Source organism: Daphnia pulicaria, chromosome 7 (assembly GCF_021234035.1).
Source record: "Daphnia pulicaria isolate SC F1-1A chromosome 7, SC_F0-13Bv2, whole genome shotgun sequence".
NCBI lineage: Eukaryota > Metazoa > Arthropoda > Branchiopoda > Diplostraca > Daphniidae > Daphnia > Daphnia pulicaria.
In genome coordinates, this window is record NC_060919.1 from 1,636,854 (window position 1) to 1,771,680 (window position 134,827).

Sequence of the window (134,827 nt, forward strand, 5' to 3'; positions counted from 1 at the left end):
TCCCACACAATGGGAGAAAAGACGAAGAAAACGGAATAATAAATAATAACATCCTGCGGGAACGATTTCCGCAGCACGTTCACTGCGCTGCATATACTTGCGCTGCTGCTGTGGTGGTGGTTGACTTATGGGCAAATATACTACGTACATAGAAAACCAGCGGGCCAAAAATGTGAATCTGTGTACAATCCATCAGATTGGACGGACAGATGAAAGTTTGCTTTCATTCTCGCTGTTATTCTTTTCCATTTTGGTTATTTTTTCAGAATGGCAATACGTTTATACACAACAACCAATTTTACATACAAGACGGAGCTCATCTCACAATCACTCAATAATGCATTCACACACCAAAACAAATGACGAATGAGGAAAAAGAGGGAGGGGAAGGTTGCTTATTTTTTTTTCTTCTTCAAATGGAATCCAAAATCTTCGACATTCATTTGATCAATTTCTTTAAAATATTATTGGAATATCCTCTTTCTATACCCACTCATAATTAATTTTCTTATGAAAAACTCTTTTCGTCTTTTGGTTAAATTTTTGTTTAAATCCCCGGGCCCCGCCACACTTTAGATTCGTTGATTTGAAAAATATCGACGATGAAAAATCGGGGGCAACATAGTGGAGACGGCAGCAGAATAAGTTAGCACTTTTTTTTAAAAGGTACAAAATTCGAAAACCAAAATTTAATAAAATGTCACAACAAAATTAAAATAGAGGAAAAAACAAAACCGAAACTGGGTTTGCAGCAAATGTAACAATGATTGAGAAATGAATTTTTTCTTTTTGATAACTAGCTACTAGTTATTTTTAAAATTTTCAATATATATATGTATATAATTATCATATATAAATCTCTTTTTTTCCCCATTATTTTAAATTTTAGCTAAAGATGAACTCGGAATTCTTTCGAACCTTTTTTATAATTTGACTTGGAAAAATGAACGCCAAGTCACGACCGGAGGGCAGGAAAAAAAAACCTACTGGATGATTTTACAAAGTCACTTCGAGTCGGTATCCGCGGCGTACGATGCGCACGTGACCCGGCTGGACTTCCGTGGGTCCCGTGCAATGAAAAGAGAACTCGACCGCTTGATGGCCGACGCTCACCTCGAAGCTAGACGGGAGGGCACACAAAAGAGAGAGAAAAAGATAATGGGCTTATTTAGAAAAATTATCCAATTAAAAAAAAAAAAGATGAATATTATTACTCTGTGTGAACGTTGACTTCGGGGGCTTTGCCGGCCGCGTTTTGCACGACCAGAAACATTTTGGTGACGAGCTCAATGACGTGGCAAGTCTGCAGAACCAGGTCGCCTTTCCACTTGCTGCCAAAGGAAGGCGAGAGGGTCGACGATTCGGCCGACTGTTGGAAATGCAAGCAGCCCGTCTGAAGATTGGGTACACTCGGCGAAGTGCAATCAAACTAATCATCGCATAAGGGGAAAAGCCAAAAGCCAAAGAGAAACAATTGGAATATTGGATTGCAAACGAGCCTACTGGTATGTGCAAATTCTTCCGCCGAATAATTTAAAATATTTGTTTTACTATACGCTGCGTGGCACATTGACGGGTAGACACAGAAAATCAAAGCTAAAAATAAAAATAATAAAATGTTGATTATATACCGATTTGACGTGGAAGACGGCTATGTCGTCGAGGAATGGACTGAGCGAGATGCGGACGATATCAGCCGCCGGAACGCGGTATTTGATGTTGAGAGTTCGCTGGTCTAGGATCATCATGGAAGTGGTCGATACGACAAACAAAACTGGAACCAGCTGAATGTATTCAAACAGAGAAATTAAAAATTGGATTGGAATTATTTTGAGCGGGAGATTTGAAAACGGACCCTGCCAGAAGATCGTGTGATTTTGCTGACGATATCGGCAAAGACGATGTATTGATCGGCCGTTTCGTTGACCAATTTGCGCCATTGGCTATTCTGGCGCAGGCGGACATAGTCGCCCTGGAACGGATGAGCCACACTGCGCGCGTACGACTCTTTACGGTTTCTGAACAGTAAACTAGCCGTCACCTTTTCCCGCATCCGATTGCGACCGATTTGATCGAAACCCATTCGATATCGATAACACTGTTCGTCGAATTAGTTTTAGTAATAAGGAAAGAAATTTAGTACATCACATTAAGTGGGGGGGGGGGGGGAACAAATTTAAAACAGGACGAGAAGATTCGGGTACTTACTCTCCAAATGTGATAAAGTTTCTTGAGAATCTGATTGGTGTCGCGGAGGAAAAACGTCACGGTGGGCCAATCCCGGCAAATGGGCGATGTCGAAGGCAGCCGGATGGCTAGCCGCTTCAAATACCTTTTCCTCTGCCCAATTGTAAATTCGTTATAACAAAAGTTTTAAAAAATCTACAAAAGTGATGGATCGGGTTGTATTATACCTTCCACTGAATGTAGGATCTTTCGATAATCTGCACAGCTTCAACCATACGCCGCCTTTGGCGAAGTTCCAAATATTCCCGCCGCGCCTAAAAGTGCAGATACATACGCCGACACACCGACGGAACCCACATAATGAAACGAGAGAAAGAAAAAGCGAAGGAATAATGAATCATCACCGTGATATAGCGTGTGTCGTATTCCTCATCAACCGGACAAGCGCAAAGATAGAAGCTCGTAATAATAAAAAGTTGAAAAAAGGAAAGAAAACACACAGAGAAGAGAAATAAGTTAAAAAAGGGCACCCGCTATGATAAATTAACGACGTCATAATCGTCTGCAGTTTATCAAAAAAGTGTAAAAGGATCTAAGGAGAGAGAAAAAACAAAAGAAAAGAGGAACCCACCACACTGGAGAGTCTCCACCTCATTCGCCGTAATGGAGCATTAGCCTGGGCGGAATCCAGACCCCAATCATCCAACAAGGAGGATGCAACCAACCAACCAAACAACGTGCAGGAGAGAGAGACAGAGACCGGACCCGAGACGCGAAAAAAAAGTAAAAATAAATCAAAAAATAAAAATAAAAACGTATAAGAAAAAACAAACAAATGAAAATCTCATATAAGAGATAAGAAATCAAAAAATGTTTCATGCACATTCAATATAGTAACTGGAGCGTTATTCCTAAATAAAAAACATGCATATTCTTTGTTTGTATCCCAGAGTTTTAAAAAATTGTTCAAGTCAATTCATTCAGCCACGATTCCGTTACGATTTACAAGTAAACATGGAAACAACAACGTCGTCGTCGTCGTGCATCAAACCAACCAAGACATTTCAATCCGGTCTCCATTCGACTTCCCCATTCGACATTTTATTTTATTTAAAAGAAAATACCTTGGTAAAAAAACAAACGGAACCTAGAGTAACACTTGTTTCCGCTATACTTCAAAATGGATATAATAATTTAAAATAAAAAAATAACCACTATATACTATATGAGACTTCCGGTCATGTAAATTCAAAACTGGTTATCTAGGCCACCACCCCCCACTCACCCTTCGTTCCGAAACAACAGACTAACATGTATACGATACCCCAAATTACATACTACGTTCCTCTGCGCTCAAATGAACACACAAACGAACGATATGAGAAATTGTAAATGAATTTAAACCTTGTAACGACGCCAAGCAGTGGCGATTTTAATTTGCGCTTGTCGCCGTTTGAGGAAAAGCCAACGAGTCGCCCAGGCACGGAATGTCTTCTGAATAAGGGTGGCCAGGTCATCCAACCGGATCCTCCGAAAGTCTTCCAATTGCATCAGCTGTGTGTGTGTGAGAGAGAGGCGGACGCAACCCGTTTTTTTTTTTTAATATTATTATTTTTTGTTGGTTGTTGAAAAAAGATAAAAAGATAAAAAGGAAATGTAATAATGAAGGAAAACCTCAAGAAGAAAATTGACAATTTTTTCGTTTGTTTTGACGATAGCAATTTTTGTTGTTTTTTATGTTACCGTGGAATCGTTTTTGATAAACAACATTCGCCGTCCGAACGCGTATTCGGTGGCCGAAATGGGTAGATCGCGGAGAAGTCGAGCGACGCCCTCGATGGCGACGCCACCCCAATGTGGCCAGGTGACGGTTGACAACATCTTGTAGCGCTGGAGGAACCAGGCGTACGGCTGACGGAAGGCGTAGCCGTTCCTCTTCACTTGCGCCGATTCCAGCAAACTATCAAAAGGAAACAACCGCAGTCAATATGGGCGGCGGCAGGAGGGATCGATGGAACAATATAACCAAAAAGTGCAGCCCCATTGTCCATTTCATTTCTCTGTTTTATTTTTTTACTCTTTACCCGAGATAGCGAAGTTGGTTCTGGATCGTTTGCACGTCGAAATGATGAGGCTGTTTGAAGGCGTTCGGCTTGATACAACGGACAAAATGCGGGTTCTTGGACCGGAGGCTTCTCATCAGGGCTATTATGGCGACTTTAAACTGAGTGCCCGAGGTGGCCGGACGCCGTAGCGTCGTTCGGCGCGGGTTGCCCTCGGGGAACAGCTCCTTGACGATCGGGTGTGAGCACTGGTACATGGATTGAGAAAGGCCGCGAACGAGCAAATCGCTGTTCTTCTCCAGGAAGCCGTTGACGCTATACGTCACCCATCCAGCGTAGTGTTTCAATCTTCAACCACCCACCAAGAAGAAAAGAGAAAATTAATTTAATAATAATAAATGGCTTGTGATAACATCAATTGAGTTACAAACTCACCTAAAGGCATTCACGGTCGTCGAATCGCTGCTCTTGGACGGCAGTCCCCAAGCTACTTCGACTTGGATATTGTCCTGGAATACCTGGCCGACTTTGTTCAGGAAAGTCTCTTCCGAACCGTTACACGGCCGCTGACACTCCTCATCCATTATGACCAGCAAACCCAGGTTATGCTGAAAAATAATGAGCCAATCAAACGATTTGAATAAATCCGGTTTCATATTATTAGATTTAGGGTTAGTAAAACCTTTTCTATCAAATCGCAGACCGCCAAATTGTCTGGAAATAAAATGGGACTCCATTCCAGGCCTTCCTGCATGTAAACTTCTTGTTCTTCTTTGACGATGATTTCCGTCACGAAGTGCTGCAACTTTTCGTTGCAATAATTGATGATGAGCTGCTCGAACCCGTTGGTGGGCAGATTTTCAAAGCCGTAAATGTCCAATATGCTCAGGATCCTCCGTTTGCCGTGCTGCTTGACCTGCATAGATTAATTGACGGTAATTTTATATCTAATTATTAAATCACGATTCAATTTTTACGAACCTTGATTCTCTCGTTAATGCTGTTAATGATCCAAGTGAAAAGGCGATAATAAAGGGCTTTGCACAGCGCATCGCGTCCAGTCGTGGCCTCGGCCGCGCTCAAGTCAGTCATGACAAAGTCGTCCTTGGCGTCCTGGTAAACTCTGGAACCCAAAGTTACTTGCATTCCGACTTCTGATCCGTGACAGCCATCCATCATTTGGTACATATCTACGAAATTTTTAAAAAAATGTTTTGATCGATGGATTGATTGAATAAAACATTTGATTGCACTCGAACCTCTGCCGACCATGGAAGCCCCGACCATGGATGCCGAAGTGGATAGAAGGCTGGTGCGCTGTTGCTGTAGGAGCATTTGCTGGTGTTGCTGGTGACTGTTTCCGATAAATGTGCGCGAATTGGTCGATGGCAGAGTGGAGTCTCTCGAGAAGCAATTGGCGCCGCCACTGCTGTGAGGATCCATTCCCGAACAACCGACCGAATAAGTCCGATAGAGCAAGGCACTTCGGAGCTCTTCCACCGAAATCATCAGCAGCGTCGCAACCTCTTCCAGTTCTACAGGCGTCAAATGATTTTTATAGAACTTAAGTTTCTAAATATATTTCTGTCAATAATCTAGCTGACCGTATTCGTTGTTGATACTGCATCCTTCAGTTCCGTCAATGTTGCTAACCGGAGTGAAAATCAAGTTTCCTAGTTTTAGAACGGCAGCCACTATCCGGAATATGTTGACAATATCATCGGCCGAAAATCCCACCGTTTCCAAGGCTTTCTGTTAAAACAAATGGCCATTTTTTTGTTTAAATTCGAATCTCTGTCGATTTGATACGAAATGACAGGCCCATTGAATATTGATGGAATTACCTTGGTGTTTAAGAATTCGTCCTTGTCACTTTGATGCCAAACGGATGGATTTGAATGATTGTTCCGCAAGTAGAGATAATTTTCCGTGTTTCTTTGTAGTTTCAGGGATTCTGTTTAGATTGTTAAAGAAATAAAATAATGGTCAATAGAAATATAAAAACAAAATAGTTGAACTTTTATATACTTAGAAGTTGAACATCGGCACCGGCTAGCAACTGGAAAAAGATGTGAAAATTCCTTTCACCGGGGTGCTGAGATGTTACACGGGACTAATACGAAAATGAATGGATTGAGTAATGCTGATACTATTAATTTAATATCTCGGAATTTTACCTTTTCTAATAAATCTGTTAAAAAAGAAGAGAAATTTTCCCATTAAAAAAGAATGTCCACACTAATGGTCTTAAGTGAAACTTACAATGAGTGATGAGTCCTCCAACCGGTTCTCCTCGGTAATCAAACTCCAGTTCAATGTATTTCCCCTAGAAAAAGAGAATTAATGGGATGTTTTTTTAACAATAATTGATAACGCGATAAAAGAAAATTAGAGGGGAAAGAAAAAAAGAGTTACAAAACGGGACGAGTTGTCATTGTGAATGGATTTCGCGTTGCCGAACGCTTCTAGAACGGGATTGCAGAGTAAAAGTTGCTGGCGGACGGTTTCCAGTTCTTTCGACTTTCCGGTGGCGAATCCTAAATACTGTAAGATGAGCTTGGACGCTTCTGTCTTGCCCGATCCACTCTCGCCAGTAATGACGATGACTTGGTCGCTGTAGAAATCTCGTAACGACCTCCAAGCGTGATCAGCAAGGGCATACCTGTGATATTCCAAAAGTTGTTTTTCTTAATTTGATTTACTTTGATTTTTTCAAACTAGGCCTCCAAAATAGTGAAAATCAAAAGGTTTTATTCACGACCACTAGGTGGCAGAAGAGATTAGAAGTGTCCATTCTAATCTTATTTATAAAGGGGGGAAAAAAGGAATACGTAATGAAATAAAACAAATGTCTTTTCCTTAGATTCACTTTTTTAACAATCTATCGAACTAGGAATTTGCATAATTATGCAGTACTTACACATGTGGTGGTAATTGAGAAATGGCGACAGTGCGTAATTTGTAGTCGGCGATCGCCTGTTCCGTGTACTGTGCCAGGGGTTTGTAAGGGTTTATGGATAGCAAAATATTGCCGATGTAGGTCTTCCGATCGATAAGTTCACCAATACCGGAGACAAGAGAAAAGCCCCCCAAAAATGTTGAAACAGAGAAAAAACGAAAGAAGGAACAGCCAAAAGGAAAAACAGGGAAAATATAAGAGATTAGTTCATTAGTCGACTGCTGCTGGATTCCTCCTAATCGACCAGCTATTTCTATTACTCGATCCCAACAACAACTTACATAGATGTGATCCCGTTTGAATCTGGAGAGCAAATTGGCCAATAGTGAGTCTTCATTCAGCGGGTCCAATGAGATACAATCCGGTAAGTCCGCCTGTAAAACGAATCATTTGAGAACGTTTGAATCACAGACACAAATATGCCGGCGAGAGCGCTGATGTGCATACCGCAGGATCGACGAACGGAGCGTGTGAAGCATCAGCGGTTCTCGTTCTACTGCCACTGCGTGAAACTTTGTTTCTCGCAAACATCGTTTGAATGGTCGGCAATAAAGCGGCGATCTGCTGCTGAGACTCGGGAGTCGTTGGCTGCTTGACGGAAGAGTTGGCCGCCGCAGCGTTAGCCGCCACAACTTCGACAATTTCCGGCAAACTGACGAGGACGTTGGACGATGGGAATCCTGATGCTGGGTTTTGGTGCCGATTCCCAGGACTTAGGAGTGGTCGGTGGCCGCTTCGAGCAGCAGCGGGAGCGGGAGCAGAAGCGGTAGCTCCCCCGGCTCGACCGACGTTTCGGCATTCAGAATCCGCGCAGCTGCTGCTGACATCCGAAGAGGAGGTGGAATCCACTTTTGAAGCGTTCAGAGCTATAGCCGCTGGCTGCCACGGGAAGGTGTCACCGCCGTCCGATGGTACCCCTTCCAGTCAGATTTGTTCGCCTTCCCCCCGTCCGTCCCGTCCGTCCGCTGTTGGACTCTACTCGGTCGGTGCTTTCACTCAACTGGCCGTTCCGGGACTTTCTTGGTACGTTTCACGTTGCAACTGGGCGCTGGCGCACACCAAAAATCCCCTCCTTTTCCGACAGTCCGGCACCTCCGTCACTACCTACGTCATCACGAGTAAAAAAAAAAAAAGGTATGTATACGCTAACAAATATATATCAAATAAGTCGGCTCAGGGATTAACTTTTCCCTGTCCAGGTAAAGTATATTACACGTAGACCCGTGCAGGACTCGTTGCCCGTTCTCTGGCGTCATCCAATAACCCTATAAGACGCCAGGTATTGATGTGTGTGTGTATGCACACAGTACACCCCGGCCAGGTACGACAGCAAAAGTCTACCGGCCTTTCTTTTTTTCCCACCGCCTTTTAGGAATTTGCGCCCAGTTATAGTTATCAAAAATTCCTGCACGATAGACCGGCGTCTACCTTTGAAACATTTTGGACAACAAAGCGCAGACGCAGCGCACTAAAACAAAACTTGAGCATAACGAATGATACTTCAACACGCACCACTCGAAATTCAACAAGGCACACATATCAGTCATTAATAAAAGTAGAAAGTGGATGGCAGAAAAACGAGGCTTTAAAAGATGGAGTGCCACTATAAACTACTACAGATGACTTGAAATGTCAAAGTTGCCTGGCTCATGTGCACACACCTTACGATGAGAGGGGGGGAAAAGGAATATAGGAGTACTACTAAGGAAATCGAGTCTTTTTAAAAGGATTCTCACTGCTCTGTCTGTGTGCTGTCGGGCTGGCTAGTCGTCGGACTAGCGTGTTCAGTGTGGGCCCGTTCAGGCGTCGGGAGAAGCAGCAAGAAAGTGGAGGAAAGAAGAAAATAAAGAGTCTAAAAGACTCATTTTCGGATCGATAAATTGCCCGAAAATTTCACGCTCGACGTGATCGCCAACCAAGGCCATCCGCATTGCAAGTCAACCGATGTTGATGTATTTATTTATTTTTTTTTTTTTGTGCAGGAAATCGTCAATGTGCTCTTTTTCTAAATCAAACAAGTCCATTGGCATATTTATAGAAACATAGTCTGGCTCAAAGTTTCCAAAGTATTAAAACCTACGGGCTTTTCTCTGTATTTCTCGATCGAGTAGCAAAATAATTCCGTCCACTGAGACTCCAAATACTTACTGGTTCTATACAGATGAAAATCTTTTATGGATTTTTTGGGAAAATTACATTCTTAGAAGGGGAGCGAGCTCAACCCAAAAAATATGGAAATAAATAAGATGGACCTTTCCCCATTTTGAAGGCGACACCCAATGTCTTGTGAAGCCTAAAATGAAATCAATCAATCGATTTTAAAACTTGAAGAATGTGAACACGTTTTTGCATCGGTACACACTTCAATTTGGTTTAGAAATAAGAAGACGAGGAGTGTAGCTCAAGTAAAAAAAAAAATAAAAATATCTAAAAAGAATGGAGAAAATCTGTCCTAATTGATTGATCCTCGAGGTGGATCGAGTGTACGTAGCGCGACGGGTGACAAACTAACAGAGTAGGAGCACACACAGCGGGAGGGCTGAAAAAGGAACGTCAACTCTAATCCAATTGTAATTGGTATTGATCCGTTCCATCTATTTTTGACCGTACGTAGATTAAGAGTAAAAAAAGGATAGCCCATCACTGAATACAACCCAAGAAAAAATCAAATAAATATATAACTGCGTTCACATCAAAAACCGTTCTTGATATGGAGCGATTATTGCTTTCTAGACTATATATATATATCGATCCAGGCCCGTCAAGTCATCTTGGGAGAATCTACTTACTACTGGTGGTGGTGGACTTTTTGGACGAACGAATAGTGCTTCAGCATCAGTAATACAGTTGAGGGCAAGCAGCAGCACCAGCAGCAGACGAGATGTTATTCCATGTATGCGAGAGAGCGCTTACCGACTGGGCTGGCTGGCGAGGTTTGGGTGTGTCGGGGAGATGTGTGTGAGCGCCCTGTTCGGCAGAAGGGTGTATGACTATCGATTTGTGAAGACCCAAGCGACTTTGCTTGCCATCAAGAGTTCCTCTAGCTGCTGCCCGACTATCTGACTGTGTACTGGTAGTAGTAGCTCCACCGCTTTTTCGACTCACTCGTCTGCTGGAGCGACCTTAAGTCTTCTTCAGTACCCTTTCAATGTTGCATTCCATTATCCAATATATGGGAATTGAGAAGACAGCACCACCACCACCACCCTCTCTTTCTCCACCTCACCACCTCTCAGTGAAATACCCCATGCACTCGTCTTATTTCCTTCCGCTCCCTCCAAAAGACAATTGAATTACACAATCAGAAATCCCGTACATGACTGGCAGCATAATTGTCGTCCCGCGTGAAACTTACCTGATTGACAAGATGCAGCAATCCATTCCAGTCGGAATCCCACCGCGATTACCACCAAGCCACAGTTGCTTCAATGTCCAGCAATCAAAGCCAATGCTGAGTGATGGATCGAGATTCCTACACACAGCATCTCGTGTTATATTACTTTGTGTTTTTCGTGTTGCAGATATCTGTGTGTGCACTATGTAAAACTGAGATTGGATCGCCAAAAAATGTGTCTCCTGCACGCAGCAGCAACACTTTCTTTTAACACACGTTTGCTTGGAATGTACTGCTATTGCTTCTGTTACTGTTGGATGGCTAAATAGCTACTGCTGCTCGAACTGATCGGCTTTCGGACCGATGATCTATGTACACACACACACTGAAACACTCGCACACACGCGACGAGAACCTGTGTTTCGTCTACGTCGAGATCACGCATTTTTTCCTTTAGAAGGAAAACCCAAAGTGAGCAGCCCAGGACGCATGCTCTTTTATCACGAACGACCCGGCGCAGGCGCTCACAAAAACTGAAATGCGCCTCATGGCATTAAGCACTTAATAACATGCGGAAAGGTGCATTCACAACTAGAAGGAACGCATCAAATCTTGGCAAAACCAACGCCACCGCTACTTGAGAAATTAGCATATTAGAGGGGGGAGGGGGGTTTGAAATTCACCCCACATGGTAAATCTATTCCCTAGCTGTGGGGGTGGGGTGAAGCTTCAACCCCCCTTAATTAAGGGGGGGTTGAAATTTAAACTTAAGTTTAAATAAATATTCCTCCCGTCAAGTCGCGTGGTGAAAGCACTTTAACGTGTTGCCATAACCCAATATGACTGATGCAGTACAAATAAACGAACTTCTCAATAATAAACTATCGAATGTATATGCTTAACTGCAAAGTAAAGTAAAAGGAATATCGATTACGCTGCAGCTATTTAAACAAATGTATTGACATTTCCTTATTAACTGAACAGTTCATTCAAATCAAACGGTGTCAGTTACTTTTGCATGAATCGTTGATTCAGTTATAAATCAATCAAAAGTAAGAGGTTATCTAAGGAGAATCAGACTGGATTTTCATCGGAGCTCGGTGTGAGGGGATATCTGACTTTACAATAGAGAACAGGATGAGAAGAGCCGATCAAAAGACAATCGTTGCCTAAAGATTATTCTTGAAAAGTTTACGGAGTTCTACTCATTTAAGTCAAGAAATTTTCCGGAGAAAATCAAACAGGTTAATTCAAGAATGATAGAAAAATGACAGAAAAAAAAACAAATAAAATATATGGCTCCTATTTATCAAAATAATAAATACATCAGTTAACTGAACATCATTTGAGACGGTTTCTTTTCACTGAAAAAGTTTCTAAGGATCACAACCTGGCCAATTCCTATAACAATTATGGCGATAGTTTCTCCCACTGCCCACAGGAAGACTCTTTCATTCAGATCCTCTGCCCTCTTCCGTCCCTGAGACTCCCTCAACCGATGATGTGTTTGGTAATCAACAACTTTGTTCAAGTTCTCATGGAGAGAATGAGATGAAGATTCCATCTAAACAAAACCCAAGTTAAAACAATTTTGATGCTGTAGTTATCACCTGAATGTATACCTGAGTCATGGCAGTCAAATGTTCACCAAGGCCTGGTAAAGGATCTTCTGTTCCAACTTGCCAGTCAACATAGACCAATTTGTGCGAAAATGTAGAAAACTCATTTGAGAAGCAAGCTGCATAGACACCTCTAACATCAGCTTTCTTTGAAAAGGAATCATACTGTTTCTTCACTTCTCTGTATAATACTTCTTTGTTGGGAGCGATCAGTTCGAAATCAATGTCATAATGACCACCAGTCACAACCTATACAGAAAATGGTATGTTACACGTAAATGCAATAACTTAATAAACAAATTACCTGAAACTCGACAGTAAAATCGGTACCTGATTCGATTTCTTCATAGAAACATTCTCGTGCATTATCAGGTAATTCAAAAGTTAGTTCTACGGTTAATGAGACAGATATACATAACAAGAAAAAGAAAAGTGATATCACACTTTGGTAACTATTCATTTTAAATTGCCGACAGTATTTTAGATTTGGCTTTTTGCAAATCAAAATTGTAGAAAAACACTTGGCGGCTTCTGATACACGTCAGCTTATTCGTGTTTGACAAGTAGAAAAATGCGTTTACACTGCCATCTAGTTAGCGGTATGGATAAGAAGAAAAACTTTGGATCCAGCGCGAACCAGCAAACCGAGGGGAAATTTGTGGCGATGTGGTAGATAAAAATAAATAAAAAGTTGATTTCTTTAGGCTATTCATAGAAGGAAAGTAATATCTCATGAATGTTTTCATCGGAAATTCTTTTATGGACCTTGCCTGCTTCCATGAATTATGCTGCTACGAAAAGGCCGTAAATTGCGCCAACTAATGAATGACACAAGAGTATACCTAAAATATTAAAATTATTTTAAGCAAACGTGACCTTAAAATCATTACGTAATGTGGCGAGGTAGCTCTACGTATGATAGGCTATAATGTCGTCATAATGTAATAAGAATATTCACAGGAGGACATGCATGAATAGTTTTCGATCCAAGGTCTTTTGCGCTAGATCCAACTTCTGTGGCATCGTAAAGATCCTCTCTATTCGTTACATGTATGTATATACACGCTAATTGCTTAATGTTCGATTGTTGTTGATTGGCTTGCGGAAGAAGACAACTCGGGATTTTGGTTTTAAATTTATTTTCAGTTTGTTTGGAGAGTTTGAGTCCCATGTAATCAGGTGTGGTACGCTATACCGTTAGTCTGTTATCGTATTTTTCTATAACCGGTTAGATTCGTAAAAGCTGATGGCAAAATCCAACGGAAGAAAATGTTATCCTATATTTTATAACATACAAATGGGCTAAATCAACGATGCGAATCACTCCAAGTTAATTCAGAAGACTTCCTATAATGATAGTTGTAAGCTCAGTTAGTAATAACAAATGGTACGATAACACAATATGTCGTCAATTGCACCTCCCACCCCACGCAGTGTGTGAATTTTGCGACCCCATTCCTTTTCGACCTCCATTCCGATTTGAATCGAAGAAGGTATTTTTTGGGAATGCGTGTCGTCGTCATATGGCTAGCCTGTTCATCAGACTCTATAGACAAACCATTATGGCATCTATTTACTATGCAATTGTGCATTTAAAGAATAATGTAAATTGTAGTACACAGATGTTCACTTATTATATTATGTTGTAGTGGACTAGTGGATAAAAATATGCGGAGCTACAGTACACCTTGCGCATTCATGCTAATAACAGAATGAAATACGGTATTGTACCTATTTATAATCCATTTAGCGATGTTTAAAAATTCTTTTTATTAGAAAGGGCAGTAGATAGACATCATTATACAAAGAAAAAATTTTAGGGAATCAGAAAACTATAACAAAGCATATTCAAAGTTTAAATTGTATAAAAGCATATACTATAGACTACATTAAACACATTTCCATTTCACAATAAACTTTACAAGCATTACAGTTGAGCACAAATACTGAGCTTTCTCGAATGTGAGACTTTCTTATCAGCTTGAGGGAATTGTAGTCAGTCTGTCATTTTCGACGCGATTTCTGAGCTGTGTATAATTTGATTTGCTTTTCGCCGGAATTTTTTAGAGAGGGTCTGGGAATTTCCACTACTAGCCTTGACTTCCTAAAATACAGTAAGATTGGAAGAATAAAAGAAAACGGCATTAAACTTTAAAAAAAGGAGATGGTCGGACAGAAAAAAGGTTGCACGGTATATCCTTTCAGGAATGGATGAAACGGGGACGTCAGCTGCTGCAATAGAAGGGCCTATAGCTACAAGGAAGAACAAAAATAATACAAACATTTTTTTTGCGCTTCATACAAGTCTTTTTGCAAGAAGTAGATCTGACCTACATATTCCAACTGTATTGCTCACTCATTTTTATTTGAAAAAATGTAATTTTACTTGCAATTCGTTCTGCAGCCTCGTAAACAACACAAATTGACCGATTGCTGTTCGTGACTGCACGCTTTCACCCGAAATCTTTTCTTTTCCTGAAATCGACTTTAGCGTTCACTCTTGCGTCACTCACTCAGCATTCGTGGCATATACCATCGCTACTATCTCAATTAAGTCTTCCAAAAGTAGAAGACGAATTTTGTGCTACCACAATCTGTTAAATGCGATGGTAATAAATCCATAAAGGATCTCATTGCTAAAGAAAAAGGAATAAAAATCTAAGTTGTCCACGTTCTCTTTGAATGCTTCTGGTGGGGATCACTGGATTGCTTCCGCCTGTCGCTGACCCTTTTCACTTCCGTGAAAGACAGGAACGTTTTGATCCTCAACGGCTAGACGTCGTGCTATAAACTTTTGGCTGGATGCTGGGTGTGGCTAGCTATAATGAAGTGCTGGAATGGTTTAGTTGGGTTTAGTCCACAAGGAATATTGACAAGTTTTTTTTTTGGGTAGACAACACGGGACGGCGCAGCGATAAAATGGATCTGACACTTCTGCAACTTTCTTGGATGTTGTTGAAGCTTGAAATATTTGGCGTTAAATCAAAAGTCGAATTCTGAAGGAAAAATATGTCAGTTGCTTCGTGGGATTTTCATCAAATCAAACTGTATGAAAAGGTAATAAAGAAAAAGTTTAGTTTCACTTTGCATTTTAAAAAAAATGGGCGACGCACAACAAATTTAAAAAAGAGTTAAAAATGTAATTATCCTTTCCTCTGGTATTCAAAACCGCTGTGCTGTTTGAAAAAGAACGATGACCGTTTGTCTAGACGGACTCTTACGTGGCTCATGATTTTCTTCCGGTTGATCTGTAAATGTGTCAAAAGTTGAATGAAACTCTCTTTTTTTCGAACAATGTGTAATCCGCAGTTTCAACCTTTGAAAACTGTTTTTGCAGGCACGAAACAGCAGTGCTAAAAATTCTCCGGGTAGATGTTGTCCAGTGCATTTTCTAAATTATTGATTTGGTGTAAAATCCTTGTGAAGAAATGCAAGAAAACCGGCCAGATGAATATAAAGGTGCACAGACAAAAGTAGCGAACGAAGTAGCGCTTTTGGCGGTAGCAGCAAGACAACTGTGGAGCACTGACCTAGTAAAATGTATTTATACCTTTTTCTCGAAAAAGGGAATTTGCCTCATTTCGTGCTGCCCCAGCACAGTTTTGGGAAAATTGTGCTAGGGGGGCTGTAAGAAATTCCCATGTACTCTGAACACGCATCTACCCAGCCAGAAGGCTATATACTAGAATCTAGCGGATCACTGGACATGCCAGCAACGTGTTCCGAGTGTAGTATAGACGCCATCCCCGCAACCACACCGAGAAACTCGCCATAAGAGAAATACAACATTAAATGACGAAAAACCTATCGCACGAAGTTGATCCCATTTCTTGACCGAATTTCTCGGACGCTGTTCGAGAATCTCTTTTGCGTTTGGAAAAACGTTCGGCTCCAGCAAACATTGAGCTGTCATCTGGCTCAATTGAGTTGATTGTTGTCTCTCTTGTAATAATAAATTAGGAACCGAAAAACCAGGGCCAGTCGCCGTTCGTTCCCAAATTTGAATTGGCATCCCGCCTAAGTAATTTTGAGGTTTTTAAAAATAATAAAAGTAGCTTAGTCGTCGTAAAGAAACCGAAAAATTATTTTCCCGCCTGACACCTCCAGACTATATACCGTGCGGCGCAAAGTCATATGCCGGCACTGCTGGAACGCCCCTGGCAGAAGGCTTCCGTTTTCGCAAAGTACGATCATTACTAAACAAGATCAGCGGATGAAGGAAGCGGAACGGTTGATGGTACTTTACCAGTCTCTGGGAAGTTGTGCTGCGTAATGCTACGCACTCGCTTTAATAAGTACTTGTGATATCTTTTTTTTTTGTTTCACTGAGTAGTCAATCGTGTTTGAAATAGAAAACTGAGAGAGCCGTCGCCTTTTTCCTGACCTGGAATTGCAGTCCATGTTCAATATGGTATTGCGACATAACTCAACCAGAAGCTCTTCCACTTGGAAATAAACGCGGTCAATTTTGTTCCGTTACTCCCACATAATCAACCGCAAACGCGAACGCAAATGGCTTTCAATCCATCAACCTACTTAAGGTCGGAACTGCTGGCATTTGATCAACTAACATATAACACGAGTGATTCAATCAATTTTGTCAAGTCATTGTTCATAAAACGTTGCATCACAGGCAGCAACAGTTACTTCAATAATTAAAAGGGATGTCGATAATACATAAATTAGCAAAAAATCTAAAAATAATTTAGATGAACTGATTTTACAGTTTAGTTCATGACGCCTTATCTTCTGTGCTTCTGTAAACCTTTTGGCTTCAATCTCTGATTAGGTTTCGTTCGGTAGGAGGAAATTTACACGATAAGGAAAAAAAATCTGTGTGGTTGACTGGTTGTTGTAAAGTTTGTTTGGGCACGTGCGCATTCGAGTGCATCCAGGCAACAATAAATCAGTCCGTAATTTCTGAGGTTTTATTTTGTTGTTTTTTTTTTTTTTTTAAATTTTATTATTTTTCGTTCTGTTTTTCTCTTATTCTTAATTCCAAGTGCACTTCATATAACCACGAAAACAAAAATACCGTAAGATACCAAATTATGGTGTGATCGATGGTCACAATAACTTGCTTAGAGACATTGCGCATATTGAAATGTTCCTTCATTAAAAAAAAAATAAACTCAGCATAACTCTTTCTTAATGCAATTACCGGTATCCCATTTGAGAAAGTCACTCTTGCCTATGCTTTTGTTTTCCATGTCATCAATTACTTCGTAATAGTTGAGATTTGTGGCTTTTTTTTCTATGGGCAAATATAATTCTTAACAAGAAATAACAAATTTAACGAATTTCTTTTGTATAGATAAGCAATTTCATACAACAGCTTCTATTTTCTTAATCGCCAAAATTATAATTTGTTAAAGACACTAAATATCAAACCTGAGGGTTTTTTAAAATCTCTCCTCCTGTTGTCTGTTTAAAAAAGTTACCAAAATGGGCAAACTTTTGCTACACTGAAGCATTTTCCGATTCCATTCAACATCTGGTAATAGGGAAGCGTCGAGGAATCGATACAAGAAACGTTTGAATAAAGTTCACATGACCTTCAAAGAAGTCCGTTGTTTCTAAGCGTTAGAACCTCCAGAAAAAAACTTTAAAATGATGGCAGCGAGGAAGCGGGCTAAGTTATATGTATCTGAAGATGTGTAGCCAGAGTAAAATATGTAGTGATTTGTGTCCTAGTCGACAGTTTGTCATGATTTTTTCGTGATCTAACATTTAATTTCTTGAGAAATATAGACGGCAAGAAGCTCTAAAGCTATAATGAAAAATTTATTGTGAAGGCCAGTGGTTGGTAGTAATTACAAAACAAGCGTTTATTAATTAAGTGAAGCAACCAATGGAGGATGAATCTAATACACGAGTTGCAAGCAAGACTTCTGAGAGAAAAGCCAATGAAAGGATTAGTAGCCGTCGTCCGGAGAACGCACATCATCAATCTTGAGGATCATCTTAACCACTTGTGTGGCGAGAAGAATCTGCTGTTTCTTGCTGTGAAGTGTTTCAATGACGTGTTGCTCTTTCATATCTGGAATAGTAACAAAAGAATTTTATGGTTACCAGTTCATTAATTCCATGAGAAATATCAACATACCAGCTGTGCCTTTGCAGAGACAGTCGATACCAAGAGCAGCGTTGTTCTCTGCAACTTGACGAGCTTTAATTTCCGTTAGAGTGTGAATAGGATTAAGACCAGAATTTTCAGCCAAAGCCAGTGGAATTGATTCTAGGGCATCCGCGAACGCTCGGAATGGATACTGCTCGAGAGTTTTGATCTGCACGGGGAAAAAGAGTATTATAAACTGTGGTCATATAAAATCAGAGTAAAAATAACTAACCGAATCGGCTTCCTTGGCTACTGCAATAGCGCAGGAGATTTCGGGAGCTCCTCCACCGTAAACAATGCGGTTATCACGAACCAAGTTGCGAATAACGCAGAGAGCATCATGAATACTGCGTTTGGCTTCATCAACAATCTAAAGATAAATAGTAATGTTAGCATTTCCACTATAAATTGACGTTGAACAACAATCTGTACAAATGTATCTAGTGCTAGTAATTTTGCATGGTGTCTGGCTAAGAATCTCAGGGATGGAGACTACTAGAATTTTTCCTTGCCCCTTACAAATATTGAATTTATTTACCATTCTGTTGCCACCACGGATGAAGATGGTAACCGCCTTTGAGTTGGTACATTCCTCAATCACCAACATGCGGTCCTTGGTGGTTCCAAAGCACAACTCCTTGACGACGCCAGCGTAACCGAGCTTATCCGGGGTGAGTTCTTCAAAACGTGGAACAATACGCCCTCCAGTGGCGATGGCAATCAACTCGATTTCGGGTCCTCCAACCCAACGAACGGCAGGGAGCTCGCGCTGAAGAAGCATATGGTTTGCTTCATCGTCGAAACCCCACTGACATATGGCCAGACCTGCACCCGAGTCTTTCACCTATGATGGGGACATGACATATTTACAAAAGTTCTTTTACTCTGTTTATACTAAAATATTACCTGCTGGACCATTTCTTCGAATTTCTCATGTTCATACTTTCGTAAATTCTTGTAATCCTCGACTGAAGTGACATCCAACTTATGCTTGGTCTTGGGTTTAGGAGGTTCAAACGGGCAAGTCAAGATGGCGATCTTCACATTTTTCAGCACCTATAAATAATCCAAAATGAATTAGATTGAATTTAACATAATTGTATCATCCGTATCAGTGTGAACCTAACGTATTTACAAGTTGGCCAATGGTTCGAGATGATTATTTTCTAGCACGTCTGTAATACTGACCAATGTCAACTACAACTTTGGCCAGTTTGTATGCGTGCAAACGCAATTACAACATCTGTGGACTCACCTTAGGCATTTGAGGATGAGAGAAGTCCTTGTCTACAATCACACCTTTGACCAACATGGTATCTTCAAGCTGCCCACCAACTTTAGTCTCGACTTTGATAAGTTCAAAGTTGACATCGCGAGTTTCCATGTCAGCCACGGCCAACACAGCATTCACAGCGATTTCAGCCATATGTCTATGGCACTTATTGACGATTTTTGAGCCAAGAGTGGTCATCGCAGTCTGGATGAGGGGTTCCAGATTGTTGACGTCCAATGGGAAAGTCTCGGCATTGCGCTCAAGACTTTGAATGGCGCACCGTGCAGCCATCTCAAATCCATCGGCAATACGGATGGGGTGAACTCCTTTGTCAAGCAAGTGTTCAGCCTTTTCCAAAAGAGCCCCAGCAAGAACTAAACAAAATAAGAAAAACTGTAAGTACTTCCACAACAACTTACTGCCAAGCAGAAAGATAGTTCAAGGTGTCTAGTGCTATTAATATTGCATGGTGTCTGGCTAAGAATCTCAGGGATGGAGACTCCTAGAATTTTTCCTTGCCCTAAAAATATTTAAATGAACATACCAACGACACCAGTGGTTCCATCACCAATTTCATCATCTTGAGACTGAGACAACTGAACTAGAAGTTTTGCAATCTGATGGTCAACATCCATCATCTTAAGGATAGTGGCTCCATCATTGGTAATGGTGATATCACCATCAGCGGAGACCATCAACTTGTCCAAACCCTTGGGTCCCAAAGATGTTCGGAGGGTGCTTGCAACAGTCCTTGCAGCTAAAATGTGAGACTAAAAACATAAAACAGTATTAAGTATAATCCAACATGGTTTTGAACAAAGAAGTATATCTACAATATTTCATAGCTGCAGCTAAGGGATATCTCTTAATGCTTTGTTTCAATGTTAAACAAGCGTTGGATCAATAACTTACCAAGGAATTTTTACAGGCTTAAAGTTAAATTCAAGTTACATTCTGGATACACATATAAATGGAACTCTTCATCTGACAGCTAACCAATGTCCAAAGTGGTTTTTTTTTAACAAAGAAAGAAATCACGTGAGTCACACAAAGAAAAGAGAAGCATACGAATAGGTGAACAGGGGCTTACTTTAATAGCTGCGTTACCGGTAAGTCTTTTCTGTCTGTCTTGATCTTTGATGATGATAAATGGTCTTCCAAACTCATCGAACGCTAAAGCTCCCATCGAGGCCATTTTAGGTCGAAAGTGGAAGTTTTTGCGACCAACGATGTCCAAGATACGAATAGATGAGAGCACACCCTTCGAAGTGCCGGCGATCGTATGACTCGACTAAATTAGACAGGCTGACAATGAAACGAACCAGCCTCGTGACAGTTGGGCGAGCAGCGGACGAAAATTCTCGTACGGCAATGCCAGACCTCGAATAAAAAAGCGCACACAAATAAGAAATAGGTTAAACTGTTTCGTCTGCTAGTGATGTCACGTCACAAACAAAACGACGTAATCAACATCTCTCTTTTTTCCCCTTCAAATAATCAAATAAAGTTTGTGAATTAATGATGGCTTCTTCTGACTGGATTGAAGTACAGAGACTAGCTGCTGAATTTCAGCGTACCCAACTTTCTAGCACTCTTCAGAAGTATAAATATTTATATTTAAATCTGTCTCAAGTCAACCCTACCAGATGGTCCCTTTCTATTTAGCTTTGTTGTGATATTGTCTACTGACATTGATTACTAACAACGTTTACATTTATAATATAACGAGATTGTACCTAACAAGTCATTTCCTTTAATATTACAGGCTTTCTGAAAAGAACTGCATTGAGATAGTTTCAAAACTTATTGAATTGAAGCTTATTGATGTGTTCTATACAAATGATGGAAAGGAGTACATTACTTTAGAACAACTATCCAAGGAAATTTGTGATGAACTCTATCTGCATGGAGGCAGAATTAGCTTGACTGAGCTTGTTCCCATCCTTAACATCAGTTATCATGCCATTGAATCAAGAGCACAAAATATCAGCCAAACTAAATCAGAAATTCATTTGGTCTCTGGGCAGTTGATTGATGATGACCATCTTGATCGTATTGCTGAAGAAATCAATGAAAATCTTCAGCAAAGTGGACAGATAACTGTGGTTGAGTTGTCAAAACAATATGAATTGCCAATGGAATTTGTTCTGCAGGTATCTAATGCATGTTCCAGCTCTAAAACTCCCTCATCTGATCTGTAAATATCTTTATTAAGCTTATTCGCAGCAGGTTGGGCACCGTTATCCAGGGACAGCAGGACAAACATGATCACCATGTCTTCTTTACTGAGGGATTTTTGGCTCGTAATCGGGCTCGCATCCGAGGAGCTTTGTCCGCCATCACTGTCCCAACTTCTGTTTCCACAATTATAGCTCAAAACAAGCTTCCAGAACGCCTTTTCTTTGGTAATCATCGACAGATAACAGATAATTGATTAGCCTTAATCACAATAATCTATAATTAATGAACTTGATTCTTTTGTTAGCTTTTGCGGATGAGCTTATCAATACTAAACGAATTCAAGCTTCGTTGAGTGGAGGCCGACAGATTAATGTAGCCACATTCATACCTGAAATTCATTCGCGATCTCAGAATGAATGGATCGACAATTTCCTGAAGCAGAATGGTTATCTAGGTATGGAAAAATGTACAATGTACAATGTTTCCTTTTCTTAGGAATAAGAATACATCATTATTTTTTTTTTCTATAGAATACGCAGCACTTACTCGACTGGGATTAGGAGATCCCAAAAGTTTTTGCCGCAAACGTTTCAAGGACACTTCACTTCTCTATCTGTCAAGTTGTTGCGTTGGTAGCAACATTTTGGGGCAAATAGAGGCTGCGATTGAAGAAGCTATTAGTTCCCAGTCTTGGGTGGAAGTTCTGGTGAGTACAAGATTAAGTACAAAAAAATATTACTTTTGGGTTGATTATTATTACTTTTTTTTTTATGCAGCCCTTACTACCCAGTGTATTTGACGATGAAGATGCTGAACAGATTATTCAGCACGTGTTAAAGACGAGCCAGAATATACCGGATAAAGATGCTCTTGTGATCGGACAATCAGCTGTCACAAGTAATTCCTTCGTTCAAAATCTGAAAATTATTTTTAAGCCAATGATCGAAGAAAAAGCTAGCGAGGTATTCTTACTCATTTTCCTAGTTTCTTAAGATTATTTTTTAATGAATTTTATTGTGGCAGGTTGTTGCTTCAGGAGACTATCTTCAGTCTCTGGCGGATCAACGAAACGCAAAGGGTAAATCATTTAAACCAGAGCAGGCTAATGAGAAAAAGGATCGAAAAGAAGAACGAAGAAAGAAGGCCAATGAAGGCAAACTTGGCGGAGGAACGCAGGTGATAAAATGTGAATCTTTTTCATAATTTGAAATTATTTCTTCATTGTCGTTCGTCTTTGTTTACAGGGAAGAGAAACTAAAACTAGGGCTACCAAGAAGAAGTACGGCAAAGGAAAGAACGATTCAGATGATGAGAACGAAGGAGATGTTGTTGGAACTAATTCCGCATCTTTAGAACTTGAATTCATGTCTATTGATGAAATTTCAAATGTTCTTAAAAAGCAAGAAAACGTTTCAGATGCTCCAGATGAATTCGTCGAGGATATTGCGACACGTCTTTATCCGTAAGTTGGATTGTTTTCTCTTTTTTTTTTTGCGTGCCTTCACACTATTTAAGTCGATTATTTTACTGTTGCACATCTAGGTCATTGCAAGCTTCATTCCAGGAAGCAGCCCGTCTGGCGTTTGAAGCATTGCTATCGTCGACATCAGGCCAGAGGCGTCAAACCCATAGTGAATTGCAAGATAGATTGCAGTTGTTATTGCAGAATATAAAACAGGTATTATTCATTAATAGTCTAGCTTTTTCAGTTGAAAACTCAATGGACACGCATAATTCCAGGGTGAAAAGGCGATTCAATTCTTTACTTCGCTGGATGTACAGCAACAACTATGCCGTCATCTTTTGAAAACATCTGGATCAGAACTAGTTAACGAATTGGTTTCTTACGTGTCTCAGGATACTAGCGTTGCCAGTGAATCCAAAGATCTATCCCCTGAAGTATGTTGATATAATAATTATTCATCCTTTTTGTGCTAGTGTATTTATTTATTTTTACAGGCCCGCCAAAAAATAATTAGTGGATTGCCGCAGAATGTGCGTGTACCACTTCAAGGTCTTCACAAAGCCACTCAGGGAGCAAATGTCGAGGAATTTATTTCAGAAACGGAAGTGGCCTTATCAGCTTGTGACGTCGTCCTACGTAAAGTGGACAAAAAGAAAGACAAGGCGATTCCCACTCAACATCGACATTTGCTTATCGAGCAGCTTAATGCTGCAAAAGATGCTGCTTTAGTCCTTCATGTAGCTGTTCTATTGCTATTCCATACTGTCACACAGACAGTTTTGAATGCTTCCGGGCGGTTTGTTCCTCAGATTATAACTTTTCTCCAGTCGCACCTATCACCGTCTACCGCGGAATTGCTGTCTACATTGCAAGGTAAGGTCATCTGAACGTTTAATCGTTTTGTATTCATAACGCGTAGGTTTGACATACTTTTTTCCTTGGAAGGCTTGGTCATTCAAGAATTAACAAGCAAGGGCGATGAAGAACTTCTTGAAACTATACGACAGAAAATGGAAGATCTTATTCCTCGGGTTCGCGAAACTGCTGTCACCTTTAAGAAATCCGCAACTCAAGATTAAGATGTGATCGTATGTTGAGTTATTTTTCTATTGATTAGATCGAATATGGACGGATCAGCTTGCGAACGTTCCAATTTATTGTTACGACGAATCAATTATTAATTTTTTTTATTTTTGGGTGTACATCAGGAATATTAATACAATTATTTCCCTCTTAGGTGGTAATACATCAAGGTAATTTTTGGTTTGCTGTAAGGATTTATGGTTGTATCTTTTGCGAAATGACATCTAAAGCGCTACTTTTAAGTGCCAAACCCCATGACGTCAATCTGAATTAAGGCCTATCAAGACATTTAATCGATAGGCTGTTAGCTGACTGCCAACTCTATGACCGTGGCCAACTTTTGAGTGCTGACCACCTTGAACTCTTTCTCCTTACGCAATAAATTCTTCCGAGAGTGGTGCTATAGGCCACTACAAATTAGTTAGCTGGTTTTTTTATTCCTAAAAACGTGCTGCAATCTCTAGCGCTAGATGGCCCTGCAGCCAACAGCTGACTTGGCTTGAGTTATCAAGTAGAGTGGAAGTAGAGCAAAAGAAAAATCCGTGTCTTAACTTTCTAATCGTGACGTCAATTTGAGTAATATGTGTTACTGGTACTTTCGCATAACCACAACTCCTGTAGCAGTCGAGTGCGTTTAGTCCTAGAATATTGAACTCCTGTTTTCTGCGAAGCTAGCATTTGTTAATTTGAGCGTACAAATCCAACTCATGTGGTTATTTTTCTTTGAGTTGTTGATTCTTTATAGTATCGCACTGATCTCTACTGATCGATTCCCTTCCGAAGTTGGATGTTTTCAACAAACTCGTTCAGCCCGCATTGCTGCATCATAGAGAACTCAGTTTTGAAGGTTGAGTAAGTTTGATCCAAGCCAGCAAAGAAAAGGGCGGAAGCTGTTTGAAAGTGAAGCCGACCGACTGCTTCCATAAAGGGGGGTAGGAGACTTTATAAGGGGGGTTCTTAATCAGGTCAACTCTCCTCAAGGTCGCTGTATACATTCCCAATTTTGAGCATTCTGCCTTTTTAAAATTTCCTTGCTGTCTTCTCTCCTTTGTGAACCAAGCATTGGCTATCCTTGCTTCTCCTGCTTGTTCCTGGTTATCACTCACTCCTAAACTTTTCACCCACACCTCAACAACAATGGGAATTCTCCTGGCCAAGCTGTGGAATCTTTTTGGAAATGAAGGTAACAATCTCTTAGTGAACTTGATGTTATTGTAGCACAGCTATTATTTTAACATTTTGAATGTATACAATGCTTCTGACATCAATTGTTTGCAACTTTCACTAAACTATTCAATTCTAAGATTAGGTCAATTTAATTGTTCATTGCTTGACAGCTTGGTAGTGGTGAATGCTCAATCTCTTCATTTCATTACTAAATTATTCTTACTACATTTCAGAACACAAGATCGTCCTGGTTGGATTGGACAATGCAGGAAAAACTACAATTCTTTACCAGTTCTTGATGAATGAAGTTGTTCACACATCTCCAACGATTGGGTCAAATGTGGAAGAAGTGGTGTGGAAGAACATTCACTTCATTATGTGGGACCTTGGTGGACAGGAATCTCTGAGAGCTGCATGGAATACTTATTATACCAATACAGAGGTACTTGTGATTTGTATTTTGGTTCTTTCCAAATGTTTACTGAAAAAAGTATTTGTAGTTTGTAATTTTAGTAGTAGATTCCACTGACAGAGAAAGGCTAAGCATTACCCGGCAAGAGTTACATAAAATTCTGGCGCATGAAGAGCTCCACCAATGTGCAGTTTTGGTTTTGGCCAACAAGCAAGACGTCAAAGGTTCCATGTCAGCTGCAGAAATATCTCGTCATTTGAACCTCACTTCCATAAAGAAACACAAGTGGCAAATCCAAGCATGTTGTGCCCTCACTGGTGAAGGGTATGTCTAGTGTTTTTCTTTTTACTTATTAATATCATTGTTGATTATTAATATTATTATGTTTTAAATTCAGACTGTACCAAGGACTCGAATGGATCGCCAGTCATATTCGCAAGAAGTAGAAATTCCACAAGAATATAGCGTTATTTAAGTCTTCAGGGCATGACGTTGTAAAAATCTACTAGTATATGCTCGTTGAACAGGGTCCATAATATCTTTATGTGGAATCCTCGTGGAATCGTCATCGTATTTTAGTTTGCAATTGAATGAGCTGTTCCTTCGTCTAGAACCGAAATATTGTTCGGAATTGTGTACAGTCATGGTGTGAAACTTTTTTTCCTATTGTGGGCTTTCCTTTCAACCATTTTCTATGTTTTTACGTACGTGTACAGTTTTTGCGCGCCGACCGACCGAATCACAGGCATCTACAATCATGAGAAGCTCACGATAGCTTGATTAACTTGTGAATGCCGCTCGTGTATCGAAAAAACTAGCCGTCATTTCAGTGGAATCAATGAATCATTTTATTTTTCGACAACATTTCGTGTTATTTATTTCACATCCTCGTAACGGTTGTAAGGATTCTTTTGTCATCACGTTTTTAACAAACACTACCGTGTCTGAACTCTTCCGTATCCACTTCCCTATCCTGGTAACACAAGCAAAGGAGATCAGGAGAATCCAAACAAGTGAGAATCGTGAATATTGGAATAAGTTGGTTTAAGCCGCGTGCGTGACCTGTCTGCACGAGGAGATGAAATCGTTCAAATGAACTCGCTAGATGGTACGGAAGACTGAAGACCTTCATTAATTTCAATCACGTGTAATAATCGTAACGCGCAGATGGCAGCTTTAACGACATCAGGTTTTGTTACCATGCAGTTTCAACTCACGACGTTTTAATATTCCTAAAACACGTTCACACCTACAAGCGACGCGTGCAATTTTTTAAGTCGTTTTATTGTTGACTTGACCATGAAGTAAAAATAACTAAAAATATTAATTTCGAACATTTGTCTGCGTACTGACGTGATCGTCATTTAGCGGTCATAAATATCAAATATTTATTAATAGAACCGTCTAACCGAATGCAAAACTTCAAATAGTTAAGAATGATGGTGAAAGTGTAAATTAAATTTTTTTAAATATTTTGGTAAATTTTTTCCGTCGGATTACGGAAATCTATTTTAAATTTTGGTGTATTGTAAATTAGTTGGACACCTGGGTTCCCAGCAACTCTTTAGACCTCGTTGGGGTAGAGCATTTTAACCATGTCGTTAAATAGTCAAGTATCCAGTTAAATAAACAAAGTTGATGGTGCCGTTTTTCTAGAATTTCCGACACCCCAACTTTTACAAAGTTGATACAACTTGAACTACTGGCTAGTGTAAATTGTTTGTTATGTTTTCTGGAAAACGGAGCTAATATTACGCCGTGACATTTGAGTATTGAATCGAAAAGCGTCATATATTTCAGTTTAAAAAACTTGGAAAATTGACTTCTCAACGCGGATATTTGACCTTGTCCATGACAGACTAATTTATTAGAATTGCGGAGACATCATACGTGTAATTAACGTCTACATTTGTCTTATGCATACGTCGATGGTGAGGCGGAAATGGATATCCAGAATTACTTTTCCACGTTTTTTTGCTCGCATTCTTTTAGAATATATCCAGGATAAAGGAAAAATGACTCATTTATCGCGAACAAAATATTTTGGTCAACACACGTGCGGCATTTGTACCCACACTCTAAATTTTCTTTATGCAAAGATCTTTGTTTTGTAGGGAGGGGAGAGAAAAAAGGGGGGATGGACGCGATGGGGAAATCTCAAGACATTTAAATGAGAGAACAGGTGTTTCGACCTTTTTCTTCCTCGTCGAACAGCTGAAAATTATCTAAATTTTTCTTTTTCTTTATGCTACCAATTGGCGTGCTTTGACATGTTTTGTTTTACGGAAGCAAACGTCAATTTCGTGAAAAATATTCAAATGAGCTAAATAAAAGTTTGGGAAGGGAAAGCAAAAGTCATTTGTTTTTCTCTCGGCAAACAAAAACGGCTTTATTTTCTTTCTAAAAGTAATTTCTCTTAGCTCAAGCATCTGTTGGTATAACAATAAAAGCTGGGCCACTACTGTTGGCCACAGGATCGAATTTCTGTGCTAGTTGAATAACTTGTGCGCTGACAGTTTTATTCCCTCACTAACGCGCCAGCCCCACTTGAAATAAGGGCAACACGCACAGCATTTTTCGTGGTTTTCTCACCAAGTTGTTACGACAGAAAATATTCTCAACATTTAATCGAAATACTTTTGATCATTATTAAAATTTCAATCTTCATCAAAGATGATTGAACATGTATTTTCACATGTAGATGAGACGCCATTTTTACCGCCAATTCCCCCCTGAGATGAGGTCGCAAAGACAGCCCCCCCTTTTGTTAGGCCTACGATCCCCATTGGTCGAGACGCTTGGCAGAATCGGATGGCCACGCCTACGTGTATAAATATTTTGGTGACCCTGTATGGCCCGTAAAAGATGCTGGAAAAGTCTCAGTATACAAGCTCCTGTTAGGTCGTCATCACCAAGTTAAAATTATTCCTCACAAATATATCTTTGTGTTCGAAGATGGTCTTCATCAACGAAATTGAACCCGGTAAGTTGAGCTCGTTGTTCTCAGTTTCGTAATTGTTATTAAATTTCCGTGTTTTGTTTTGTCGTAGAATTTTCATTAAAATTTTGGGAAGAAGCCATTGATAATGATAGCGGTTACTCTGATGGTTACTCTGATGTGAGTGGAGAGAGCTCACCATCGCCGCAATCACCTCGTTCTCCTCCATTGTCTCCCGTTTCCGATGGTGTTCGATTTGTTTATTTTCCCGTCGTGCCATACTACATAATTCCAGTCTATCGGAGCGATATTCCACTCGCCATCTCTCCCGCATTCGATCAGTACAGCGAAGAAGAAAATGTCGATTTTTCTATCCAAACTCCGTCGTTTGCCACTCCGTCTATTGGACGTCTCATCAAGTGGACTTTGCCGCCACCTACAATTCCGAATTATCCACTGCCTGATTGGGATCCAATGCCCTAGTAAGTTAGCATTATGATTCTATTCGATCAATTTAATCATGTTTATATTTTCTAGTGGCATGGAACAATTTTGGCAGTCGGCTTTTGCTTGGTTCTTTCGCCCACTGTGGGTCAACAGCGATCATCTATGGACGCTGAGTCCAATTTCTTCTCCTCCAGTCTGCCAAGTATGGCCATGGCACACCATAACTTATTCAGCTAAAGTTCGTTTCCAATGTCCAGTAAGTTTACACCCGTGACTAACAATAAGATGACACATTTTAAACGTTCTGTTTTTTGGTTTAGTACAAACATGGTTGGACATCGATGAAAGGACGCGTGGTGTTCTGGTATCGTATGCGTCGCCATGAAAACGTTATTATTTCGGAAGCTCATTTCAAGCTTTATGGCCAACAGTGCAATCGATGCTACAAAAATCGCCAGGTATAATTTTGGCAACTAAGTTAAGTAAATGAACAAATAAGACAATTGATTATTTTGCAGGGTTTTCTCATTCCGCTGTGGTATCATGAAGAAATTGAGAATGCTGTCCGTTTTCTAGCTTGTGAAGTGGCCAAAACTTATTACGGTGGTGAGAAACTTCCAGTTCCACGTCGACTTCGCCAAGGCAATCCGAGTAAACTTACTCATCACGACCCGACTAGATGCCAGGCTTGTGTCGAAGGTCTTTGCGTCGTTCGCTATTCATCGAAATAATTTTCTTCTTTTAAAAAACAATCCTCTTCATGTGTCAGTGTTACGCATGACTTTTTTTTCTTTTACAGTCACTTTAAACGATTCTATTGTGAATGTCTTGAGTTTGAAACTTGGTTTATAGAACCAAATAAAATCATTTAATTTTTTTATTTCACTTTGTCACGTGCATTTTATTTCTTTTCCATAAACAGTTACGTAATTTTCTATGAAAACGGGAAATTTCAGATAAATAAAATTACTGAGGATAAATGATAAAATTCTGAGTTGGCAATGCCATGTGGGAAACTTGCGTGGAATAAGACGAACACGTGGTTCGTTGGGATGGAATTTAGTTTCCCACGACTTGGAATGCCATTAGCTATTTAGTTGGTAGGCCCATCAATGCAATGTTACAATTTGTATCGCCTTATGTAAAAAAAAAAAAACTTGCATCGACCTTGAAAATTATTTTGGTTTTGCAAGTGCCACCCCCCTCCTTAAGAAGTTGATCGACTCTCCCCTTCACACTTTCTCATGTATAGCCTAACATCTACCCTACCCCTTTTTAGTCGCTCAAATCCCCAGAGAGTTAAACAGCCGTTGTGATGAGTTGATGACCCATTCGAAAGTGGTTGAAAAAGACATGAGTCCTCCCCCCCCCCTTTTGTTTAAAATGGTAAACCAATAATACTGCATTAACTTTAATAAGCTGTATTTTAGTTTTAATGGATTTATCGGTAGTAATATCCACTTTCAAGTCCCCGATTTACCTAGAAATCGCTAAAATTGTGATTATGCAAGATGATACACACCGAGCTTGTTTAATGTTTGTGCGACATGATGGTTCGAAAGCATTCATCTCAACTACGTTCAATTAATTATTTTTTTTTTAAAGTCGAAAATCGTTGAGTGGTTTCAGTTCAAAAAATCTTTAAAACGCTTGAATTTAGAATTAAGTTTAACCATTTTTACGCCAATCTAGAGATAGCTTTGCCAAAAGTTGGGGAGGAGCTTCTTCTTCTGCCCCACGGGCGGAGCTTCCTGACCTTCCTTTTTTCAAATTTGACCCGACTTAAAGAAAGTTGACGTTGAGAGCCTTCAGTTAAACGAAGGTCATGAGAGGTAACACGTTCATTGCGCTCTGTTGACTAAAACATTCGAAATCATGATTATTTATCCAGCTCCCACCGTCTTCAACTATAATTCATCTTATTGTGCACCCCCTATGGGTAAGTAATTCTATTTTCCAGTATGTTCTGAAAATGGCGTTCAAAAACTTCATTATTTCTTCCTGTAGAAAAATATTTACCCATAGAAATTATGTATGATGGCCGTATGGGCTATGGATGCTGCTGGGGCCCAAACGAATTTCCATGGACGCCTTATTGTATCGTCAATTCGCCCATGACTCCATATTGCATGTATGATGTGCCTTCAATTAACTCGACACAGTCTGAGCTGTCGATTTCATCGTCCGAGGGTGATTGTTGCTGCAGTCCCGAATCATTCGTTTCATCGACGCCATCATCATACTCGCTCAAAAAGGTGTCCCGCGTTGAACAACAAGAAGCCGAGAACATTTGGCGTTTTCCCAAAACCGCACCACCACCCATTCCGCTTCCAGGCTGGAATCCATTACCTTAGTAAGAACATCTCATTTGTTTTCTTGGCGGAAACTTATTATGGAACCTAAATTCATTTCTAAACTGTCGGGATCTCTTTCACGAGAAATAATTGATATGTAAAAACTTGCTCTCACTTTTTGATGAAATTCTTTCGAGTCAGATACCTTTTTTAAGAAATAAAAGCTTGCGTAGTTGGTGTTATGCAAACGATCTCATCAAGGTCAGTTATGCAAATTTTGGCCTTGATTAAAACTAACGTGAGGATCGGGTGTGGCAATTTCGAAAGTACCTTGTCAGTTACTCCTTTTTTGTCGTAATCAAGGGCTGCTGTATTTATTGTTTAAATTGCGTACTAGGTACGGATATTGACAGAATTCAAGTACTCCCGTTATAATTGAAGATTTTCTCCTTTCTTCTCAAGTAAATCCAAATCCGTGCCTTAATTCAGTCAAATTTATGTTCTTATTTGATAAGAGACTTTTATGGAAACTTGGCGATTTCTATTGGTTCAATGCCAATATCTCAATTTTCCTTTCCTGCTGATATTATCAATTATAATGCAGTTTCAACAACCGCCCAAATTGAAACCGTCCAATGCACATCACCTTCACAATTGTAAACGAGTTTTAAATACCTGTTTTAACTAAAACAATGCCAAGCAATCGTTTCTTAAGGGGAATACCCGCATAGTTAGTGACAAGGGAGGGTTTTCATTCCCTCAGACTAATAGAATGATTGTTATTGTCAGTCGTTTCATGAGTGTCAGCGTAGTCACCACCTCGTTCATCGCAGCAGATTATAATTAAATTTACAACATGACTAGTAACTTTGTTACGTATCAGTGGTCGCATTGGTTACCTGTGTCACCTGTGGTTATTCCGTGTAATCCGGTAGTCTGTGTTGTTGCCAATTTTCCCGGCGAATATCAACCAAGTCAGTTTAATAATGTCATTAGACCCAAGTTTAGAAATTCTAACGAGTATGTGCAGTTACTTCTTGACAATTTTAAATCTGAGCTCGGAATTTATTTCATTCCTGCTTCTACCTTCTCTGGCGATCCTTACGGGTAGTTGATTTTTGAAATGTTGTAACCAATCGTTAATTTGCTAACTCGTTAACTTTAAAAAGTTGTATTAAATTAAAGTTCATTTTTTATTTTAACAGTGGACTGGAAAGATTCTGGAAAAACTCTTTCCTCTGGCTATTTATTGAGCTGTACGAGAATAATCACCTGTGGACTCTGAAACCTGTTGAAAAACCTCCGATCGAAGATGGTAAAGGAACTCCATGGGAGACGGTTATTCATTCAGCTAAAGTTCGATTCAATTGCGAGGTAAATATAATTCTATGCGAAAACATATAATTTCTTTCTTAAATCATTGGGTTGGTCAAAATAGATGGCCAATCATGGGTGGACATCCATGCAGGGGCGTGTCGTCTTTTGGTTCAGAATCCTCTACGGAATCGAAAGTGGATTTGTGAGAGGAGAGGTTGTCTTTAAATTATACGGACAAAAATGCGAGCGCTGCACCTCTGGAGTAAGTTTTTCGTTGCTTTACATTTCATATTCTGAATAACTTAATTAAATTTTCTTTCTTAGGCATTCGAAACACCACTTTGGTATCCGGAAGAGATTGCTAATGCCATGTGGAACCTTTATTCCAAAGTTGCCGAAAAATTTTATGGTCGGCCTGTGGATAAAGTTGTTCGAGGCTTGCGTGGAGGTAAGTGTAACTATTTCTAAAAGTATAATTGATTAGATCTAAACGCTTTCGTTTCCATAGGTAAACCGCGAACGCCCCATAAGCCGGAATTGTGCCAATCCTGTAGCGATGGCCTGCCTTGCGGTAAACCTTAACACTTACCATAACATTATGGATTTTTTGTGATAAGCGATTGATCTGTGAAATTCGAAAGTTCTCATAATTTTAATTTCTTCTATTTCTCACTTTAGATTTAGACTTTCTTCTCCCCCTTTTATTACTTGTGAGTGTTAGCATTCGAATCTATTTCGACTTTTTCCTCTTTCTATATTTCCTTTTTTTTTTAAGTCGTTATCTCATATTATTGATCATGTGTGTGAATGCAAATCGTCTTTCGGACATTTTTCTTTCTTTTTTTTTTTACTACTCCTCACTTTTCTTTAATACAAAATACGCCTTGTCAATATGGATCGGTTTTTATATATTTGCGGAAATGCGGGTGGGGCAGCTGCGTTTAGTAAGCGTTCCGCTCCAACAACAGATGGCGGTTTGGTTGATTTGAACGATAGACGGCCAACAAAAAAACCACCGGATCAACATTTCCGTCTCCTTATCCCGTACAGATTCATCACTGCGTCAATACCTCTCATTTATTAAGTGTTCTACGCAGAACAATGACCAAAGACCGGCTGTGTGATCTGCAAGCGGTATGTTTGTGTAGACCTTTCTGTGTTAGGGATTGGTTAGTGAGCACGTAAATCACGATAGTTCACCTTAAATTGTATTTTGTGTAACGAAAGTGGCTGAGAAGCAATGTTGTTTGCTAGTAGAATAGAATTATAAAGCATTATATATTTTGAAGGTATCCAAACGACAAGGCGATGCACCCGAAGACGATGAAGTTTCCAACGAAGGCGCTCTGGATTTCGGCTACCAACTTTTAATGGAGTGTGAAAATGAAAACAGTGAATATCTCAACGATTTTTTGGCAGATGTAATTCACAAAATTTGTATTTACCCTTTTTTTTTGGTATTTCGAGCGGCTTAGTAACTATATTTGTAATAACACATTATTAAATTGTAAGGCAAACAGCGTGCGGAAAGACATCGAATGGTTAAAAGATACCATTCAAAAAGTCAAAATGAAGCATAGCACCATCTTGTCAGAACCGGTGATTAGTGACGGTATATTTACTTATCTACGGTACCTTAAATTTTATCTAATTTAACATCTTATCCTTTCAATCAGCAACGAGGAATGAACTGGACGATCTAATAAACTCCATAAAAAAGATGGCCAAAAAGATCCAAGACAAACTTAAATGTAACTATCAACAGCATAACATTTTATTTAAGCATTATGTTGGTGATTGATCGGTGTTATGAGGTGTTCAGGTTTTAAGATAGAAGTTCAGAGGGCTAGAAAAGAGAATCCAACTTCAGCTGAACCGCGTATCCGAGAGATGCAGCATGAGACTCTAACCAGAAATTTTGTTGAAGTCATGATCGAGTGCAACGTTATACAGGAAGAGCATCGTCAGAGATGCAAGGATCGGTTCAAACGTCAATTAGAAATCAGTAAATTATATAACTTTTTTAACAAATAAAATATTATAAAATATGTTTCTGTGCTTCAAAATATAGCTGGACACTTGACGACCGACGACCAATTGGAGGATATGCTAGAACAGAACAATCCTGCCATTTTTACGCAAGAAGTGAATCACTTGATTCTGATTTGAAAATGTACGTACGCATTCATTATAATTTTTTCGTACTTTATTTAGATTGACTGTGAAACTGCGCAAGCCCGTAAATTATTGGTCGATATCGAGGATCGTCATAGAGATTTAGTAAAACTGGAACAGTCCATCTTTGAACTGAACTCAATGTTTGTTGATATGGCTATACTGGTTGATAATCAGGTAATTCATTAAATTGCTTATTATACGTTTAAGAAGTAATTAAATATGAAATTTTTAAAAAGGGGGACATGATTAATCGTATTGCTTTTAACGTCGAGAATGCTGTTGACTTCGTTGAAAAAGCAATAAAACATACAAAAAAAGCACTTGTACATCAAAAACGTCTAAGATGGGTAAGATTAAAATGGGTTTCTAGTTAAAATCTTATAGCTAATATTTATTCTTGGTTTTGCAGAATAGAATTATAATAGTCTCTATTGTTGTTATTATATTAATCATCATTATTGGTTCCGTCGTCGGTAGCCTAAAGAAGTAGTTGCTCGTTAAACAAATGCTGTGTAACGAAATTTAAAACAAATTTAATTATGATTGTGATTGTAAAATACAAGTTGAATTGAAAAGGCCTTTTGAACGAAATTGAAATTTGAACGAAGGATTGTTTTAACTTCCCGACGTTCCCGTAGTGGCGCTGCTGCACAGCACAACAACAATCACGTAGATTGTCTCCTAAAAGCGACTGCTAGGAATTTTCAAGAAAGATGGCTGCCTTCAGCACCTTATTGAAATCTTTCGTACGAAATGCTAATTTAGTAAAGAATGGAGCAGCGGTATCCAATAATTTGTTGCGCCCCAACACTTCTAATGCGCTTGGTGAGTAGTCCACTGTTGTTTCCATTTTCAGTCATGTGAAAATGTTTCCTGTGTGAAGTCCATAGAGGAATACCTGGATGTATTAATGTGATTAACTTGACCATGGCAACTTTTTGTATTCTGATAGAAGCTGTCAGGAAGATGAGTGGACATGAAATGATGCATATCAAGCCATCAAGATGGTCGTGGAACCGATTCAAGGATTTATTGAATTTCTACGTCATGCTGGGAGTTATTCCAGCAACAGTTGTAATAACCTATATCAATCTCTTTATTGGACCTGCTAAGTTGGCAGAGATACCTGAAGGTTATGTTCCTGAAGTTCATGAGTATTATGCTGTAAGTGTCAAGACTTTTTCACCAACGAAAAGAGCAAAGTTTAATTTTCATTTTTTTTTGTACAGCACCCAATCACTCGTTGGATGACTAAGCATGTCAAGAAGAGCTATCAGCAAGAGTATGAAGTTATGTGCCAACATATTTATGAAACAGATTATGCACGAAAGCTTAGGTACATTGTTTGTTTATCATTTTTACACCATTTTCTGATGGTATTAAATTGTTTTATTTATATTTTAAAGACTTGCTGAGAAACGAGTTCATCAAAAAATGCAGGAAAAACAAGATTCCCAAGCATACTATTATGAACCTGTTACCGGGCGTAACGAACGACACTTCAAGAGCATGCTCGATAGGTCCGTTGAGAATGTGGGATCTAGATAAGAAGCACAGATTTATCCCCATTTTAATGAGGAAAGGAGTAGACAACTGATAGTCCTTGAAGGTCTGTAAATAACAATCTGTGGTCTATAAGAATACAATTTAGACTGAAAATGGTAAGCTCAATTTTATTGTAGTCTCATTCTGATTTTTAAAAATCTTATTAAAGGTATTACTGTTATTGATGAATAGGGTAAAAGTTTGTATGCAAAAACTTCATTAGAATTTGGATTACATTTGGTCTGGGGTTTGGTCTGGGGTTTGGAAACATTTTTCAAGGCAGTTCTAGTATGTTGTGTTCTTGATACAACTTTTGGGTTCTGTTGTAAACTTCTTTCATTGCATCCACAGCTTTAGGAAGTAGTTCATTATAGTGTTCTTCAGTTTCATCAGGGGATTTAATCTAATGAAACCAAGTTAGTATATAATGTTTGATTTAAAGAGACATTTATATATGTACCCGATGCAAGAGTCCCTGTTTGGTGGGCAAAGCATACATTGCCATGATTGCAGCTTTTTGTATAATCCAAGGATGATATTGCCCTAATGTGGAACTATATGTTTTCTGGCAGGCACTTGAAAGCTTGTCTTCTGATTTCAGTTGAAACAGTTCTTCAAGGAATAAGGCAATAAACACTAGGGATGGGATTAAACATGTTATCCATCAGAAATATTTCAATTATATATTATATATATATCATACATAAGGCTCTATGAAGACGTAGCAAAGTACGACTTGCAGATATGTATTTGGAATCACTAAACTTGTTTTCATTCTCCTCATGAATGATCATATCCTCAATGGTTTGAAAATGATGACCATTGCTACCTTGTCTAAAAGTCTGCAATATTTCAAGTTTGCTGGTTACATCTGAAGATACAAAACCAAATACTGTGCCCATTAACCCGAAGAACCTAGTGGCACACAATCATCTCATAAAAATATTTCATGCAGAATTTACTGAAATTAGAAAAAATAATACTTGTTAAACTCATTGTAAGCTTTTATGTAGGAATCCATGTCAAGTTTATGGGTCTTTTCATAAACAGCAGACAATTGAACATGAAGGTATTGGAGATCAAACTTTTTTTCGGGTGACGACATTTCTAAAACTTACCGACAGTAGCTAAGGGGAAATACTGAAATTGTCATGTGAATGAATCAAAGGCACATAGATAATAAGTTGTCCAGGCTTATGCCAGTTATCATAATTTAGGACAGGTTTAACTGTTAAAGATGATAAGGGCTAAAACAACAAAACCATATTGACGACTACGACATTGACGATGCTGATCCTGAAAATGGCTATTGGTTCTACAATTACTTTATAATCGCCTAGTATTTATTGATTTTATAATTTAAAAAATAATAAGAGCTATACATTCATGATGTCAACAAAATGTCAAAATCGTGAACCAGTGGATTGGGCAAAATCAAATACAAGCAAGTGCTAATGTTGGCCGCTACGTGGTTTCTGGATTTTGACAGCAGTTCTTAGAATAGAATAGACGTTTTTTTATGGTGATATACAATTGGTGTTATTGATAATTTTTTTCATCCGTTAAGATAGATTTGATGGGCGTTTTCGTAAGTCACCCAATTTACATTCCAATTTCCCATTGAACAATTCCATTCCTTGAAAGTTGAAAGAATCCTGTCGGAAGACTGGTCGTACGTTTTGTATTGACATTAATCCTTGTCTATATATATACTCAGGAATCTGTTTGAATTAGTTTTTTAATGGCTAGCATTCCAATCGAGAAGAAGTTTTCCCGGTTAGGTATCTCTTCTGGTGATGTAGAAAGATCCAGTCAAATGAGTTATGAAATGTCACCGGACAGCTTGAGGAAGTTTGGTCCTTCAGTAGCACCTAAACCTCAGTACAAGGCTCAACCCCAGGTCCCTATTGTCCCCAAGAGCTCAAATATTTCTAGTTGTCTAGAACCATCATTCAGCACTGTTTTGAAAACACACAATGCTGATGGCAGTTTGTTGACGAGTGTCAGCTCATCCAGTAACTATGAAAATGTGGAGCCATACCTAGTACAGAATGAAGAACCCATCTACGGCAACATTCATCAACTAGGATCACCACCCTACCTGCCTCCACCACCCCCACCACCCGCCTTCGCTTCGTGTGACAACGACGTAGATTTGCCTCTGCCTCCGCCACCGCTGCCCTCGGATCTGTCGGGCTACTACGGCAGCAACAGTGACCATCTGCATCTATTCCCCACGCCGTCCTCCACTGAGGAAGTGACGTCACCTCCGTCTCCGGTTAGCTCGAGCTATTCCGAGTTGCGGAGGGCTGGTTGCGGATCGACAACAGGATCAACCAGCAACTACGCTCCTTTATCGCAGGTCCAGTATCTTCTCTCTTAGTCACGCATTCACTGATGTATATAACTCTTTTGTATTCTCGTAATCCCTGATAACAAATTAACAAGCTGAAATGTTTCCCCAACTCACTTCCCTTGGCCTCACGTTGTTGCCTTAAATAGCGGTGGACAGACTCGCCTAACCGATCGGAATAACGAGTTGCCGTCAAGGTCGCTAGAGTGTTTTCGCTTTTTTCTCTCTCTCACTGGCCGACCTTGGTTTATACGGAGTGATGGTTGTTTATCTTCCTTCATATTTTTCTTATTTTCCTCAATCTAAAAAGAAATGCTAAATTTTTCACTCTAGAGGCGGAGCGTTTTTGGCTCATGACTGCCAAAAGTTTGGCTTGATTCGCACCACACTTGGTCGAAGGTGATTCATGGTGTTTCGTGCGGATGGATTGCGTCATTTAGCTCGAGTAGTAAATCTGTGACCTGATTAACCCAAATAAAAATGAAGGTTCCTCAACTGATCAACGTTTGCATCTCTGAAGACGATTGAAAAAGAAACAACATCGAGTGTGTTGACAGTTGGCCGCGCCAACCGACGTTTCATATAAATCGCTCGCTTCAGCAAACCAGCAGCAGCTTGAGCTATAAATAATTTAGGCGGTCAAAAACGGGAGTTGCTTTTTTAAAAAAAAAGTTCTGGGACAGCGGGTGGGCAAACTGCTTTTTGGCTTCATGTTTTCCGACCTCCGCCTTTACGAAGGTAAATACTGGCCAGGTAGAAACTGAACTGACGGAATGAATATTTGTTTCTTCTCTTATTGGAAAGGTTTTTTTTTCTTCTTTTTAATGCTTTACATCTGGGATTTTTCTTTTTTACGAGTTATTCTTTTCAAATTTGCCCGATGACGGATTTCTAGCTTGTTCCTTGAGCCACAGCTATTGAGTGTGTTGCTCTTGGACTATGTCCCGAAAATGGTTGCCTCGAATGGTAGCGTGAATAGTCAGTTTGTGAATTCTCTCTATCTCACCTCCCATCAAGGAATGGGCCCATAGTCCGAATGCACACACAAAAAGAAAACGAGTATTAAGAAAGAAGGGGGGGAGAGAGAGACTGGGCTCAGCGCGACTTATATGGCAGCGAAAGTTGGAGCTCTGCGTGCCGCGTTGAGGTGGTGGTGGTGGGAGGGACAGAAAGAGAGGAGGAGTTGGGCGCATCTAGAGGTTTTTCCCGTAGTAACGACGAGCCAAGATCCGTGCGCTGCTTGCATGTTTCCCGCACTTGATTACGTCAAAGCTCCCTCTCTCGTGAGCGTGTCACCTTTTTGGCTCAGTGGTTTGGCACGCGGATTTCAGACTACTTGTTGCTAGAAACGGCTCCTCGCTCCTTATCTCATTCAGTCACCCTCCAATTTGTTCCAGTTGATTCCCTCCCAACGATTCGGATATCAAAACACCTGTGCCTGTTGTTTCCACGCCTGTTGGTATCACTCGTGTTGTTCCAGGATGATTTCAAACTGTAGGGTGCTAATGTTTTATTGTTTTGAATCTATTTGGTGATGGGGTATATTATAGGCGTCCAACTACGAGTCGCTGTACGAGCCGATTCAACCACGACCTCATCATCAACACAGTCCCGCTGGCAGCATGTCGAGCTTGACTCGCCCGTCGCACTACACGACGTCTGCCTATCCGCCTTACGGCGGTAGCAGTAGCAGTACCACCTACGGTGGCGGATCTGCGGCCGGTGGATCTGCGGCTACCCTGAAACCCCAAGCCAGTCACGCCAAGGGAGCCACTTCGCCAGTTCAAGAGGAAGAAGTGGATGCGCTCACCAATTTGCTCGTCCAGTCTATGGATAATGCCGCCGACCCAGAGTTCTTTGGTTAGTAAATTCGTCTAGCTCTAAAGTGAAGTGCGTACGATTGAAATTTCAACATCTTGGTTCACAAGTGGATCTCTCCTCCACTTTGATTGGTGCTTTTGCCATTTTCTAAAAAAGAAAGAGAGACGATCTTGTTGATTTGGGCAAAAAGGCAAGAGAGAAAGAACCTATTGGGAGCATAAATATCCGTCAAGGACGTTGATATATTTATTTTTTCCTCTTTCGGCTTTATGCCCGGCCTGGCCTTTGCTGTTTATACACAACACACACACACACACACACTCACGCTGCTTTTCTTCTGAACGTCGTGCGCAGGAATGTGTGCCGATTGCGGTTTGAAGGTCGTGGGTGAAGGCTCTGGTTGCACGGCCATGGACCGTGTGTTCCACATAGCCTGTTTTACCTGTCGTGTCTGCAATTGCCGTCTGCAAGGAAAGCCGTTCTATGCGGTCGATGGCGAACCCCATTGTCAAGAATGTTACATGGTAAATTAAAAGAAAAAAAAAACAGATTTGAAATGGTGTCAGTTTCTAACCCTTGACTCCCTTTTCTGACCGACAAATAGAATAGCCTAGAGAAATGCTGTGTTTGCTCCGAGCCGATCCTCGACCGCATCTTACGTGCCACAGGAAAACCTTACCATCCCCAGTGTTTCACCTGCATTGTTTGTCTACTCTGTTTGGACGGCATTCCTTTCACGGTTGATGCCGCCAACCGGATTCACTGCATTGACGATTTCCACAAGTACGATTGTTATTTCTTGTTTCTTGACGAACCTTTATTAAAATTGTATATATTTGGTTGCAGGAAATTCGCTCCGCGCTGCTCTGTTTGTCACGATCCCATCATGCCAGAGCCTGGACAGGAAGAAACTGTTCGTGTTGTCGCTCTGGATCGGAGCTTTCACGTACAATGTTACAAATGCGAGGTAACTTGGCATATATTTACTTTTCTAATTGTCAACATCCTAACATGGTTTTTTGGGATATTAGGACTGCGATTTAGTTCTATCGTCGGAAGCTGAAGGGCGCGGTTGTTACCCGTTGGATGGGCGTGTCCTGTGTAAATCCTGCAATGCCATAAGAGTCAATGCGTTGACTTCCACCACTTCGACCGAGCTTTAAAGAAAATATTTCACGTTTTAGAAGACAAATGGAAGGGAAACTAAACAAGGAAAATGTGTCGGTGACTTTTTAAAAAAATATTTCCGCTATGTAACTCTGTATTAAATGACGAGTGCCTGACGACAGGACACAATTAAACGACATTCGACCATTTATTTGGTAGCCATAAAAAAAATAATAATCGGTTGGAATTTCTACACGCCTCTTAATATGTATTCGGTGTTTCTATTTGCGGCGATTTAGAAGCGTCGTTTATTTTAATTATTTTTGATGTTCCGCATACCACATAATCCTCCCAAACGCACAAAACGACTGTCTTCCCTGATGTAGAACAATACAGCTTAGATCATAGTCATGTGAACATGTCATCATCATCTGTGTCCAGAGTCACTTCTGGTGGAACAGTCTCGATTTTCTTCTTCTTCACCAATGCTTTCCCCTTGTCTATTTTTGCATTATCCTCTGAGTTGGTTGATCCTAGTGTTTCTACTATGGCTTTCTGTAATAATTTTTCAATGGACTCAATTGGCTTCTCACAATGTTTTTACTTGAATACTTACTAAATCTTCATTCCTTCGAACCAGCAGCTTCACATCATCTCCATTGATTGTTGTGCGCTTTCCATGCCTCAATAAACAAATGTAAATAACAATGCATACATCTTATTTTAACATAAGCAATCAAGAAAATTAATACTTGGCAAAAGCTTCCAAATCTTGTGTAACCAGCTTGATCTTTTGCCAGACAATTTCATTTATTGTTGCTATCACATGCTTGTCAAAACTAATGTGAGTTCTAGCTTCCTGTTCTTCACACATTTTACCCACGGTAAAATGCAATGACGCTTTCAGCCGCTGTAAGTAAAAACGAAAATTATGTGCGATTCATGGTCTGCTAATAGATTTGCTTACTTCTTCGTGATCCATATTTACATCCAGGTTAAATTATTTCCCCATACAATTACCACAGGAAAGTACAGCTGAAGTTTAGTCCTCCAAGAAACAGATTTCGTAAACAGGGTAACTTTTTTTAAATCTTCAGACGTAAATTCATAATTTCTTATGTTGTCATTTTGTTAAGTGAAGTTGGAGTCCAACATTGTCGGATTTTTTCAAATCGTATTTTAAAAGGTGATTTTCTTCACTTGTTTTTTTTCAACAGTTTTTTAGTTTCTCACTTGCTGTCTATGTAAATTTCAAATTTTAAAAAATCTGTTCTTCATTAAATTAATTTTTATGTTTTATTTCATAAAATCCCGTTCTAAAAACGGTAAATCTGGCAATCTCGCGCCACCGGGCCGGGGGTAAACAAAAATTTTCGCGACGCGTTTCTGCTAGAAATCCCTGTAAATTCCCCTAATTGCGTACTTCTGAGTTCAGTTAGTATATTTATGAAGTTCACTAAAAGTGATGTACAACTAAAAAAAGGATATCAGATTTTGGTTTCCCGTGAATTTCAGGAATAAAAACATTTCCAATATGACTGACACTTCTAACCCAGTTGCGGCAAATAACAACTCAGCTGCTGGCGTTGGTACGAATCGTATGAACAATATTCAAAAAATTCAACTGCGAAAGCAGCAGGTTCGTGAATGGCCACATCCTAAGAAATTAGAAAAGCTAGCTGTTTATTCAAGTTGCAAGGTGGGTTTTCATTTTCAATGTTCTATAATGAACATGCTTTATTTCTTAAGATTATTTTTATTTTGATAATGAAGAACCACTTAACTGACACATTTCTCCGTAAATATTTTTTTCAGTTTGATGAAAATTGCAAATGCAATGGATGGAAAAATCCTACTACACCACCAAATGTCAACAATACAGGAATAAATGTGGTTCTTCCATCAGCAAATTTAACTGATCCATGCCGCAGTTGTTCGCATAACCTTTCAGATCATGTATCTCACTTGATAAATTCCAGTAATGAGGAACTAAACCAACTTTTGAGTCTGGTAGTGGACATAGAAAATTTATTTGTCTGTGTTAACAAGGAAGAAGATCCAGACAACAAACAAGTGTACTTTTGCCTTTTTAAAGTAATAACATTTGAAATCATTTTAGCGAAACAAGTGTTATAAAGATGTTTTCTTTAATTTTCTTATTTTTTTGGAATATAGCTCTTGAGGAAATGTATAATGCAAATGACAAAACCAGTTGTAGAAGGGCCTTTAGGCTCTCCACCCTTTGAAAAACTAAGTATTAGCAAAGGTGTTACTAATTTTGTCATGTTCAAATACAGTCAACAAATCCCCAAGGTGAGAAATCAAATAAAGTCATCCTTTAAAATATTAAATTTAATTGATTGTGTTCTAGGAGTTTCAAAAAATGTGTGATCTTGCCAAAATGTTTATCCACTGTTTAAATCACTGGAAATTAGAAACCCCTACTCAGTGGAAACAACATTATCCACAAGCTGACCTCTCCGTGTATCGAATTAGTTACACGAGGTAAACCTATTTTCAGTTTAAATTAGCTTTTAACATTTTATTTTTAACTTAAAAATATTACACTCTGGCAGGTGGTTATGCTATTGCAATGTTCCGAGCTATTGCGACTCCCTACCGCAATATGAAACTAGTGCTATTTTTGGTCGGTCCTTTCTTCGACTGGTCTATTCCACCGTGCAGCGACAGCTCATGGATCGTTTCTTAGCCGAGAAAGACCGACTGCCACCCGAACGACGGGATATGATCATAAATAATTTTCCGAAGTTCTTGGCAGACATGGAAATGGAACTAGGAAATGATGCATCGCCTGTGTGGGATCCGTCGTATGTCCATCGACTCCCAAATCAACAGGAGAACATCAAAGGTATTTATTTCATTGCTTTTCAACTTATTTATGTTTAATCTAATTCTTGATAATTCTTGATATTAGAGGAAAATGTAACCCAGTCCAGCAACGAAGCAACTTTCCATCGTTTGACGAACAGCGGGATTGTCAGATCAATTTCCAAAGATGTAGAAAAGTAATGTCGAAACTTCATGTCCACCCTATGTCTACATGGAAATCATTTTCAATTTGAATTAGGAACTTGTTAAAGCGGCAAGTTGACAGCGAACCTAGTGTGGAAGGTGATGCGAAAAGGGTACGTTTGGATAATGACATATCTGAAGAAACTGTCGCCACAATTCTTGTCGTAATTAACGACCCCAAAAAGATGCTTGGTCCCGAAGTAAGCCACAAAATTTCTTACGTGTAAAGAATTCAGCTCTTCTAAAAAGAGCTTTATTTTGGTTTTCCAGAGCGTCTTCCCAGAAAATGCACCAAGAGACGAAGCGGCAAAACAGGAAGAACGTCGTGGTTTGATATCCTTTCACGTAGTGGGAAATTCTCTTACACAGACCGTATCCAAACAAACCATGTCATGGTTGGTTGGCTTACAAAATGTTTTTTCGCATCAATTACCTCGAATGCCGAAAGAATACATCACGCGGTTGGTTTTCGATTGGTGAGTACTAAGTTTTTTCTCGAATACTTTAAATCATCAAAAGTTACAAATGTTATCCAATTTACGTGTAGCAAGCATCGGACTTTGGCGTTGATCAAAGATGGTCGACCAATTGGTGGTATTTGCTTTCGAATGTTCCCCATCCAAGGTTTCACCGAGATCGTATTTTGTGCCGTTACCTCCTCAGAGCAGGTTAAAGGGTACGGAACTCACTTGATGAATCACATAAAGGATTACCATATCAAACACAATGTACTTCACTTTCTTACCTTTGCCGACGAATACGCCATTGGTGAGCAAACAAATTTTTTATTTTCAAATAATTTTCCTAATGCAGTTTGATGTGCAGGTTATTTCAAGAAACAAGGGTTTAGTAAAGAAATAAAACTTCCAAAGTCCGTTTATAACGGTTACATCAAGGACTACGAAGGAGCAACTCTAATGGGATGCGAGTTAAATCCCCGTATTATTTACACAGAGTTTACCGCAATCATTCGAAAGCAGAAAGAGGTGTTACCAAGATTTACTATCCTACATTATTGTTCCTTTTTTAATTCTTTTTAAAAAAATCTTTAGATTGTCAAACATCTAATTGAAATGAAGCAGCAAGAAATTAGCCAAGTTCATCCAGGTCTCAGTTGCTTTAAAGATGGTGTTCGAGAGATTCCTATTGATAGTATTCCCGGACTGAAATTGACGGGCTGGCGACCGTCTAACGGCTACGGATCTAAGCGTATAATCGAAGAGACTTTTGATGCAGAGCAATTATATCAAGCTTTACGTTCGGTTCTCAATCAGGTTTGGTTGCTTTAATTTTTATGAAAAGAAGAAATAATGTTATTCCATTTTTCTATATAGGTGAGAAGTCATGCCTCTTCCTGGCCCTTCTTGAAACCTGTTGATCGAGCGGAAGTACCAGATTATTACGACCACATCAAATTTCCGATGGGTACGTTTACAATTGTGTTCAATAGATTAACGTTCCGATGTACAACTGTTAATTTATTTTCATTGTAGATTTGAAGACCATGGGGGACCGATTAAAAAATCGTTACTACATCCATCGGAAGCTCTTCATGGCGGACATTTCACGCATGTTTTCCAATTGTCGCCACTATAATGAGGCTGACACGGAATATTGCAAGTGCGCCAACGCACTCGAAAAATACTATATAGCGAAAATGAAAGATGCCGGGCTTTGGGATAAATGAAGCTGACGTTCGAATAAGAAGTTAAATGTTGACACAAGTATTTATATTACATGCACTCAATCGACGACAAATAAAATAAATATCAAGCAATATGAGAAACAAGCTGAGAAAAATTTTCTGAGAAAATATTGCATCACCTGTTTGGCTAAGTTTTCATTTCAAGAATTTAATTAATAGTTATTAAGTTTACTGTCTGCTGAGGGAGCTTGTTTGTGAGCGAGATAAAGAAAAGCAATAGATGACAGAGCACTGACAAGAAAGATAACGTCAAACCATCGATGATAGAAAGAAAACTGCAGATCTCCAAGCACTTGAGTGATGATGGTACGATACTCGGCAGGCATGTTCATGCGCATTAGTAAAACAGATGATACGAAATACATTCCCTTAAAAATTGACGAAGAGCAAGAAAATTTTGATCATTTCAATTAGAGAAAAAATAAAAGATGAAGTAATATAGTTACCATAATTTGGGCGAGAAGTAAAACAATGACGTTGGATGACTTGCTGCTTGAGATTGCGTAGAAAAATTTGGTTAGGGTTAAAAGTAACCCCCTAATAGAAGTAACGACAATGCATCCGACCAACAAAAAAGAGACATGTTGAGACCAAAAGTTAAAGTCAATCGACAATCCAACCCAATGTACGGCAATTTCAAGACCGCGCGTCACTGGATCTACTCGACCAACTCGATCAAACACAATGTTAATAGTACTCTGTTAATTAAAAACAAAATTACAAGATTTCTTAAAATTCTGTCATTTAAAATTTGATAGGGCAATACTTACAATGAAAATTTTCCACATGCAGTATATTGAGAAAAAATAACCAAGAAAGTTAAAATACTTTCCTTGCCATGTTGTAGACCTGAAATAATAAAGAGAAAATTATTCTTAAGGATTGCACCTTTAGAAATATCACACAAAACCTAATGTTTTACCACTCTAGCCTGTTTTCCATTGTATGAAGATCAACAGCTTCTACAAAAAGTTGACGACTAAGCTCTTCTAGAGCTAAAACTTCAGATTTTAAAGATGATAAATCTAGTAATAAATTTAGAAGTTTAATTAAAATAGCTCTTTTTCTTGAATCCCAAAATCTTACTTTCGGAACTACTGACTCGAACAGAAGCTACACTTTTCAACATAGACCAAACTCCGAGAGTGCTGGTCTCTTTAGTGTTTCTATTCTTTTGACTTCGGGAGTCTCTTTCCATGAGAGCGATTCGCTTTTTCTTAACAACGATCATGTCCATAGTTTGCATCAGTTTCCTTTCCACTATCTGAATGTCAGTGTGCGTAACTGGTCTATAATAAATAATTATGTTGAAATTAGATTATATAATAGGACAGCATTTTCACTACAGTGGGAGATTAGCACAAGCCTAGAGAAGCATGTTTGATAAAGTTTACCTCATAAATACTGCCATGGAAGTGTATGGATAATTCACAGCACCAAAGCCAGAAAGAAGGGCCATTACTGTGACACCAATAATACCTATGCGAGAGATGCCTTGTTCCATTGAGAGCAAACGGAGACTCCTCTTAGAACTGCTTATTACTGGAAAGGGATCACCAACTTTCCAGAATAGGTATAGATAGATAACCCAAACTATCAGGGACAAAATTTTGACAAGACCTTTCCTGACTAGTAAACCAACAGAATATGCAATATCTGTATGTAGAAAGATTACGGGGATATATATGGTACTTACCAAAACGAATATTTGAGAGCACAAAGTATCCAATATAAAACGGTATAATTACAATCACAAATACTAGCATTGTGTATAGCACCACATTCCAGCATATGAAGCGATAGCTAAAAATATTTGCAATCATTAGTATGATTTATGAAGTTAGAAAGATGAAATTATAATACCTGGCATCTAATATCCCTAGAATTTCAAAAATAATAAGTTCAAACATAATGCAAGAAAGAGCAAATGTTACTGAAAATATTAATTGAACGGTATGATGATGAACTTCATAGTCCCTGAAGAGTTGTTTCATAAAAAAAACCCATCCACCGGCAAAAAAAATTATCTATCGAGAACCAGAATTAAAAACACATTCTTAGTTAAAATTTGAAGAGACAAACGCATGACAACATAACCACAACTTACCACTGAAAGGGTAATCGCGATTGTATCTTCCACGACGTTCATTTTTCCCGACTTTTTGACAATTTGTCTTTTGTAGACGATGTTTTGAAAGTAAACCCCAAGGGGATAAACCAGTTACGCGCATCGTACGTCAATTGTTTTTTAAGTGCGAGACGACTTGAGGAATTATTTGAAATTTGATTCTTTGCTTCCTTGAAGTATTCTGATTTTAGAGCAAAAAATATACTGTATCTACTATTATTTCATTCTGCTGACCATTGAGCATTGACGTTTGACCTGAGTCTCCTACTACATTTTATAGTAGAACGGAAAATCTTGTTTTTCAAGGTGTGTTTTGTAGAAAGATTAATTTTGTTAAATATCTGTGCATCACAGATTCACAGATAAAGTCCATTGTCTTTATCTGTGGTCTTTATCTATGGTATCTGTGCCATGGTAATTTAATAATATTATTCTTTTATTTACGATAAGTTAGCGTATGTTAGCAAATAATGTGTTCGATTCTGCACGTCCCAACCTCCATCCTGTTTCCTGTCACCCTGCCCTTAGGGACTTTGGGGCTGACAGCCATTACATTTCATTATTCTCAAGTCATTACGCGTACGTCATAAGTCAAACGTTTTCAGTTGCAGTGTAAGACCAGGATGTGTTGATGTGTTGTAATATAGCCTAGTTTGCATAGGGATTGAGCTGCGGTTTTATCCATTATTTAGGTTAGGCAATAAGTTTAGTTTCTCATCATTTGGTTAAAAACTTGTTTCAATTTAGCAGTCAAAACATACAAATATGGTTTCCATGCTTTGCACATTACTGAGGCTATTATTATTATTATTAACACTTACCACTTTGTTAAACCATTGTAAAAAAATTCACTCTCGCGTGCCACCATCCTGCTGTCATCTCGGATTTGCATTTAAAAAATTATATCATTTTTATTATACCAACCTGTGATAATTTTTTGCACCTATTTCAATATCTTATTAATTTTTTATGTGTCTGCTCATAATTTGTAATCCCCAGGGCAAGGTGTATCAACCAGGTGAACCAGCACTAATAACTTAAATCATCTGGCCTCAACCTCAACAGGTGTCACATCTGAAAAAAGTCAATTCCAGACAAATCATATTCCATTTTTGACTAAAAAGTCACTGACTTCTGGCAAAGATAGGCCTACATAAAAGATGACGACATCAAAATGTGATTTATGCTTTCAAGATTATGATTTTATGAGACGGAGGCCCAAATTTTTAATGTGCTTCCATTCCTTCTGCCTTGAATGTCTACAAGTAAGTACAAAACATTTACTCAAAGTGTTTGATTTGATTTGAGCCTGTTGTTTTTTTGTTTGATTTTCACAACTTAAATAGTTTTCTCATGTTTTTTTTAAAATGGTGATTTACTTAAAATCCCACAGCAGTACAGATCACCTCTACTTTATAAACCTCAAATCCAATAATAATTAATCTTGTTGACAATTAAGATATTTCAAAGCGTTTTACTTAAAAACATAGTGTTTATAGTAATTAATGGTGAGATTATTTCTATCTAGAAGCACCAGAAGACCAAGACCGTGATAAATTGTCCAACTTGCTTAGAAGCTACTAACGTCAACTCGCAATCGCTGGATGAAGCGCTCAAAACAAATTTCTACATATTAGATCAAATGAAGGACCTAAGCGCATCGTCAGCTATCGGGTATGTACTCTTTACAATTTTTCCAATGAATTAGTAAAGAAAATTATTGCGATTTCTCTAAGGTCATCAAATGAAAAAGTTGAGACAGGCAGCTATTATTGGTGTTCTTCTTGCTACGTGACTTTTAAAAAAGGAGCAGATAGTCATCCTGAGAATCACGAAACCTATAATTTGGACACTGAAGATGGGAGAGAAATAGCTGAGATACATCTTAAGACGCTGTTGGTCACGTGCAAGAGTCAGTGGAATGGTGCGCTTAGCAAACATCAAGAGGTAAATAAATGTTATTATTCATCTAGGAATTTACCGGTTCAACTAAAAAAAATTTCTAATAGGCCGATTTGGCTTTGAAGGCCACTGAAACTGCACTTCAAGCCTTAGAGCAACAAATACGTAATCGACGAAAAAAAAATGATTGGCAAATGGAAAAACTTGCAAATAATTTATCGGTTCGCTTCCTTGAATTCAAAGATCATACCATATATATATTATTTATAACATTTACATTTCAATGCAGGAAGTGGCCGTTCACCTGAATGTGCCAGCGAGTGACCAGCAACGAACTTCCGAAAAACTTCACAATTTATTTCAGTTGTATAATAAATTAATTGTTGAATCGAAAGCCAAGGCTGTAAAAACTGGGTAACTATTTCTTGCTGTGATCGTGCATGTATACGTCTTACGTTTCAAGCTAAAATAAATTTTACGATTTTGATAGGAATAAGTTGGCCGCTTTCTCGTCTTTGCGAAACGCCGTTGTCTCTATGGATATTAAGACTTCCAAGGGAGAAAAGTTTGCCGCTCCTCTCTTTGATTCAGCTCTGATTAATTTTCCTTCAGAAGCTGCCAGCAGTTACGATTCATACCTTTTAACCACCCTGGCCTTTTTGGTCCTGTCTGGTAACCAAAACGGACAACGGACTAACTCCGCCCACTGTACCGATCAGTCAGAGTCTCTGAAACTAAAGAAGAATACGAACAAAGCGGAAATTGTAACGAAAGAAAGAAAGAATGTGGCTAGAACCGAAGCTGAATCAAGTAAATCAAAGAACCAATCAACAGGAAGAAATGGCAAGGGAGAACGAAACTCGTTGCCAGTAGGAAAACCGGCCAATTTTGTTCGAAATCATGATTCCAGTCATCCCGTAGAGAAACCTATTAGGAAACTTCAGCCAAATGTTCGTCCTCCCAAGCAAGATGATTCTGTGTCCCGAAATTCAGCTCGTCGCGCGGAAAAGCCACATGGGAATACTTGTCACGTCCCATCTATACCGATACAGCCGCTGTTCAATAAAAAGGCCTTCTTTGTTCTAGCCGTCAACGGTAAAGAATATGGCAGTGTAGTAATTGAACTTCGACCAGAGTAAGTATTATTCCAGTTGAAAGCTTAGAACATTTTTTAAAATTATTGTCTGATTTGTATTTTAGTGTTGCCCCGGTTATGTGCCAGAGATTCGTCGCAAGTTGTCTGGCGAAAAGCGCAGTCTCGTATCAAGGGACTATCATTTACGATGTAATCAACACTCCTTTTAAAAATGACCCTTCATCTTATTAGGTAATAAAATTTTTTTCTCCAAATGTACAGGCTAAACCAAAGACGTACATAATGGGAGGAAGAGTACCGGGACCCGAAACACTGTACATGGCAGATGCGTCTCCGTTGAAGAAAATGCGAGGTGCTGTCTTCTTTCGACTTAAACGCGATTTCATGAAGTCCCAGTGTAGCATTGTAGCTACCGATTTTTGCATTAGGCTGGGTGAAGATAAGGTTGAGCACAGCCGTACCTCAACAGTATTTGGTTTTGTATGTGACGGCTTAGCGGTATGCGACGCTATCAGTCATATGGATTGCAAGAAGGAACACGTTGCATTATCCTCAGTAGGGATTGTTGGTTAAATTGAAAAGGCTTAAGTAGTTGTATGCGTTATTCCACCAACTCTAGTTAAGTGAACGATCCGTTGGAATATTGTCCACTAAATAACATTGTTTGTTGTCCCCGTTACTCTTAAGGATTCCTTACTTTCCCCCTTTTTTATTCTTTCTTTCAGAGAAACCAGAGAAACGAAGGAAGAGAGCATATTCTGTTACAAAATGAGTGTCGAAAGTAATGAATAAATTAAAGTGCTTTCACTCGATATTATTCCCACAGATAGTTTCTGCTGAGCTGCAATTATGGTATGGAAGGCGGATTGTTCCACTCTAAAGCCCCAGTGGATGGCAACAGGAGCTGTTGAAGAAGGAGACGTGGTGCGTTGGGGTAGTAAAACATGAAAAGGAAATTTGGTACTAGCGTTTCCCACCGTCTATGAATATGGAATAGCTGTGCACGTGTAGAGATGGTGATGAGACAGCAGACGATGGAATGGGTTGATATTCAAAGTCTATTTAGTTATCTTGATTGCTGACTTCAAAAATTTGGCACACCACGTGATCACTTGCTGTTCGTAGTTTTTTTTTTTTTTTTTTTAGTTTGCTAGGTTATGCAATGCGCCCAAGCTCTTCTCGATTTCCTATATCGCACAGCTCTATTTTATGCTTGTAATAAGATCACCGACACCACATACGTATGTGACAACTTTTTCTAGCATAGTTAATGTCACTTAATAAAAATCACAGCCATAGATATTCGTTTGGTGGTATTTTATAATTGGGATGAAAACTTACACTGCTTCGCACTGCTTGGCAAAAAAACTATAATAATTCTTATGTCCTTTAACAAAATCTGAAAGCGATTTAGTATTTTTCGTATTTTATTATCGTTTCGTTTTTGTTATCACAGATGGATTTGTCACTAGTTTCAAGATCCTGTTGGACTTTGCTGCGCCAAATTTGAAAAAGATTGGATGCAGTAATGGTCAGCAAAGGCTGCAAAGTTCTATTTTAAGTAACAGTTTTTTTTAATCTTAATTAAAATGTCTGGATTTAGATAACACTTCCTTAATAAGTACTAATAACATAGGACAAATAGGTCAACCGAAAGAGCTTTCTGCTTGCTCTACATAATATTGACCCCAAGATCCTGCTTTATCCAAAGAGCACGCGCCCTTTGCTCGCTAATATTTGGGTCAGTAAGCGCTCAATTCTCATACTAAAAATCCAATGAAAATACAGTAAATGGATAAAGCAGCTAGTACTTGACAAGTCGATCAACAGAGAAGTGTTAATCGACTTTATTCCAGCTCTAGGGAAGTGAGAAAAGTATTTGCTAGTGATCTCTGATCAGTTTAATTATTAATGTTTAATTAATAAGGTACTTCTACTCTTTTTCATTGCTGTTTCAAAGATCCAAGAAATATGAAAATAAGAGAGTGTAAGAATAATACAGTAGTATAATAAGTAGAATAAAAGAACTAGAGAAAAAAATTCAAAATAATTTTAATGTGTGTTAGAGCCCAGGTCAACTAGCTTGTTGCGCTTTGTTTGCTGACGCAGCGCGATTCGTTTCGTTATAGCAGATTTTTCTTAGCGCCTTCATTTTTAACCATAAAATTAATGCTCATACATTTGTAGACTACAATAGTTAAATCGCAAAACGTTTGACATTTGCGCGAAGGGGCGGGCTACATTACTCTACCTATAAAAGAAACCATCTTCTCGGAATTTCTTATTTTTTATTTTCAAAATTCTTACCCCACCTTATCTACTTCTGTTTTTTTACGAAAAAAACAAAAGGCTTTAACCACGTCCCTAGCTTGGCCTCCAGCAGCGATCAGATTATTTCTCTTTAGTCCAAAACTTTTCCTTTTGGTCAAGGTATAACCTAATTCAAGGTAAGAAAATGATCACCCTTACTCCGTTTTTCACTCCTATTCTTAAAGAAAGATTCACACGCATCAGTATTACCACGACAGGCACAGGTACGTAATAACCAGGCAGCCAGATACTGAAATTTTAACTATAGCTTTAGTTGTTTCGTGTTGTTCAAACTAGAAACTAGAAAGTAAAAATTCGTCGACGTAAGTTTAATCGGATCGCACTGTGCTATGTTATTCCGTTAGAATTCTTGTATGACTTTGCACTGAAACTGTATTTTTTTGGAAAAGGTAATCGCAGCGACTACGTCAATCGAAAATGAACAACAACATTACATCTTTAACTCACATCGATAAAGAACTTGTCGGAAAATTCCGTCTACTCATTAAAGGTACTGTAATGTGTTTTTGTGACATTGTTTTTACTGACTCACTCTGTTACATTTTTACAGAATCTAACATTAACTTATCGATGAGTGACGAATTGCTGATGTGCTTCATTCACGCTCGGAAGTACGACGTGAATCGTGCTATGAGATTGGTAAAACTGTAAATTCTAAAAGTGGATAAATTTTAAAACCTTTTAAAAATGCCCTTATAGTTGAACAACTACATCAGAATGACGAAAAATTACCCAGAACTTCTAACTGAGTTGCGACCGGCGCGCGCCAAACAAGTGCTCGATATGGGTCTTGTTCTTGTGTCACCCCAACGAGAGCAAAATGGTCGTCGTGTATTTATAGTTGACCTAAGTATTTGACAAATTTATTTTCTTTGTGTTTTATGAGCTTTCATTTCTGATATTCTTTCAAGGCGATTGGGATCCTCGCGTTTGTTGTTTGGAAGACGTCTTTCATACTGTCGTCTTTTGTTTTCAAAGAATGGTGTCCGAGATTGAAACTCAGACTAATGGCATTGTTGTAATCCTGGATTTCAAAAATTTTACACTTCACAAAGTGAAGCAGTTTACTCCGCCGTTGATCAAAACAATGGCTGACACCGTACAGGTATATTTGGAAATTAATTTCTCAATAAATACTTGGACCATAAAATATTTGACTTTTCACCTCTAGGACGTGTTTCCTATTCGTTTACAAGGAATTCATATTCTCAATGAACCTCGTATCCTCAAAATCCTAGTTGCCATGTTTTGGCCTTTTTTGTCTAACAAAATCCGCAATCGAGTTAGTTTTCTCTTTTTAACGGCGAATCCCTAAAACTATCCTAACTACATTTTTATTTTCAGTTGTTTTTTCATGGCCACAGCTATACAACATTACACAACCAGATTGATCCTGCTTCCTTGCCCAGCAATTACGACGGCTGCCTGAAACCGATGGAAACCATGCATTTTTATAATGTCTTCCCTGAAAAGGACTACTCGAAATTATTCGATTGTTTTAACTAGAGGTAAGGCCGTAAGGGCGCTTAAAAATGTGTGATATTGGATGCTAGTAATATCAAAAAATTCTTATTCTAAATCTTCTAATTCTAAATTCTAAATTCTTAGAATTATGTATTTTGTCGTGCCCACTAGTTTAATACTCGTATCTTTATGTCATGCGTCTGTGCCGCTTGTTTTCACGCTAGTGTTTTTATGATGATTATTTTTAATTGTTTGTGTAAAATTTGTAAAAAAAATTACAGTGGGCTACGATGTATACATCAGGTGATTTTTTCTTCATTAAACTTTATTCGAATGCAAATAAGCGAATAATTTTAACAGGCATAGTGTAAAAGTAACGTAAGCTCAAACAACTGATAATTTTTTTTTTCAAGCTCGATGGATCAGGCTCGTCGGTGATCATCTAAATTATTACATAGATATATTGTGCGGAAAATTCGATTCCGGCTAACACGCGAATCAAGAGGCGGTCCAATTGCGTATGTATAATATTATTCGTTTCCCTTGTAGTATTAGCTTCCTCGTAGTACCCGTGATTTATTGTGTCGATTAAGAGAGCTCTGTATAGTTACATCAGGGGGTTAGGGCTAATTAATAAGAGAGAAGATCAGATGAGTCCGTATTCTGTGAAGAGTTTGCGTGTTTTGCTGTTTTTGCATGCGTCTGTTATCAAACTATAATCACTGGTTGTGCCAGTAGTGATATTCCTTTCCCTGATTCTGAGCAGTCATTGAATATGTTATTGCATCATATCGTATCGTGTTTGTCGATAACAAAATAATTCAGCCCCGAACTTGTCGCTTAAGGTAACAAAAACTAACAACTATTAACGAAAACTTTACTGAAAACCTTGGAATTTGGATAACCCGAATCCCACCTTGAATTGGACGATTTTCAAATGAATTCATGGATTTAACGAAAAGCAGTGAGATTTATTTTCTCAGAAAACTTCATTAGGAAAATTTTAAAAAATGTAAATTGCTTTCAAAAATATATGTTATCTCTTTATCAGTATAGACTACATAGAAGTATGTGGTGAGTTGCTCTTCGAGCTGGCTAAGGGTTGCTTCTTTATTTCGTGCTAAGTAAAAGCATATTTTGACCTAGTTTTCTCGCAAACGAACATATTTGTCCTTGACCTGCCTTACCATCTCCAGGCAGTGAAGGCCTATAAAGAGTAGCTGCAGCTGCCTGGGGTTGTGCCCATGGAACTCAGAACGCGCTTTTTATTATAGCTTCAGTCTTTGAAGTGAACAGGCTGCATTTCATGTCCTTAAAGAATTTCATAGTAACAAATTTAAACTAATCTATTGAGGATTTCATTATATTAAAAATCGGAGATTATATTGCGACTTCAATCGAAAATGAACAAAATAAAATCATCACAAACTCACATCAACAAAGAACTCGTTGCCAAATTCCGCCTGCTGATCAAAGGTTAGTTGAATATCACAGTGGAAATTTTTTCTTGTACGTAACTACTAATAACTCTGTCATAGAATTTAACATCAACCTGTCGATGAGTGATGAACTGCTTATGTGCTTCATTAACGCCCGAAAGAATGACCTGAGCCGAGCTGTAAAACTGGTAAAATACAAGTTAACTTTGATAAACTGCAATTTTAAAACTAACGTTTAAATTTTTCTAAAAGCTGAACAATTACTCGAGAATGACGAAGAATTATCCGCAATTCTACACCGATATGCGGCCGGCGCGAGTTAAAAATGTTCTCGATATGGGCATTTTTCTTTCTTCTCCGTACCGCGAGAAAAATGGGAGTCGGATTTTAATATTAAACCTACGTATTTCAAAAACTGACTTTTAATTTTTTCAGTAAATATTGAATTTATTGATGTTAATTTTTTTTTGTTTCTCTTAAGGCAAATGGGATCTTCGTTCTTGCAGTTTGGAAGATATCATGTCTGCTGTCGTATTTTGTTTTCAAAGAATGGTTTCTGAGACTGAAACTCAAACTAATGGAATAGTCGCCATCATCGATGTTAAGGATTTCGCACTTCAACATTTAAGACAGTTTACCCCGCCACTGATCAAAGTTATTGCTGAAACCGTACAGGTGGGTGGAATTAAATTAAAGCAAGTTCCCACAAGATTCATATGAAAACTATATCATTCAAATTATTTACCAATGCAGAACGTGTTTCCTATTCGTTTGAAAGGAATTCATGTTCTTCATGAGCCTCGGATCCTAAAAATTCTTTTGACTCTATTCTGGCCTTTTCTATCAAACAAAATTCGGAATCGGGTTGGTAGTTTAGATTTTTTAAATTGATCAATAATAATGCGGCTTAATATAATACAGAATTTCATGTTCCACTAAATTTTTGACGTATTAAAAAAACAGTAAAAATTATATTTTCAGTTGTTCTTTCATGGTGACAGCTACGCGACAATGCATCAACACATAGACCCTGCCTGCCTGCCCAGCAATTACAATGGCTGTCTAAAAAACATGGAAACAATGAATTTTTCTAATGTCTTCTTTGAAGAGAACTACTCCAAAATATTCGACTGTTTCAACTAGTAATACGCAAGCTTCCTCGAATCTAAATCAAGTATTGTTTAATTCTTCAATTTTTCGCCTTTATCACGCGTAGTTTTAATTTTGCAACTATTTTCGCACGTGTTACAAACCATGTAAAGACAACACAGTCTCTCTCATATTTTACAATTCCCCTTTTTGTCAACGGATTTCTTCGCGGATTTCCGGATTTCATTTGTTTAATTCTACCTGCGCTGCCGTATAGTCCGTGCGCATTATCTGTTACCAGAAACACATGGTTTCGAATTTCGCGCTAGCAATCTTATTGTATCTCCTAAATTTATAGTGGGGCACACAATTTTACATCAATAGAAACCCAAGATAAAACGTCTACTCAACGAATTTTTACAATGGGACTTACCCTACATTACAATCATTTTTAAATCTGAAACAACTGAATTTTGTTCGGCATTAAAAACGCCACTGGCGTCGGCCATCAGTTAGTTTTAAAGATCATTAGGTTAGCCTTCCATATTTTCAATGGCAAATCTTTCAGGGATTAAAGCATGTCGCTGTCGGTCTCCGATAGAAATCGCGTGCGCACGAGTTACCCGAAGGATTTCTATCAAAGTCTTTCAACGATAACAGATGACAGAGATATAAGTAAATTAACATGTGATGTGAGTTCAGGGGATGAAAAACCAGAAAATAAATGGAAATAGGTGGCTCTAGTTTCGCCACACGTTTACCTTTGGATCAATAATATACACGAAAAGGTTTTTTCTAAAAGGTGTGGCTGGTTTAGTTGGCGATTGTCTCATTAGATGGTTATTGTTATCGACTGCATAGTGATGAGTGAACCTCTCTACTCATGGATTTCGTTTCCGCCAATTCAAATTCTTCTTGATATGGCATTAAGAAAAACAGGACTGTTGACATTGTTTTTGTTCCCCATCATCCGTAGTTCAGAATAAGGTAATTTTTTATGGTGCGTATCGTATGATGAGCGAATGAAATTAAAAATGAAAAAGGTGGTAGTGTGATACGTAAAGGTAACAGCTGCTGTATATTTCGTCAACAATCTGGGATCACTAACAGATGTAGAAGCATGTAGAAGCACTCCTCAATCCTCATTGTAGAAGCATTACACCTTGGGGATTTCGTCTGTTATGATGTGCGATGCTGAGGTGGTGGCTGTTGGGGAAGACGAGATATAAATTTGGAGGGCAGAATATTACGTGCTTGAGTATTTTAAAAGTTATTGCTTGCTTTTGTTTGTTAGTTTTGTCTAATTGAGTGTCAACGATCTAGAGATGATATTGTTTTCATGTTACTTTTAAAAGTTTCTTCTTTGTGAGTTGTGACGCTAGACGGCCTTTGCCTTTGACCATTTCTCACCTGTCAGAAGCATCAGTTTACTTTACAAATCTCTGAAGAAATTTATCGCCGCTATTATTAGGTAATTTGGGTGATTGCTGTCTGCTGAAGTTTACAGCAACAAAGCTCACTTGTTAGATTTTCAATAATGTGCTTTAAAATTGTCTACTTCCAGATTGTAAATGAGTCTACAGTTCAGTAAATATTCAATTGACGCACAAAATAACCAGATATTCGTGATTATTGTCAAATTTGAGGTAAAGTTCATGTTTTATTTTTCGTTTTTGCGTACTTCCGGTTTACCCCCAAATCGTCCAAAATCGAGAATTTTCCGTTTAATTTAATCAAGTTATATCAGCAATTTCAGCGGTAAGGTGACCGTAGAACTCCAAAGACAGAAGAACTCCACCGACAATAGAACCCCAATATTTGAAATAATTTTAAAAAATTTCTCTGTAAGCGACAGTAGAACTCCAACGACAGTAGAACTCCAAAGACATAAGAACTCCTTTTTTAAATATTATTAAAAATACCCGACACTAGAACTCCACTACGCGACAATAGAACTCCAATAAATTATTTAATTATATTCATGTTCGACAATAAAATAGAACTCTATTGAATTTAAAATATTTTAAATGACCAACTCTCGACATGGAAATAACTGAGTTCAGGAAAAATCTCGATTTTGACCAAATCTTGGTTTCGTTTGAATTACACATAATCGACCTCAAATTTAACGAAGATCATGAAAAATTTATTTATTTTGCCGATAGCTCAGTGGTTAAGGCGCTATCGCTTACTTCCGGTATACTTCCGGAAAATTTGCATAAAACTAATAACTGAACTTTGTTCTAGGTAAATTTCTAAGGATTTCAAGCTAGATTTCAGCAAAAAAAAGTACACCGTTCAAGTTATATCAATATCTAAAGAACTTTGGGTTACATGTTTCTGTTATCCGAGTTTCAGACGTGTCCAATAGATGGCATGTGTCCTCATTTGTTTATGTCATGGCGGATTCATGGCAGATTTTTGTTTTGTTGTCAAAAGTTTCCTTTTATTCCTCGAAAACTACCGATTATTTCATAGATCAATTCAAGTTCATTTCTGTGCAAGTTGTTGGTGATGTGATTTATTTCGTATTTATATTGGATCACCTTTCATATTTCTCATTATAACCTGTAGCTGTAGTAGGAAGGAACGCGAATGGAAACAGTAGCCTAAAAATCGTCCTTTTGCTGAATGCATCATCCAGTCAAGTCAATATAGGTAAAAACCAAAAATATTGGTCACAAGTTTTAATTACTTTTTCACACATTTAGTTAATAGTTATTATAATTATTGGTAGTTTCTATTGATCTTGGTAGGTCACTAACACCAGCATGGCCACAATGTTGTTTCTTTCCGAACATGTTTTCTACAAATTATGCATTGACAGACAAGTATTATTCTTCCTCAAAAATTTTTAACTTTTATTTGATGCCATAAACTGTATTTTCTGTCATAGAGAAGGCTATGGGAACATATTCAAGGCCATGGGTAATCTTCAGGTTAATTGCAGCAACTTTGGAGAAGTCACATGAAAAGATGCAGGGCACATACCAACATGTGTTGTATTTATCTGAATTCTTTACTCTAGCAGTAGGTAGTAATTAACTTTTGTTAATTGCATTAATGTTGGAATATTTATTGGAATATTTCCCTTAGATTCAACATAACTGTTTGATGCCAAAGTTAGTTGGAACTCTAACTCAAACACAGATAACCTGCTGCCTTACAGTCACAGGCAGGAAAATAATTCCTTTCTTCAGAAAATTGTAAGTTTTATTTTTTGTCTGGACCCTCCATACCCCCAGTCTCAGAAGATTTATTTGTATGTGATGTGTATCCGATTATTCATTTCTCGTGAGTCGTGATGTTAAGCTTCGGAAACATGAGTTCTTCGTTCGGAAAGCAATCCATCCGTTCCGTACAGTCAATCAAATGTGGTAATCGTGAGGGAATCTTTTGGCTGTCGGTAGGTGGCTAAAATGGATTGTCATCCATCCACCAGGTGACGCGAGTGTCTTCGTGAGGAGTTGAGGACGAAATTGAAATATTTGCTATTTGTTTCCGAAACGTTGACTGAAAGTGTATTCGAAATACATTACGGAATTGCGGTGTCGATCTACATTTTCAGCCATGAAATTGTAATTGGTAAATGCCAGTTTTGATTTCTTCAATTTAATTAATCTTAATGTTTCTGTCTGAATTTACAGGCAATGTGGCTTATAATTTCACTTGGCCAAATAATGTGACCACTTGGGTCGAAACTGCTGTCCATTTGGCCGAAATGTCGGCCATTCGGCTGTACGTCTCATCTCGTTCTGAAACACTTCAGAGCTAGTAAAGTAATTTTGTTGATGTTGATAAATTTCCCTGCAATAATGCAATAGGTTTCATTAGTTGATGTTTTGGTCAGAGATGGAGATCCCTTTGCTCAACTGTTGCAGAAGTTGAGAAGACAATAAAGTCTGAGCTTCATGGCTGTCATATCATGAACATGGTTTTGTTGTTGCCAGCTGGTGAAAGGTGTGATCGAGTCATGGTTGAGTTGCAGCTTCTGCATGCAGTTTATCGAGCTGGTGCTATCCCAAGTGTAACTGCATGAAAACTTCTTGAATTGGTAATGTGATTGATATTATTGGTTGTAACTTGGGAAATCTTGTGTTTTTTTAATTGTTTTAATTTTTTTAATTTTGTATTCAACTTATAGTTGATTGCTACAGATTTAGTTAATGACTAGAGAGTAGACCCCTTTGCTTCTCTGTTGCAATTATGAGTTAAGACTATTATGGAAATATGGATTACATTTGTTATTTTCAAGTTGTAAAACTTGACAACTACAAATCAAGGTAATTCTGAGAGATTGTATAGTTTAACTTCATACTTCTGTTGTTTTGTTATGTCACATGAGATTCTGTTCCTTGTTAGTAACTTGTTTTTGTTTTTCAATAGCCAGGTGAAGTGTGCGCTTCTTTGTTGCAGTCTTATGTGCTCATGGATTCGTTGCAGTCATCCAGTGAAAGGTGTGATTAAATTGAGCTGTTGCATGCAGTCTTTGGTGCTGATGTTCTCCTGGAGTGTGGGAGAGTCCCATGCTTCAAGTCTTCTGTGATCAGCCATATCTGAGTTGACGCTGGATCATGCTGCATTGTGGTTGCCAAAATGTTGAACATCTAGTAAAACTGCAAGAAGACTCCTTGAAATGGTAATTTGATAAAAATTATAAGTTCTAACTTGGGAAGTATCATGCTTGACTACTATAATTGCTTACATTGTTTAATTTTAACATTTGGGGATTTCATCATGTCAACAGCTCTTTCCTTTGGTCATATGTAAATTGAGTTATGGATTGTTTAAGAGGAATTGGTTAACAAAATAGGCAGATACTGTAGAAGAATGTTTTTGTTTCACTGCAGAGCACTACAAATTTCAAATGAATTAAATGAGTAATCTAGTTTCATGTAAATTTTTGTTTAAACCATAGTTATCTGATATTGTTGCCAACCATAGAATATTTGGGTGAACTCCATTTGAAGTGATTTTTTTTTATTTTACACAAAATTTCCATTGATCAAACATTAATTTTATTTTGGTCATAGGTTTATGTTTACGTAGCAGTGATATTGCTGTCCAATATGGCATGTTGTTGCAGCCTATACTGGTGAAAGTTTTTTTGCATCGAGTTATGCTGTTGCTGTCCCTTGGTGCCGGACTGCTGGTGTTGTGCACAAAAGTTACATCCAGTTTTAATTGTTATTTGTGTCTATGCAGTTAACCGTTTATATGTTGAAAAGGAACAGAAAAGTTTCTTGGTGCTGAATCGCTGGTGTTGTGCTACATCAGTTACATCCAGTATTTTGTTTAATTGATATTTGCGTCTATGAAGTTAACCGTTTATATGTTGAGAATGAAAAAAAATAGTAATACGGGGAATTTTTACGTTGAACAAATAATAAACATGCCTTCGCGATTGGGAAACCAGCGAGGAGGAGATTGGGGGGATGGGGGTAATTGATTTTCATTAGCTAGAAGAAGTCGTGGTTTATTTTAATAAAGTTGACATAAAATCCTCTGTCTGTCTATCACATCCATATACCTACCTTTATAACCACATCTATTCCTCAAACCCCATAACTTCCACCAACATCCATTCCTTAAATCTCGATAACTTCCACCAACACCCATTCTTTATACCCCATTTCCCCACAAATGTCAAAAATCTAAAATATGTATAAATTATTGTTTAATATATAAACTTCATTTTTAATCTCGAACACTTACAAAATAAATAATTCTTTAAACAGAGCAACCGGTTCGAGACAATTTTTTTTGTGCGAGGCTTTTTAGCAAGCAATCCGCCAACCATTTTGACAAAAAGTGATAGTTTGTTTTCACGGAAATTTCGTGAGACGGTTACAAAATTTCTAATTCTGATGTAGAAATTTGCATCTAGTCTACTGACTACTGGTGCAAATTGCGATTCTTTAAGCTTGATTATTAAGGAGATGTGTTAAAAAACCCACAATTGCTTTTAACACATCACCTAAATTAATCAGGCTTACAGAATCGCAATTTGCACCAGTAGACTAGATGCAAATTTCTACATCAGATTGTTGAATTAGAAATTTTGTAACCGTCTGACGAAATTTCCGTGAAAACAAACTATCACTTTTTGTCAAATTGGGTGGCGGATTGCTTGCTAAAACTCGCACATGCAGTGTCGGCGTAGATCCAGGGAGATTACCTGGAAATGGAAGAGGAGAGAAGAGTGTGAGGCAAGTTTTACTGGGGAGCGATTAGTCATACTAGGCTTCCGGGTTAGACTCATGACCCTCTAAAAGTTTTCGTCGGATCATGCGCCTTCCAAGTCCCCGATCGACCAGAGCCCTCCCCTCCTCCTGGTTTCACAGCGGGTGAATGACCACCGGCGGACGTTGGTTAGTGGTTAGTTAGGGAAATGGGGCCAAAGAAAGAAGGGAGCCCAGACATGCACTTGTTCTTGTTTTATCTAACAATTTTTCAGTCTTGAATGACAGCATTCTCTTGAATTATAGCATCACCAATGGATGAAGTCCATGATAAGTAGTGAAGGAGTTACCCTGTAGACAGAATGAACATTTATTAGTTTGAGAATAATTTTTCAACAATATTTGAGCGACAGAAAGCAATACCTCAAATCAAGCTTAAGAAAAAAAAAAGGGAGATTCAAGGGAAGCAGCCAATTACCAAACAAGGTAGTGTACATTGTTGACTGTCAGTCAGTCTTTTTTCTTCAACATGACTTTACTTAAAGTCTGTCATGCAAATTTAGAAACCTATAGTTTCAAACCTGTAAATAAAAAATAAGAAAATTAAGTCACCTTGTTAATAATTTGTGTCATCAATGTGCTTGACAACTATGAAAATAAACTATCTAAAAGAATAATTAAACAGTAATCAGTATACTGCAGTTGAAATCGTCTTATAACCAGCATAGACGTGAGTGCAGATCAATACTTTTAATACATATTAGACTGCAACAAAGAAAGTTCCTTGACATGACAAGTGAACTTACACTTGAAACCACCAAACAGTTAGCCAAGGTTCTCTAGAAGAAGGAATGAGAGATTTGTCCGTGATGGGGTTGGTCGTTGGTGATGTAGCAAGTCCATTCCTTACAGCAGATAATTATAATGAATCCTAATAAAAGATGAGAAGATTGTATGTTTTTCAACAATAATGTAATAAAGCTAGTGTTGGTAGTTACCTGTGTCATTTCGATGGCACATTTTGAACAAAATAGTCAACGGTAGGCTACGTTTCCTCCTGTAAGTTAGTGAGAAACACTAAGGTTATCCAACATGTACACGGAATAGAACACATCACCGACAAGTTACAAACGAAATTACTCGAATTAACCTATGTGTTCATTTGTAACTTTCGAAGAAAATAGCTGTAGCTGAAGATTTAAATTAGAAACGAGCCGCCGTAAGCCCACATTTGACAACACAATATTCCTTCACGCCATCTATTAGATACGTCCAAAACTCACTATCTACAGGACCGGCTTTAGATAGTCAGAAAAGTCACAAAAGTAAATCAAAAAGACCTTTTCTGTTTGCTTTAGCTGGCAAGAAGCCTTTAGAATTGTGCAGAAAACAAAGCTCACTTGCTAGTTTTATGCAAATTTTCCGGAAGTATACCGGAAGTAAGCGATAGCGCCTTAACCATTGAGCTGCCGACCAAATTAACCAAATATTCGTGATCTACGTGAAATTTGGGGTCGATTAGATGTAATTTAAACTAAATCCAGAATTTGACCAAAATCGAGAATTTTCCTGAACTGTTCAGGAAAATTCTCAAAACCGGAAGTACGAAAACGTACAAAACAAAACATGAACTTTACCACAAATTTGACGAGGATCACGAATATGTGGTTATTTTGTGCGTCGAATCAATATTTACTGAACTACTGACTGAAATTAGAAAACCGGAAGTAGAAAAAAAAACACATTATTAAAAATCTAAAAAGTGAGCTTTGTTGCTGAAATAAAACTGACAGTTACCACAAAAAATTTCTTTGTAGTAGTAGCGAGAAATTTCTTCAGAGAGGTGCAAAGTAAAATTCTGACAGGTAAAAAATGATCAAAGACCATGCCGTCTAACGTCAGTAAGAAGAAACGTTTAAAAAAAGTAACATGAAAACAATGTCCGCTCTAGCTCGGTGACACTAAATTGAAAGAACTAACAAACAAAGGTAACCAATAATTTTCATACTCACGTAATATTCACCCTGTCAAATTTCACCAAAAAGCCACCACGCATGACACATCACAACAGACGAAATCCTCAAGGTGATAATAGACGCCAGTTCAACTTCTATACTGAGGAAAAGGCACTCAAGGCGGTGATATCCGTTCATGTACCTTGTCTGCAAACTGCAAGTGATTTCCGACGTTTCAGCACCTAGGCAACAGTGCTTGGACAGTGGATTGCTGAAAGGACTGGCAAATACTGGCAGCAGATTGAACCGGACGATCTGTTTAATAAAATAAAATCTAATATGTAAAATAAATTGAAAATCAATATCTAATCATTATATTCGTTTTAATTAAATATTTATTTATTAACAAACACGTAAAATAATTTTTAAAGTTTATTAAACAGAACGTCCGGGTCAATCTGCTGCCAGTCAAGAAGGGGGAGAGACACTGCCCGACTGACTCGACCATGGAGATTACCCGGCCATGGTTAAGAGAAACCGGAAAAAGAGTGAAGAGAGCTGAGGAGCAGTTATTTATGAGAGCAGTGTATCATAGTAGGCTTCCGGCTTAGATTCATGACCCTCCAAAAGATTTCATCGAATCATGCGCCTTGCAAGTCCCCGTTCGACCAAACATCTCCCTTCCTCCTGGTTGTCGCAGCGAGTGAGTGACCACCGGCGGGCGTTGGTTAGTGGTTATTTAGGGAAACGGGGCCACTGAATAATAATAAACTATTATTGGATATTGTTTCAAAAAAAGAAGTTTAAACATTTTCACCTATTTGGTTTGTAAAACTTTTGGTAACTATGACTTCATCATCTTCAAATCAAAATTTGTGCATAACTTTCTCAGTGTCCATTTTGTTTAGATCGACAGAAGGAACACAGGTTCGTCGTCTTCTCTCTCAACTTTGACGATCGTCTAAAGTACATCCCTAGTAACTCGTTGTAAAATTAAGATTGGATTTTTGTTTGCCTAAAACAAAGAAATTTTACCTTAATAAAAACTGCAAGCAGCTAAATTTAAGTTGATAAGGCTGCTCAAGTAGTACCACATCTTTTGGCCCTCCACAGCAATATTAGTTTTTCAACCATTCCCAATTTCTTCCTGTCTGCCAGTTTGTTCAACAACAATGTGTTTTCAACAACAACAACTAATATTTTCTACCATGTTAGTCATAGTCAAAGATTTAAGAGTCTAAGAATAAGAAATTCTGTTAAAATACCAGGAAATTGTTATTTTTATATTAAAGAAATATACACAATGAAGAGTTGCAAAAATCTTACTAAATCTTGTTGCTTGTGTTGTGGGGATTGATTACAGAACATGATTTTTTAAACTGGAATGATGGTGAAAATTGGACTGTATGATGATAATCCTAACCTTTTGAAAACATCTTCTATGTTCTTCTAGTTTCTTCTCAGTTCTCGCTCTATAGCATTTTCTTCAGCAGCAACATTTTGTTGCCTGATGTGAAGGAAAATGTTGACGTAGACAGGAGATTGCAATTCGTGACGATATGGCAAAACACTGTTTCCAGAAAAAACAATGTTTGAATTCACTTTATCAGGTACTTGTCCTTTGCACTGGATTCTTCACAAGCACAAGGGAACTCCAAGAGTCACACTGTAGTTAAAGGTGTTTGTAGACCACATATTTGAGCTATGTGACATTTGCCCAATTAAACACACAGAACAAAATCTTGTAGCAATCATTCCTTTTCCTGCAAGGATAAAGCGAACATTCAATGCAGGTGAAAGAATCTGAAACTCATTTCACTATAATGTGAAATTCTTCCACGACTTTCGCACTTCCTTAACTTGACTGTTCCACTTCAACCACGTGTAGGATTAACGGGATACCCACCGATATACTATTAGGGCAATCGAAAAACAAAGAAAACGTTGCGTAAACGGACTTATTTGGCTATTTTCCAAATGCTCGCCATAAATTTTGCAAGTTTGCAACAATAAGCTGAAGTCAGATTGACAGCCTCAACATCTGTGTTGCATTGTGCTGCTACAAATCTACAACAAGTGCAGACGAACTTCCGTAAGAACAGCGAAGCGGTGTTGGCGTGTTGGTCAAAAATACAACATCTAACAAGGGAGAATAATGCGAAAAGCTGGGTATTTTAGAGCTGGCAATGCGGCCGGGATCAGCGGGACAAGTATAATTTACAATTTTAGTAAAATCATACGAGTGTCATACCAATGGATTACGATTTACGATACCTAATACACTGAAGGTAAAAATTACGAACACAAAATCAATGAGAAAAATGTCATTTGTAATTATAATACTACTCGTCATTTTTGGTCTCTAAATACGAATTTGGGATTCGGAGTTGAAATATCTTTGATGGGCAACGACACGGGAAGAGGGTGGGCCTCCGTATTGAATACCCACTGGTCCAATGGAAGAACGTCGTCATCGCTGAACAATAAGTAGAGATACTAAAGCGCAAAATTAGAAATGCACAATTAGTTTCTTTCGAATAAATAAAAGATGATTTCGTTACTAATAAACCTTGAGTGTTTCAGCTAAGAAGAAGCTCTGCTGCACGTCATCTTTGACGGGCTTTTCTTCGTTGACGTTCTTCAATCCGCTGTATCCCGCTCCTTCGACCCGGCAATGTCTCTCCAGCGCCAGCACGACGTCCCAGCCCCACTCGCGATATATTGGGTCATGCGTCAGTCTCCACATAATAAAGTAGGATTCCACAACTTCCGGACGCAACAGATACGCAGCCTCCGGTTCTAAACCTTCGGCTTCCAGCTGTTCGTTAAATCGAAACGTCTCCGGTCCAAGTTGGCTGGTGCTCCGATTGTAAGATTCGCGGCACGTCCGCGTAATAGCTTTTCCCATGGCCATGTGACGTCTCTTGAAGGGTTCGCCAAGGTAAAATCCTCCAAGACCCAACATTCCTCCTGTAAACCAAAAAATTCAAATTGTTAATTTTCATTTCAAAACGCTTGAAATTAAAATCAAATACGCACCGGAGAAACACGCAAGGTGTTGCATTTTGTGTTCCAGTCTGCCCGAGTTGCTATCGGCAAAATAAGTGAATCCTTCTCTCGACACTTGGATTAACTTGGCCAACGCGGCTTCGACAGCGTCGATGTACATTAAACGGGCTTCATCGTCCTGTCGCCCGCTAAGTAGCCAAGACTTGAGCAAATATTCGTAGAAAGAATCACCAAACGCCCCCATGGACACATGGCGATCGCCCCAATCCCCGGTCCAAGGATTGATGAAATTTGGATAGAGACCTCCATCAGCATGTCGATCCAACCTTTTAATCGTTCCCGTGAGCTTTTGAATCTTCTGCCGGAAAACGTCCTTTCCCGTAACGTCCGACAGGTAATTGAACTCTAAGCTCAATGTGCCCAATTCTGACAAGATGCTAGAACCTTCGCTGGCCCACGACGGATTCCGGCTTACCTTGAAGAAAAAAAACAAAAATAAAACAAGAGATAAAATAAAAAGGAAAATCATTTCAAATACCAGAATATAATAGCCGGTATTTTGGAGGAAGCCAAGTATGCGCACTAGCTACATTTATTCTTACCCCATTCTCCATATTGACTATTCCTAACGGAATTCCCGTCGGAGTGTCAAAGGCTGGCAAGAGCCTCTCAGCTATCAGCAAGGCCTTTTCTCTGAACATGTGATCACCTGTCAAGGCGAAGCAAGACAAAAGACCTCCGACGAAACGTATGTTGATCTCGAAGACCGATACCTCGCCCCACTGTTTCCAAAGAGTTCAGTCAATCAACGTATTGTCTTGGGATATATAATCAAGCTGTAGTATACACAACAACCAGCGCATACCGTCAGTTTCTTGAAATCCAAATTGTGTTCGATCCAGTCTCTGGCCCGCTGGAACTCGTCCATCAGTCCCATAATGTAGAGGGTATCGAGGCTGTCGACAATGGTGACGCCCGTGTTGCTGAAATCGCCGAAAAGCGAGGAGCTGTGCCCGTGACGACTGATTGGGCGGAGTTCGTGATAGCCCCACGCATATTTCACGTAGCCGTCCCACGCGTGTTTCATCATCTGCGAGTCGAGAGAGATAAATAACATGAGCGTCGAACATTTTCTCTTTGTTAGTCGCCAACAAAACAAAAAACAAAAACATGAAAGAGACGAAAAAAAATCTTTCGTATTTTTGACGGGTTTTTATAATATTCTGTTGATTCACCTGTCGAACCGTATTCTTCTTTGATGGATTATCGCGCCGGCATCTTCGACCGGTATCACCGCTGGGATGACTTTTCCCCTTGCTCCGGATGACGTTGTTGAGACCGCATTCCTTCTGGGTCGGATTCTTGAGTCAAGATTGGCTGATCTGGTTTTGGGGAAGGAATGTTGTTGAACTTGTAGTAGCTATTGTAGAACGTATAACTTTCTATGTATATTTAATGTTAAAAGAAAGCCGGTAGATTTTTTTTTTTTTTTTTGGTTTTTGTCAAGTGTCATCTTGTTCAGAATACCGAGCAAAGGATTTCCTAGACGACGGATTGTCTCCTGGCGGCCGGCTGTAATTGGTCCTCTTATCCACGAAACTGACGTCGCTATTTCGACTGGGAAACTCAGAATTCGACGTGGAATCCTCGGATGAAACTGCGGCGATTGCGTAACCAAACAGGATAAGGGCAGCGATCTTGAACAAAGATTGTACACATCGACTGGAAAAAAACAAAGAGTGAAACATTCACGAAACACAAAATTATTCAAATTCAATCCACGTTATCGCTGCGAGTGACAAATGATTTTGATTTTTACTTACAACCAATCCATTTCGATGAAGAAAAACAAAATTCCTCGCACGGGTATTGAAGCTCAGTCAGTTAATTGGCACTTTGAATTCCAATGTTGTGTAAAAATAACCAAGGATCGAGGCGCAGCTCAGCAAAGAAACAGACTTTGCAAGATGGTGATGTTCGCAACTGTGCATTCAGTACTGTTGTGATCATTCCCTGCGTAAAAAAATGAATACAAAAGAAACCAGGGGGCGGGGTTCATTTTTCAACCGAGTCCTTAAAAGTGTTTAGAGGTCCCCCATCTTGAAAAAAGCGAAATATAAAGCGTATGGGTAGTCAACAATAGTCGAGGGGCCTAGCGCTTAGAGCAAATGACTGGGGGAAAAAAGGTAAAACTTTCTCAATCTCTCAGAGAAAATCTTTAAACGATTCAGTCGTAACATTTGTGGAAGTACGTCATCGTAAAGGACGTTGAGTGCCGAGTATCATTACACCAACAAGGTGGGGGGCTGTAACCTATGTCAAATAAAGCCTTGGCCACTGCAGAGGCCACTTTCACCGGCATTTCGACTTCCAAATGCCATTCACGATTAAGAACGCGTCAGTGATAGCCTTGGCCATCGTTACCTTGACGAATTTTGTTTTCCCTGTTCGGCACAATCTTCTCTCAAGTGGATGCACTAACTCATGTTGTCAGTTCCGTCTTGACAGACTACAACACAAACGTTGGTTAAACGGCAAAAGAGTATGAATTACAACAATTTAACAGCCAAAACTTGGAATTCAAGTATTAGCGCACACAGCAGCAAACATTCCAGGAGAAAAAAGAAATGTTTGCTCTTAAATAACTCCACTATTTATGCAAATAATTTTTGGCGTTTATAATTCAAAAAAAAAGGTACCTGCTGGGCACCGAAGCCGAATGAAGAGACTGAACTTGGCCGTAGAGCGGCCGATGTCTGCCGAGCGACACTTGCGTTGTGAGCCACAGGATTACGCTCCTCTCGTTTTAGGTTGACTTGTTGTGAGCTTCCTTTGTCGGCGTCTGAATACCTTCGGAAATCGGATGTAGACTCTTCTTACGACGACGACCCTAAAGCTTTGCTTTCAAAAGGTCTCTCAACTCGGAAAACGACAAAGAGGCTAACTTGGCAGCTCTGGAATAGGTTCACATTTCATTTTATTATTTCTTTCTTTTAAGAAATGCCTCGTATGTTTTCTGTTTTCATATCGGGCTAGAAAGGGGACAAGAAATGAAACATCGCCAGGTATTTATAATGATAGTAAAAAATTACAACTTGGTCTAGATACGAGGATCAATACCGAATAAATCATTAAACGTTCAATTGATTTTTGAATATTTTTGATTTAATGAGCCTGATTACGAGATCATATACGAGATAAGAGCATAATTTACGCAGCGGCAGCATTTTCAAAAGTAAACTTTAACTGCGCAACGCACAAATTCAAAAAAGGAAGAAAAAATTAAAGAATGCGAATAATTTCAACTTCTCGCATCCGTTTTACACCAATCGCAAAGCAGATAAATAACAGCTTTCCATGTTGGAATGACACGAGAAGCATTCCGAGTATTTCACGTTCTAGCTGCGGAGAACAATGAACATGAATCTACTCGAGCAAAACGATACATTCGTCTATGTGCCGCTTTGCTGCCTATATATGGGTGTGTGTGTTTAGTGTTTACCAACTACCGTTACGAAATATCAAACGACATTTTAGCCTTGTACATAATCAACGACTCGTATGATGTAACACAAACTATCAATCTATCTGTTTCTACGAAATATGCTTATTATCACGACAACTTAAATTAATTTGCCTTTAGTAATAGAATAAGGATGTCTTACCTAGATGGACTGCTTACATAAAAGCGTCGTATTTGTTTCAACGTTAACGCCCTGTTTTTTTAATTATTGACTAAAAATGTGTGCCAAACGGTCATCACCTTTTATAACGAATATGGGATCTAGTGATAACGAAAATTATTATTAAGTAATTAATGATGTTTGGACGTTTAAAAAAAGGAAAATATGTCCTGGGACAATTCAGTTTTCTGGAAAAGATCTCTGATCTGAGATCCATTTTACTTGTATATCTCTCAACACAGTTGAAGTTTGTAAGCTTGGCAAATAGTTCTTGACAAGAGTAAACAAGAAAATCTGCAAGTGAAAAAATTTAAAAAAAAAAAGCTGGATTCTGTATAAAACACGAGACCTCCTAGTTTTGATTCGTATGGGCTAATCACTCGTTAGAGAGACCAAAGAGCTTCACAGTTCCGGCGTCTCTGTTTCCGTCGTCTTTATCGTCACAGGCGTAGGCCAGCAGGTGAGAGCGTGGATGCCAGGCGACTGTAAAGGTTGGCGTGTCAACTGGAATGCTGATAACGCGCTCGCCTGTACCTACGTGGCTGACGTCGATCAACAAGTCCTCTGACCCGGACGCCAACATGGACCCATCGTGACTGAAACTCAATGTCCGAACTGGCCAATCCAACCTAAAGGGGAAACACCCAGTCAGTAATTGAATAACCTCAATAGAAAACGGCACGTTATTATTGGCATTAATGTTACTTGGAGAAAGTGCGCAAACAAGCAATTTCATCGGCATCCCACAGAGAGACTAGGGCGTCGGCCGACCCAGTGGCAAAGTACCGTCCAGTGGGGTCGAATTCGATGCAAATGCAGTTGGCGGGGTGAGCCTGTGTGACGTGAACGGTCGTAAGCTCTGGATAACTAGATACAAGAGAATTGATAGTGTCATGCTAGATTGAAAGCAGGGGGAAGAAAATTCATCATTACTCTAATATGTGGATGCAGCCTTGCCCACTAGTCAAAAAGAAAAGATTGCTGGCCTTGTTCCATTCTATTTCGTTGACTTCAAACTTGAACGGATGTTCTATTTTAATCTTAAAATTTCTGGCATCAATAAAAGTAACAAGGTCCTCTTTATTTCCCACTGCAATGGAATTTCCATCAGGTGACCACGTGATGTTGATATTTTCTCCTGTCAAATCACATCAATGAAGGATTGAACATTTAAGCATAATTTCATAATTAATTGTACCCTTGGTGTTTACTGTGGCGACACTCTTTTTAACTCTTGCATCCCAAACTCTCATGGTTTTGTCTCCACTGGCGGTGCTGAGTAAATCAGGATTGGTTTCGTGCCAACATAGCTGATCGACACTGTCATTGTGTCCCACAAACGTTTGCTCCTTAACCTGAAACAGAATGCCCCAAGCTCCATTATAATTGCTGCATGATTGATAAGCCGGGGACTAATACTAACCAGTCTGTCGCTTTCCATAGTAAAAATGCACACCGTCTTGTCAAAGGAACCCGACGCTAACCGTCTTCCATCGCAATTCCAATCAACCGTGTGAACCTTGGCCGAATGTGCAGAGACTTCCCTCGTTCGAGTGTGAGTTTTAAAATGATTTTTCAGCTCTTCCAATTCGGCGACTGCCATCTTCTTATTATTTTGAAAAAATAAATGGTTTATATACCTTTACTCGCGTGTCAACAAAACACAGTGTGTGCAGACGAACTAAAGCGAAGCCGGTCGTCCCGCCATTTTCAATGCCAAGTCTCTTCTTCATCTACCAGATGGCAGTGAGAGCGCGAAATTTGAAATTCCTAACTCGCTAATAAAAGAAAAAAAGGGTCGGGCGAGGAATGCGTGGTGGTAATGTCGTCTCCCCAATTGGCTCTGATTAGTCGGACGTTAAACGATACGTTTATCGACTGGCTGGCCAAAAATAAGAAAATAACAAAAATAAAATAAAAAAGGCGTAGGGTGGGCGGATAGGTGGAAATGCTTTTGTTACCAAACACGGGACACACACCGTAATCAAGCGTGACTAGTACACACACACACACACACACAATGAACTCAACAAGCGAAGGGCGTCCAGCCTCTATCAGACGAGATCTAGCTGCATGAATATTATACTCTCTCTCTCCCAAGTCCCAGCTACACATATAAACTATAGCTGTGGAGCTTGCGCCATTTTGAATGTTATTACACGTCCGATAAATATATATACATATCTACACGGCAATAATATGCGCCAAAGCCAAAAGGACCGAGTCCAAATCAAGTGGGATGGGCAGCAGCAGCAGCAGCAGGAGCAGCAGCTATGCCCGTTTCTTCAAAAACTACGACTATATAGATTTCAGTTTTTCTTATATTTTGTTCTTTTTTTTCGTTTCTTTCACAGCGCGCAATCATCAAATGATCCGTGTTTGGGCATCGGGGTAATATAAAGCAACAAAAAGTCGTAGTCTCTCTCTCTGCCAGGCCAGCATGCTGGACCCACAGCGCCGGCACACAGCACACATAAGACATCTACAACAACTACAACCAGAACGGCTTCTATATAACGCTAACGACTAACGAGTTAGCATCGACTTTACAAGAATTTACAGCTGTATAGTCGATGGAAGAAGAGAGCGGGGGTAGTAAGGAGAAAAAAAAGGGAAATTTACGAGTCCCCCTCTTCTTCTTCTTCTAGGAGAGAAAGGGAAAAGAAGAAGACGGCCATAAAATAAGCAAATTTCTTGCCCGTTAACTGACGATAAAAGCGACTGGGCGTCCAAGCGCGCCTTGTGGCCTGGCCTGGCCTGGGCTGCTGCTGATGCTCCTACTGGACCTCCTTTTTCTTTGGCTGCTCTCTCCATCATTACACACACCAAAAGAACTTCTTCTTCTTCTTCTTCTATTTTGATAGCCAATCGGTCCCGTGTGTGCGTAATAACATATCGCAGTCGTAAATCTGCGAACGTCTCGTTTCGTTTTGCCCAAAAAGATTCTTTTTCTTTCTCTTTCCCTGGACCTTTTGGCTGATGGTCACTGGACTCGTCTCGTTGGCCTATACCCAAAGAGTAGTAAAAAATAAAAATATATAAGAAATAAAGGGTTTTTTTCCTTCTTCTATTTTATTTAAAACTCTTCTGAGCTTCTCCCCCCTTCAAATGAAAACGTCTATAGGGTAATACGATTCCGATGATACGCTTTTTTGTTGCTGGTGTGCCTCGACACTTTATGGAGATTGGACCCGCTGGCCCGTTATATATATCCCGGTGATTTACAACGCGGATATACTATAGATATAAATACAGCAGGGCAGCTCCGCTGTGTGTGTGTTGTAACATTAAGTATACATATAGGAGAGTTTCTATTACAATGGGCATTCCGCCCGACGATGATTGCGTTATTGTTGCCTGTTCCATATTGATGAACTATGCTAATTGCATTCCATTCTTCTTCTTCTTCTTCTTTTTTAGACCTTTTTTCGAGATTCGCTGGATATTATTAGATGAATAAGAGTCTCTCCTATTCCGTGTAGCTATATAATATCATCGCCGTCGTTTCGTTTGTATTGGCCAATTGGTCCCTTTTATTTTTTCTTCTTCCTTTTTTTTTTTGATTGGATTCCATTCCAGTCGATATACACAATTTCCCCTCCAGTTGATTTTTTCACGGGTCTATATGGTTATTATTCTCTCCATCGATCGCGGCCATTGTTTCGATTCAATGGGGAGAAAAATCGGTTATAACATCTCTCTCGAATCTATTTCGACTGTATAGATATAATACGTGTCGACGTGTTTTTCGCTTCCATCTTCCTTCTCTATATATATAAATGCACTAGAGATTCTATTATGTGTCAAGTGGGAACAGCTGTGGGGGCAAAGAGCGACGCTCTTGAACGCATTGCAGTTGATTGCGAGTTAATCAATCGAGAGCTAGACTCGACACACACACTCGCCCAGCATAGCCGTGCGCCTTTGATGATGATGATGATGACGTAAGGGGTCTTGTGCTGCCACCAGCCAAACACAAGAAAGAAAAAAAAGAGATATAAGAAGCGGAGCGCAAAGTGAATGGCGTTTGCGAGTCTCTCAACGCCAATAAGCGACTGCTGCTGCTGCTGCTCTTGCGGGGTCTCTGCCAAATAACAAAAGAATATATAAATATACCATGTATACAACTCTCTCCTATATTTTTTTTTCTTTTCTTTCACTCATCCGGGGGTTGGATGCTGGATGAAAGAAGAAGGGCCAGGCCCAGCAGGCCACGTCCTGTCTATAACTCCCCCGACGCCCATCGAGACCCGACGCCGACTGATTGGTCCGCCCCTCGTTAACGCACGAAACCAGTTACAGAACGACCATCCCCCCCCCCCTCTCTTCTCTTCTCTTGATATTTTTATACTCACAAAAGAATATAAGGGGTGTCGATAGAGAGAGAAATGCCGAGCTGTGGATCGATCAACAACTAACCCAAAGTTCTACATTTTTTTCTCTTTTTCCTTTTAGAAGCTGGGCCATTATTATTATTATATAAATGGGCATTCGCCCGCGCATCCGCTTATATAACACACACAAGCGGTTAACGTCCTATTAAATTAATTGGATTGGATGTGGATGATCTCCCCCCCTTCCTTATTCGACTTGTTCTCTCCACAACTGCGTGTGATGTTTACCCGTCGTAATAAGTCTGATGCTGTGCTCTCCTATGATTGGTTCATTGCTTCTCTTTTTTCTATATCCAGCGCTGGCCCGTCTATATATATATATATAGCGACCGGGGGCGGCCCTCGGCGGATGTGAGAGGCTAATGGACCGTGGCATAATATAATCCAGTTGGGCTGATGCTCTTTTCTTCTTTCTTTTCGGGGTTTTGTTTTTTGTTTCCCTTTCGTAATATTTTGTGATTGATGTACGTAGACGAGCACAGTCTCTCTTATATTTGATCGTCACCCATCTCCGCTGGGAGTCTGTTTTTTCTCCGCTCGTTTCGGTTATGTATGTACAGTTATATAGACTTTATAGAACTGTGTGTGAGTCTGTTAAATCTACACATGAAATAGTATGTGGCAATCAGACAAAACCAGAATGAAAATAAAAGAATAAAGAAAAACTCCCCGAGGAGCGATGAGATAATTGCTGCCGACTGTTATGATTATGATTATTACTACGTAACATGTAGATCCGGCAGCAGCAGCAGCTATATATATAAGAGCGGCAGGGCTATTTTAGACAGGCCAGCTAGATGAATCGTTTTTTTTTTCATTTTCATTTCTTTAAAATATCAAATGTAAAAATTGGGCAATGCTGTCATTCATTTGATGTATCCAAACTGGCCGGAATGAACTGCTGGCAGTCAAATATTAACTCGCCCCATATCAGCCGTTTGAAATTGAATACTACATACATACTCGGTGCGATATATTATTCCTCTTTTTAGGCTCTAACAACTCGACAAGTGAGGTAATAATTGAACATGTGGCGGAAAAAAGGTCATCGGGAACGATAGTTCCCCCCCCCCTTCCTCTCTACACGCGTCATTTACAAATTGTGAAATCTAATCATCAACGTCGGCTCTGAAAGTTATACAACCAACACGAGAGAGTCTGACCAAAAAAGAAAATAGAAAAATAAAATAAAAAACCCCGGCGCGTTAAACGCAGATAAGAGTCATGGGTCGATTGAACGTGAATTATCGAGGCCGAGTTGTCGTAATAACTCTCGTTATGTTACAGGGATAGTATTTCACTCGCTAAGTTAAAGGAGGACAAGTGTATGTATATATGTGTGCATATAATATATCCATCCACCCCTTGTGCACACATATTGTCCAGCGCGCTATCTCGACGGCCACAGGTCTAGTGTTGCACACAAGGGATGGGTGTGAAAATGTCAGTTGCAACCCACCACCCAAAAAAAGTGTCGGATGGCGTCTAGTATTTTTATTTTCTCTTTTTATTTTTCGCTGCCGAGGTGATGGGCCGCGAAGAAGAAGAAAAACTACTGGCCGCCATCTTGTGCGTGCGGTTGTGTTGGGCGGCCAGCTTTCATAATCAGACAAGTTTATCGACAAACGGTTGGGTGGCGACCGAGCGTGAAAAATTAGATGCGCCATAGGCCTATAGATCTAAACTATAATAGGCCTACACAGTTGAAGGAGGCCATCGGCAATGATGAATAGAATAGAGGCGCTGCGGGTAATATCAAAGCCTACAATAAAAAATTCCTAATCAGTTTGACACCATCGCCATATAAAACGCTATACACAACAATTTCGTGTTATAGGACATTCTATTTGATGTAGGCTATATAATGGAATTCTAAGAGAGTTTATAAGTTTGTGAATAAATGGCAAAGAAATACCAAATGATATTGATCTGTTGCTGGCGGTTTATCCAAGTGAAAAAGACAGACTGTACACACACAACTGGGGGAGGGATTTGTAATTTTTGTGAGTCGATCAAAATTGGGGTTTTTGAAAATCAAATAAAAATGGAATATTTAGATCTATAGCGGTTATATAGCTGGAGATCAAAAAATGGGGGGGGGGGGGATGGAGGGGTATATATCCGTGATGGAAGGTAAACAGCGTGCAATGCTCGTCTATACAGGACAAACAACACGAACAGCTTTGCGCTGGTGGGGCAAAAAAGAAAAGGTCGGAGGAGGATGAAGTGCCAGCAGAGTTAAGTGAAAAGAAAAATAGGAATCAAAATTCGATATAATGTGCGGCTGTATAGTATATATACCCTCCCAGCGCTGACGATGGCTTATATTATTATTATATATACACATATACATAGTATCAATATATATCTTTTGGATATATTGCCGGCTGTGCTGCTCCTTCTCTATACGTTTGAAAGGCAGCTGAATAAGAAAGAAAAAAAAAGCTATAGCGAACACACACACACACTCTTTGCTCTCTTTAGTACCTCGGCCCCACCCCTCGATATATAGGCCTATATGTATCTCTACTCTTGAAAGTTTGTGTCCGGGGGGCTTTATGCTGGGCTGCTGCTGCCATAGTAGTAGTAGAGTCTACGGCGTCATTTCCTGCCTATGCTTTTGTGATTGAGCTTGGTTTTTATAGTTGATCTACTCTCTGCGAGAGCAGCGTATATAGCTGGCTCTCTTGTCGAATGTTTGGATATGCGATATGGATCTCGCTTGATATCGTTTGTGTTTGTCGACAAGCATCACACACACATCTATATAGGATATTGGGTCCCGGCTATATACCCACTAGACACTATTTGACTGGGTATTAAGTGTGCTGGTGCGCTTTCATCTCTTTTCACTGGGTTTGTGCATCCAACTCGATCGCGGGTATATAGACAGAGAGAGAACCTCTTTGAGGAGGTAGAAAAAGAGAGCTATAGAGAGAGTCTAGAATAACACCACCACCAAAACCACACCAGAAGCTTTTGATCCTTTTACTTCTTCTTCTTCTTTTCTTGTGCAGAGATGATGATTATTATTTCTTATAGATTCTCCATCGCAGTTGGAGAGAGGGGGGGGCCATTTCCGCCTGCCAACAACAACATATCGCACACCTTTTTTTTGTTATTTATTTTTCGGTGGAATTCTTTTCCCAGGGAATTTTTTAAGCGCCTGGGCAGGGAAATATTCCATCAACATTCCGATCGGGGAAATAAATTATTGTATGACGATATTATATGTTTACATGATAATTATACTTTTGTTCTTTATTTAGTAGAGGAAGAATATAATACTCCTTTTGTGTGTGTGTGTGTGTGTGTCCAGGGGGGTATGGTGTATCATCAATACCCAGGTGGGCATTTTTATTTGAGCGGTGATTGCTGCCCGGGAGAATATTATGACGTGGTGCGCAATACACAAGAAAAGATGACCGGACGAGAGACCACCCGAGAGCCAACAAGAAGAATTTAAGAAGCTGGGGCTGGAAAGAAACGAAGGTGATGGTGGTCTCTCTCTCTCTTTTTTATTTTATATTTTCAAAAATATCCTATACAAGAAGCTTCTTCTATCTCCTTTCCAATTATGAAAAGAAAAAAAGACCGCGCTCATTTATGCGCTCCTTTTGACCTTTTATTACACACACACACATCTCCTGATGGAACAGTCCCAAAAGTAGACACGCCAAAAAAATAAAATAAATTCGTGTGTCCAATTCGTTATTCCAGGTTTTTTTTTAAATAAAGTCAAACGGGGCGCGGTTCTTTTGATTCGTTCGCCAATTTTGAATTTTTTCTTATTTACAAAAATTACAAAAATTGAGATAATATGAGTTTAACTGGTTTGAAAAAAGACGCGCGTTTAAGATTCAATCGAGTGACCCGAGAGATGAGAGAAGAAAATTTAAAAAAAAGGAACAACTTGGTCATGACGGTCATTAATCACGGAAGGAAGAAAAAAAAAACATGGCGGCCGCTTTAGTTATAGACTTGCCTTGATGGTGTATATAGTAGTTTACTCCTCGATTCTTATTTCTTTTTTTTTCGCTTACATTTATACTGTATTTCCTTGTTCGTCATATTATTAGATATTTCTAAAATGACCTCATCATTGCCGCCATGTGTGCCGCCCAGCGTGTCCCGCGCGCCATCTTTTTTCTTTCCGACCATCAGCTCCGAGGAATTTTCCACAAAAGAAAAAAGAAATAAGAAAATGATCGCGGTGTATCGACTGGTGCGTCGTTTGAATGATGAAACGTGCGCTGCCCAACTCTATCGGCTCTCTATAGCGCTCATCTTTTCACAAAAGCCGGGAAAATATCTAACGTTATATAACAGCTCGGGACCCATTACACGACCATTGATTCACGCCGCTCACGGTGAGCGTGAAAGAAGAGGCGCCATCATTTTCTTTATTTAAAAAAAAGGAAATTTTTGGTTTTTTATGGGTTCGTGCGCGACGTTGTCCGCACCGTTTAAATTTTATTTGAGATAATAATGGACACAATAAAACATTTTTTGTGTTTTTCCCTTTATTCTTTTTTTGGCCGAGTTGACATGGCGGACGCCGCGAGTCTCATTTGTCATAGGGTCCCCCATCTTTATAATATGTTATTTTATTTTATTTGATGTAGTATTCCCGATATTTCGTGTACACCTTTGGACTTGTCTGATAATGGAATATGGCGTGTCTTTTGTGCGTTAAAAAATAAACCAATGGCACCGCTCTTTTTCTTTTTTGTCCGTGGCGATCATCATCAGTTCAACAAGAAGACGATAAATATTCAAAGATTTAATCCCCCCTCTGCGCCATGAAACATTCAATTGTTTCAGGGTTTTCCTTTTTTTGTGTCCAAGGGTGGAGTCTGCTGGCGCTCGTTCATCCGGAATGCGGATCGGTTCAAAAATGTGTTCACGAGATGTCGCCCATTTTCTTATATTCCTTAAAAAAAAAAAACAATTGAATAAATGGATCCTCATATGGTCCACCACCTGTGCGAATATATACCAGTCCGGCAATAAATCCATTCAAATTTTATTTTTTTCCCGCGTTTGTTATTTTGAATATATTTAATTCGTAAATTTGGTTCCCCCCCCCCGTATTTTTATCGTTTCGCGATGTTTTACGATTGGCCCGTAAAAAAAACAAAATCGCCGCGAGTTGCAACATCCGTCACTTTCATAGAATGTCGCAGCCGGCCAAATCGATAGTTAAACTGGTTGTTGATAGCCGTTCAAACTTCGCTCTCTCTCTCTCGTGAGTGTGTGCTGTGCTGCCCGTCGCTTCGTTCTATTAACTATATACCTGGACATAACATTTCAGCTGGCTGCTGCTGCTGGGCTATAGAACTAAACAACGCGACGGCACACACACACATATAATAACGTACGTGTTTTGTCTGTGTTTAGATTGTTTTATTTCACAGTTCTTATTATTATTATCGTCTGAGAGACAACACAAACACTGTATGCGTCCCATAGTCTCTCTCTCTATGTTATATGTCGTGTTGTTTTGGGCTGCCAACCGATGATTATCTCACGCTGGGCCAAGACCAAAAGAATCTGTGGTCCCCTCCCAAATAGAGAGAGAGAGACGGACCAGGGCTTCTTTCTTCTTCTTTCGGTGCACTGTGTGATGTTTTATTTAAAATTTATTATATTCCAGATTGTGTATCTAATGAAGAGGGAGATACTACTACACACTGACTACACACACAAAGGTTTTTTTTTTTCTTTTTTTAAAAAAAGTTCCCAGCTTTAGCGCTGTAAGTCTTATGGCTATTGCCCGGGCCGGAGAGTATCTCTCTAACGTGCTGTGTAAATAGTTATTCCGTGGACAGAGACGGGCGATGTGGGAGCTGAGATAAATGTCAACGGTTTTCTTCTGCTGTGCTTCTTCTTATATTCTTCTTCTTCGCCTGAATATAGACAATAATAATAAAAACAAGACAAAGCGAAATAACTACCGAGAAGAAGAACCACCACCAAGTGTCTCTCTCTAGTTCCAGCAGCCGGAGACAAAACGCAGTTAAGAAGATGGGAGAGAGAGTGATGGCTATTTATTGATAATAGGTCCATAACACACACACACAAGACACGGAAGATTTCTCTATACCTTTTAGAAATGTCTTTTCGACTACTTCTTCTTTTTGTGTCTTCTTGTCCAGGAGGAACGTTAATGAACCCCAAAACTTGACTTCATTAATCACCGGACCGGATTTTTCTTAGATTTTTTTTGAAAAATAATATTGAAAGAAATGGACCACCGAAAAATTCAAATTTATTTATTATCGATCGAGATCCTCTATTATAGTTTTGTTTCTTTTGAAAATGTTAACCGTTGGCGTGTTTTGGGGCTATTTAAAAAACGAAAAAAGATGATGATTTATAATATTTTTTGTCATCAGGAATTTAGATCAATCCGGAATTCTCTATATTAGAACGCGGGGTAGTGAGATGGGATCCGCCCAGCTGTGTGAGGGCAGTAGTTGGTGGGGGGGGGGGGGGACGATATAATAAATCGTTTCAGATTGTTGTTCTGATTTTGTCGTCGTGATATGATGGACGTGTAGAAAAAATAGAATCAAAACCAGTGGAAAATGTTTTAAAAAAATAAAATAAAATAAAATCAGACGAGTGGAGAGTGAATTTTATTTTCATCTTTTTCTTCAAAAAAAGTCGTCCGGCACCGGCTGGGCAGAGATTTTTTCCGTGTGGCATCCTCGCGACTGGGCTGTTTGCTTGGGTTTAGATTGGGATGACGACAGGTGGCTGCTGGGAGGAATGCCGTCCACCTGGGCCGGCCGGCCCATATGCATTTACAAGGAAAAAAAACAAATAACAAAACAAAAAATTAAAAAATAAAAGGCCTAAATAAATAAATAAATAAATAAATTTGTAAATATATACGGCCGGCCATCTGGGCAGCAGCATGTCCCAATCTTCAGCTGTGTGTGGATAAGAGATAGGGACGGAAAAATAAGAAGAAGAAGAAGAAGAAGAAGAGAGTTATGGGCCATCTGATTCCAGTCTCCGAGGGAAGATGAGAATCTCGTGTCAAGTCGTGGCTCGGCCAACTAATGAATGACACGACACGAGCACCAGCAGCAGCTATAGCAGGACGGACCTTTTTTCGCTGGCTGGCTGCTGGACAACATCACCAGCTCCTTTTTATTTTCACGACCGAAAAAAGAAAAGAAAAAAGCCCTTCACTTGTCTTTCACAAAATGTTGCATCGCTTTTTTGTTTTGTTTAGAACTTGCCAGAAGAATCGAAAAGGAATGCAGTCGGGGAATGTGGCCGTCCTCCGGTGTGCTGGACCGCCGCGTAACAGATACAAAACCACCGCGACTAGGACAAATGACCCTCCTCCTTCCACCCACCCACCTCACCTGGGTTGGGAATCTTACAAAGGTAAAAAACAGAGAGAAACTCTGATTAATATCAATCTGTGTGCATCACGAGAATAAAAGAAAACCCAAGTCGAGAGATTATTCTCTTGATTTTCATATGGAACCCATTTTGATGTGATAAATATATAAATACATATCTAGCATTTGAACATTCGTTCTGGTTTGGAATTATTTGGTTGTTTTTATCTCCATTCCATTTGGGAATGTGTGGGTAACAAAGTCGAGATGTAAATCATCAACTCGCAATGGCCAGGTATATCTAATTGGAATTACAAGCGAAATATTCATCACTATACGATGTATAAATTCCAGTTTTATCCATGGGAAAATAGAAACTGAATTTCTATGGGGGGTGGTGGTGAAAAAGGAAGAAATTGGCCTGGTCCAGTCACACTGTGTGTTAACTGTCACCTGGGTTTATAGATATCGCTAACACAACACATTTTCGGTTTTTGAATGGAGAAGAAGAAGAAGAACCCACCGGTTTTCTCTGCTGGGTTGCCCCTCTCTGTTCTCTCATTCTTTTCCATCAATTAGCTTTGACACCCGAGAGGCTTGTTACTTTCACAGGTATTCACACGCACACACGAAACAGATTTGTGCCTTTTTCTTTCGAAAAAAAGAAAAGAAAATCAACTAGACGTTTTTTTTTATTTTTTGAAAAGTTGACGAGGCGGGAAATATCGCACAGCCCAGCCAGGGCCTTGTACATCTAGTGGGAGGACGTGAAATAGACAAGCGAGGGGGGAAAAGAAAGAATATCATAAAAATTGGTGTGTGTAGTACTACATTTCACCCCTGAACACAACCCAAAAAAAAAGAAAAATCAAAGAAGAAGAGAGAAAAACATAAGGGGTCAAAAAAAGATAGAAATAAAGGAGCGTTGCCGCCTGCTGGGGGCTGCCAGACAGCTCATTCATCTCCGATAGATTGGCATCTTTTTTCTCTACTTCTACTATTCTCGTCCGGCTTATTATTTTTTTCCGTGTCCCTTTTTTATTTGATTTTTCATTTTTCATTTTTTCTTTCCCAACTTGACTCTCTCATCTCCGCTTGTATGTACCTAAATACACAAGAGGATCGCTCAAACAACTATACGACACACGGAGAGATATTCGCCTTGTCTATTGGCTTGTTAGATGTGTATACCGTCCGTCTTGTTATTATGATTAGATGATTTCCACGGCTGTTTTGTGCTGTGTGTGTCTTATTCTTTTTGTCGAAAAAGATATGGAGGAGCTGCTATACAACGCGCATCATCTCACGCCGTTTGAATTGCGCGCCACAGAACACTAGAGAGATATACTGATGATGATGATGTAATCTAAGACGAAGCGCGGGAGAATCTACTCAAAATCAGAGGTGAGAGAGAGAGGCCAGCGATTAACCGGTTAGATTGCGCACGGGAAAGAAATTTTTTGAAAAAATAATAATAAAAACGACGTCGGCGTGATGATGGCGGTGCAGAGAGAAATGTGTCAAAAATTTCCTCCTCTTCATCATCATCATCATCATCATTTTCTTTTTTACCCAAAACGTGACTTGGCCGGCTCTCAAAAATCTTTTTGAGACATCCTCCCGGCCTTTTGTTATTTATTGATGATTTTTCGCTGGCGGTAGATACTAGATATATACGAGAGTTGTGTGTAACAGCAGGTGCATCACACGGCCGGGGCCGGCGAATGCTGAACATGTACAGCTTCATCTCTCTGCTCAGCTCGCGCCCAATCACACAATCCATCAACCCCCTTACTTTATTTTCCCTTTGATTATTTTCCTTTTTTTATAATTCAACATTTTAATTCGACACTTATCGATCCGTGATTTTCTAGCCCAATCAGAGACTCTCCTTAATCATTTCATTTGACGCGTTGAAGATGAAAATTGGATAATACAAGTCCCCCGAATAGTCTATAGCTCTCGCTCCTATTGGCCCGGGGTAGTAGTACATGAATTGGATAAGAATATCATTTGGTATTCCCACCACCACCCAAAAAAGAAATAAAAAAAGGGCCAGCAGGAGCAGTGACAAGGTATGAAGAGCTATTTGCTCACGTCTTGTTAGATGCGCAGACGGGCCGGGGCCGGGCCAGGCCAGCAAAGAATGAGATGATGATGGACTTTCTTCTTCTTTCTAAACCCCTCAAACTCTCTCGGCTGGAACACCCGGCGGGTCCGCTGCTGGCCCCTTCTTATATGAGAGGATATACATAGTAGAGGACCATTGGAAGCTATTTGACTATTCACGGTCTCCCTATCGTCGGGGGGTTTCTCTCTCTAGCTCTGACAGCCGGCCCGATGAGGTTGTCACGCTGGCTCCTAAAAATAAAAACCTTTTCGTGCCATTTCCTTTCCCTCCCAGCAACTCCTACATGAAAGAAAGAGAACAAGAGCTTTGAACAAAATAGAGATGGAACTGCTATATAGGTATGCAATGGTGGTGGTGGTGGTGGTGGCTGCGGGGGAGCTGCGACGACACAGCAGCCCAGCAACGCCGACCGCCTGTCGACCCTTTTTCCAAGAAAAACGAACCAACACAATTCTCATTCCACCACCACCACTACCCCGACTCAAAAAAAGTCCCAAGAAAAACTCGATAGGGCCGGCCTTCTTCGATTCTTTTGTGCGCCATCACATAGTCTCTATCTCTCTCTATACACTGTGCACAACAGGCCTTTCTAGTTCTGCTCTTATCATCGGGAAATATACGTATAGAGAGAGAATATAGGCATCATACAACACCATGCCAGTGCTGGAGAAATTAGCATACACAATAAGATATATCTCGGCGGAGGATGACGTTTCAATCCACTTGGCTTTTTGTGTGTGTGTGTGTGTGGTGCCGGCCTCTTTCTATATGTACATGTCTATATCGCCCCTGTGTTCGTTTTATTTTTTAAACGATTTTTTGATTTGATTATTTCAAACATTTTTTGAATAAAAAAATAAGGGCCGGCGGGGGCGGATGATCATTTCGAAATTGGGAAATAAAAAAGAGACCGCCCTCTCTCCCATCACTGTTATGTATTATTGTGTACGTATATACACACACACCTTTTACGATTTAGAAAAATACATCAGAAAAATTGACCGTAATTGTGGAAGAAATTCAGAGATAGAAAAAGAGCCGGACAGCAGAGGCCGGAGAAGATATAATAGAATAATGTACGCGCGTTGGGAAATAAGCAAGGGGGGCCATAGGGAATATATATAGATGTATAATATAATATAATCAGGATGCGGGGAAAAACAAGACAACAAGCCCAGCAACGAGCCGGAGCGTTAATTGCCTGCGCTAATGTAACAACACACAGAATCCAAAAAGGGAAGAAAAATTTATTTTTATTTTTATTTTTTTATTTTTTTTCTCTTTTTTCTCGTCCATAAAATAAATAAATAAATAAATGAATAAATCGTCGGTTTGGTGTGTTGTTGTGTATATATAATCAAGCCCGCTGGCGGGTCGAGTCTTGATACTACGTGGCCGCGGCCCCGAGAGAAGACCGTGGCTACACATTACCCATTCATTAGGTCCGATCTATCATCCGCCATTTGAGATTATACCCAGTCCCGCGTCTCTGTGTGTGTGTGTGTGTGTGTGTGTCTATATCTTAGTGTAGATGTGTGTATATATACTAAATACATATATCTGGCTGTCTTTTGATATCCTTTCACTCTGCCCATATTTTTCGACATTTTTTCTTTTAACTTTTGATATTTTTTCGAAAGTTATTTTCGATTCCGTCCACCAAAAATAAAAAATTAAACGGGAAATATCGAAAATGTTGAGACAGAATTTGATGGGCCGTGATGGGATAGAAAATCAAATGAAAATTTGACAAAATGTTGGGCTCTGATAGGCTGGGATCGCTCGGAGCGACATGAGCGCTCCTTTTGCACCGATCAAAAAATAAATAAATAAATAAATAAAATGAGCTTCAACTGTGAAATGATTTTTGATTGAGACATCGTGTTGTCGTGCCGGCTCAATCAAGGAGCTCGGGAAAAAAAGGTGAAAGAGCCCCCCAACTATATATCCATCGTTATATAAATATCTTTTTTTGTGTTGTTTAGTTATTATATATAGAAGAGAAATAAAAATAAAAAAAGGTGGAACGATCACGCGGCGTGCGCTCCCCCCGGTGTGTTTGTGGTACCCTGACCTGGGCCCCGGCCGGCCCAAACAAGAGGAGAGAGAGAGTAGAGTAGGCTGGGCCAGCTGCTTAATCAAAACTGGCATACTAATGTCTAATTCCAGCAATGGAATATCATAATCATATACATATACATACACCGTTACATACAAGCTAGGCTGTTGATTATTTCCAGCTCTGGCGTCTCAACTGGCTAGATGAGGTACAACAACGAGTCGTGCTGCTCATGATGATCCGCCACTTCACCAGCCCAGTCCGTCCCCCCCCCCTAAAGGCCACAGCTGGTTTCCTTTTTTATTTTTCCACCATCCTCATCATCTTAGATATTCTTCCACTCTTGTAGCATATAGAGAGAGAGTCAGCTAGAGCTCACAGCTCTTTTGTGTGGATGTGTTTGAAAGGCCCTCTTGATAAGCATGATGGATGAGCGACGGGAGAGTTACATCAGGATTGGCCCGTCTCAATTATTCACAAGACAAGAAGACGAAATATCAACCTGAGAAAAACCAACTTTTTCCGAGATATTTCTTCTTTATTTCCAGTTGAACGATAACACCACAGACAGCAGACACCAGTTGGATACATACACACACCGCTGTGTGTGCCCAATTTGTTTGAAAGGCTGCCGATCATCATCATCTCTTTCTTTTGGGGGCCCCTTTTATTTTTTGAAATATTTTATGGATCAAGTAGAAACATTTCCAACCAAGGGGGGCCCCCCTTTAACTATACATGTACAAGTGAAGAGTTCATCTGCTGGAATGTCTATATATATTTCTTTTTTTCTTCCAGGCCTTCAATTGTTCTTTGGGCCCACTTTGGAATGTGACAATCAAGTCTTCAAACTATCCAGCTAGAGAGATAGAGAGAGTTGTATATATCTACATATTTAAATGTAATGATGATTGGTGCCTTGTATTACAGGAGAAAAATATTTTCCTTTTTTTTTAAAATAAAAAGAGATACAGTGTATATAAACCTCCCGTGGAGAGCGCCCAGCAGCGGAGCTGACGTGCACATATCCAGTCTATACATCAGCAGCAGCAACGGGGCCAGCAGCAGCTATATAAGCTATCTAGCTTTATATGCTGGACTGGTTTTGATTACTCTGACACGGTTTTTTTTACACAAGGATTTTCCATGCCAGCAGATAGACTCTAATCAATCACGGCCTTAATTTATTATGGATATATAGCCATCGTAAAACGCGGAATTAAGGCTGCCGTTATTACAGAGGACCGGTTCAATCTCATTTCGCTCTCCCACCAACCCGACCCGTGTGTGTGTTGGCTGGCTGGCCGTGTGCTTTTGATTCATTTTCCATTTATATTCTCGGGCCCGTTTTTGTGCGCACTGGGCAACTACTCGATCGGAATTTTATTTATTTTTTGCGCCCAGCTTGGGTTTTTCTGATGGAATAATTCATGTGGCGTCACGATATTATTTTGGTAGTAGCTCGCCACTTTGCTCCACATTTCTCTGGCAATCGATTCGTCTTCTTCTTCTTCTTCTCAGCTAAACAAAAAAACGGATAAACAAATTAATTGGAAAATCTCAAATGCAGATCAAAAGCCAAAAGAATGAAAATATATATCAAGGGCTTTCGATCAGTGGCGGGCCACGACAGCCCGCCAATTTCTTTTCTTCCCACCCAAATGTTTGCTGGACATTCCAATAGACAAAAAGGGACAAACTAGTATAGCTGGGATATATACTACACACAGTACACAGGTCCAGTCAGAAAAAAGAAAAAGAAACGCCTGGTTACAAATCTGTTTGTCTCTGTCGTGTCGGCGGTGAAACGAGCAGCAGCCGAGCGCATCGAGTCGCTCACAACTCGGTAGGTGTCCATTCCATCAAGTGGAGAGACGGACGGACGGACTTGGGCTCTATAGGGGCGTCCGTTTTTGAACCTTTTGCGCCTCTTTTAAAAGGGAAAGAAAAAAAGGAACTCGCCATTCTCTTTTGTAGAAAAACCCGATGACCATCCGACAGGTCATTCATTCCCAGGTGTCACCTATACCTCCCCCATAAGCGCTGGCCGTCTCTATACCTACATCATCCCCCCCTATCTCTTTCCTTCTTTTTTATTCTTATTTTTTCCGTCTCTAGCTATTGTAGATTGTCGTACAGTATGTACACTGGTGATTGTTGTATTTATGCGCGCACAAAAGAGATGGGCACACACTGACGAGTAGTCCGTAGTGTATATCTCTCTCGACATCTTTTTAGACCTAGAGCTGCTAGTTTATGTGTACATACATATCAGTGTATTGCCGGCCATAATCTGCCCAGGCTCTCTCTCTCTCTTATTTCATTTCCAGCATGGGGGGACCCAATTGGTATATAGGTGTGTGTAGGGCCTTTTGTACATGTCGGATGGGATTTGTCGGACCCCCTGAAATTGATCAGCAGCGATATCTATCTAGATCTATAATGCGGTTATTTCGATTTTGGCCCGGCTGGTTTTGTTGAGTTCACTCGCGAGACTAGAGCGCAGTTAAACGGCTTATTGTGATGTACTGGACTAGTAGATTTTGATTTACCCGATGCTTATCAGAGCGTGTAGTAAACATTTTCCGCAATTATTTTATTTGAAATGCGCGCGCTCGTGTTTTGGCGGTGAAAATCAATTCGACCGTGGAGGCTCATTGGATTATAAATTTCCCATCCATCAAAAGGATAAATACTGTATATAGTATATAGAGAGTTTGGACAGTTGTGCTGGCCCAGAAATCACCAGCTGCTGCCTGCCGCTCAATCTCTTATATTTATTTATTATTCGTAATTCGCGCTCGATCGAGCAGCCGATGTGATTCCAATTAAACGTTGCCATTCTTCTTCATGATATCCTCGTCAAATGTTTCTAAACAGTTTGTGCCCGGCTGTATATAACAAGACATCAAAGGGACACACACATTCAACTATAGCCGGGCAAGCTGGCCATCGATGGAATTGGGGTCTCCATTTGATTTGGGGGGCTGATGGTCCCTTCACCCTCGAGGGGTGGGTGTTTAAAATCATGTCGTTGGTGTGTGATGGGAAACACTGTGTTTTTTCCTCTACGTTTTTATTTTTTTTTTATTTTTCTGCCCAGCAGAGAGTAGTATTATATAGAAGAGGGTCAGATGGACGAGGGTTAGTTTGACCGTCATTAGTACATTGCTGGGAGGGTTAGAATAGTTAAGACTTTGAAGGGGGGAGATGACCCTCGTCTCTCCGCTGCTGCTGATGGTCCATGTATTATTGCCGCATACACGTCGATGGCCGACACTGATTGACCGGATTTCTCGTGTGTGATGTCATTTAGTCAGAATTCCAGGGGCCGGCCTATATAAACTGACTGGCCAACCAACCGCTGCCCCCAAATGGAGACCTCTCAATAGCTAGCGTATACATCAATGGTGGAATCAAATGTATTTCCATAACGTCTAGAAAAATATTGATTGTGTCGAACGGAAGTGTGTTGTGTGATGAATGGGAACAGGAATTTGGTTGATGATGTTTGTACCAGAGATTTATCGAATTATTATTATTAGATTTTCTATGAATAAGAATAACTTCGTTTTTGGCCAATGGCTCAATCAGTGAAGCCAGCGGGAAGTTTTCGATGGTCACCTGGTATGTACACACACACTTGCGTCTAACCTATAACACAAAACGGATTTTATATTATTGCAGAGCCGGCCCAGCCAGCCGAGAGCCCCATGGAATGAATGGCCTCTCAGAATGGGACCCCCCTCTGACCCCCACTCGGCCGACTCTCTTTTATATAGACTTTCATTGGAGAGCTCTATGGTTGTGGGCTCTCTTACAATAACAGCTGGCCGGCTTTTCTATTGACTAGCAGGGAAAAGACGGGCGGCCGGCCTTATAAAGTCGCCATGGCCCGTGCTCTTATACAAACTCTACTCAATGAAACATTTTCCTATAGACTTTTTGATATAGGAAAAACATTTTTTATTTTTTCGCACAACAATAGCCGGACACAACAACAACATTTGCCCAGTCAGGGGGTTATCTTCAAGTGGTTCTCATAGCTTATTTTGATTCCGGACAAACCCCAAAAAATGGTATAGTGTGGTGGGCAAAAGTGTGGACGTATCCCAACAGCTCCCACACACACATCAGAATGGACACTGGGAAGGCGGGCCACTTGTTTGGGCCGCGTCTGAGAGGCGGAATTTTCTGTTCAGGAAATAATACGAAAAATGGAATAAAAACAACAAAAGGGGCAAAACCCAGATTGGTAGTAGGTACACACACAAGCAGTTTGATGGAATCAAAGAGAAAATCAAAAAGAATTCAGCCGGCCAGAGCAGAAGAAGAAGAAGAATGCCCATAGAATAAGAGCGATCGAGTGTGATCGCTATGTGTGTGTGTAGATGTATATACGTGCGTGTTGTGAGAGTGTGCACACGTACATATCAAAAAAGAAACAAGAAGAGAATGCCAGGCATTTCTACTCCGGCCGGCCCGGATTTTTTTTCTTATTCGATGAGAAATGGCGCGGGGGGATGAAAAAGGGACGGACAAAACGGATGGACAATGGGGATACAAATGACACAAAAGGGCAGCAGCAGCCCACAGAGTTATATGTACACACGTACACATCCAACAACCCTTTTGATCGAAAATAATAATCCTACTACATTGTGGACCAGAGAAAGAAAGAGTCGATTGGCTTGGCTGTGCGGATGGAATCCGCCGTCTAGGCAAGCTGGAATCTACCAGTCAGAGGGACTGTCAGACCTGAAGTAGCCCAACTATTCCAGCGATGCCGGCCTGGATTTTTGTCCTACTCGTTAGATGCTGTTTGGGGGCTGTCAGCTATGCCATAGCGGCCCATCTTCCAGGGTCCCCGCTATATATATATAAGACATTGGGTATACTATCAAACATTCAACATGTTCTTTGTTTTATCTCCATGCCCAGTCTAGATATATGGCTGATAAATGTACAGAGCCCTGCAGCGCCAGTTATATAATCTAATATCAAATGAATATATAGATATTGTTGTTGTGTATGTGGATAACGTTTCGGTGCAAGGGGAAAGATGATTTAGAGCTGATTTGCAGCTGCACAGCTGCTGCAATCGTCCGCCCATCGGAATCGAAATGGAATGGCATCAGAGAGAGAGGGAGAAAGAAATGGATGAAATCAAACGACACACGGATGAGTTGCCCGCTGGAATGAAGGCCAGCAACTATGTCGCACACTCCTTTTTCTTTCGTCAAAAATATTTACAGAGTCGCTCAACAAAATGGCCTACATGGAGAAATATTTCCATTCGACGCTGGATTATATATTTATAGATCAAATCAAATTGGGAGGTCATCGGCCGACGCTGGGCGACGATATAATGAGTCCAGCGCCTGTGGATCATCATCATCATCAACACAAATCACACAGGCTACACAAGTGTGATGGCTCTTATACAAGACCCGAGAGAACATACAACAACACCCCCCGAAAGGTTTTCATCCAGGACTCGTATGATTGAGTTATATATATCTATAATCAACGTGTATATTATTATTGATTATATGATTATTATAGATGTGTCTAGGTCTAGGCTATGGAGAATAGTTGAGAGAGAGAGATAGACCCTTTTATTATCTATCATTGTCGATAGATGGGGATTGACCAGCCTAAAAGGGAAACTATAGCCGCAGGGCTTTTGTTTAAGGACAGGCTCTTTTTATAGATGGATTGAGCTGATCAAGATATTACACACACACGGGCTCTCTCATACCTCAATCATTTCTTTCTTTCTTTTATTTTTTATTTTATCCACTCGATGTATCTTTTATAGATAGATGTGTAGCAGAGAAGGATTGAGCAATAGCTTCCAGCTCTATCTGTTGTGTGGTGTGTGTGTATAATAAATATATATACATATATACATGTATACATTTGATATATTCCTGGCTGGGGGTTTTCATTCTGATATATTCTCTTATATATCCGTTGCACTACAAGACGAGAAAATAAGGAGAGACTTGTGATGGATGACTTTCGCCCAGTTGCATTTGAGACTCCTCCATCACACACACCGCGCGATACAGCCCAACGTGATTTCGTGTTAGTATTGTTACCGGCTCCTGATTATAATACCAACGTGAAATTCCCACCCCCCTTTTTTTTATTACGTGATGATGACTGGTGGATTACGTCGATTTTAAATAATCAAAAAATCAAAAATTGTTGCAAGAATAAAACTTTTTGAATCTGTAAAATATATAAAGGCTGGCGCCGGAAGAATTTCCACGCAATCTATACCGCTGTGGCGTGTGTGTGTGTTTGCGCTGGAACAATGTAACAAGACGTCTTCTTCTTTGAAAGTATAATACAATGGCGAAAACACTGCGGGATCGAAATGAAACAATTTTTCCCATTCAACCGATTTTGGATATTATATTTTTGTTGTATAGAGATGAGAGAGACTCCCCGTCGCTTTTCTTCCGGGAAAGATGATGGTCCTTTTGACTGGTATAACATCGGACACACGAACTAAGCGATGCGGTCGTTATAATAACAAAGTGAAATTGGTCAAAATCAAAGTGGGAATCTCTGAATGAGGAATTTTAAAAAAAAATTGATTTTTAAAAGATACAAAAAAGAGCACAGTCGATTGGACTATATAAAGAAACGATGATGAAAACATTTTTTTGTTTTCTGAAAAAATAAGAATAAATCATAATAGATTCAACGATAATAATCGATAGTTAACATTCTTATAGCGTGGAATAGAAATGAAAACGTCTATTGATATATATATACATAAGTTTAAAGAAACAAAAAACAGGTGTTTCACCTGCTCTTTTTAGTTTTTTTATCCAGCTCGTCCGTTCATCCGTGTCACCCTATCCGTTCCGTTCTTCTTCAACATGTCGACCAGGAGCAGCAGCAACAATAAGGGAGACTTTTCTAGCTTCTTTTTATCGTGATGAAGAGACCTCAAAGTCCTCACTGGCTGTCACACACACTCAACAAACATACATACAAGAGCCTCCGTGTTTTACTTGATTCCCTGTTTCATCAATTAATATCAAATGATTGAAAAATTCACCTGTTTTATATTCTCCGATCCGGCCGGGGTTTGAATTTTTTCGCCCAATATTCTGTCCGTTTAAATTCCTTTTGTGTTTTTTTTTTTTTTTTTTTGGCCTCTTGATTTGATTACAAGGTGTTTCGACACGGTCGGGACATAAGAGTAGCCGTTGCCCAGCAGCTATATATAAGCGGCCCTCCGCGCACGAGAGAGAGTTCTACGTTGTAAAAATAAAAGGAGAAGAAGAAAACCTATCGCTCTTTTTTTTTTCTCTTTTTTTACCTTTGAGATTCTTGTATAGCTATAGCCCCCAAAGTACCTGGCCATTAAAAGAGAATCTGACTGGTTGCCCTTTTATTATATTTTATTTTCTTCTTTTCCTTTTGTTTCTTTTTGGGGTTTCTTCTTCGCCTCGTTTGTATATATATATGTATGTGTATACGTGGATAGATATATACCCAAAAGAGAGGAGCTCAACCTTAAACCCGAGCTGTAAATCAGCCCGGCCGACAGCAATTTATACGACTCTCCAACTCTTGGAGAAGGTGGCCCCCCTCGCTTCTTCTTCTTCTAACTATTTCTTCTTTCTCTCTCTATATAATAAGCTATACACAACACATTCTAAATGGCCCAGCTATAGTCTCTGTGTGTGTACACAACAACAGTTGGTAGTTAGTGTAGTTAGTAGTGGTAGTAGTTGACTGTTTTTAAAATGACATGACGGGCTTCAAAGTGACAGTCGAAATATCATGCCGATGGGAGAATTTCGAAACAGCTGATATGGCGGGATATTTAAATGTCTGTCCAACAGCGTCGAGTATTTTCGTTATTTACCTGGATTGGTAATAAGTGAACGATAAGTATAAAGTTTCTCTTTAGCAGCTTCTGGGAATTTTTGGCGCGTGATTTGAAAAAAGAAAAAACAAAATTCCCGGGTCGTTTCGAATGACGGATGAAAAGAAATGAGGAGCTTTTTAGGAGCGGCAGGGACAGCACCTGTTGGGTTCGTGTCCGGAATGACCCGAAAAGTCGTTACCCACTACACACACACACACACAGGGACACATGTATAAGTTGTAAATTAGTAGAGAGAAAAAAGGGACTTTTTTCTTCTTCTTCTTCTTTTTCCCATTGGAAAAAAAGTGTCCGAGAAAGAAAACGGAGGCGTCCAGCTGTGGACTCCATATCTTTTTCTTCCCTTCTTCTTCTTCGGAGTTGAACTCTCTCGATGGGGGCCACAAGTGGTGGATAGTCTCGTCTTTATATATTTCTTAGATATTTCTTTCCCCATCTCGTCCGGGGGTGTTTGCCTATTTAAATGAACTGCGCTGCGCCCCCATCGTTATTTATCAGCCCTGGCCAGCTTCATGTCTGTTGTCTTGGCTTCGTTTTCAAATCTAACCCAAACCGACAACCCGGCTATACACCAGCCAGCCTCCTGCCTATAGTATTTATCACTAGTTACACCATTTTTATTCTTCCCATTTTTTCTGTCTTCACCAACCCCACAAATATTCAAAAATGTAAATCAGAGAAATAAATGTGTAACACACCGATGGCTCATTATATCGCCCAGCAGACGGATGAATCGATCCGCTGTTTGTTTCTGGATTTCGTCGGATGGAATGCGGAGGCACCATGTTCGTTCGTCTTTTTTCAAGGTGAAACCAGCCGCACATTTTTCTCAGAATCAAATAACGTCAGACCAACCTGCTGTTGGCGGTCATTTAGATAGGAAAGAAAAATATTTGGAGTTTTATTTATTTTTATTTTTATTTTAACGATGGCGATGATTAGCGCAAACCATTTATTTCCCGGTAATGATATTCATTGGTTCTATGCTGAGCAATTTCTTTTTGTTTTCCAAAGCAAATGAGAGGCTGCTGCTGCTTCTGCTCTGTATATAACACGCTGGCACGCGCGTCTATCTCTAACTGCCCAGCATACACATGTTGATGTAATTATATAACTATAGACAAAACGGGCTATACAAGAGTCAATGTGTGTAGTAGAGATGGCCGACAGTCGGTGTGGTGTTTTATTTTTGTTTTTTTCCAAAATGTTTTATATAGACACACACCGGTGCGTGTGTATGTGTGTGTGTGGGTTCCCGGTGCATTTGCCTTTTAAGGAATTCAGAATATGAGAGCCGGAGACGAACACGAGTGAGAGAGAGAGAGAGAGAAAAGGCGATGGAATGGAAGAATAAGAAAAAGAGATTTGTGATGTATACATGAGAGCAGTTCTAGTGTACAATTTTTGTTTCCCCTTTTTTCTTGTTTAACTGCGTAAAAGGGTCGGAAAATGACGCAATAAATCCTCCTGCGGTCCGCCAGCACATCTACTAGTAACTCTCTGTGTGCTGCATGGTGGTGGACCCCAAAAGGGTCCAGGAGGGGGGCGCCCAGCAAATATAACCAAACGGCCTTTTTTTTTAAATAAGAAAAAGAAAGAAATCCTTTGGGTTAACTAGTGGCCATCAGCAGGAGCAGAAGCTCGACATAAGAGAAATAGCTAAAAGGTTATCAAGTCTCAAACTGCGTTTAGTTATATACTATTTCTCCAACATTTTAGGGTGGGTGGGTGGGGGGTTTCTCCTTCTTCTTATATTGTTGCTCACCCTTTTTTCCTTCTCTCTCCCTTGGTGGACTGTGCGAGGCGTTAAACGGCCATGTCCGGGGGACCCCTTGTATATATATATATTTCTTCTTTCCATGCAGTTATATTACTTATTTTTATTTTCTTGTTTCCAAAAGAAAAAGAGAAAAAAAGGCTGTTTAGAAACTACCCAAATGACCTACAATATAACAAATGGACGTGTTGTTATACACACACACACGGCAGTTTAGAAAGGGGGGGGGGGAGAAGATGTGTGTGTATGTACTCGAGAGATGTTTAACGCGCTGGCTATTATGTAATATTCTTTACGGATTTTTACACGCAAAGGTATTCAATCATTCGAGTGAGGGCCCGGGGAATTTATTTTTTAAAAATTTATTTCTTTCTTTTTCGATGTGCTGTGAGAAACAAACAAAAATGAAAATATTTTAGAGGGGGAAACGATGATTCATATCGGAGCGCATAATTTACACCCGCCGTCTTTGATTGCCGGACAAACTGGCCCTTTTTTTTGTTTTGTTTTATTGCCGATCATCTTCTCTGGCCGCCTCACGGTCGATCCGATGCCCAGATAGATCTGCGTTCGTCCATGGGTACACAGCGCCCCCGAAGAATAGAAATAATAATAATAATAATAATGGAGAGTATAGCCTACAAGTGCTGAATAGATTTAACAAGAAGTCAAGTTCGGGGCTGCTGCAGTTCTTATCTCTGAGAGCTGGGCAGGCCGGCAGTCAGCCAGCGGGACTCCCTGCTGTTGCTGGTAAAAAAAAAGAGTCAACCTCTCTCAAAAGATGAATGTGCTGAGTTGCTGTGTGTCTGCACTCTGAAACGATTGAAAGCGTTCAAGACAGAAAATCGTGAATTTTCGGCCGATTTCGGGATTTATGTTTCTAATCCCTGACTACTTGAACAAGAATTATGACACGGGGGGCCACACTGGAACAGGGGTAAAACATTACTTTTTCAATCGCAACTTGTCAAAGTTGGACACGAACGAGAACGCCACCAGACGGACATAAATTAGGGCGTCGCTCCGATAGAATTTTCTGTTTTCTTTCACGGCCCGTCTGTGATTTTTTCCAACCCAAATCAAAGAGTCTACGTGTGAAAAAGACGCACATTCATTTTACATTAATTTGGTATGAATTTAAACGGCCCTTATTATATTTATCTGTTGGCCGTCTCCGCATTCTTCTCTCGTCTATCCCTGGCCAAAACCCCCAACTGACCCGAGTCAATCGATTAGGTCCGGCAATAAAAAGAAAAAAAAAGGAGACCTGCCGGTGATGTCGAATGATGATAAACGCTCACCATCCTCTTCTATACCCTATACACGTGTTGTATATGTATATAATAACACGGCGTGTATGATTATTACAAGTACTTTAGACAGCACAGCGTATATACGACGGCACAGTTGTAATAAAACCCCGCTGGATATGCTATACTATATTATATATACGTAAAAGGGCTTTTAAATTCTTATAACACACACATAGATATATAGTATATATACTGTCCGTCTATTACACATGGAGTGAGGGGAGTGAAAGGCATTGAAAGGATATTTATATTGACAAAACACATCGGTAGTTGTATAATATTTATGTCATTCGTTTTTCCTTCGTCTCTCCTGGGCTGGAAAAAAATAAAAATAAAAATAATATTGAGTTTTTATATAGTAGATGGCGTGTCTGGCCACCTCGACGGGGAGTCTGGACATGTATAATAACACACACAAAGACCGTTTGAATGGCTGCCAATATAATCTACTGCGTACTAGCTATTTTTCTAAATAGTTCTTTTTCTTTTTTGGGGGAGATATTTATTATATAAATGTGATGTGTAATGTGTGCAGCTATTTGAAAAGGACTCACCGGTATATATAGACGCAATTACACTTGTGTGTAACTCTATGGGTCCCTCCCATCATCCGTATAGGCGCGTTAGACACACGCACAAGTTGTGAGGCTTTTGGGGGCAGAGCTGAGCTGAGCTGAGCGTGTAATGTGCATAAATATTTATACAATTTCCTTTTGATTTCACGGCTGACGGTTGGCACACACGGCAGAGATAAAATAGAAAAAGAAAGAAGCCGGACAAGAAGAAGAAGAAGAAGAAGGCCCTGCTAATGAGATTGGGGCCATGCTGAGTCCGCTGGCACATCAGCATCTTGTTGTATAATTTATCTGCCGTCCGTGAGGGACGGCGACGAGCTAGCGCCCCGGTCCAAACGGCACACGCGCCGAATGGGAGAGAAGAGAGAAGGAACCGAAAAATAAAAAATAAAAATAAAAATAAAAATAAGCTCCTGGAAGATGAGAGCTGACTTGGAAAATGTGTTGAGATTTTTCACTTGGGCCAAGTCTATTCTTCTTCCAGTCAGAAAAATAAAGGAACCAACATTGTGCTGCTCCTGCTGCTCCTGCTGGCTGCTGCATATAATATTCAATCGGCCGTTGCTGTGTAACATGATCTCTCCGCTTATAGTCAGGATATATAGGAGGCACTCATCCCCTATTAGAAATTCACGCCGGATAGTCGTTGGTCTGATGGCGGCCGCACGGATAACACGACAGCTCGGTGGCGGGTAACATTCCGCAGCCAGGCTGCTGGTCGTGGTCATGTTGTCTTGTATGTTGTTGCTGGTTGCTGCGGTGGTTTGACTGCCGGCCCATCAACAGAGTCTATAATATTATAAGGAGCCCAGCGCACTGCTGGCTCCTTCTGTATACATGTATACGCCTGTCACAGACGTATATAGTGATTGGCCAGGTTGTTATCACTGGATCCTGGGAAAATTATCAATTTCTGTCCTATTCTCACGGTCTCCTAAATCGAATGAATAAGGAGCTTCGCATTTCTACACACGCGAAAAACTGGAAAATCTGAAAAGGAGAAAAACGGGACGACGCGTTTTGATCGAATCTATTGACGCAATCGTGATGATGATTTTGGCCGTGTAAATGTCCAGCCATTACGGCGTGAAACGGTGAACAGGCGGACAGCTGGAATAAATTCCTCCGACCTTCGAAAAACCAAAAAACTAAAAACTAAAATTTTCTTTTAAAATTAAGGAGCAATAAGGAAAAAAAGGAAAAAAGAAACGCTCATCATCTGATATGTCTGGGCGTTGTTGAAATTAAGAAAAACAGCCGGGCAACAACAACAACAGCAGAAGAAGAAAAAGTCTTGTGTTTCCTTCTTCTTCTATTCATCCTCCATGCCCATATTCTGGTTGTTTGGTTGTTTGGTTGTTTGTTTCGCTTTTCTCTGCATGCTAGCGGTCCCAGCTCTAGCGCGCGCGTATTATAATAGTTTTGAGGGAGATTTATGAGCAGGTGTCTTGTAACTCGGCCCCGGACAATCAGCGTAAATCACACACCATCGCCTGATTAGTCTTCAAATGTAGATTCGGCCCAACGTTAGCACCTCCGTCATCAAACACATGGGCCAGCCTTTTCTCTTTCTCTCCCCATATCTGGTCTATATGAAGCCGGCCGGCCCAGCCAGATATATATATATATATCTCTCCTTTTAGATAGATGCTATATGCCTGCTGGCCCAGCACGGTGCAGTCGAAGGGGGCCCCATTTGAATGCCATTTGCCCATAAGTTTGTGCCTCTTTTTCTTCTTCTTATTTTTCTTTCCAAAAAGGTGAGACTGCTGGGCCGCTGGGCCAGCGGAGAGAGAGATAATATAACGGGGGGGAATCGATCGCGCGCCATTCAAAAGGGAATGAGAGAAATAAATAAATTTCACAACGTGGAACTTCATTCCAAACATAATGGACTCGACAGATTATTTATTTATTCACATTCAGAATATTATTATAACAAGCGCGCAGGGGCTTGCTGCTGGCATCTATATATGCTGGACACAGACGAGAACGAAGGGGGGAGAGAGAAAAATAGCCTTCACAACAATTAAGAACTGGACCTATTATCTTCTCTAATGGCCGGCTGTTAAACACGTTGTAAATTTTCCAGGACGAAGAAAAATTCCACGCCGAAGAAAATGCTGGGCAAAGATGGAACGTCTGGAAGGGGGGGGCAACAAAACAGTCTTGACCGGGCGCGAGAGAACCATTAAAAATATATATCTACAAAAATATTTTTATTTTTTTGGTGGGAAGATGGAGAAATAAAATAAATTCGAACCTTCACCTCAAAGAAGAAAAAGAAAAAAGAATGATGTAATAAATATCTATATAATCCCTTTTTGAGTCCGTTTTTTGAATAATGATGTACAATAATCTGGTCCGTCTGATTTGTTTCCCCCCCAAAAAAGAAAATAAATTGATCGGTGTGCTTGGTATTATTATTTATTATTCTTCTTTTCCTTTACTCTGATTTCTATTCCCAATCATTTATTATTAAACGACTGGTCATCATTCCAGCATCGCAGCGCTTGGAGGCGTGATTTTTCTGGTTTCCCCCCACTGATTTGCATCTCACCCAAAATCTTCCCCCCCAAAATAAGAAAGTCCGTTAGTGAGGAAAAAATATTTAAGAGCTGCGATGTGATGTAACTCGCGTGTTGTTGAAGAGGTTCTCCTGTGAGCGCGCACGCGCCTCTCACCTGCCACCACCAGCACCACCTACATGCTGCGCCAATCGAGCCAAAGCAGCGCTCACCTCATTAATTGGAAAATTCCACACACACACGACGTTACACATAATATTCCGGAGCAGGAATGCAGCAATCGCCCGCCAGGAACTTATTGCATCTCTCTCTCTCCAGCACCCGAGGCTAAGCGCGTTTGATTATTATGATTCAAGAAGAAGAGGCTTTCTTCTTCTTTTTCTTGGATGAGTTAAGACGGCCGTGAATAATCCAGTTGTTAACCTGCTGACTGCTGTTGGCACAATTATCCCCCAGCCGATCCTGATGTCCAGTTGTCATAGAGACTTCCCCAAAAAATCTTGAGCGCGGTGGCCCAGGTTGTTATATAATAATATTTCTATGATGTGTTACGGTATAACAATTTCACAGTGCGATAATCATTGAATAAATTACATTTGGTCGTGGAAAAGCGAAATAAAAAGGAAAGAAGAAGAAGAAGAAGAAGATGATGGGGACGATTGGATCGGTGATGGAGCGCGGGGTAGAATGGGTGTGACGTTATCTCCGACCGCATGGACTTTTTCTTTTTATCAGGGCCCCTCTGCGTTTGGACGTGCCCAGCCCATGAGAAAAGAAATGAAAAAAAGAAAAGAAATGAAAAGGTTTTCATTTCCAGTTATAGATATTTGTAGATTTGTTTCTTCTTTTTTAATTCAAAAAGACACACAAACAGGGGGAGGGGGGAATCAAAGAAATGACACGGATGGCGTGCAATGTCACTTTTTATTTGATTCTCCCGAAAAAACAAAAAAAAATATGAATCTTGATAGACGCTCTAGCTGGCATTTGTTTGTAACTTTTGTTTTATTTTTATTTGATTTGATTTTATGTTGGAGATTTTTATTTTTGTTCAAAACGCGTCCGTTACGATTAGGGAAAAAGAATGTCGCATGCGACGTCTTTATACACACACACACACACACAAATATACATAATGCATTTTTACGGATGGAAATAATATGATTTTGATTTTATTTTTTCGTTCCTCAAAAGAAAAGGAGAAAGAGGGAGGGATCGTGATGATGATGATGATGATGATGATGACGATCATTTGGCAGGAGAGGCCCCTGCTCCTTTCTTTCTTTCGGTTACGTAATTTGAACGGCCAGAGCGTGTCGGAGTCAAACGCGCGGGCTTTTTTCTAATTCGCTCTGCTGCCGATCAAGTTTTTTTTTAAACTAAAAATGATTTTTAAAAAAATGTTTTTTGTTTTCCATTTTATTTTGTTGTTCAGGGTGTGCTTTCTTTTCAATGACTTTGGAGAACGCTGATGGCGTGTGTGTGTGTGCGCTCAGGAGCGTTTAAATACCAAAGGGGTCATCTGGTTTGGTAATTAGCCGCAGCTATTCGTCGAAGAACCCCACAGACTTTTAGAAAATGGGCAACCAAATAATTAAAAGCGAACTATTTCTTTTCTTTTCTTCTTTTTTATTATTAAAGAGAAATCAAACAGATAAATCGTTCATCATTCATCAGAGGGCGCCAACCCAATAGCCCCTCTTGTATTTATAATAATAATTTAAACAAAAATTGAAGAAGAAGAATTTAAAAAAGGAAGAAATAAAAAAAGTAGCCTGGGTCCGATGTGTGTCTACATGATGGTGAAGGCAATGGTCCGAGTGCTGCTGCTGGATGGGCGAAGAAGAAAATGATGATGATGATGATGATGATGATGATGAAGGGGAAGGCAGCAGAAAAGAAACTAGGCATCATTACACTACTTAGACGTCATCGAGCCATCCGCACTCGTGTCATTAAGTTCCATCAAATGTGTATCAGCCGCAGGGGCGGATGGATGGATGGATGGATGAGGCCAAACTTCTCTCAAGTATAGTTTGAAACAAATTTCAAAAAAATAGAAAAAATAAACAGAGACGGGGGGGCACAGTGCCAAACCTCCCTCAAGGGTTTGAAAATTGGTTACGATGTAATTAAGTTTTCCTCGGGATTCTCGGGCAGACGCGCACGACAGCTCGGCTCTAAGAGAAGAGCTTCATGTATACCTTCAAAAATTACAGTTTTTATCACAATTTTATCTTTTTTTGTGTGTTGTGTGCTGATGGGGAGGATATCTCTTCTATTTTTGTATTCGGCCACGTAATGGAGACTATAGGCGAATAGCACAGCAGCCAGGTATTTATATAATTTGACTTTATATAGCTAGAAGAAACGAGAAGAGAGGGGGGTTTGGCTAAATCACGTCGTAGATGTGTAGTACTCTATAATTTTAATCCGATTTTTTATCGCCATTTTTTCCCGTTTGAATGACGGCAAATTGCTTCGTACCTTTCCGTCAGATTTTCGTCTTTTTCTTTTTCTGAGGTGAATTTTTTGTTCGTCTGGTTGTGGATATATTTTTCTTTTGTTTTCTTTCTATACATGTACAAGCGAGAAGAACAAACAAGACAAAAGGAGAAGAAGATAAAACGATACAACAACAACCAAACCAGCAGAGAGAGTAGAGAGATGAGGAATATATAAAAGAATAAGATGAATCTAGAAGGAGAAAAAAAAGGGACAAACGATGGCGTGCTGGCCATCGTGCTCACGCGATGCATAAATTCACTCATTACGCCCGGCTGTTTCCAGCTAATTGCCACTATATTTATTTATTCATCGTTTCTTATTATTATTCGTCTTATTCTTCTTCTTCTTCTTCTTGTTTTTTATTTCTCCTTTCTTCTTCTTCGTATTATACACATATATATAGACCCCTTTGGTTATTATTTGACTAAATCAACACATAATTCAGGAACCCCAATTTATATTTACTCTTTTTTATTTCCTGATTTTTTGTTTTTTGTTTTTAGACTTTCCTCTACGGCGATTGAAAATTCGAGACTTTCTCTCGTGAAATTTCATGGCGCGGATCATTTTCATTTTAATTGCCCAAAAAATAATAAAAATAAAAAATTGCCTAAATTCGTTTGGCCCGAAGAAAAATCTGAATAGAAATTTGCCAAATTAGGCAACAAAAATGCAGACAGATGGAGCTCGTATAAAAATATCATATACCTTATGCCTGCCACAGTGTGTGGACACTTTCCCAATAAATCATCGGTCTATAATAAGTAGAGGAAAATAATAAAAAACCTCCGTGATAATGAAAAACTAAAAATCCGCGTTGGGGTTTATATTTTTCCCATTTGGGAATTTAAATTTTATTTCACCCCAATTGGCGTGTTATAGTGTGCTCTGGTCTTTCCGAAAAATAAAACCAAACAGGGCAAAAAGAAATATATCTAACGAAGTAGTATATGAAAAAAAGAAATATACAAGAAGAACTCAACCATCTAGAGGTAAAAGGGGAGGTGGGATAGACGAACCCGTGCTCGTCCTATTATCAAGCCCCGGCCATATAACTCACGTTTGGCAGTATAAATGTAAATATACATAACTGCTGGCCAACCAGCGGAAAGCAATATATATTACTACACACACACACACACAGTATTATATATTATATATTATAAGGCCAGAAGAAAAGATATCGACTAATAGCCTGTCTCGAGCCAATGGAGAATCTACAGACGAAGAAGAAGAAGAAGAAGAAGAAGCTTTTTTTCTTATTTTTTTAAAAGTATTTTGACTATATATTTGATATATATTTTTCCCTAGCTCTCAAGGCGTGTCTGACTACGGCCTGCACGCTTCCCTGCTGAGGTGCTGCCCAGGGAAACAACACAACAACAACAACAACAAGAAGAAAAGAAGGAAGAAAATCACCTGAGGCGACGAGGGGTCCCGGTAATTTGAAGCGAAAAATGAGCTGGGAAATGAGGTGTTTCTTTCTCTCTCCACCAACTCCCCTCTCCATCTCCATCTTTCCCTCTTTATATATATGTATAACTGGTGTAACATATATATATATATATACACAGCGCACGCATGTGCCCTATACCAACCAGTTTAGAGATGGTTTATATACCTGGACTGGCAACTGGCAACTGCATGGGGGCAATATAATGGACAGTGGGAAACACGATGATAACCGTGTCGATTTGTTGGAAATTGGGCGAAAATGTCTAACAGGAGCAGCACACAATGGAACCTTTCTGGATTTTCCCTTTGGCCTATTTTTGTATCAAAATGATCTCTTGTCTATATTGTTTGATTGAATATTTCTTAATATAATATCAACTGGGCTTAATCAGCCGACATGCCATTCATCTTGTTGTACAAATGTACATCCGTTTGTTCGCTCTCACTATCCACATGTTCAAAAGAAAAATGGATTTGCCAATTATAAATATGCAGCGCGCTGGCGGGTTGTTTCTGCGTGTCCGATTTCAAATCAAACATTGTGGGATCAATTCAGCGCGTTTCTATATATCTGCACATCCTTTGGGGAAATAACGGAATAATCCGGCAATATCAATCAGCCAAATCTATACAGTGGTTTCAACAACAACAAAAAAACAGTTTCCTACATATACCTCCCAAGTGGTCGGCAAATACGGCCGTCTTTTAACGATAATTGCTAATCTCAATCATCTCTATATATCTTCTGCTGAGCGCGGACAAACCCCAAAAACACCGCGCGGACTTATATTATTATATAGATCCATATATATATACTTTGGACTTGTACACACACACCGAAAAGATGTATACATATATACCGAGGCTTGATGACAGGATAATGAAGTGTGAAAGCTCCGCCATCATCATTTTTGCCCATCTTTTTTCTCTCCCAGAATTAATTTCTCTGCGCTCTACTTTTCTTTTTTAAAAAGAATTAAATTTTTTGTTCCCCCCTTGTTTCAAAATTGAATAGGATCGCCTGTATACATATAGCGGCAGGCCTTGTAATCTTGTATGTATATCCCCTCGGCTTTTCTGTGGTGCTAGACAAGAAACTGTTGGAACAATGGACAAGAGGATCTTCTCATCTTTGGTGTGTCCTTGGTTGTGTCCGTCTTGTGTGTCGGAGCAAGACTCTGAGCACCTTTTGAAACAAAAGGACAAGAAGAAGAAGAAGAAGAAGAAGAAGCGGTGCGAAAATCAGAAGGTGAGAGACATGATGACCTCTTCTCTCTATATTCCTTTTAACAAAATTATTTTCCTTTTCTTGCCGCTGCTGGTTTCTCCCCTTTTATTTTTAACTCGGTGGGAGGGCCGGCTAGAGCATCTCGACTATGCCAACTAATTAGGATTGTGCGGACGACCGAAGCGCGACTAATTTACTAAGAATAGGTGGCTCAATGCCCAGCTCAACAGCGAGGCGGTCCATAGTACAAGAAAGATGATGATGATGACCCATCCGGTTTTGTTCCGTTTACTTTTCCAAAATTTCCATTTGTTTGCTGAGCCGCTCCTGATGATAAATATATAGACAATCGCCCCTCTCATTGAAATAAATAAATATATAAGGAATCACAAAAAAAATTCTATGTGTGTATAGTTGACCGCCATCTTATCGGGGATGTTGGTTTTCACATCCTCTCTAGAGGTTCGATTGGATTATTTGTTCTTTTCCATGTCAAACAAGGTTGTATAGTATATCCATCTCACACGGAAGACATTTCCGAGTGAACAGTTTCTCTATCCTGGTCTATCCGCTCGGCTCGTTGTTTCAAATTGATTTGATCTGATCTGAACAGAAGGACAACTGCCAGGTGAAAAAAGGAACACACAACATTTTCAATCATAAATCCATCGATATACGTCGAAAAAATTCGAATGAAAATTCAAATTTTCAACTTAATTTTCCCTGTATACATTCCAAAGTATATAGATGATACCCTCAAGAACAAAAACATACGAGGAAATTAAAATTAAAAAAAGAAGAAGAAGAAGAGGGAAAGAAAACCATCAAGTCTTGACTAATGCGTTCGCGCGGCCAGCCGGCCAGCCGGGGGTGGAAAAAAAAAGAAATATATATTTATGATTATTAATTTTCTTAACCAAATTCTTTTCTGTTTTGTGGTTGCAACAAATTACCATCGATTCCAAAAACTGTATAATCTACACCCCAGAAAAGAAATGAAAAATAAGAAAAAATTTTCTTGATTCTTCTCTGACCCCCCTCTTGATCTTTCTCTCGCCTATTTCTTCTTTTTCATTTTTCCACCCCACCATAGAAAATATATAAGAAACAAAATTACCCCCCACCTGACCCGCCCCCCTCTCTCTAGCTGCAACACAGGTATATAGATGGTCTTTTTTTTCCCATTTCCCGAGACCCTCTTTATAGGTTTAAAACAGGCTAATAGTTATATAGGCAAAAAAAGTAGTTTTTCTTCTTCTTCCCCCCATCATATCTTTAGCGTGTGCTTCTCTGCCCTATGGTAAAGTGTACAGCCAGGTCGATACATAGTTTATGAATCTTCGACAAGGGTCTAAAGAAATAAGAAAAAGAAGAAAAAACAAGACAAATGACGTGCGGATTCCACACTCTTTGACCGAAACCCCTCTGGTTCAACCTTTTTGGATAAGAGAAGAGAGAAGAGAGAAGAACAATAGATGATGTATCCAAAGCGCCTCTTTTGCTGAGGTATAGATATCTAATAGGCTCTGGTTTGTAACAAAGATGGACGAGACGTACGAAGGTTAGATATACCTAGACACATAGGAAAGAATAACCTATTGGGGGCCTATACACAGGGAAGAAGGGGGAAAAACTCCAGCACACACACCGAAAGCGTTTTGTGTCGAGATAATTTCTTATTTGAATGCTAATGGCCTTTTGCGCCCGCGTTCGCCAGCAGCAGCAGCAGCCGTGTGCACGTAGGATAGCCCAACAGCAGCTAGCTAGCTCACAACAGATAGATACTAGACGTGTGTATAGTATCTAGTCATTTTTTATTCATCGACTCTCGCTGGGTATAACTACCTTCTGGGTTCGATAGAATAAATATCCATTAAATATATAACGTCTCTTCTCTCACCACTAAAGGATAAAAGAATAAACCCCCCTCCCTAACCCTTAGTCAAAACATGTAAACCCCCCTGAACGGATCATATAATAATAACCCACAAAATATTTATAACATTATATAAACGACCTTTTTATATATTTACACGGTTATAAAAATCATATGCAATAGTGGCTCGAAACCATATCTTTTTTTAAAAAATCCCTTTTTCTCGTGCTGGGGGGGGGGGGTAAATAAAAAAATTCCACCTGAAATGTCAATATAAAAATCGATAAACAATAGAATCAGGAAAAACACAAAACAAAACACAAAAAAAGGGAATTTTGTTTAATTTTTTAACGACCGGGTAAAACACTCGTTCCAACAACTATCGGGTTAAACATAACGAAGAAATAGACACAACAACAGCATAGACAACAGGACCAGCAGCCATCGAGTTCTTGTTTGTTGCTCCTCCACATCCCTCAAGACATGGCAGGGGGACAAAAGGGGCTTGTAACAAGTTATAACTATACACAGCAGTCCAAGGGGTGGAAAAAACAAAAAACCCCCCCGAAAAAATATAATACCGACTCGTTTTTGTTCCTCCTCGCCGGACGCCATCACGGCGATAATCATAAAACAGTCGAGCAAAATGGTTAGGGGAGATGAAAAGAATAACAACAACAACAACAACACCACAGCAGTATAGAGGCCAAAAATCAAATACACACACAGCACACACATCTAGAGGGCCATTATGGTAATGAAGATGCCCTCGGCTCCGCCCACTTTTGTTATTCTCGACCGTTTTCTTGGTACATTCATCGTCCTATTATCTTTATTTTTTTAATTGTTAACGCAAACCAAAGAGTAGGGGGTTATATAGGTGTACCGAGAATTTCACAAAGTCTAAAAAAGCTCTGCGCTCTTTTTCAGCCCTCAAAAGAGCATGAATGCGCTGGGGGTAATTATCAAATTGTTGGACTCTGTTATCTTATCTTTATAATATAAAGAAAAAAAAACAACCACCCGCCATTGTGTATACCACAGTACAGTCGTTTTGTGGCTATACAACTGTTTGTTGTGTTGTTTGTTTTCTGTTGGCCGGCTACTAGACTACACTAGAGTTGTACTATAATACACACACACACACACTCTATTATATAGATAAGTCGACGCTGGTGCTGTAATTACACCGACATGGAAACCTTTTCTTATTTTCTCTAGCCCTTTGAGACCTCCAATCTAATAAGTGGTGGGTGTTTTTCTCGAATCCTTAGAGTTTTCTTTTCGGCTGGGCATCACAGATCTCCGCTCGTTCAGCTCGTCCAACTCATCGGCCATGGATGAGATTATATAGACGCCGAATAAGAGTTACTTTGGCTCTTTAATGTAGCGCATTATTACTGTTGTTTTCTCTTATATTCCCGGACCGCATCATCGCAAATAACTTGAAAACTTATATTATATTAGACTATTATTATATATAGCCCATCATTGCCTTCAGCACGCTGAATGAACTGTAATGTCTATTTGTTATTTTCATTGGTGCCGGAGGCTATAATACAATGACCCCGTCGTCAATTGACTTTGCCTTATAAAACTATTGTAATCGTTGATATATACATTTGCCCGGTCGAAATGAGAACACATGAAAATTGAAAGAGACAAATTGATTTCCGGTATGGCCTCTTTGATGTTTCTGTTTGTTTTGTTTTTTGTCCAGAGGGGAGATGAAAGATAACAGCAATTTGGCCAGCGGATAATATATAAATATCAAATATATACGGTCAGTGATGGTGATGTTATACTATATCCCATATAGTGGTCGAATGAATGATGGCCCCCTGTAGCTCATCAAGGATATCTTCCACGGATGGCAGCTGCTGTATATTGAAAGTGACATTAAACGGGGGATATATATAATAGACTATTCCATAAAGCTGTGTATATAGTGCTGGAGGATTGAGTTGTTTTTTCTTCCTTCCTCATTTTTCTCTCTCCCCCCCAATTGCCCCCGGAATATGTAATCAGTAGCCAACGAGATGGCAACACACGGTTCCACCGCAAACAAACAATCACACAGACACACACAGAAGAAACTCGTCAGCCGTTCAAAGAGAGAAAACGATGAGCGTGTAATCAGCGGTTCACATACCTTCGAGATCCTCCTATATACACTAGACGCTTATTTATATACCTGTGATGTGATGTGATGCTCCTGAGCGTTTCTCAGTTGATCGGTCGAGACAGGTCAAAGAGCGACAGCTGTCCTGAAACATTTCCAGTAAAGCGCTATCTACCTATATAATAAAGCACATCAGCACTGGGTTTAATGCAGATGGGGAATATAATTAGACATCCACAGTCATGTCATCTCCATTTTGGGGGGATGAAAAGAATAAAAGAAACAAGAAAAAGGAAGAAACGTCGAATATTATTTCTTCTTCTTGTTCCTCGTTGCCACCGGAATTTCAAATGTAATCATCCGCTGCCGCTGGCGTTGGATTGTTGTTGCTTCTCTCCACAGCACGACCGCAGCGAGTTAGATTTAGTTATAATAATAATACAATTGTTATAGGTCAAACATTTGACGGGCCAACAGACAGCAAGGAAGTCGAAAGGATATGGGCGGTTTTTCCCAACTGCTGGCGGTTACATCAACACAACGCCAATCGTTTTCTTCCGGTCTGTGTCTATACTCCCCAAAGTGGAAAATGATTGGACCAAGTATATATCGTCAACTTATAACTCCAGACGAAATCTCAAACGACAATTTTTCACCTTTGGCATTGGGAAAATCATTTTTCTTTTTGAAATGTTTTCCCTTTTTAAAAACGAGTTAACCTTTGTTGTTTGTATTATAATATCAAAGCAATTTTCTTATTTGTTAAGTTGCGGTGGAGTTGATTTCTGCGGCCGCGCGTTACAAAAGAGAAACAAGGTGGTTAGACATGCCGGCCCGTGTTAGTACAAGAGAAAATCAACACATGTATATACATACATACGTATGTAGTTTACTGTATAGATCTATGATCATGCCGGCCATCATTTGTTTCAAGAAACAATGAGAGGGTTAAAAGCTAAAAAAGAAAGTAGGCGGTCTCTATATAGTTAGTTAGTGGGGGGTTGTATATTTGTTATAACATGGTATATAGAAAGAAAACTATATAAGCTGGGCACGTGTATGTACATATACCTAGCGGGCGGCTGCTGCGCTATTTGATTATATTTTTTGGGGCTTTTTTTTAAATATAGACCCACATAGACAACGGTGAAATGGGTTGAAAAGGAGAAGAAGAAGAGTTGCGGTGATGTGGTGCCCGTCTAAACGCCATCAGTTTTGTGTGTCTGCTGTCGGCGGCAGCCGCATCAGGGATCTCTTTTCCGTGTGTAGATTTTAATGACACGGTCGCGCCCACTCATTGAAATAAGAAACGCGCGCGCGGCCAGCATACATACAAGAGAGAAAGAATAGAAAGAAAGAGGAATATAATACAGAACTATACAATAACACTTTTCACTCTTTGGCTGGGGTTTTGTGTGTGCTGTGAGCGGCGTGTCTTGTTCTAATTACACAGCGGAGGTCAAATAAACACAAGAAACTGGACGAGTTTTTCATCGTTTGGTTTGGTCTGTGTGTTTCCAGCAGCTATACATCTCGGCTTCGCTTTGTGAATTGAACATGAAAGAATTTCTTATGTGTGTACCTTATACACGTGATTTGTACAGCCACAACATGGCAATCATAGCTCACAGCTTTCGTCTTAACAAAAAGATAACGCGCGCGGCAACCATTGACAAATCAAATGGGCAATTAAGAGACGCGCTATTCTTTTGATCTTTAACAATTCGACCGAGCGATGGAACAAACAAAATCGACGGTGGTGGCGCGAGCCGTTTGCGGTCGTCGGCCTTTATTTCCTTTATTTAAAAACAAAAACAAAACAAATTTTCTTCTTTTGTTAGACATTTTCGGATTACAACTTTTGTACAAGCCACAAGACAAAACCGCACACACTTGCCATAGGGTGTATATCCAATTGGGGGGAGGTTGAAAAGAATAAATTTTATCTTTTTAACAAATAAAATAATAAGCTATAGTTCTATGAGCGCGATGAAAATTTGATAAATGTGGAAATGGGTGCGTCAAAATCGGCGGGAAATTTAAATATATGCGAGAGAATGGCGTATAGATTATGGCGCGGGGGATTTGATTTTTTCTTTGACAACTGACACGTTTCCCTTATTCTCTCCGGTCCAGCAATTCCGCTCGCCGCCAAAAACATTCCGCCGCAAGAATAAATAAATCTATTATTATTATTATTACAGCATTCCTCTCGTGTCTTTTCTATGCGAATTGCGTCAGAGTGCTGCTGCTGATGTGTGCCCTTGCGCGACTAGTTGATTATTATATTGCCGTTACCGGTAGAGCAGCAGCAGCAAATGCATACACGGTTTCTTGTATATATTCTTGGCATCGATAGAGGCGGACGTAATAAAGGACGGGCGCATTTAGAAACCGCCCGAGGGCACCTCAAACACCCCCCCGAAATTCACGTGAGAATAAACAAACGAGGGATGAAAACTCTCCACAGCAGAGCGTATAATAATAATATATAAAAACGGATTATTATTATATAGCTGACACAATCTACACTGTGCTGTGTGTGTGTGTGTGTGTAGAGACACACATAACTGATGCAACGGAACTGGCCGTCCCCCGACATAAGACGTTGCTGGGCTGCTCAGTGCACATGGAGAGTTGGGTTCAATTCAACACCATTAAACATTTGTTGGCCGGATGGGATGATTACCATAATGATGATGATGAGAAAAACGTATCAGACACAAACTACCACCACCACACATCATCAGACGTGTTTGTTATATACCCGAAACAAAAATAAAAAGAATAAAAATAAAAAAATGTTTTTTAAATAAAATAAAAAAATAAAATAAAAAAAATATTTTTTTGATAGAGTCATCGGGCCGGAGAGAAGCGGACTCTTGTTTAGAGTCATTGATCATCATTGAGTGAGCATGGAGGGGGGGAAATGATGCGCACTTTAAAACATGCACACACACACACACACACACACGCTGGCGGATAAATATGATAATGAGCAGCTTGTGATGCATGCGCTAGTGGCGGGCCCCAAAGACATCCGCTCTCTCTCTCTCCGGAGTCATCCGCTTTTTTTTCTAAAAGGAAAGAAAAAAAGTACACGGATGTGTCTAGAAAAAAAAACGGACAGATGATGGGTCGGACAAAAAAGAAACACGGCCACAATTGCTTGATGATATTATATATATAACCGTATGCAGTTAATATAATATTTATATGTGAATAGACGAGGGGAGTATATTATATATATAAAAGCAGCTCTCTAGCAGCAGTAGAGAGAATACATAGCCGGCAGACAGGTTCAATTATTTAAATTTGTAGCTGACGGCGGGTTGGTTGTTGGTGCTGTTGTTGTTGTTGTTGCAGTTCAACTAGACGCGGCCGGAGAGAGTGTCGGCCGGCTTGAAGTCTGATGGTGATGATGATGGGTTCAGCGCGGCCATCAAAACAAAAGAGATGGCAGATGGAAATAAAATGAAAGGAGAATCCAAAAAAAGTAAAAATAAGAAAAACGAGAGGAAGTTAATAATAAGACAAGAAAGAAGAAGAATAGGTATACGCCAACAACCTGCGAACACGCTCATCACAAACGAGGCGCTCAATTGTTGTTGTTGTTGCATCACAGCAACGAGCAACGGCCCCCGAAACGGATACGATCATTAGAGGCTCATCAAGTGGCCTTAATTCAACTCATTAGCCACACGTTTCCGGTGCGCAAGGGACGAACAGCACACACGGAAGGGCTTAGCGTGACGTCACGGTCTCACGGTGATGGTGATATTTTCATATAACCCCATCACTTTTAAATGCTTTAATAAATAAGCTTAAATATATTTTATATACTGCTGATGCCCGGTATATGTTTTTTATCGAGGACGTCCGTCCGTCATGTCGCCATTGGCAGTCGTTAGAACCGGTAATCACGCTCAAATCACCTGGACAATGAACAACGGGTGGGGATCCATCACGTATCAAACACATTTTTTATTTCTTGTTTTATTTTTCTTGTCGTCTGTCGAAATTTTTTTCCGATTCGTTCGATTTATTTTTAAACCGAAAATTCTGAGAGATGCCAACCGTTGGGGATGATGATGGAAATTTCAGAGGTTGTTTTGTCGACGAAAAAATGTTGTTCATGTGTCCTTTTATCGACATTTTTAAACGGGTTTTGCCCGTACGTGTGTGTTGGTCCTAATAATAATAATCAACCGATGGGCGATGACGATACGCCAGCAACCTGATTGTCGAGATGCTCAGGTGTGCGAACACAAATGTACACACAAGAGTTTGACAGCTGTGAGGAGATTTATTTATAGTGTGCTACTCTCTCTCTATACTACACCATGCGCGGTTGTATCTATAGCTGACTGATGGCCGTCAGTTGGGGATGGACAGTCGATAAACAATGAGCCATAGATCCGAAAATAAACGTGAGGCAATACACATTGGTGTGTGTGTCCACCGCCTTGGTCTTATCATCTTCAATTCATATTTGCTCCGTCGTATCTATTCGTTGTTGTTTCCCTTAAATTATTCGCCTTATATCGCCAAATTTATTGCGCAAATAATTCCCGAACGTTCAGGAATTTTTTCGCTGCTCGTCAGTGTAACTCTCTAATCATTGGAACGAGTTATTTATATACACACGTCGCTTCCAACTATAGGCAGCAGCCCAAAAGATATGCGAGCGCGTGAAGAGACGTGAGCGTATCAATACGAATGATTTGCGCCAGAAATAACCGAAAATGACGCAAAAAAAGAAGAAATCACTGAGGGACCGTTACGAGCAGAGACGCAATACGACCCCAAAAAAGTTCTGTCTGTTTTTCATCACATTTTCTTTCTTTTTTCAAGCTCTGCCGGACAGCAGAGAAGAAAATCTCGTCTGGTTTTTATTATTTTATTTTGTTATTTTGTTTTTTCAGTTGGCTGATGGTTGACAGCAGCCAAAGTACAAAGACAACTGGAACGGACACGCGGACTGCATCCAACCAGATACTAAATTTTGTTTTTCAATTTTTTTAAATCGTAGAAATAAAATAAAGGCAGCTCTTTGTTTCCTGTCACATGCGTTCAGCCAAAAAAAGAACCCAAAAAAAACGAAATGTCTTCCAACATAGTCACACCAAACGCGCGCTCAAAAAATAAATAAATAAATAAATTTATAGCCAATCCAATTTTCGATCAGTTACTATTTAGGAGCAGATCTGCAGCACAACGAAGCAACGGAAAATCGTGCTGATTGGGGGCCCTATTTTTTATCATTAAAAATATATAATTCACGATCTATAATTTTCTCTAAAGGGTCGACATTATTATTATATAAACTGGTCGTCGTCGGGGATAGAGATCACGACGAGGACCGAGTGATATTATATTATAACCTTGATAAACCATTCCTGGATATAATACCGTGTTTGATACATATTATATACAGCCCGTCGATGTGTGAGCTGGAGGAGAGAGCTGGATAAGGACATAATATATATTTAACAGGAAGACAAATAAACCGGTCTCTATTAAATATATACTAGATTATAAGCGCGCTGCTGGATGACATCTCTCTCTCTCTTTTTATTATTATTCACTCTGTTGTGTTTTTTGTTTCGGTCGACGAAAAAGTCGAATTTAATGAATGCTAATCAACTCCAAATAAAATGGGAGCGATTCAATGATGGCCGTCGTTCGTGTGTGTGTTTGTCTGGGCTGGCTCTGTGTGTCTGCCTGTGTCTGATGTGTGTGTGTGCACTGGGCGCCCTGGTGTGTCCGTGCGGATTAGGTTACCCGTTACCAGCGATCTGGCGTCGAGATTGTGGGGCGCGATAGGAACGAAAATAAAAATATAAGAAGAGATAGACAGAGAGAGAGAGAGGCAAGTCAAACACACAACTACGTAATGAATCGCCATAATTGAATGGTCCGCGCCCCGTGCCAGAAATTAATCGCGTCTATACAAGAGAAATGAGCGTGGCCCAATCTCTTTAGAATCCCCTTGATGAAGGTTCCAATTCCTTTATCTCGTCCTAATCGTCGCTGAGGTGTTTCCATTATATTTCCACCCGAACAATAAATGGCAATAATAAATAAAATATTTTGTCGACACAAAAAGAAAAGAAATAATATTCTTTATATTTTTATTTAAAAAAAAAATGAAATAAAAAGAAAGATTGTGCTGGGGACGTGTTAGCAGCGTCTGGCTGTGCTGGAGCACGCGCCTCATAACAATAAAAAAAATCCCTATGAGAGCTCCAAGTCTCTGGCTGGGCTGTTTCTTCTTCTTTCTTTTTTCCCCTCGTCGCACAAAGAGAATATACATACATATATACAAGATGGAGGCTCGTAAAGTATATTATAACCCGTTCCACGTGTCAACAAACAAAAAACAACCTCTCTCGTCTACTCTCTCGGTGTTGCCTTATCCCCCCCCATTTTTGGTTGTTTTTCTTGTTGAAGAATTTTTGGTTATTTCTTTTCTTTCTTCTTCCTTCTTCTTTGTGCCTATCTTTTAACGTCAAAACAGTGAATCAACTGCCTGGCGAGAGGAGCTGGGTCCAAAGGGCTATTATAGGCGCGCGCGAGTAATTATCACGAGTGTTAAAAAACAAAACAAAAAAGGCCATTAGCATTTTTTGGTGGGCCCCTTTTTCTTCTTCCTTCTTCCTTGGCATCAGCACAATCCACAGGAGCCCCAGCAGCAGATGAAAGGCGATAGACCAGCCAAAGTTTATACGTCCGCAACAACTTGGTATATAAGAATTCCTATAGGTTTTTAGCTACTTTAGCCCATTCTCTACGGTCGCCATCATCATCTCCAGCAGCAGCCAACACAAACAGTTGGCCATAACGAAAGAGAAAAGAGTTAAAGAAAGAAAGAAGAAAAAGGTAATTATATTTTTTTTTCTCGGCTCTGGCTCTGGCCGTGTGGGCATAAATAACCCTTTGCGTGCGTGCCTACGCTATTTGTATATGCATACAACACATATATATATTTTGTTTAAATGCTAATCTATAGAGACCCCCATTTGAATAGCCATCCGTCCCTTTAATGAAGCCAGCAGAGTTCAGTTTTTAAAGAGTATATGGCCATCAGTTATTTGGCTGGGCTGAGACTCGACTGGCCAAGTCAATTTGTGCTATAACCAAGTCAATTCTTTTATACAAATATTATTTTCATGGAGCTCTTTGACCCTTTTTGTCGTTCCCTATAGTGTCTGTGTGTTGGTGGACTTAATAAATAAAAAATTACAACATTTTGGAAACTAAAAAACCGAATCAAATAGAACCAAATCGATTTGTTCGTTTCAAAAAATTTTTTAAAATGATTTCGAGTCGAAATTTCGAATGTTTGAATGTCACTTCTCTATTTCTTTTCTTCTTGCCGAAACAAACAATTTTTCTGCTTTCGATAGATTGGACAAAAGGGGATTTTGAATTACACAACACACACACAGTCACGAAAAAATAAAAACTAATTGGCATAGAATGATCATTTACATTTAAAAAGAAAAAATAACCCTCGGATTATTTGTAATTTCTTATATAATAATAATCCACCAAAAATTCCAAATAATAATAATAATAATAATAATGAAAAAAAACATAGAACAAAATGATGGAGATGATGAGAGTCCGACTTCAGCAGATTCCAAATGTTTCAAGTTTTTAAAAAATTAAAAAAGTAAAATAAAAACATTTTTATACAGACAGGACGAGGATAAGTTGTGGTTGTTGTTGTTCAAGTGGCTTGATGGTGGTGGTGGTGGCGAGGCAGGTGCGGCTGCTGGTGCTGCTGGTGATCCATCGACGGATCGTCGGAATCCTCCAGCTCGATGTCGCACGACATGTCGCTGTCGTCATCCTCCTCATCGCCGATGCTGTGGCCGGCCATCATCTGCATCTGCTGATGCTGGTGACTCTTGTGGCCGCTACTCCCACCACCGGAAGAAGAAGCGCCACCGCCTCCGCCACCACCTCCGCTGCCACCGCTGGATCTGTTCTTATTCTTGCCATCCGGCGGTTGATCCTCCGGCCCGTCTTCCCCGTCCTGCTGGACCCTTTTGTGCTTTGTCCTCCGATTTTGGAACCAAACTTTGACCTGGACAAAGGAAACAAATGTTTGAGCTGACTACTGCGAGATCTGCCATAACGCGCTTTTGTATATAAATTCAATTCAATTTGGAGATAGAATTTGATTGATTGATTGATTGGATGGAATGGAATGGGAGAGAAAATAAGCGCAGAGGGAGGCAAAAAGTTGGGGGGGAGCTGCCGATCGGAAATGATGGCGACGAGATGGATGGAATGTTGTTCCGCGGAAATGAGCTGCAAAACGGTCGTGAATGGCTTTTGACATCTCAGACATTTGTGCTGATGGTTCTAAACACACACACACACAGCCAGAGCCAGAACTAGTCAGTCAGTCAGCCGTAAGGATTTATATCATATCATATAATATGCCAAGCCAGCTAGGCGATTGGCCCAGTCTTCTTTTTCCTTGGGTTCTACTGTATATATCCACTCCATACTCTCGACTCTATCCAGCCATTAGGCTGCAACTTCCGCCAGCCGCTTCGCTCCACTGCTCCCATCCGCACTTCCGATCGACGTCGGCAATATTGATGATGGCTCGTCGCCCGGATCCTCCTCCTCTTCCCCCCACCCCCACCCACCCTTCAATGCGGATAATATCCTTCTCTCGCTGCCTATAGTTTGCCTTATACATTCGCTGCTGTGTGTGTGTATAACTTATGATTATTTATTTAATAGGAGAGGCCTCGGCCGGTTTTTGATCTGTTATAGACGATAAATAATCGACTGTATTTATATGCTTATATATATATATATAGACTCTGTATAGCTGCTGCTGGATAGGCATAAAGGATCCATCCATCGGCCGGATCGTTTCCGCAACTCGTAAAATATGCTACACTAGAGTCAAATTTATGTTAGACTATCACATTTTTTTCCCCCTGTGTGGGTGTGTTTGCCCAGTCTTTTTTTTTTATCCCCCCCCCCCCTCACGAATTAAAGTTGATTCCATCAGATTTAATGCAAAATAAAAATTTACCTGAGTTTCGGTGAGATTGAGCGACTGGGCCAGCTGCTTGCGCTCGGCTCCGACGACGTAGTGATTCTTTTCGAACGCGTGTTCCAACTTGAGCAGTTGGCTGGGCGAGAAGGCCGTCCGCACGCGCTTCGGCTTGCGGAACGGCGACAGGAGGAATCCGGCCAAATCAGCCGGCCCTGTAGACACAATAAAATAAAAAATGGATATTTAATTTTAATAAACAAACAATGGCATTCACAACTCTTGACTTTTGGATGATGTTTGCGTTTTGTCTGTTTCATTCGCGTCGAAACTAATTGACGGTTGACCCGGCCAGCAGCAGACAAAAGAAGAAAATAAATAATTCCAGCTCAACTATATAGTATATTATATAATAACTCGAGCGCGCGCACAAACAAAATGACGAGTCGAATCATTTTTGTTTATTTTTTTGTTTTTCAAAAAATTTTTAAAAATGAAAAAAGTAAAAAAGAGAAAAATAATATTCAGCGGAAAAGATGATGATGATGATGATGGCGCTGATGATGATGATGGGCGCGCTCCCGTGTTGTTACACATATACAGGCAGACGGACAGCAGGGTGAGGTAGCGTAGCCCAGCAATATTATATAGCCTATATGGTTTGCTGCCTCATCAAGAGTTGATTGCATAATTGACCTATTGCATGTTGTCGGCCGACGTCCTCATCAGCCCTTTTTGGCCCACCCCATCCCACCCTATACTATGCTGGCCTGGCTGGCCTGGCTGGCTGGCCGGGTGGATTATAATAGACCCGTGTCGTCGTCGTCATCTCTCTCTACTCGTCACGATGATTATGATGTGATGGTGGGAGGATCGACAAGGATGGAGAGGATGACTTGATCATTCAATTGTTTTTCCCGCTCATGTCTGTCTGTCTGTCTGTGTGTGTGTGTGTGACTTTTTAGATTCAATTGTGTTTTTCCCCCCAACAACGGGCGCTAAGCACGTTTGATATATTTATATTCTACACCCCAATCGAGTTAGTCAAAAGCACGGCCCAGCTCGACAGCTAGTTTGGTAACAAAAATATAAACTCTTGTAATCATATATAGGCCTGCATCTTGGTCGTGGTAGGCCTCTGTATCGTCCATCATTACGGCCATCATCGTCGAAATAACGGCCGAGTAATCGACCCAATTTCATTTTGGTGGCGGCCGTGGTGGTGGCGGCCTATTCCGTTCAAATTGCCCGCGCGTTGATTATACCACAACCCCGAGTTGCCACCCGAAATGTTATATTTATAGCAGCAGCAGCAGCTCAGCTCTACATGGTACATTTTATCAAAAAAATAAAAGACCAATCAAGTTATCGCGGGTGATGATCGACTTTGTCTACAACTAAAAAGGGGGGGTTAGGGGGACGGACAAAATAACTTTTTATATTTTTTTGCCCGTCTGGCTAGCTGGGATATGTCGACATGAGATTGCGATTCTTACGAAATATCAGCAGAAGCGCTTCATCATTTCGCAACGGATCTAAAACAAAAAAAACTTGGAATTTTTCTCCCGAATTTTGTTTCTCCCGCGCGCACGCGAATTCGAAATCAAAGGGGAAAAAACGCGCAGACGACTTTATCCTTTTTCGTCCATCTTGATTATTTGCTGGCGCTGGTATTTTTGTTTGATTATTTTAAAGAGACTTTCCAATATCGACTTGATTTGAATGGACCAAAAAACGATCGATCGAATCATGAGTAATATTATAGATAGACCCGTTTTGGGGGATAAATGTATCGATTTATTTATTCCCTGGAGGAGGAGGGGGTGTTATTGTGGCGGGTGTCGTTCAAATTTTTACTTTAATCTTTTGTCTGAAAAGCGGTTTGGATTTAAGGGGGAGGGAGTCGATTTTGAATAAAATTTCTATCGATATCTTATACGCATAATCAATTAGAAGATTAGTGTCGTCTGCTTGCGTTTTGTTAGTTTCGATAATGTGGTGCAAGTGATTAGTGCATATTATGTGATAATGAAAGACCAAACGATCACTTTTTTTAGTGCAAGTGGGTGCAGGAAAAATAGCACAAGAAATGAACTCTGGTCACGGCTCTTAATAGAGTATAGCTTAATGCACACATTAACTCGCATGCTACAGGTACAAATAAAACTAAGAATACCAATGGAATGATTGTGGGAGCTATAGAACAGTTAAACCTGTTCCAAATTGGTGAAATGTTAGATTTCCTGACTATAGCATCTATACATGTGTCGAATTGCTGGCAGAAAGTTTGCACTATCTAACCTATCCCTTTGTGCAGATTTCAGGCCTGAGCCAGCCATCGTAACCACAAGACTATGCCAGTTTCGCTCAAGTGCTGCTATTGACCTGTCATCACCAACAATCCCATTGTCAATATCTCTTGGCTAATGATTTTTTCGTTACTTTTATTCTTGTGACCTGCTGCAGAAGAGTGATGCATGACTTGCAGCATGTATCAGTGTGTTACATGTAAGCCTTAAATTCTCCCATTTATCAAAAATGAAGTTATTTAAATTACCCATTAGGGTTTATTACCCACAGTCAATGAGTCAACTTTCCTTGCTTGGTTGTTTCTTGTCAATATTTCTACGTAACCCATTTTTGATTTTTGATTTAGATAATCAGCATCCATTTTGATTGAAGAAACTACCCATGTCGGATCGAGTTGCAGAATATCTCTTCTCCCCCTTTTCTTTTAATGTCCTCCTGTACACCTATGTGTGTGTGGGGGTGAATTCACGAGGACGTCTCTATCCCGCCTGTGTATACGTTCAACTTTTCTACGGATGGATGGAGAACTTGTGGAAGCCTGGCTGTGGATTTCCCGGGCTCAAAGGTAGGACTAATCTATCTCTAATCTTCTTTTTTTTAACTCTTTGGTAGCGTTGATCCTCAATCGTGACATCGTTAAATTATTCCTGAGCTGTGCGTTTTCTCTCGCCGAATTTTGTCGACTCTCAGTTGGAGATCAAATGAAATAACTCATTTGTGTAGAACACGACTGCAGATCATCAGTCTTCTTTTCTTTTGTATCTCACAATTTTGTCCTGTGATGGGTAAACCAAAATCTATTTTGAACTTGAAAACACTTGAAGCCAAGTGCAACTAGAGAATTTGATGACCAAGTTTGGTCTAACATGCGCTTATCGCTTATCGCCGAGTTCACAAATTTTGATTTGATTTTCCTTTTTCGTGTCAACTGGAAATCGGTCCGTCTTTTTTATTTTCTTTTCTTTTTTGATTATTCCCAGTATTTTGTCTTAAAGTCCAGGAGATAGAGCCAGTCTTATTCTCTGTGTGTGTGGAAATGATGCTGTAAATGCCCTCGCAACTGTCAGACATAATGTCCAGTCAAGTTGTTGTCGTGTTCCGTCAGGCGAGGAGGAACACGACCTCAGTTATTTGACTTTTTCTCTCCCAAAATTTTTATTTTTTCTTTTATTTTTCGGAATAAATCTTCAAATTTCCCCTGAAGAAAAAGTATGGGGGGAAAAGGGAGACGGGGCGCGATAGCTGATTATATAAGCCAGGCAATAGAGTAGAGAGACGAGAGCTTTATCTTTCTACGCTGTTGCGTTCCAGCAGCTGGACATTTCGACTGGAACAAAAGGCAGAACATGAGAAAAAAAAGAAGAAGAAAAGTGACTGGGCTAGGCTGCCGAGCCCACGTAGAAAAAAAGGGAAATGACAGAGAAATATCGTTGTCCGGCTCATGGGCACATGAAGATGAACCGGCCAGATAACCCCCTCTTTTTTTTCTTCACCCTCATACACACCCCACCATGTCCTCCTCGGCAGTTATGTACAGGAGAACCAAAGAAAAAAGGTATACACACACACACTCTCTAGGCCGGCTGGCCATCCACTATCTTGGCATACACACATGATTATAGCCTGTGTACAGATAGGAACCTATCGACCCTCGACGCTATTTGTCTCTCCTATGAGCTGCTGGCCCATCTTTGTCCCATCTTTTTTTGTTTGTCTTCTTCTTCTTCTGGTTTGGGCCGTTTGACGCAACTTGTTGTGGGAATAGAAACCCCGACGGCCCCATTTGAACGAGCCCCCCGGTTATGACGTTTTGGAAAACATTTGTTTGATTTCGTTTATTACCTGGCGGGAAACGGTGGGAGGCGACAGCAGCTGCGGCGAAGAGTCGCTGCTGATGTTGACGGGCCTGGGCCAGCAGCCACCACTGCTGGGCGGCCAGACTGGATTGCTGATCCGGCCGGATCATTCCGACTGGACTGTGACTGTTGCCGGCCATGGCCGATTGTCCAGGAGGCGGTTGCGGAGGTGGTGGGAAGTTGGCCGGCGAAAAGGCCGAGCCCGGGTGATGAGGTGGGAAGAAATTGTGCCGGCCCGATCCCGGATGTTGTTGTTGCTGTTGTTGTTGCTGTTGCTCGTAAAGCTGCCGGAGGTTGGCCAAGGCGGCCATGTCGAGATAAGGTGGAGGGTGATGGCCGGACGAGGCCGGAATGACTGACGCCGGATTCCACGACTGGAAGAGCGGCGATCCAGGCCCGATAACGGCCGGCTGCTGTTGTTGCTGCTGGCCGCTCAGCCGTCGGATCCGGCTGCTGGAGTGATCGGCAGTCGGACTGGCCGATCGGCTCGAATCCGGCGTGACCGAATGGACCGGCGACGACTCTCTGGCATCTTCTTGATGGCCTCCGCCGGCCGCTGATTTCTTCTTGTCCGTCGCCTCACTGACGGCCGACGACTTTGGACTGTTCCTCTTGTTGTTGTTGCCGCCGCCGCCCGTTCCCACTAGGAAGTCGATGGAGAATCCGATTTTTGGACGGGCAGCCGACGCCGGCATCGGCCCGGTCGGCGTCGACGGACTCTTGGATTCCGGAGTGGCCGCACGAGGCATCATGCTGCTCGTTTGACTCTTTTCCGACCTCTTTCCAGGCCTTTTTGAATTTGAATTTGAATTTCGGGGTTTTCGTTTTCTGCTGCTGGCCACAAAAATCGAAAATCAAATTCCAAACACCAAACACACTGAAACACACACAGAGCCACTCAACACGACACTTAAACTCACACACACGTCACACCGAAATCAGCACCAAAAAATTTGAGTCGATTCAAAGTTGAATTTAAAACAAAATTCCACTCGTAGTTGTACCTCGTTGGGTTTTTAATTCTCTGACACTCACAAAATCACGAAATTTTAAAAACAAACCAACCAAACAGTTGAGTTTATGTGTTTTATTTGTGAATTGACGCAATAATAATCAAAATTCACAACGACCAACGACGCAGGGCGATCTGCGCACTTCTTGCCCGGCGCCCGGCTCTTCTCTTTCTCTCTCTCTCTTTCAACCAGCAGCACAGCCGACACACCGTTCGGTTGTTGGGCCGTTGACACACACACACACACACTCACACACACACTGAACAACTCACATGCCAGGCCAGCCAGCCAGGAGCGGACAACACAAAAGAAGCGAGTGGAGAGTTGGAGAGACGTGCCACAACCGAAAACACACGTCACGACCGTTTTTTTTTCTTTCCTTTTTTTCGTTTCGTTTATCCAGACAAAAATTTCGTTTCTTTTTTTTCTTTTTGGGGTTTGTTCAGAGAGGCCAGGCCACGCCCACATGGGTTTCCGAGGGGGATGGAGTGCCGGTTGGAGAGACAAACGGGGAGGAGCCGGACGAGTCGAGGGGGGCGACCGCGTCGACTGGCGGCGACCAATCGGATGGCCGGCCACTCGTTCGGCCCGCACAGGACGAACCGCATAGGGCCAGGCCCGTTTGTTGCACGTTTGATTTTTTTTTCCCACTAATATTTTTATGGGGCGCGCGCGCGCTGGCCCCGCTGGCCATTATCGGCATCCTAACGCGCATTCCGCGCACAATATCCTACTCAATTTTTATATTTTTTCAATTCGATTGCAATCGACTCTCAGATTTTCTTCTTCTACCAACCAACCAACCGAATTGAAATCAACGGATTTGTAGATTTCTTTGACCGTCTGAGAAGAAATAAGAAGGTAGAGAGTTAAATTCCGGAAGGTGTAATGCCTTAACGGCCGGATGGAAAACCTTGAGAAAATATTTCCCAGCTCAGCCTAGTAGATTTTTGAGTTGTGCGTGTTATTCCAGTCGGAGCTGGAGATGATTTATATCAATTTGAAACGACGACGGTGGATGGCCAAAGTATTTGGAGAAACTGGGAATATTTCCATCCGGCTGGCTTGTTTGTGTGTGTCTGTGTGTCTACAGCCACAGCTAGGTCGAGATGGATAGAGCCCGGCTGGGAGATGTTGTCGACCGCGCCGCGCTGACAACAGACACATTTCATCTCTGACTGTCCTCTTCCGTCAAAAAGACAAAATTTTTATATTTTTTGGAGGGGGTTGCATCTATTTGGGAGCGACTAGAATAAGAAAAAAAGAAATTGACCAAATCTTTGATAATATAAAAATAAAAAAGCCCAGCTGCGGTGGTACGGACGGCTCAAACAAATGAGCATCAACAGCTGTGCGGGATCTACTCTCCACCGCGGAATTAAAATTTAGACGCGCCCATCCATTTAAATGTTTTGGTTGGCCGGATTTGATTTTCATTTTATTTTCCGACTTGAATGAAATTTTTAAATGCTGCGACGACAGATTTGATTTCATCGTTTTAAAAACTCTCAACTCTCAAATTTATTCATCCCCTTTTTTAAAAATAAAAATTTTGTTCAAAAGAAAATTCATCAAATGAACTCAATTGCTGTAAGGGGCCGTGTAAGTTGTAACAAAAGTAAAGGGGGGAGGGAAAGGGTGATGGGGTGTGGGAATGATGGCCCAAATCCGCATTGATAGAGTGTCTATCCCATCCATTGATTGTGATGAAAAGAAAAGACGTTTTTCTCTCCTCTCTATAGTACATAGAGACTAGAGAGAGACGGAACAGTTGTATCAACAGTTGACGAGATGTTGCCGGCCCTTGAATGGAACGGCTGACAGCCGAATTCATATATCATGACGGATATATATGTACTCTACGGCATACAGCACACATCCTCTGCACTCTCTCTCTATCGTTTCTGCTCTTTTGCCCAGGGACTGGATGGCTGGGCCATTGACACCACCGGTCCTCCTCTCCCTTCTAACAATGATGGCAATAATAATAACAGTCATAATAATAAGCGAGTCGATTGGCTAGAAAAAGACGAGTAAAGCCAAGCGTCATTAATCCCCCCCTCTTTCTCTATGTGTGTGATCGCCAGCTGCTGGCTGGCTGGCTGGCCCAGCTCTTCCTAGATACATTTTATATATATACTGCCGGCCAGGATATAGCGGCCAATTCCGGTTTCCATCGATATAGAGAGATATACTCCGCGCTGGCTGGCTGGCTGGCTGGCTAGAGGCCTACACACAGCATCAATGTTATTTCATTCAATTGATTTAGGAAAGAAGGGATCACTCCTACCAGTTATATGATTCGACTCTTCTTTCTCTCTCCACACGGCCAGTTTGATCCGGCGTGTCCGGCTCAACGATTTTGAATGGGATTCCGGGTGGGGGGAGTCCCACAAAAAAGAAAAAAAAGTCATCCCGTCTCTTTTCTAGAATTTTTATTTTATTCGATAGGCGATGAAAAGTCTAGAAAAAGAAAAATTCTCCTTTTTTTTAATATTATATTTAACACAATATCACAACACCAGCAGACACTTTTTAGAAGGGAGAACATATGGAGCCGACAGATTTACGACGTAACCTGCACCTTCTATCTCTCTCTCTCGCCCGTTTCGTGCTCGCCGGACATATAACACACGTAACTGAACAGAAAGAAAAAAAGATGATGATGATGTTTTTATATCTGTTTATGTACGGTATATTAGGCTACTGGATCCCATTGAAAGAAGAAGAAGAAAAAGAAAAAATACGTCCCACGTTATTATGTGCGTAGTGTGTCCATTGAGAATGGCCAGCCTCACGTGATGGAAAGAAATTTCTATTTGACGATGTGGCACTCTTTCGATCGGCTCCAGTCACACACACACACTCAAACAACCGCGCGTGAATAGATTTTCTTTTTCTTTTTTTTTTCTAACAAAAATATCAGCTGGAATGCAGAGGGCCATGTGCGACCAGTGAGCCAATGTTTATTATTGTATAGATGAGCTTATGCTATTGAGACGGGAATGATTCATTTGAAACGCATCAACAGCGTCATCTCTAGCGAAACTATCAGATAATTGATGGCGATATCCTAGACTTCAAAAAATGATTTACAAATGGGGAGAGAAACCAAAAATAAAAGTCTGAAATTTCAATCACATTGGGCCGCATCTTAGACACGTTGGAAATTTCTGGTGTCTCTAACCCGCCTAACATCCGGACTTTTTATAGATACAAATTTTGTTCTAACCCACGTCGAAAAGAGATGGGCACGTCGCGCGGTTGTTGGCTGGTTGGTGATATATTTCCATGTGTGCCCACTTTGTCTTGTCTTTCACTCGAGTAGTACAAGTTGTTTTTTCTCTCTTTCTTTCTCCCCTCCGCTCAATTCCGTTGATTCTTTTCCGTGTTTCCCCCCATTGTCTGAGTCCTACACACACACATGCGTAGTACGTACACAGCACACACATATATCTGTGATAGCCCAGCCGTGATGGATGATGGATGGTTTCAAGATACAAATCATCAGCATTTTGAGCTGCTGTTGCTCCCTGATGCTTTGAGATTCTTTTGTTTCCTTTGGTTCTTTCTTGACTTCTGACAGATCTTCATCATCATCGTCGACTTGGTCGTCATCATACGGCAGCAGCCCCAGCATTGCCAGTTGATGTTTCTCTGAAAGAGAGACGGGGCCCAGCTAGACGGGCTCGTGTCAAAGGCTAACAAGCCCATCACGGCAGAGGCTCGACTGGGGGCAGCGGGGACCCCAACATCAAAACCCCAGTCGATAGATACCCCCGAAAAAAACACGACCGAGAGACGATGATGATGATGATGACGACGACCCGGGCCCCGTGTGTTTATAAACGCAACCAAGATCCTATTCAATTATTCATGTGTATAGTATGTTGCGCCCGGGCAAGAGAAAGATTGGAGGGACCCAGGCGAGCTGGGGGGGAGTTGACGGGCGCCTCGACGGGAATCCCAAACGTCCTGTAATATATTTTTCAGACACACTCGGCTGTTCAAAATGTCGAAAGAGAGAGAGAGATAGAGAAATGGAAATATATATTTTTTCCGGTGGTGGAGAGGCGCATATTATTCCAATCACTTTCGCTGAAGCGCTTGGCTGCGTGTATATCTCAATCCATCACCAACTCCCACCGATCTGATGGCCGATGGATTGTCTGTACAATGAGGCCCATCTTTCTCTCGAGTTTTCCCCCCAGTAACAGTTGCGCGCATCTCATTAACGTGTCTCGAAAAATACGAAAGAAAAAGAGACACCGGTTTTTTTAAATAATTGGCCGGCCCGTTGGGGCAAATGGATTGCTCATCATCAGCAGCAAATCCTTGAGCTTCCACACACACACACACACACACACACACACACTGTGTGTAATTGCTAATCACGCTCCGGAGAGATGGCAGCTTCTTCTTTCTAGCTGATTATGTTATTCGGTAAACTAAATTCAGTTGTCGGCCATTTTTCTCTCTCTCCTTTATTCCTATTATTCGCCTTTTTCAATTTCGAATGCCATCCATCACAGGTGATGTGAGCCGAAAAGATCTGCACAAAATCCTATTCAAAAATCTACACACACACACATACACACACTGGAATTGTATACATGTCCGAGTGTCAATTCTACCGCCGGCCGGACAGAGTCCCTTTTTGTAAAAAAAATCTCCGGTGGTGGTACAAGCTTATATAGAACTAAACTAAACTATATGCGAGAGTCAATAAAACTGTAGATCGGTGGTGGTGGTGGTGGTGGGTCAAACAGATTTTTGTAAGGGGGGGACCTGGCACAAAAGTCATTAAGAGATGGATGGACTTTTGGCAGCCTCTCCCATTTTGGCCACGGACCCCTCCGACTTTTGCCGGGCTCCGACCGTTTAAAAGAAAATTTGAACAACCCAAAATTGAAAATCAACGTGGAAAAACGACAGCCGGACAGTTCATATACTCTGCATCGAGTCTATTAGCTTTTGAACAGGAAAGAAAAAAAAAACAGAAACTGGGAAAAGAGAGTGTCGGAATAAGGAGGAGGGCCCTAATATAGTTAATGTCTAGTGCCATCGTATACCGATATACTGTTGGTATAGAGAAGAAGAAATCTAAAGGCGACAAGTCACATGGAGAAGATGGAAGGAGGGTCATACTATTTGATTTCCATCTTCTTCTTTTTTCTAGCCCCTTTTTTAAAAATAAAAGATTTTGGCGCGCTCATTCCGAACATTACAAACCGCATGATGTCCTCCAGTTCCAGAAACAAAAAAAGAGACTAAAGAGAAAAGAAAAGAGAATAGTTCAAATAAAAATAGGGGAATGCGGAGAGGAATAACTCAACCTGTGCCCCCACTTTGTTTCCTCTCGCGATTTATAATTGGGAGAGATGGAGGGGGGTGAATTTCACAAACAATTCATCTCCTTCTCTATATACCTTCAGTCTTCTTCTTCTTCTTCGGTGTATGTAGTACGAGACAGGTCAGCGGGGAGTCCATCATGTCACCTGCAACGTTGTTTGCTCTTCACCTTCTTCTTCTTCTTCTTCTAGCCCCTCACATTTCTCCGGTCCCTTTTTCTTCATTTTTTTCATGTCCAGCCAAAATATCTACGCGGCTATTTCACACACAAAAATAAAAAGAAAAAAAAGACTAACACAAAAGAAACGAGAAATACCATCACACGCAGGTTTTTTGGGATTGTTTGGGAAATGTATTCACATGTAGAGCGCAGCAAAGGAGAAACTCGAACCTAATTGCCTTTAACGCCTTCCCCTTAGTAATTTAAGGCAATCATTTGGTGAACTATACGTATATACGTTTCCCGTTTTCCTTATATTTCTTCTTGAATTTCGTTTCGTTGAATTATTTTGGGTTTTTCTTTTCTCTCTCGACACCTCATCACAAATTTGTTTGGGTTGCCCGGCATTGAAATGTCAGCCGAGTCGAGGGATTTTTTTTTTAGTTGTTTTCTGGCGTCTGTCCGACGTGTGTGTGTGTGTGTGTAAAAGTCGGTTGCGTATGGCGGGGGGGATCCACCTCTGAATAGCGGCCGACTCATTAACGCGGCGTTTACGTCGGGCTGGGCTGCTGCTGGAAGTCACGAGAAGCTCTTATAAGAGACGCCACCCTTTCCTGTCTATCGATTTCTCTATTTTCCAACTTTTCTTTCTTTTCTTTTTTTAAAAATTGAACAATTCAACGACCAGACAGCCATTTCACATATTAACAAACAATTAAAGTCTTGCCGGAGACTTGGAGCCAGCCAGGGCCAGGGCCGGTGAGATGTGATGATTTCAGTCGGCCGTGAGAGCAACACACACTTAGAAATTGATGCGCGTGCCGCTGCATCGGTTTCGAGACTTGTAAACCGCATCGGAGAGAGATTACATTAAATTACTACACTCTTGCTATATATCTATCATGTGGCGAGACGATTGATTTATTATTCACCCCCCTCCCATTATCATCATCTCAAACTTTTTGGTTTTTCTTTTGGGGTGGCGCTTTGATTCTATTTTTCACGTACTTATTATTATTACACAACGATGATGATATGGGGGATGATGATGAGAGAGAGAGAGAGAGAGAGGAAGAAGTTTTCGAAACATTTGACTTGCCGCCACCGTTTGTCTGTGAAATTTTTATTTTCAAAAAATTTAGGCGCCAGACGCGACGACAATTGATTGAAAAGTTTTTAACTTTTTGATTTCATTTTTTTGTAAATTCTTTTTCCGTGATATTTACGAAACGAATTGGCGTTATTATCCAAAGCGTTACAGTTTTGATGGGCCAATGTATGCAAATGATTGGCCCTTTAGTTTCACGTTTTCGTGATTCGATGAAAACCAATTGAATCGAAAGAGATGGAGAGAACAGACGATTGATTGGTTCGATTAACTTTTTCTGGATGACCATTTTTGGGGCGTTGTTCTCTCGGAAAATCGTGTTCATTATGCAGTTATTATTCAAAAGTTTTCCAAAGCGAAAAATCCAAAATAAAAATGAAACAAACCGGCTAACGCTTTGTCTGTCATTCAAAAAATACGAACCATATTCACTGGGCACTGGTGTCCAGTGTCACGTATATTCTCCATGTGTGTTCTCTTGTAAATTTTGTCTAGAGGAAAGAAAGAAAAGCTGTGAGACTGTTACAATAGTCGCTCATCAAACCAAACATTTTCAAGTTCAACGGACGGTAATTGGAGAACCGGCCGAGGGTCGAAAATGATTTTCTCCACTTCGCAACCGAAAAAACCAAATAAGAAAAACCCACGGGACAATTGGCCGTGCGTGCCGAGAGCGTCACGGGTACTTGAATTACATTTTCAACCTAATGAGGTTCCACTTTATTTTTTCAAACTAACAACTTCAAACAACGACGCTCATTAAGTGTTTTTTCCCCCCTCCAAAAAATTAGAAAAATGTGTTCATTTCGCTCGTAGCTCTGGCGGACTCGACGTATAGTCATCTAGAATGTATTATAGGCTTATTATAATAGTGTGCTGGCGGTCCATCTCTCTCTCCCCACAAACACACTGTGAACTGCTCCTCCCCGAAAAACCTCGAAAAACACAAAATCTCTTAAGGAATTGCTGGGGGATCACAAAAATTGATCCTCTCCTCCGCACAAAAGGGAAGAAACAAAAAACATCCCAAAAGATTTGTTTCTTTTTCAAGTTTTTACCGACGGGCCGCTTGCTATCGCTTGACTGTTCCCGAGGTATTTAGCCATTTTGGCGATCTGGTTCTTAATTAGACTTTAGGCACCGACACACACACACAGATAGATAGAAGAGAAAAGGAAAATTTGGAAAAGAAGAGAAAAAGCTAGCGCCGCTAGTCTTGTACCTACACGGCCCGGTACATGATGTGCGGCGCTTGTCCGGCATGTTAGACTTTGTCTAATCTTCTTCTTCTTCTTTGAAATTTCGCGGCTTTTGGTACTACTACATGAGAGTAGAGATCAAAAGAGACAAGTTGTTTCTTTTTCTCGGCATTTTTCCGTGTGTGTGTGTGTGTGGACATTGGATTTATCACATCACCCGCACTTTGTTGTTTGGGGCCAGCGAAAACATTTTGGCGGACATTCTTTTTACTTTGGATCAATTTTGCGGCGAATTTTTTATTCTTTTTCCGGGAATTAAATAAATTTCCCACCGTTTTTCCAGGTTGAAAAAAGAACCAAAATGATTTTTAATTGAACGTGATACGAAGAGAAAAGAAAAAAGAAGTGAATTAAAAATGAAAATGAAAGAGTCTGACGCGCGTGAGAATGATTCTCTTGATTCGGCAATCACACCAGCCACAATAACACGCCGTTAAATCAGATGTGGAATCCGAGAGTCGGGTAGAAAACAACAACAATAACGTGACGCAGCGTTCAAAGCCAAAAAAGCTGCACATCCAACAGTTGAGCGTGTCGATGATGATGATGATGATGATGGGAACGGCAGTAGAGAGAAGAAAAAACTCCTTTTTCTTCTTCTTCTTCTTCTCTCTATGGTGTC

General features: G+C 40.0%; 19 protein-coding genes and 2 long non-coding RNA genes across 42 annotated transcripts; 11 read left to right on the forward strand and 10 right to left on the reverse strand.

Annotated features, from left to right (window-relative positions):
- Positions 1-419: 419 nt before the first annotated feature.
- Positions 420-11,089, reverse strand: LOC124349409 (unconventional myosin-Ia-like). 4 transcript variants are annotated; one of them, XM_046799986.1, is made up of 24 exons: positions 10,565-11,089; positions 7,657-8,313; positions 7,491-7,583; positions 7,171-7,292; positions 6,666-6,912; positions 6,513-6,576; positions 6,428-6,441; positions 6,279-6,363; positions 6,095-6,204; positions 5,855-6,002; positions 5,510-5,785; positions 5,232-5,440; positions 4,933-5,166; positions 4,686-4,858; positions 4,272-4,598; positions 3,931-4,147; positions 3,592-3,741; positions 2,819-2,863; positions 2,415-2,501; positions 2,209-2,340; positions 1,856-2,098; positions 1,632-1,784; positions 1,215-1,369; positions 420-1,120 (listed from the first exon to the last, which is right to left on the reverse strand). In XM_046799986.1, the coding sequence occupies exons 2-24, from the start codon at positions 7,738-7,740 to the stop codon at positions 997-999; spliced, it is 3,492 nt and encodes a 1,163-aa protein (XP_046655942.1). In that variant the 5' UTR covers positions 7,741-8,313; positions 10,565-11,089; the 3' UTR covers positions 420-996. The 4 variants fall into 4 exon arrangements, with proteins under 4 accessions (XP_046655942.1, XP_046655939.1, XP_046655940.1 ...); XM_046799983.1 differs by having other exon boundaries at positions 1,215-1,429; XM_046799984.1 differs by lacking the exon at positions 10,565-11,089 and adding an exon at positions 9,999-10,122 and having other exon boundaries at positions 1,215-1,429.
- A 395-nt stretch (positions 11,090-11,484) lies between these two features.
- Positions 11,485-12,735, reverse strand: LOC124350000 (transmembrane emp24 domain-containing protein 3-like). Its single transcript, XM_046800969.1, has 3 exons — positions 12,467-12,735; positions 12,166-12,411; positions 11,485-12,107 (listed from the first exon to the last, which is right to left on the reverse strand). Exons 1-3 carry the CDS (start codon positions 12,620-12,622, stop codon positions 11,874-11,876), a joined length of 636 nt encoding a protein of 211 aa, XP_046656925.1. The 5' UTR covers positions 12,623-12,735; the 3' UTR covers positions 11,485-11,873.
- A 5,192-nt stretch (positions 12,736-17,927) lies between these two features.
- Positions 17,928-20,870, reverse strand: LOC124349615 (T-complex protein 1 subunit epsilon-like). The gene is made up of 8 exons (XM_046800367.1): positions 20,644-20,870; positions 20,098-20,323; positions 19,536-19,927; positions 19,187-19,336; positions 18,819-19,124; positions 18,513-18,650; positions 18,269-18,449; positions 17,928-18,202 (listed from the first exon to the last, which is right to left on the reverse strand). Exons 1-8 carry the CDS (start codon positions 20,746-20,748, stop codon positions 18,078-18,080), a joined length of 1,623 nt encoding a protein of 540 aa, XP_046656323.1. The 5' UTR covers positions 20,749-20,870; the 3' UTR covers positions 17,928-18,077.
- A 105-nt stretch (positions 20,871-20,975) lies between these two features.
- Positions 20,976-26,723, forward strand: LOC124349475 (E3 UFM1-protein ligase 1-like). 2 transcript variants are annotated; one of them, XM_046800122.1, is made up of 14 exons: positions 20,976-21,154; positions 21,319-21,706; positions 21,769-21,958; positions 22,039-22,188; positions 22,265-22,440; positions 22,511-22,696; positions 22,758-22,910; positions 22,979-23,196; positions 23,277-23,412; positions 23,475-23,633; positions 23,694-24,072; positions 25,683-25,891; positions 25,950-26,185; positions 26,259-26,723. In XM_046800122.1, the coding sequence occupies exons 1-14, from the start codon at positions 21,072-21,074 to the stop codon at positions 26,305-26,307; spliced, it is 2,712 nt and encodes a 903-aa protein (XP_046656078.1). In that variant the 5' UTR covers positions 20,976-21,071; the 3' UTR covers positions 26,308-26,723. The 2 variants fall into 2 exon arrangements, with proteins under 2 accessions (XP_046656078.1, XP_046656077.1); XM_046800121.1 differs by lacking the exons at positions 25,683-25,891; positions 25,950-26,185; positions 26,259-26,723 and adding an exon at positions 24,145-24,435.
- Positions 26,724-28,652: 1,929 nt separating this feature from the next.
- LOC124349896 lies at positions 28,653-30,126 on the forward strand. The gene is made up of 5 exons (XM_046800826.1): positions 28,653-28,844; positions 28,912-29,281; positions 29,337-29,502; positions 29,567-29,704; positions 29,765-30,126. The coding sequence occupies exons 1-5, from the start codon at positions 28,817-28,819 to the stop codon at positions 29,975-29,977; spliced, it is 915 nt and encodes a 304-aa protein (XP_046656782.1). The 5' UTR covers positions 28,653-28,816; the 3' UTR covers positions 29,978-30,126.
- A 390-nt stretch (positions 30,127-30,516) lies between these two features.
- LOC124349895 (receptor-transporting protein 4-like) lies at positions 30,517-33,742 on the forward strand. 3 transcript variants are annotated; one of them, XM_046800824.1, is made up of 7 exons: positions 30,517-31,078; positions 31,138-31,185; positions 31,254-31,599; positions 32,746-32,914; positions 32,979-33,119; positions 33,182-33,305; positions 33,366-33,742. In XM_046800824.1, the coding sequence occupies exons 1-7, from the start codon at positions 31,072-31,074 to the stop codon at positions 33,437-33,439; spliced, it is 909 nt and encodes a 302-aa protein (XP_046656780.1). In that variant the 5' UTR covers positions 30,517-31,071; the 3' UTR covers positions 33,440-33,742. The 3 variants fall into 3 exon arrangements, with proteins under 3 accessions (XP_046656780.1, XP_046656779.1, XP_046656781.1); XM_046800823.1 differs by having other exon boundaries at positions 30,519-31,185; XM_046800825.1 differs by lacking the exons at positions 30,517-31,078; positions 31,138-31,185; positions 31,254-31,599 and adding an exon at positions 32,349-32,647.
- A 57-nt stretch (positions 33,743-33,799) lies between these two features.
- On the forward strand, positions 33,800-35,602 carry LOC124349888 (syntaxin-like). The gene is made up of 9 exons (XM_046800814.1): positions 33,800-33,991; positions 34,147-34,278; positions 34,370-34,469; positions 34,534-34,608; positions 34,680-34,862; positions 34,929-35,002; positions 35,072-35,209; positions 35,272-35,382; positions 35,445-35,602. The coding sequence occupies exons 1-9, from the start codon at positions 33,959-33,961 to the stop codon at positions 35,523-35,525; spliced, it is 927 nt and encodes a 308-aa protein (XP_046656770.1). The 5' UTR covers positions 33,800-33,958; the 3' UTR covers positions 35,526-35,602.
- A 97-nt stretch (positions 35,603-35,699) lies between these two features.
- On the forward strand, positions 35,700-36,700 carry LOC124350036 (NADH dehydrogenase [ubiquinone] 1 beta subcomplex subunit 5, mitochondrial-like). 2 transcript variants are annotated; one of them, XM_046801024.1, is made up of 4 exons: positions 35,700-35,860; positions 35,988-36,199; positions 36,265-36,371; positions 36,442-36,700. In XM_046801024.1, exons 1-4 carry the CDS (start codon positions 35,749-35,751, stop codon positions 36,581-36,583), a joined length of 573 nt encoding a protein of 190 aa, XP_046656980.1. In that variant the 5' UTR covers positions 35,700-35,748; the 3' UTR covers positions 36,584-36,700. The 2 variants fall into 2 exon arrangements, with proteins under 2 accessions (XP_046656980.1, XP_046656981.1); XM_046801025.1 differs by having other exon boundaries at positions 35,703-35,860; positions 35,991-36,199.
- LOC124349997 (ceramide-1-phosphate transfer protein-like) lies at positions 36,689-38,015 on the reverse strand. The gene is made up of 4 exons (XM_046800966.1): positions 37,564-38,015; positions 37,284-37,495; positions 37,041-37,216; positions 36,689-36,983 (listed from the first exon to the last, which is right to left on the reverse strand). Exons 1-4 carry the CDS (start codon positions 37,683-37,685, stop codon positions 36,855-36,857), a joined length of 639 nt encoding a protein of 212 aa, XP_046656922.1. The 5' UTR covers positions 37,686-38,015; the 3' UTR covers positions 36,689-36,854.
- Positions 38,016-38,056: 41 nt separating this feature from the next.
- On the forward strand, positions 38,057-42,275 carry LOC124349636 (thyroid receptor-interacting protein 6-like). Its single transcript, XM_046800395.1, has 6 exons — positions 38,057-38,942; positions 40,484-40,793; positions 41,109-41,278; positions 41,359-41,537; positions 41,601-41,721; positions 41,786-42,275. Exons 1-6 carry the CDS (start codon positions 38,322-38,324, stop codon positions 41,915-41,917), a joined length of 1,533 nt encoding a protein of 510 aa, XP_046656351.1. The 5' UTR covers positions 38,057-38,321; the 3' UTR covers positions 41,918-42,275.
- Positions 42,057-43,018, reverse strand: LOC124350148 (centromere protein S-like). The gene is made up of 4 exons (XM_046801181.1): positions 42,829-43,018; positions 42,614-42,771; positions 42,478-42,544; positions 42,057-42,416 (listed from the first exon to the last, which is right to left on the reverse strand). The coding sequence occupies exons 1-4, from the start codon at positions 42,841-42,843 to the stop codon at positions 42,270-42,272; spliced, it is 387 nt and encodes a 128-aa protein (XP_046657137.1). The 5' UTR covers positions 42,844-43,018; the 3' UTR covers positions 42,057-42,269.
- Positions 43,019-43,204: 186 nt separating this feature from the next.
- On the forward strand, positions 43,205-46,683 carry LOC124349476 (histone acetyltransferase KAT2A-like). The gene is made up of 13 exons (XM_046800123.1): positions 43,205-43,560; positions 43,677-43,955; positions 44,037-44,174; positions 44,233-44,366; positions 44,438-44,730; positions 44,797-44,887; positions 44,950-45,094; positions 45,165-45,370; positions 45,442-45,662; positions 45,720-45,880; positions 45,947-46,168; positions 46,229-46,319; positions 46,388-46,683. The coding sequence occupies exons 1-13, from the start codon at positions 43,396-43,398 to the stop codon at positions 46,579-46,581; spliced, it is 2,340 nt and encodes a 779-aa protein (XP_046656079.1). The 5' UTR covers positions 43,205-43,395; the 3' UTR covers positions 46,582-46,683.
- LOC124349681 (Golgi pH regulator-like) lies at positions 46,603-48,815 on the reverse strand. Its single transcript, XM_046800466.1, has 9 exons — positions 48,707-48,815; positions 48,463-48,626; positions 48,296-48,402; positions 47,994-48,228; positions 47,686-47,888; positions 47,522-47,624; positions 47,370-47,448; positions 47,046-47,297; positions 46,603-46,967 (listed from the first exon to the last, which is right to left on the reverse strand). The coding sequence occupies exons 1-9, from the start codon at positions 48,746-48,748 to the stop codon at positions 46,752-46,754; spliced, it is 1,401 nt and encodes a 466-aa protein (XP_046656422.1). The 5' UTR covers positions 48,749-48,815; the 3' UTR covers positions 46,603-46,751.
- A 101-nt stretch (positions 48,816-48,916) lies between these two features.
- LOC124349568 lies at positions 48,917-52,537 on the forward strand. Of its 6 annotated transcripts, none has more exons than XM_046800280.1 (10): positions 49,192-49,419; positions 49,475-49,565; positions 49,727-49,992; positions 50,256-50,401; positions 50,464-50,674; positions 50,737-50,850; positions 50,919-51,043; positions 51,120-51,764; positions 51,830-51,914; positions 51,987-52,537. In XM_046800280.1, the coding sequence occupies exons 3-10, from the start codon at positions 49,888-49,890 to the stop codon at positions 52,296-52,298; spliced, it is 1,743 nt and encodes a 580-aa protein (XP_046656236.1). In that variant the 5' UTR covers positions 49,192-49,419; positions 49,475-49,565; positions 49,727-49,887; the 3' UTR covers positions 52,299-52,537. The 6 variants fall into 6 exon arrangements, with proteins under 6 accessions (XP_046656238.1, XP_046656239.1, XP_046656236.1 ...); XM_046800279.1 differs by having other exon boundaries at positions 49,478-49,565; XM_046800282.1 differs by lacking the exons at positions 49,192-49,419; positions 49,475-49,565 and adding an exon at positions 48,917-49,033.
- Positions 52,538-53,513: 976 nt separating this feature from the next.
- On the forward strand, positions 53,514-56,475 carry LOC124349938 (alpha-tocopherol transfer protein-like). The gene is made up of 8 exons (XM_046800886.1): positions 53,514-53,652; positions 54,446-54,546; positions 54,607-54,695; positions 54,756-54,906; positions 54,968-55,161; positions 55,228-55,338; positions 55,401-55,564; positions 55,934-56,475. Exons 2-7 carry the CDS (start codon positions 54,474-54,476, stop codon positions 55,560-55,562), a joined length of 780 nt encoding a protein of 259 aa, XP_046656842.1. The 5' UTR covers positions 53,514-53,652; positions 54,446-54,473; the 3' UTR covers positions 55,563-55,564; positions 55,934-56,475.
- Positions 56,476-56,676: 201 nt separating this feature from the next.
- On the forward strand, positions 56,677-58,451 carry LOC124349939 (alpha-tocopherol transfer protein-like). 2 transcript variants are annotated; one of them, XM_046800889.1, is made up of 7 exons: positions 56,677-56,996; positions 57,059-57,147; positions 57,212-57,362; positions 57,441-57,634; positions 57,713-57,823; positions 57,941-58,133; positions 58,222-58,451. In XM_046800889.1, the coding sequence occupies exons 1-6, from the start codon at positions 56,924-56,926 to the stop codon at positions 58,100-58,102; spliced, it is 780 nt and encodes a 259-aa protein (XP_046656845.1). In that variant the 5' UTR covers positions 56,677-56,923; the 3' UTR covers positions 58,103-58,133; positions 58,222-58,451. The 2 variants fall into 2 exon arrangements, with proteins under 2 accessions (XP_046656845.1, XP_046656844.1); XM_046800888.1 differs by having other exon boundaries at positions 57,941-58,451.
- A 345-nt stretch (positions 58,452-58,796) lies between these two features.
- On the forward strand, positions 58,797-63,539 carry LOC124350231. 5 transcript variants are annotated; one of them, XR_006920511.1, is made up of 10 exons: positions 58,797-59,519; positions 59,613-59,694; positions 60,623-60,706; positions 60,786-60,879; positions 60,945-61,082; positions 61,145-61,633; positions 61,696-61,827; positions 61,883-62,102; positions 62,435-62,687; positions 63,082-63,539. It is a non-coding gene; the product is annotated as an uncharacterized LOC124350231 (long non-coding RNA). The 5 variants fall into 5 exon arrangements; XR_006920512.1 differs by lacking the exon at positions 59,613-59,694 and adding an exon at positions 60,296-60,559; XR_006920508.1 differs by lacking the exon at positions 59,613-59,694.
- Positions 63,540-64,691: 1,152 nt separating this feature from the next.
- Positions 64,692-65,424, reverse strand: LOC124350362. Its single transcript, XR_006920836.1, has 3 exons — positions 65,229-65,424; positions 65,037-65,161; positions 64,692-64,811 (listed from the first exon to the last, which is right to left on the reverse strand). It is a non-coding gene; the product is annotated as an uncharacterized LOC124350362 (long non-coding RNA).
- A 2,786-nt stretch (positions 65,425-68,210) lies between these two features.
- On the reverse strand, positions 68,211-72,326 carry LOC124349682 (mannosyl-oligosaccharide alpha-1,2-mannosidase IA-like). Of its 5 annotated transcripts, XM_046800468.1 has the most exons (9): positions 71,894-72,326; positions 71,018-71,207; positions 70,722-70,916; positions 70,430-70,576; positions 70,060-70,284; positions 69,797-69,976; positions 69,225-69,669; positions 68,755-69,155; positions 68,211-68,681 (listed from the first exon to the last, which is right to left on the reverse strand). In XM_046800468.1, exons 5-9 carry the CDS (start codon positions 70,282-70,284, stop codon positions 68,535-68,537), a joined length of 1,398 nt encoding a protein of 465 aa, XP_046656424.1. In that variant the 5' UTR covers positions 70,430-70,576; positions 70,722-70,916; positions 71,018-71,207; positions 71,894-72,326; the 3' UTR covers positions 68,211-68,534. The 5 variants fall into 5 exon arrangements, with proteins under 5 accessions (XP_046656424.1, XP_046656423.1, XP_046656427.1 ...); XM_046800467.1 differs by lacking the exon at positions 71,894-72,326 and having other exon boundaries at positions 71,018-71,863; XM_046800471.1 differs by lacking the exon at positions 71,894-72,326 and having other exon boundaries at positions 70,430-70,614; positions 71,018-71,863.
- A 735-nt stretch (positions 72,327-73,061) lies between these two features.
- On the reverse strand, positions 73,062-74,590 carry LOC124349884 (THO complex subunit 3-like). The gene is made up of 5 exons (XM_046800809.1): positions 74,301-74,590; positions 74,076-74,232; positions 73,811-74,015; positions 73,583-73,744; positions 73,062-73,506 (listed from the first exon to the last, which is right to left on the reverse strand). The coding sequence occupies exons 1-5, from the start codon at positions 74,478-74,480 to the stop codon at positions 73,254-73,256; spliced, it is 957 nt and encodes a 318-aa protein (XP_046656765.1). The 5' UTR covers positions 74,481-74,590; the 3' UTR covers positions 73,062-73,253.
- Positions 74,591-119,454: 44,864 nt separating this feature from the next.
- LOC124349720 (homeotic protein empty spiracles-like) lies at positions 119,455-126,317 on the reverse strand. The gene is made up of 3 exons (XM_046800526.1): positions 125,300-126,317; positions 121,187-121,362; positions 119,455-120,214 (listed from the first exon to the last, which is right to left on the reverse strand). The coding sequence occupies exons 1-3, from the start codon at positions 126,063-126,065 to the stop codon at positions 119,855-119,857; spliced, it is 1,302 nt and encodes a 433-aa protein (XP_046656482.1). The 5' UTR covers positions 126,066-126,317; the 3' UTR covers positions 119,455-119,854.
- Between the last annotated feature and the right edge of the window lie 8,510 nt (positions 126,318-134,827).

Excerpts from the sequence above, each read along its gene's own strand:
- LOC124349409 (XM_046799983.1), bottom strand. The coding sequence starts at position 7,740 with ATGTTTGCGAGAAACAAAGTTTCACGCAGTGGCAGTAGAACGAGAACC. Across the intron at positions 5,167-5,231 it reads GCATTAACGAGAGAATCAAG|GTCAAGCAGCACGGCAAACG; the intron begins GTTCGTAAAAAT and ends TAATCTATGCAG. Across the intron at positions 4,859-4,932 it reads TCTGCGATTTGATAGAAAAG|CATAACCTGGGTTTGCTGGT; the intron begins GTTTTACTAACC and ends ATTATTTTTCAG.
- LOC124349681 (XM_046800466.1), bottom strand. The coding sequence starts at position 48,748 with ATGAACGTCGTGGAAGATACAATCGCGATTACCCTTTCAGTG. Across the intron at positions 48,403-48,462 it reads CTAGGGATATTAGATGCCAG|CTATCGCTTCATATGCTGGA; the intron begins GTATTATAATTT and ends AAATATTTTTAG. Across the intron at positions 48,229-48,295 it reads GCTCTCAAATATTCGTTTTG|TCAGGAAAGGTCTTGTCAAA; the intron begins GTAAGTACCATA and ends TTGGTTTACTAG.
- LOC124349476 (XM_046800123.1), top strand. The coding sequence starts at position 43,396 with ATGACTGACACTTCTAACCCAGTTGCGGCAAATAACAACTCAGCTGCT. Across the intron at positions 44,367-44,437 it reads TATCGAATTAGTTACACGAG|GTGGTTATGCTATTGCAATG; the intron begins GTAAACCTATTT and ends ACACTCTGGCAG. Across the intron at positions 44,731-44,796 it reads TCAACAGGAGAACATCAAAG|AGGAAAATGTAACCCAGTCC; the intron begins GTATTTATTTCA and ends TCTTGATATTAG.
- LOC124349636 (XM_046800395.1), top strand. The coding sequence starts at position 38,322 with ATGGCTAGCATTCCAATCGAGAAGAAGTTTTCCCGGTTAGGTATCTCT. Across the intron at positions 41,538-41,600 it reads TGCATTGACGATTTCCACAA|GAAATTCGCTCCGCGCTGCT; the intron begins GTACGATTGTTA and ends ATTTGGTTGCAG. Across the intron at positions 41,722-41,785 it reads TACAATGTTACAAATGCGAG|GACTGCGATTTAGTTCTATC; the intron begins GTAACTTGGCAT and ends TTGGGATATTAG.
- LOC124349568 (XM_046800282.1), top strand. The coding sequence starts at position 49,888 with ATGACGACATCAAAATGTGATTTATGCTTTCAAGATTATGATTTTATG. Across the intron at positions 49,993-50,255 it reads TCTGCCTTGAATGTCTACAA|AAGCACCAGAAGACCAAGAC; the intron begins GTAAGTACAAAA and ends ATTTCTATCTAG. Across the intron at positions 51,765-51,829 it reads GTAATTGAACTTCGACCAGA|TGTTGCCCCGGTTATGTGCC; the intron begins GTAAGTATTATT and ends TTTGTATTTTAG.
- LOC124349997 (XM_046800966.1), bottom strand. The coding sequence starts at position 37,685 with ATGTCGTCACCCGAAAAAAAGTTTGATCTCCAATACCTTCATGTTCAA. Across the intron at positions 37,217-37,283 it reads ACGTCTTCATAGAGCCTTAT|TGTTTATTGCCTTATTCCTT; the intron begins GTATGATATATA and ends TCCCATCCCTAG. Across the intron at positions 36,984-37,040 it reads AACAGGGACTCTTGCATCGG|ATTAAATCCCCTGATGAAAC; the intron begins GTACATATATAA and ends TGGTTTCATTAG.
- LOC124349888 (XM_046800814.1), top strand. The coding sequence starts at position 33,959 with ATGACCAAAGACCGGCTGTGTGATCTGCAAGCG. Across the intron at positions 34,863-34,928 it reads CAAACGTCAATTAGAAATCA|CTGGACACTTGACGACCGAC; the intron begins GTAAATTATATA and ends TTCAAAATATAG. Across the intron at positions 35,003-35,071 it reads CTGCCATTTTTACGCAAGAA|ATTGACTGTGAAACTGCGCA; the intron begins GTGAATCACTTG and ends TACTTTATTTAG.
- LOC124349895 (XM_046800823.1), top strand. The coding sequence starts at position 31,122 with ATGATTATTTATCCAGCTCCCACCGTCTTCAACTATAATTCATCTTAT. Across the intron at positions 32,915-32,978 it reads AAGTTCGATTCAATTGCGAG|ATGGCCAATCATGGGTGGAC; the intron begins GTAAATATAATT and ends TGGTCAAAATAG. Across the intron at positions 33,120-33,181 it reads GCGAGCGCTGCACCTCTGGA|GCATTCGAAACACCACTTTG; the intron begins GTAAGTTTTTCG and ends TTTCTTTCTTAG.
- LOC124349475 (XM_046800122.1), top strand. The coding sequence starts at position 21,072 with ATGATGGCTTCTTCTGACTGGATTGAAGTACAGAGACTAGCTGCTGAA. Across the intron at positions 22,441-22,510 it reads AGTCTTGGGTGGAAGTTCTG|CCCTTACTACCCAGTGTATT; the intron begins GTGAGTACAAGA and ends TTTTTTATGCAG. Across the intron at positions 25,892-25,949 it reads CTTATTATACCAATACAGAG|TTTGTAATTTTAGTAGTAGA; the intron begins GTACTTGTGATT and ends AAGTATTTGTAG.
- LOC124350148 (XM_046801181.1), bottom strand. Across the intron at positions 42,545-42,613 it reads GATTTGGAAGCTTTTGCCAA|GCATGGAAAGCGCACAACAA; the intron begins GTATTAATTTTC and ends TTGTTTATTGAG. Across the intron at positions 42,417-42,477 it reads TTCGAAGGAATGAAGATTTA|AAAGCCATAGTAGAAACACT; the intron begins GTAAGTATTCAA and ends AAATTATTACAG.
- LOC124350036 (XM_046801024.1), top strand. The coding sequence starts at position 35,749 with ATGGCTGCCTTCAGCACCTTATTGAAATCTTTCGTACGAAATGCTAAT. Across the intron at positions 35,861-35,987 it reads CAACACTTCTAATGCGCTTG|AAGCTGTCAGGAAGATGAGT; the intron begins GTGAGTAGTCCA and ends GTATTCTGATAG. Across the intron at positions 36,372-36,441 it reads GATTATGCACGAAAGCTTAG|ACTTGCTGAGAAACGAGTTC; the intron begins GTACATTGTTTG and ends TATATTTTAAAG.
- LOC124349682 (XM_046800468.1), bottom strand. The coding sequence starts at position 70,284 with ATGATGAAACACGCGTGGGACGGCTACGTGAAATATGCGTGGGGCTAT. Across the intron at positions 69,156-69,224 it reads ACACCTTGCGTGTTTCTCCG|GAGGAATGTTGGGTCTTGGA; the intron begins GTGCGTATTTGA and ends TTTGGTTTACAG. Across the intron at positions 68,682-68,754 it reads TCTTAGCTGAAACACTCAAG|TATCTCTACTTATTGTTCAG; the intron begins GTTTATTAGTAA and ends TTTGCGCTTTAG.
- LOC124349615 (XM_046800367.1), bottom strand. The coding sequence starts at position 20,748 with ATGGCCTCGATGGGAGCTTTAGCGTTCGATGAGTTTGGAAGACCATTT. Across the intron at positions 20,324-20,643 it reads CCGGTAACGCAGCTATTAAA|TCTCACATTTTAGCTGCAAG; the intron begins GTAAGCCCCTGT and ends TTATGTTTTTAG. Across the intron at positions 19,125-19,186 it reads TCGAAGAAATGGTCCAGCAG|GTGAAAGACTCGGGTGCAGG; the intron begins GTAATATTTTAG and ends TCCCCATCATAG.
- LOC124349938 (XM_046800886.1), top strand. The coding sequence starts at position 54,474 with ATGAACAACAACATTACATCTTTAACTCACATCGATAAAGAACTTGTC. Across the intron at positions 55,162-55,227 it reads CAATGGCTGACACCGTACAG|GACGTGTTTCCTATTCGTTT; the intron begins GTATATTTGGAA and ends TTTCACCTCTAG. Across the intron at positions 55,339-55,400 it reads CTAACAAAATCCGCAATCGA|TTGTTTTTTCATGGCCACAG; the intron begins GTTAGTTTTCTC and ends TTTTATTTTCAG.
- LOC124349884 (XM_046800809.1), bottom strand. The coding sequence starts at position 74,480 with ATGGCAGTCGCCGAATTGGAAGAGCTGAAAAATCATTTTAAAACTCAC. Across the intron at positions 74,016-74,075 it reads CGCCACAGTAAACACCAAGG|GAGAAAATATCAACATCACG; the intron begins GTACAATTAATT and ends GTGATTTGACAG. Across the intron at positions 73,507-73,582 it reads TGTTTGCGCACTTTCTCCAA|GTTGGATTGGCCAGTTCGGA; the intron begins GTAACATTAATG and ends TTTCCCCTTTAG.
- LOC124350000 (XM_046800969.1), bottom strand. The coding sequence starts at position 12,622 with ATGAATAGTTACCAAAGTGTGATATCACTTTTCTTTTTCTTGTTATGT. Across the intron at positions 12,412-12,466 it reads ATTTTACTGTCGAGTTTCAG|GTTGTGACTGGTGGTCATTA; the intron begins GTAATTTGTTTA and ends TTTTCTGTATAG. Across the intron at positions 12,108-12,165 it reads ATTTGACTGCCATGACTCAG|ATGGAATCTTCATCTCATTC; the intron begins GTATACATTCAG and ends GGTTTTGTTTAG.
- LOC124349896 (XM_046800826.1), top strand. The coding sequence starts at position 28,817 with ATGGTCTTCATCAACGAAATTGAACCCG. Across the intron at positions 28,845-28,911 it reads CATCAACGAAATTGAACCCG|AATTTTCATTAAAATTTTGG; the intron begins GTAAGTTGAGCT and ends GTTTTGTCGTAG. Across the intron at positions 29,503-29,566 it reads AAGTTCGTTTCCAATGTCCA|TACAAACATGGTTGGACATC; the intron begins GTAAGTTTACAC and ends TTTTTGGTTTAG.
- LOC124349939 (XM_046800888.1), top strand. The coding sequence starts at position 56,924 with ATGAACAAAATAAAATCATCACAAACTCACATCAACAAAGAACTCGTT. Across the intron at positions 57,363-57,440 it reads GATTTTAATATTAAACCTAC|GCAAATGGGATCTTCGTTCT; the intron begins GTATTTCAAAAA and ends GTTTCTCTTAAG. Across the intron at positions 57,635-57,712 it reads TTATTGCTGAAACCGTACAG|AACGTGTTTCCTATTCGTTT; the intron begins GTGGGTGGAATT and ends TTACCAATGCAG.
- LOC124349720 (XM_046800526.1), bottom strand. The coding sequence starts at position 126,065 with ATGATGCCTCGTGCGGCCACTCCGGAATCCAAGAGTCCGTCGACGCCG. Across the intron at positions 121,363-125,299 it reads CTCCCACCGTTTCCCGCCAG|GGCCGGCTGATTTGGCCGGA; the intron begins GTAATAAACGAA and ends TTGTGTCTACAG. Across the intron at positions 120,215-121,186 it reads TCAATCTCACCGAAACTCAG|GTCAAAGTTTGGTTCCAAAA; the intron begins GTAAATTTTTAT and ends TCCTTTGTCCAG.